Below are 144,179 nucleotides of genomic sequence, written 5' to 3'. Positions count from 1 at the left end.
AGTCAGGATCCAGAGGAATAGTCAATAACAGGCAAAGGTCAGTTCAGGCAGCAATACAGCAGGGTCAAGGACAGGCAAGGGTCTAGACTAGACTAGAACGCACCCAGAAACTATGTACAATACAATAGACTCACCTTAGGCAATGATAAATCTAATGTGGTGCCTTTAAATATTTGAAATTCACACCTAGCGTGATGATGTCAAAAATTTCAATGGAGCAGGCAGTCAAAATAAGGCAATCTTCCACCAGGTTGTTCAAACTAAGTAAAAAGGTTTACTGTGTCGACAGCCTTGCGCGTTTCGTGTACAAAACATTTAGTCATAGGCTACATGTGCAGAGCCAAATACCAGTATTTAAACACATGTGCACCAATCAAATTAAAGCATCAATTAAATCAATAGAATTGTGGTCCAATCCCCAGGCTCTCCATAAAAACAACCCTTTTATGCTTATTTAAACAGGTGTCGACAATGAGGCTACACGTATAGCTCTCATTAGGTGCCATGTTGGTACACCTCATGTGCGATTGAGTTCAGTGGAGGCCATATTAGTTCACCCAAAAACATAACATATATACAAAGAATATACAAAAATATATGCAAATAATTTATCAGAAATATAAAAAGTATACTAATGAATGAAATGAAAAGAAGCACATGCATAGACGCCAGCGGCAAACCTGTGCATGCCAAAACCGGAAGCAGAGTGTTCCAGAAGAAACCGTGCACTGGATGTTACTATGTAATGGGTGGCAATTTAATGCCATAATGCATTATTGCATGCTAACCATGGAATAGCTGTTTTAAAACAGATATAAGTGTCACCCGCAATTACTGTCCATGGGAAATACTTGAAAACTCCCATGCTGGTGCTTTCTTGTAATTCTAGTTGTCAGTGATTGAGGGCAATTTGAAATATTACGATACTGCCCTGGAAGCTGTCAGGAAAAAACCCAAAATGTGTCCAGCAAAACATTTGACAATTGTACGTCAGTTGTATTTGTACAGCATGCAGTAATAACTTATTTTGTAACAACTGAATTTATGGTACATTTCACTTGCACCACTGAAGGTTATGTGGTGTCAGGTATAGATTTTGCTCGGGTCTAGTAACTAAAGAAGGCAATCTGCATTTAACTGTTGGCCCATATTACTATTTAATGTAGATTTCAAGTTGATCTCCTCTGTGATGGCACTGAGACTTTACATTTCTCCTTTGTGGGGGGGGGGGGGGGCGGGCTCTGGCACTTCAAAAGTGGCAGAGATTACTGTATATACCCCCTGTTTTTATACCCCCAGCCTTACTATGCCTTTACATAGTTACAGTTCAATACTGTAGTTAAATCAGGTTAAATCAGGTTGAAAAAATACCAAAGTCTATAAACTATATATATATATATACCAATATCTTATACTAACTGTAGATTTTAGTATAGCAATAGCCTTGGATTTCATCTCTTAAAAGCATTAACAGAATCAGCCATCACAACATCATCCAGCAGTGCATTCCATAACCTCACTGTCTTGACTGTAAAGAACCACCTACGTTGCTTCAAATTCTTATCCTCTAGTCCAGGGGTGCCCAAAAGGTAGATCGGGATCTACCAGTAGACCTTTAGCTGGTGATCAGTAGATCTCAACACACTGTCAACAAACAGCTTGACTAAATAACCCTCCTGTCTCGTGCTTTTCATTGAGATATTTATTACATTAAGGCTACATAAGAAATAGTTATTTGTTAAATATAGCAATTTACATTTTCTCATATATCAATATTTAAGTAATATTTTCCATGGAACAGAATGCTAACTATACTTTTATGGATGTAGATCATATTGTCACAACATCACTAAAAGTAGACCTCACATTAGTAAAGCAGGCACTCCTGCTCTAGTCTGAAGGGGTGACCACTGGTACGTGATCCTCTTTATGGGTAAAAAGGTCCCCTGCTATTTGTCTATAATGTCCTCTAATGTACTTGTAAAGTGTAATCATGTCCCCTCGCAAGCGCCTTTTTTCCAGAGAAAACAACCCCAACCACAATTTAGTTGCACAGCTCTGCACTCTCTCCAGCTCATTTATATCCCTCTTAAGGACGTGAGTCCAAAACTGCACTGCATACTCCAGATGAGGCCTTACCAGGGACCTATAATGAGGCAGAATTATGTTTTCAGAACTTATAGTTCTGCACAATTTAGTTTCATGAGCAAAAATAGAAACAGTACTTATACTCTCTAGGCACATTAGAATGTTAATTTCTTACACCATGGTATCAATATGCTTCTTATCAATGATACATTATATTGGAAGTCTCCTGTGAATCCAGAATTAGGGATATTACCAACTAGCATTACTGTTCCATTGCTCCTTTCACTTCACTCCTGCAGTTATTTTACTAATAACTGCAGGACTGCATGTATCTGAAGATGTCTGACATATTGGGTTGAACACATTTTTCCCCTTAGGATTGCTGTAATACCCCTTTGGTTAATTTCTGTAATACCTCTTTGGTTAATTGTCACGTTTATCATTTAACATGAATTTTATTTTGCCATTTACTCTTTATGCTTCTTGGAAACCAAACTATGGAAAATAACGTGATGTGGTACATCTTTAAAGGGTTGTTGTGACTGAAATATGCTTTTGCTTTTTTGTAATTGGAATGAGTCACTATTCTAAAGGTTTTCCGCTTCCTAACACTGGGAACCTGTGGGTGAAATGACAGATTGAAAGATACAGACTGTATTACCGTCATTGTGCCCTGCTATAGTGAGAATTCTGACATCCCGTTTCTTATCTAGATGTGACACTCAGGCTTTAGGCAATGAGAGAAGTCTATGTAAATGTCAGCTTTTTTTTTCTTGTTATTTTCATACAATGACACAAACGATTTGGTTTCCTTTTGGCTCTTACAAGTAAACTGATATACAGCTCTGACATGTTTCAAGTTCATTGCTCAATAAACATGTTCTGCACATTCAGATATAATATGCTGGGACACTACCAAGCCTTTGTTTACAAGTCAAAGGTTGTGTCCTGTAGTTACTTTCCTCCTTGGATGCTTGTCATTTCTCCTTCCATTAGATTTATTTCTCAGCCAACCTTTCAAGATGCATTGTAACATTATGATAAATAGTGAAAATCCAGGATGTTTAAATAATAAACGGGCTAGTGTTCTAGTTATGAGAAAAACTTGTATTGTGTGTGTGTTGGAGAAAAATCTGTCCAAATCATAATTTATACCCTTAAACTTGATCCCTGGCTCCTTGTATTCCTGGGAGTTTGCCTGCTATGCACTGTACTCATTAACCATTTCGATTTTTTTCATAAATACCCACACAATTGCAAAAAAACTCCTACAATCACAGGATTTCTTTTTAAAATTCATGATCACACAAATTGTGACAAATATGCCCCGAATACCACTTGATGGAGCATCTCATGTTATGGGAATAGTACACTAAACTTGCAAGACTGCAAACGTGATGGTTTGTAAACCCAAACATTAGTATTGTCTGCAGCACCAGCTGGGATCCATCCGTTTCATAGGTCAAATCCACCATATTTATAAATAGGGTTTACATATATTGATACATTTGGGAATAGTGGAAAATATTGTCAGAGAGTATACTGCACAGGGAATTATATGTATTTACATATTTCTTTTAACGAGTGGGAGAGAATGGGACTGAGCATGAACCTCTGAATTATGCTTTCAGACATACGGGCTGGAGTTATGTAATAACATGAGTACCCTGTAGTCGTACACTAAACCATAGCAACTGCATTCAATTGTTCTAGGACAATTAAAATCAATGATGATGATTATTGAAGCTATTATCTCATTGGCTGCTGTAGATTATTAGACTGTTAGCCATGTTAATACATAATCCTGTTTTCTAAAGCCATATGGTATTATGTATACTCTATAATTAGGGTGATATAGTTCTTCATTGTTCTAGTTGATCAGAGCTGCTCAGCTACCCTGTCTTCTGCTTTGCTTGAACTGAACCCTATAGACATTTGTAAAAATGATGCACATTTCCAAAATGTGATGGGTAGTTTATGTTTTAACAAACATACAAATAACAGATTGAACAGTGTTTATCCAAAGCAAAATTGCACAATCCTTGCAATCCCTAGCCACTTGGCCATGCAAAGTGAAGTTCAGTATCAAGGGGCATAATAAACTTTATAATGACCACCTGCTCCGAGGCAAGACTTAATCCCACATGTAATAAAAGTCACTAAGTTTGCCCAGGAGCAGTAACCCATAGTCACCAATAAGATGTTTGCTTTTAAACAGGTGACCAGTGAATGCAGCCTGTTGCTATTAGCTACAGCTCCTGGGCTAACTTAGTGCCTTTCATTACAAAACCCCTTTAATGCTGTAGACAGCAGCTGTGGTCTTTAATGTATTTAAATGTATATTTGTACAGTATATGTATCATATCACCATAAAAGGCTTCCTCCCATATTCTGTTGGGTTGATTATTAATTTGCTAATTAGCTGTTACTAGGGCTAATGTTTTTTGATAGTGCTAGAGTATGATCATCCAAAATACACACCAATGTGTGACCCACTTTCTTAGATCAGGGTGAGATAACCCACTGAGCTGGGAAAAATGATCGACACCAGTACTTTGTTTTTATAATTTACGTTAGCATCTTTCACAATGCATAGCTGCCAAGTGATTTATGATCATGCATTTAGCAAATAAAGAATGCAGACCATTAATAGTTAATGATTAAAACTGCAAATATGTCCTTAGCCAATTTCCTTTTAAATTCTCAGAGCTTATCAATACTTCCTCTTGCCTTCATCCGTTTCATGATTTGCTTATGTTTTCTCATCCATAACTTCCTTGTGTGCAATGCAGAACAACAAACTAGCATAAGCCTTATTAAATTACAAGTGTTGTTGTTGGGATTATTCTTCTTCTTCCTAGGAATAAAGGTGTATTATGTAAAACTTCAGTCATTGTTGTTTCCTACTCGTGTATAATAATGATGAGCCTTTATCTCCCATCCCCATTGAATAGGGTAATTACAAGTCATGAATAGCATAAGAGCAACGACTCAGGGGTCGCATTGCTGCCCACATTAAAGGGCAGGCAACATAATAACTGAAACACTGTGCCATTTCTGCCAATGTAAATCAGCATGAGTAAATTATTCCAATAGTGTAATTGTGCATAAATGCCTCTTGAAGCTAACTAATGTATCTGCTGAAAAAAGGGTTTTTAGATACACTCCTTATACAAACATACATATCCAAAGGGAACTTCAGAGAGCAAATGTAGTTGAGCAAATGGTAGTAAAGTGTAACTGCAGGAAAGATCTAAGAAAGCAGAGTTGCAGTACAGAAGTTTTATTTTTTCTGTTAGCACTTCATCCTGGACATCCATACACAGGGGCAAGGGGGGGTTACTTGCCCTCCCTGGAGTATGCACCAGATAGAAGAATCCAGGGCTGACTAAAAGGCAAGGCGAAAGAGGCAATCTCCTTAAACCCCAAGTTTTATAGGGCCGCAGCATGCCAAAACTTTCCCCTCCCACTAACTGGCAGTTCTGTCCCTTCAAAGAATGATGTCCCAGAGTGAGAAATGCAAGTAGTTGGAAGGACAGAAGAGGCAGACACATTGCCATGGACCATGCTCCTCCTCCCCTGCTCCTGACAAACCAGTGTTTTTGTTTTATGACATTTGGAGCTCAGGAAGAGTCAGTACAGCTGGAGGTTGCACACCAGTTTGCAAGAACGATCAGACTGATTGGCAATAAATAATAATTTAACTAGTATTGCAGAGCTGATCTTAGGCACAATTATATTGTCCAGCATAGTATATAACCAGTGGTTGACCAGTAGTCTTGTAGCTAATACATGAACAGAGTCCACTTAAGGGGGTTTTTACCTTCAAAAACTTTTTTCGGTTCAGGTGCTTTAGGATAGTCCACCAAAAAGGTTTCTATTTTCTATTTGTGATTGTTTTTATAATATTAAGGTGTATAAATCTTAATTTTTCTCCTTCTTATGGCTTATAAAGCAGCTCTGGGAGGGAGGGTTGCAGACTCTGTAAACTGTTCTAAATTGATACATTTAGTTGATAAATTTCCATTCTTTGTCCCTGTTGAGCTGAATCCCTGAGTTTCATTAAAAGCAGCTGTTAGAATTGATACAATAGTTGCTAATACTCCACAGATACTGCTGAGAAATGTATCAACTAATGTTTCAAAATTGTAACAGTTCAGAACCTGCAACTGGATTACTGAGCTGCCAGACTCACCACACCACAGACAGAACATTACACTTTAAATAACAATTTTGGAAAAATGGTAAAAAATAAAAGATGGAAAGTAATTGAAAAAAGTATTTATTGCTGGGGAACAATTTAAAAACCACTCAACAGAAAAAAGTGTTTGGAAGGTGAACAACAAAGAGGGTTAACACCTCCACTTTTCAGACAGGATTCAGAACATCTCTGTCTATATCTTTCTCACTGACTTATAATATCCTTACAACTTAGTATGGTAAACATTATCCCTTATGAAATGTGAGTGATACAGTTCCCTGTATAACTTAGTCTGCAGCCTTGTGCCTTTACATGGTCACGATGACTTCTAATATCCTTATTTACAATAGGGGATACATTATCCTTTATAATACATGAGTGATACTCAGAGTTCCCTTTATAACTTCGTATGGTCACTGTGATTTATAATATCAATATAATTAACGTATAATTTACATATTTACAATTTACACATATAATTTAAAGTTTACAGCATTTCATTTCCAAATCAGGCTACTTAAACCTCTATTTAAGCTGTCCTATTTCAATTGTATTAACCTAAAACACAAGTCTAATGCAGCCCATCAGGCTATATTCATCACATATAGACAGTATTGCTGCTCCACAGACATGTTTGTATGGCTTCATAATTCAACTATGAGTTTGTGAAACGGTGCCGGTGTCTCATTTTTGATGCTGCCATCCATTTTTGACACTGGCACCCTTTTTTGATGCTGGCGCCAATTCGCTGCCAAAAAACGGATGCCAGCATCCATTTTTTTTTACGCTGGTGAATTTTCGCGGCGGTTTCACGAATTTATTCACCGGCAGCGAATTGCGGGAATTCGCGCCTGCCGAATAAATTCGCCCGTCACTAACTATGAGTCCTATGCACATATTACATATGAGTGGCATATGAAAAATATGCTGCAAGATATTATGCTCCATTTGTCGGGTACAAGATAAAATAAATTACATTAGAGTAATGAGGAAAATTCTGTGTAATAGAAAAAAACTTGGTGGAATGGACCCTTTTTTACTTTGCATGTTGCCACAAGTAGATGAGGTCAGTGGTCTTTCTTTGCTACTGCTTTCATTACTGGACCAAATGGTCAGAATCTCAAATTAATTTAGTAGTAATGTTTTTTAAAAATGCTAATATTGTTTTAGTTACATTTTGTCCCACCCAAGTAAAATGTTATAACATTTTTAATCACTATTTTCATAAATGCTGTCTAGAATGGTTTGATGCTTGATAAGGGGCAGCCTAAAATGAATTGATTTTCTTCTTTTTGTTGCTTCACTGAGTGAAGATTTCACATCTTGTTTTCAAATCAGGCCTTAATATATTAAAAATAGCAAATCATTTGCATGGTAAGCTTTAACTGTGTCATAGTAATTATGAACTTAAGAAAGGCCAATTAGGTAGTAAGTCATGTTAGCTAATGGTGAACATTAAGTAATCAGCATCCACCTTATCAGTCTAGGCTCAAAGTCTTTGGCTCATGCTTCAAAATTTTTCTTTATTTGCATTTGTGTTTTTTTTTAAACAGGGATAAATATAAATGGATAGGGAGAAACTGAAGCATCTGACACATTCAGCCATACAACTTTTCCCAATTATAATTAAATAACTATAGTAAAATTATCTTTTAATCAAGGAAATCTGTGGAACTACCTTAAATAGGTTCTGGTTCATGATTAACCAGCCCATGAGACCCCAGTGATACAGCTGATTTACAAGGAGAAATTAGCATTCATGCGGGACCTCAATAGAAATGCCACTTTTATTTGTGCAAACGTTCATCATTGGAACCTAAACAATGGGGATTGCTACTGTATCTCCTGCACATTCCCTAAAATCCTGCTGCCCTAGACCCGGGCTGGGGGTTTCTACTGATTGGCTACCAAGCAGTCAGTGAATTGAGTGGGAGCCACATGGGTCATAACTGTTGCTTTTGAATCTGAGCTGAATGCTAAGGGTCAATTACAAACTCACTGAACAGTTATGTTCCAGGTGGCCCCCCTTAAAGTCACTGACTAACTCAGAGTTAGAGAGCTAAAAAGCAGGATATTGTGTTCTGTTCTATTATGTCAGACATCTGCTCACTCCAGTCTTTATACATTACATTTTTGGCTAACTAACTATATAAGAAACATGTTTTGTTTGGTACAGCCTGTCTATTTACCCAGTTTTATTTTTACACTGAACTGTTCCTTTAAAAGGAAATGTAACAACTTTTATAAGCAACTGCTAAAAAATGTCTACTTTTTTGTTTTAGCTATAGGGATAGCATGGTGAGATACTAAAATAATATAAAAAAACCCAATATAATTTCATGCATTTCCAGGATTGGAGGAATGGGCAGGTAAATGGCAAATGAGGTTTTACACTGACAGATGCAAGGCTTATAATATAAGTTTATTAAATGAATCAGTGCGTCAGATTGCAGTGTTCTCTGATCATTCTAGAAATCAGGTAACCTTAACATACTAATCTGTAGAAACAGGTGTTCATGAAGCATTGGTAATACAGCTCGGTTTCAAATAGCCAGCTTTAGTTGTCCTATAATAGGATTTCCCTGTTATCTGTCGGTACAAATAAATAAATAACACACCCAACCTAGCCCATTAAAATCAGATGGAATGAGTGATTTCCCAGTACCTGACACCATGGTTGCAAGATCTTCCCTTTAAATGGGAGCACTTATGAAAAATGCATAATACAGGGACGTGCAGAACTTTTCACAGCAATGCACCATGAATATTTCATTTGTACTCCCATGTACTATGTAATCTGCTAAGGATAGTTTACACTGACAAACATATTTTCATCATGACTGGCAACATTTTACATGATGACAGTAGATGACCTGGTTGGAGGAAAGCCTGAAGCTTTTAAACACAGTGTGAGAAGCTGTGACAAGTGAGAATATTTTCACCTAGTTTAAATAAGTTATATCTAGGGATGCACTGAATCCAGGACTCGGTTCGGGATTCGGCCAGGATTCGGCCTTTAAAAATGATAATATCTAACAAAATGGTGCTAGGACCTGTTTCAGTTCATCCACTGACAACCGTTTATTAAAAGATGTGGCTGCAGATCAAAAATAATATTTCCAGCAACCAATACTATTTATCACTTGCACACATGGTAAGATGTATATTCAAATACAGTACAAGCCATATCTCACTGAAAAAGTCACCCGTAGCAACCAATTTAAAGTTACCATTACTGGTCTATAGCAGTTATCCAGAATGCTAGGACCTGGGAGTTTCCAGATAAGGGGTCTTTCCTTAATTTGGATCTTCATGTCATACTGTAAGTCTACTAGAAAATCACGTAAACATTAAACACACCTAATAGGCTGGTTTTGCTTCCAATAAGGATTAATTATATCTTAGTTGGGATCAAATACAAGCTACTGTTTTATTATTACAGAGAAAAAGGAAATCATTTTTAAAATTTGGATTATTTGATTATAATGATGCCTATGGGAGATTGCCTTTCCGTAATTTGGAGCTTTCTGGATAAATGGTTTCTAGATAACGGATCCCATATCTGTACTTAAAAAGTGCTAATGTGGTACAATATTATTTTGCCTGGGCATGCACGTGTATGTTTGGAGAGGTTCATTCAGAAATCCCCATCAATTCTTATCATTACTATGTTTTAGGTAAATGTGCAACAAGAACTGCCTGTGTAAAGACTAGGGGGGCTCATTTAGCACTTGCTCCTGCACCATTGGAAGGCACAAAGCATAGCACTATCTTGTGCAAGGAACCAGATGTGCTGTAAAAGATACTTTAAGCTATGGTACACATCTTATCCTCACACACAATTTCCCTGTCTAAGGGGTATATTAACTAAAGTGTGAATTTTCCTCGTTAAATTTCACCAATGTTTGCCTCAATTTGTTAAACGTATTTTCATATTTGCTAAAAATCACACAATTTCCCTGTCTAAGGGGTATATTAACTAAAGTGTGAATTTTCCTCATTAAATTTCACCAAAGTTTGCCTCAATTTGTTAAACGTATTTTCATATTTTCTAAAAATCACACGTTTGTGAGACATGAACATTTCTCAGCGTATTTTGCACATACAATTGTAGCAGAGAATATTCTCTAGAATTAAGAAATGACATGTATTAAATTAGCATGGAGGTGTAGAGTCCTGCGTGGGTCCATTTTTTGGGACCCGTACCCGACCTGTACCCGCAACCTGCAAACCGCTACCCGACCCTACCCACAAGTACCTTATCCGCAACCCGGACCCGCTGACCATCAAGAATCAGGAAGTGCTGTCATTGTAAACCGGAAGTGATGTCATCAGAAGTAGACATGATCAGAAAAAAGGAGTAAAACCGGAAGTGACGTCATTGAAAGTAGCCGTGGCCAGAAAAAAAGGATTAAATATTGCTACTGAGAAGACCCGCGGCCCGACCCGCAAACCCGCAGAACGGCCAACCCGTGTCTTTACCCGCACCCAGAACTTCTCCCCTCAACCCACAAGGTACCGCAGGTTTTTGTGGGTACCCGACACGCTGCAGGACTCTATTGAGGTGACCCAAATACGGAGATGTTAAAGTAGCTGCTCTATCCTTATAAAAGATACCTCTATAGCAATAGTATGTTTTTCATTATCTCATGGGATAGATATCAGCCACAAGATGTATTACCATGGCCTGCAACATAGGAAAATTGGTTCCACCATTTGAAACCAGTTTTTAAGGGTTTTAACTGTATTCTATAATCTTCCTACCGTATCAGAATAATTAAAAAAAAAACAAATCACTGTATTTATTTACACTGAAAATAATATATTCATTATTGTATGTTTAGTATTTTGTATAATAATATTGTGAAATATTCACTCTTTAAAATGTCTCCCTTACCTGCCCAAATTTTTGGGAAGAAAGTCCGCAGTCTTAGATCTCCTTTTTGTTTTGATTTGGTTAATTATTCCCAAACATCTGGATTTTGGTCAACGTAACTTTATCTAAACATTTTCGGACCTTGATCTAGGTTGACTAAAAGTGTTTGAAGGAGATACTAATTGCTGAATTTGCAAAGTTAAACACTGGTTTTGCAATAATAACAGACGAAACCATTTAAATACAAGACACTGACACACAGACACACACATAAACTCTGGCCATAACATTTTAAATGTGCTCTTAGAAGTGTTTTCTTTCCACGCTTTGTAACAGAACTGGCCAAGTTATGATAAAAGGCAGTGGAAGACGTAAGTGCTGGAAGTTGCTTGGGTCACAATTTTGATAGAAATCAAAATAAAACATTGGCAGTTTTTAAGTTCTTCTCTTCGCTGTCTCTATAAATATGCTGATCAGAAAACCATGTCCTATACTGATGGGCCCCAAAAAGGTCGAAAGCGGTTTCTATTTGGGAATCTAATAAGCATAGTGCCCTGGCTGTGCTTAAAAAAATAGTGGGTGAGCTTCAGGTCTAGTATTCCATGCAAACGGAAATTCTAGTAGTGATCCAGGATGTTTTTCTCAGAATCTACTTTGCATGAAAAAAAGGAATATATCTCCTCAACTAAAATGTTTTTTTTTTGTGAACCCCCCAGTCAGCATATAGACAGCATGTTACTTTTATCAGCCATGGGAATTTTGCAATTTTACTGCAAGGAATGTCTATACTCCCAACTTGCATTTACCATGGCAGGAAACAGTAATTAAATACCCAAAGTATCATTTAGTACTGCACAGATATGGGTTTTCCCCTTTCTGGAAACATGATATCCGGAAAAGCTTTAAATTACGGGATGGCAGTCTCCCATAGAGTCTATTTAAAACAAATTATTAACATTTTTCTCTGAAAAATAACATAACAGTACCTTGTACTTGATGGTAACTATGCTGTGTGAATCTATCTTGGTGGCAAAACACTTCTGTTGGGTTTATTTACAGGGAAACCCCTTATCTGGAGGTCCCAGATACTAAGAATTCTGGATAATGGATCTCATGCCTACAGGATTTGATATAAAAGGAGGTAATACACTAATTATCATACACTCAGGCAATACATCATTCAACACAGCACTACATTTTTGCTTCACTGTTGCACACTCCCTATGTGTGCAACTGTAATTGGTTGGTTGGAAGATTTAAGTACTTCCACAATAAAGGAGAAGAAAAGCCATAATCGCTGGGGGATGCCAATTTTTTTAGACACCACTCAGTGATTATTATCACTTACCTGAGACCATGGGCTGGTGCTCTTGTTGAGCATTGCCCCAGCTGCAAAGCCCCCTTAGACACCCGTCTGAGCCCCAACTCCCCACCCTGGCCCACCAGGTAGGTAGGTCAAGGGAAGCGGCAATGGCTTTATGCAGTGAGTGGGTCGGGGCCAGTCCAACCCTGCACTTATTCACTGAACACGGCTCTAGTCTAGGGTACTATTGTAGGAGCTCCATATTTCCAGATTATTGCTTTTTGTGGATCCTCTGTATGGTCTTGGCCAGGTGCACATGCAAAGTACAGCACATGCTGGGTTTCTGCTTTTAAGTTCAAATGTGCACATTGGCTGCAAAACAATTTCTAGGATATAGAAGATGCTGTAGAAGAAGATGTTGACATGGTGCTCCTACAATCATACCCCAAGCTGGTGCCGTTTTCAGCAAACAGGAGCACCAGCTTGGGGTCTTAAGTATGAAATTATAATCAGTGAGGGGGTTTATAACAAACTGGCAAACACTTGTCAGATGTGAACAAAAAAATTCCAGTCCTGCACAAAGAGTTGACCCTTGCTTGCTTGGAGTAGAGCTTCAGCAAGTCATTGTTGCAATACCACCATGTACTGTTACTGTTACTTGTGGCTGAGCTCTGTTAGGAATTTTGTTGACAGTCTAATATCGTCTAATATTTTTCCAGCCATGGGCAGACTTAATATATGCAATATACAAGCACTTAAAAAATGAGTTTGTGTGTGGACTACTTTCATAGCCCAAAAATATAATCAACCCAACTTATTACATAGCTTGCATTTTCAGAGCATTGTTCACTTGTTTACATAGTTATAACATATAGTTTTATGCAAGTGAGAATTCAGATTTCTACAGTTGTTTTATTTTGCAGATTTCAAGCACATCTATTATTTCATTCTCATTAACAATGAGGAAGAATAAATCATTATTTCAACTGGTTTTATATATCTTGTCAAAATGAATCAATTAGTTTCCTTGATATAAAAATCAACTATGGCTTTCAAGGAACATGTCTTGCAGCACTTTAAGAATTCGAACTGTGATGTGAATAATTATTAATATTTCATTTTCTTAGAGGTTGCTGTTTATGACCATTTTCATATAATATCTTATCCGTGAAACCATGCCACATGGAAAAATCAAAGTTTGGAAGGAAAAAGAGAATATAGAGTATACAGGGACATGTGCTAATCTCTCTGGCATTTATTAAGCTAGAAATGGCTTAAAAAAATATCCTTTTCTTTCTAAGCAGTTAATATTATATTCAAAAAAGAATGAGAAATGTTGGCAGCTGTGGATTTTGAATAATACATTTTCAATGGCTTTTCCACTTTTGAATAAGGATTTAATAGGGGAATATAAAAAAGCAATAAAAAGATTGCATGAAGAAGAACAAAAATATCACATTTCACAATGCAATATTCTTCATTAGACAGCTGTCACATTGTAAATATTACATAGCACATTTGAAGGTGACGTTTATTACCCCAGAACTTCAGTTTGTTTCTCTGGGGGTAATTTAATAAAAGATGCAAAGTTTGCTGCAGGTGAAGTCACTGCTAACCAATAATCTGGTAGCACTACTGGTCACCTGTTTAAAAGCAAACATAAATGGCAGCCATGGGTTACCCAGTAAAACTTTGCACCTTTTGTTACATTCCCCTTAAACATTTATAAGGACTGAAAATGTTTAGCAACTGAGATCGTTATTTTCTCAGCTCTCTAGCTATTGTCCAACAGCAGCAGCCTAATCGGTTCATAGAAATCTTTGAGAAAAACTTGCTCTTTATTAGATCCTTCAATACAGGGCAAAAAACTGATAGAATCAATAAGATTAGCTGGTCAACTACACTGCTAAAACATTCTCACGGGACTATGAGCTGAATTCTATTCACTTCTTCCCCTGCATTAGTTTCATGACAGTTTTATTGGCACAAGAGTACAGCACGAATATTAGGTAAAAGTAAGAAGGGTGAACAGTGACTTAGTCCTACAGCTAAAGGCAGCTATACTTGGGACAGTCTGTACTGTTTCTGATTGACTGGCCCATGAGCCTAATAGAGGGATACTATATCAGGTTGTACCACAGGTGAGTGTCTACCAGGTTGGAGCCTATGTGCTGGTAATACAAAACTGGAACCTGATGGTAGGCAGAAATCATGTTGAATGAAGAAGGTTATTTATTAATGTTAAATATAAAGGCAGCAAGATTCTGAGCAAGTGTAAGAAATACACAAGTCCATATACCAGACCAGCGGTCAGAGGCAGGCGGCTAACAAGTAGAGTCCGAAAGAAATGGCAGCAAGGTATGAGCAGGCAGCTGGCAAGGAAAGTGACAGGACAATGTCAGGGGCAGGCTGAAGACAGAGTAGTCAGAGAAATAGGCCAAGGTCAAATACCAGGAGGTCCAACAGAAACAAGGCAAGGGAAAATGGATCGGAGGAACAAGGGCATAGAGCATTGATCAGATGGGAACATGGGCAGGAGCATGAAACCAGACAGGGACTCAGGAACAAAGGCAGGAATGAGGCACATTAATCACAATAAGAAGGTTTTGTGTGAACAAGGGTATCTGGAGGTGGCAGGGAAGCCTGTAACATTCCTCCTAGTTGGCGCAGTCTGCGTCTTTTCTTTCAGCATGCTTTTGATGTCATCAAGATTGGTGCGAAATTCAAATATTTTAAGGTGCCTAATCCTTTTGCTCACTGCCCATCCTAGGTCTATTTTTAGATAGTTCCTGGGTGTGATTCTGGTTTGATTTTCTGTTCCTAGACCATTGCCTGTCCTTGACCATTCCTGTCTGCTGCCTGAACCGACCATTGACTACTCTTGCAGATCCTGACTTACAGTTCATTTGTCTGCCTAGAACTCTCACCTTGGTTCTCTTTAAGTCCTGGCGGCATCCGAGTATCAGATGGTTTCTCCCGAAGCTATAGGCAGAAGCGTGAGCCATGACTGGAACCATGGTGCCTATTCTAGGCTTTGGGATACCAAACGTGACAGATAACTGATCCACATCAACTCTGAAAACCTCCAGTGCCTGAAAAGGATAGTACAGCTAAATTTCAGCATACAGACCAGGGTTTCATACTTGTATTGCTGTGTGGTATGTATCTTTACGGCCTTGAGGAACATTGTCATATGTACTGAGTGATATATATTGTTATGTTTGTTACATATAAACCTTTCATAAAGATTTTTTCATTGCAGTACCATCTGCTTTGTTGTGCTTGATTAGAATGCAAGATCATTCTATGTATATCTATGAAATTTGCATCCTTTAATTTTTGGGGAGATTATTTGATTTTTGTGCCTTAAATAAAAAATTTTATAAAATATATTTGGGCAAGCTTTTCTAGCTCGGAGTGCCCTCCATTACTTTTGATTTTCGAAATAACATGTCCATCAGGATAGCTGACCCACATCAACTCTGAAAACCCCCAGTGGCTGAGAAGAATATTACAGGCAATGTTCAGCATACAAACTGGGGTGATTCCAGGCAGTTCTTCACACGAGGGGGGTTATCTACTAAAACGCAAATTTATCTCACATTTTTATTAAACCAAGCTATATTTATCTATATCTATAAGTCGAATTGGGAAAAACCATCATCAAATTTTTTGGACTTTACTCCTGAATCGCTCCATTTTTTAGGGGTAATTGCCCGAAAATCCAATTTTTTCAGATTATCAGGCTAAACCCAGCGTAGGCCGCAATATCTTCAAATTGGTATAGGAACCTCTCCCATTGACTTATACACCTTGATAGGTTTAAGATGCCGGGTTTTTTCGAATTTGTGCTTTTTGCAGCATCGGGTATAATAAATCTTGAAAAATTCTGGGGTTTTTTTCCAGGAAAAAGTTTTTACCCCAAATAGCCGGACCATAAAAAATCTAGGTGTAGTAAATAACCCTCAAGGTGTTAGTATGACAGCTTTCTTTTGTTATATTTGTCTTACAATTGTAACAGCACGGTGCAGCTTGTCTTTGTAAGTCCATAGGATATGGAGCTTTTTTCAGTGCTATCGGAAGTGGGTGAACCCTAGTGTCCAGTCAATTGTACAATATTGTGCTCATAGGGAATAAACTAAACATCATTTTAACCAAGTGCCTACTTTACCTAAATTGTAGAATGGCAGACAATATGAATATGACAATTAATATTCAGTATCCAGTGCGCCTCTATAAAGGTTATCAAGATATTCCACATTTCTAGAATCTGACTTAGCCACACAGTTGTAGCAGCTCAGTTATATCTATTACATAAGTCTGACTTTCTTTACTCCAGTCCCATAGTTCCCAAAACAGTAACTGACTCTGGGGGTAATTCTTTTCCTGATCATTCCTGAATGTTAGAAATATCTTTTGCACTTTGTCAGTCTCTCAGAAGTAAAGTCTTTTTAACTCAACAACCTCTTTTAAAGGAGATCAAGACAATCAATCACTTTATGGCTCTCTGGTATTAGATAAACATTCTTAATTGATGCCTCCCTTATATGATATTACTATGTAGCTGTTGTCAAATAGAATTTAAGTGTGAAACTCCCATGTAACCTTGACCTATAATAGCCCTGATCATAACTATAAACTTGGAAGTGTTCTTACAGTAACTTAACTGGCTGTGATCACAGTTTCTGCCACTTTATGGTGCTCTTGATTGACTGCAGAACAAACCCACTTATACTGATTCCAAGGAACCACTTCGCCTGTAAAATCATGATTTCAGATTTTGGTTCATATCTTGACTACCTACAGCCAATATCTTACCTATTGCTTGGGATGTGCCTGTCATCTCTGTTTCCTTTATATAATGTTGTCCTATGTGTTCTACAGAATTCCCAGCACTAAGTGATCTCTTTCACTTCTTATAATGGAGCTCCCTTATGGGCCATGTCCTTTCGCAGCAATTTTTTTTGGGTAGGCCAGATAACGCATTTTTTCTGGGTTCCGTAGCCTTAGAGGACACCATTTAGCCAAAAACGGTATTTGTAATTATTGTTACATTTTAAAATAACTGCTTAAGACTGTCAGGGAAGTTTGGATTTGTAGCTGTAGCAACAGCAAGAGAGCTGCAGTCGGAAATCTCTAGTCTGTTTTACCAAACTATTCCTGTGAGGTCACAGGCCTCCACTTCTCCATCTCCTGTAAAGTTTATTATTGTTCACTGTGATCGTATTCACACCCTTTATGCGTAACATTTAAATCACATTTCTCTTATTATTATTAATGCTCCTTACTTAGCGTTTTACCTCAGTGGAGAAGGAAACTCTATCTTGCATTCAATTATACGTCAGGACTGTAAAACAATATGTTTTAAGCTGTTGACACAAAGACCTGACGAACGTAAACATACGAAAGGGCAGGAAAAATCACAATGACTAGGCACAGGAACATGATACCGCAGCAACCCCTAATGAAAGAACAGGAGGAAACCTACAATTATCTGGTTAGAGCTGGTACGGTATGTCATCTAGGCTGCCTGTTATAAATAGAAAGAGTCCCTTCCATATTGGTTACACGACTCAGCCTTCAGTAGGATATGTTTTTATTACATTTTCTTATTTTTACATTCATTTGGCAGAAGATGTGGGAACTTTTATTGGAAACTAATGGAAATTGGTAAAGAAAAATTGAGCTTCTGCAGGAAGACACAAAATATGTATATGTATATATATGTGTGTATGTATATTTTATTTAATTATTTTATTACAGTTATGGATATATAAATGGAATGCTAGCATTCTTCCTTCCCCTAACATTAACTGAAACCTTTTCTTTCACAGGTATATAGCTGCTCAATGGAAATCTCAGATTGACAATGAGGCAGCTAGGAATAATAAAGGGAATTGTTTTAAAACATTTGGGGGCAAATTCACTATGCGCCGAATCGCCTAACGCTAGCGTCAATTCGCTAGTTTTGGGCATTTTCGTTACTTCGCAAATTCACTAACGGACGCTGGCGTAACTTCGCTAGTGTAACTTCGCACCCTTACATCTGGCGAATTTGCGCAATGGACGTAACTGCACAAATTCACTAACGCACGCAGTGTACTGAACACTTCCTTTTACGCTAGACTTCCTTCGCCACCTCAGACCAGGCGAAGTGCAATAGAGTAGATAGGGATTTCTTCAAAAAAATGTAAAATTTTTTCTAAGTCCCAAAAAACGCTGGCGTTTTTTCTATATTATGGGTGATAGGCTGAAAAAGATTGAAAAATGTTTTGGGGCTCCCCTCCTTCCCCCCTACATTTCCTAACTCATGGCAAGTTAACTATACAGTGGGCACATGTGTTGGGCAAAATAAAAGTTTTATTTGATGTTTTGAAGGTTTCCCAGGCATTTGTAGTGCTGATACGTATTCCTCCATTGAAATTTGAATTTGGCACCATATGCAAATTAACCATCGCTAGCGTAACTTCGCTTCGCTTAGCGAATCAACGCTTGTGCAACTTCGCAACCTTAGGCTACCTCTGAGAACAACTTCGGATATTAGTGAATTTGAGAAGCGCTTGCGAAACTACGCCTGGCGAAGTGCGACGAAGTTACGCCTGGCGCAACTATGAATCTTAGTGAATGTCCCACTTGGAGTTCTAACAATACAGGCCAGGGCTCTGGTTGCCTACTTAAAGTATATCAGTTACACAATTAACATATTTCCAAGGATTCTCTCCTATTCCTTCTCACACGCACAACGTTCCGCGCAGCATCCAGGACCCCTGTAATATAGAAATACACTGGCAGAATGCCTTTAGCTGTTTAGCTAATCAAGCTTTCCCCCTGTTTCTCTGTGGTGTCCGGCATACAGTGCCCAAACATCTCTTGAGCTGCCTCACCACAGCTCCCATAGGTTCCCACTAACCTATACCTGAATGTTCCAGTTCCCTAACTGCCACACACTTGACTGGGGCTCTACTACAAAATACTCACTCCTGACCGGGACAACAGGCTGTCTTTGCTAACTTACCTCTATGTCTCACTTATAGATTGAGCTCACACCTAACTCTAAGCAGTTACTAGTCTTAAGGATACAGCCTCCATGTGATCTGGCCACAACAGTCTTCAGCCCTGCCTGCTTGGCGTTCCTAGGCAAAAAAGGAAGTGCCCATGGAATATTTATGATACACATAGATAATGTAAAATCCATCACAGTGAAAACTGGTGGTGCTCAGTGGCAGTTCCCTACCTCTGAATAATTTGCTTTATTTGTGTATGTATTGTAAACTTTTTTACCACCATTATTGACACCATTTCTTATATTTTCTAGAGTGAGAATATGGTACAGATGTCTATGAACATATGCACCAAGCCACATCAGTACAATGCAGCTTTGTAAATGTATGATAATAAATATGGCTTCCTAAAATAATTAGAGTTGGCGTCTGTCTATTTAATTTGCAGATAAGCCTCTGCATGCGGATATAGAAATTCTTGGGGTTAGTCGAGTGACTGGAGAAGCAAGCATATGGTCAGTCAGAGATAGACTTCATTGGAGCAAAAAGCCCACTGTTCTTTTATATGAACATTTTTTTTTACTTTATCCTACTGTAACTTAAACTTAATATAATTTTGAGGTGCAAGGAACATAATTTATGATTTTTAAGCCTGGCGAATGAGGCCTAATCAGTCTTGGAACAGAACCTGCAGATAATGAAGTGTCTGCCTCTGCCTGATAATAAATGGTAACAATAAAAATCAGACTGAATGCTAACAAAGGTTACAGACACCTAAGTCTGCCGTCCATTGGCCCACCTGGTCTCTCAATAAAATGCTTTAGGTTAGGACATAAGAATAGAATATAATACTACACAGGGCATGGATCTCATTACAGATATAGTGTACTGTTTCTATATTCCCATTGAAACTACCGTAAGGTTTGAAACACCCAAATCTTTAACTCTGATTGAGCCTTCTTCTTACCATGTCTTAATGCTCTCTCTATATTTTGAAAACCCATAATCTGTGCCATGTATGTTGAATCCTTTTAATGTATTAGTCACCACCACACTAGTCTGCATTTTTGGCCAAGAATTGCCAGTGCTGCCCTTGTATTTTGCATAGTAAATGAGCTGTTTCTGGTGCTTCTGCTCCAGCGGAAATACAATGACAAGGAAAACACAGCATGTGCTTTAGCTTAAAGCTGGTTATAGACCTGGGATCACCGTTGGTGATCTGATAGAACAAGCTGATTTTTGCCAAATTCAGCCAGCCACTGCCAAAAGGAGCCGATTGGATGCTTTGCTCACCTGTCCAACCAAAATATGATAGGAAGGGAATAATGAAGGCTCAGTACAGCTTGAACTGCCCTCAAATAAACTTTATTGGATTACAAGCACTACTTCATTCTTTTTCTTTGTTTTTGCAAAATGTAATTTTAATCAACTTTCTAGTACACATAAATTTCTAATGTTTTCATTCATTTGAAATTCATTTGCAACTGAAAGCAGTATTTGTTTCCTTTTCTAAACAGCTGGTTCTGACTCTTAAAACAGTGTTGGAAAATCAACTGACATCTACACTGCTTACCAGTCAGAGCCTAGCCCTGAATTAAATATACTACTTTTCATAGCAATTACAATTAAAATACAATAGGCAAGGTGTCCTATATTTTCTTCCTAAAGAAGTAATGGATATGAATAAGAAAAAATGTATAGGGCTAGATTGTAGACTCAGACTGTAGTTGAACTCTAGAGAAAAGACACAAGAACATTACAGTCTGGCTGATATTCTTCCAACCTATGTAGAGAACCATAGAAGAAGGAATGTAAAAGTAAAATAAAGTCTTAATATTTCCTTTTCAGTGACATATTACTATTTTGCAGATCCTTCCAGCTGTGAGGAGCGCAGTCCAGCGCGTCCTTCCTCGCCGGCGTCCACGCCAAGTTGGCGGCGCCCAGGGCGGGCCATGTGGATCTTCCTCTTCGGCGCCTCGCCTGGATGCGGCGGATGTGCGCATGCCAAAACGTGCAGCGTCAGCACGCAACGCATGACGTCACTGCACACGTTTTGGCGCCAAAGAATTGTTTAAATGGCCATTTGTCACTCTCTGCCTTTGCCCGTGAATAGGTTCTACTTCATTGTGTTCCTGGGTGCTATTTTCGTGTTTGGATTCCTGTTATTTGACCTCTGCCTGTTCCTGTTTACGACTACCTGCTGCCTGAACTGATCTCCTGCCTGGCTGACTACTCTTTCTCTTGATCCCTTCCTGTACCGCGAACTTGGTGTGTAACCTGTCTGCTTCCTCCTTGTCCGACACCTCAAACTGAGCCTTCGGGCCTGACACCAGCAAGGGAATAGTTAAGAAGAATATGAAGTAACAACTCACTTTACTGCCAAGAATGGATAAAGAACACTATGTACTAATAAGGCTCTTTGAGGAGTCTTACGTGATACTAAAGAATGTATGGGCAGCAAAATTACAATAAACGCTTTTCTACAATGAGTGTGCTTTCCATTGTGGTTTTATCATAATTTCTAGGGTTCATACTTGGATTTTCCATTAATGTGAGCTTAGTATACCACATGGAGAAATATTAGGTTATTCTATTGATGGTGCTCACTGGTATAACCCCAGGCCGGTGCAGTTTTCTGCTGATAGGAGCACCGGCCAGGGGTTTCAGGCAAGTCAATACAATCACTTGGGTGTGCCTAACATTTGGCAAACCCAAGTGCACAAAGCCTTTCCTTCTCCATTAACGTATAGACTGCAGCTGCAAAGGGAGTCAGGCTAGTACTTATACCTGAGGGCATTGCACTGGATGTGATGCTAAAGCATTGTGTGGTGTCCATCCTGTCTCCAATTTGAATGGATGTGTGAGTACTTTTTATTGCCTAATATTATCTTGCTGAATTGACACTCAGTAAGGACTTGGCTAAAAGAGAGGGTTGCAATGTTTTACTGCTGTAATAAAAAAGAGATTTTATTTGACAGCCCCCCCCCCTTCTTACATTAGTGTTGGGTTGTTGTAGCAGGGGCCCACTATGTACCCAAGTCAAGGGCCCACTACCCAGACACTTCCACACTGAAATCCCCCACCTTCTTTCTCTCCCACTGCTCTACTGCAACGCTACTGAGCTCCTTACTCTCCCAGGTCATCCAGCTGCACATCCGGGGAAAAATTAAAGATGGCCGTTCATTCCACAGTGGAACTCATGTCCATATTACATTTTTCCCCAGAGGTGTGACCAGATTGTCATCAGATTGAATGAATCTTCCTGTAGTCGGCTGACTTGCGGGCAGGTGAAAAGGCCCAATAGGATTGGGGTCAACCAGAATTTTTCCTGGTATCCCGATGAGCCAATCTGACACTGAGTCTTTAAAAAGTATATACCTTTTTTTTCAGTGAGCATATTAACTAGGACATATGATGAAAAGGTATTCTGCCTATTCCTCTTTTTTTCATGATTAAGCATTGGCTAATATTTACATATTTTACCTCATCTACCACCTCCTCTCTTGGCCTGTTTGTTCGGAGATAATGAACTCTGTATAAACAAAGCCTTCCCTTCCACCAACTGCAGTCAGATTTTTAGATATGATGGGGCTTAGGGTACAGAGGGCTTAGATATGGACTCGTAATTCAATTAACTACCTTCTCCAAGTCCCAGGAAGTTAAAAAGTTGAAGAAGTTTAAATTTCAGATTTTGTATTGATATAAAATGCTTGGTGACATAATAATGATTTACATATATAACAACTGCAGTGATTATTCTGTTTTCCAAAATTGTCGATAATGGTCGATAAAGCAAAATAAAGAAAAATCTAAAATGCAAGAAACCGGCCTCATAAATCCTTGCATTTTTGGCCATACAGTATATACAAAATTATTTTTTACTTAGAAGCTTTGGAGCATCTCAAGCAGGAAGGAAACACCAATCTATTCTATTGATATAGTCTGGCAATTAAGCAGAAATGAATAATCATTAAATTAATTGATTGTGTACAAGCTTTCAGTGAAGGATGGTCAAAGGCACAGTTCAAACCTGAAACATTTCCTGTAATTGTTGTGTGAAAGTATAACACATCTATTCATAGCTTCATATCTATGAGGTTATATGTATCCTTGTTGAAGACACATACAAACATTCTCTATTCAGCATGTGAAAAGTGAATGTGAATTCCAGTGCCCATTAAAGTGGTGGTTCACCTTTAAGTTAACTTTTAGTATGTTATAGTATGGCCAATTCTAAGCAACTTTTCAATTGGTATTAATTATTTATTTTTATAGTTTTTTTTAATTATTTGCCTTTTTCTTCTGACTTTTTCCAGCTTTCAAATGGGGGTCACTGACCCCATAAAGTGAGGTGCAACTCTTTTGGTTCCATTCTATTCTAGGTGGTAAGCACTTTTCTTTTTGCAATTTGCACTTTGTCCCATGCTTTATAAATTAGGCCGTTTGGATCTAGCCTTAAGCCTGTTTGCCTGGGGCCATCCCTTTAGGCACTCCAGCTAAGAGAGTTCCTCCTATGCTGCTACAGGTAAAGGACCTGTTATCCAGAATGCTTGGGACCTGGGGTCTTCCAGATAAAGGAACTTGGAGTAATTTGGATCTTCATACCTTCATGTAAACATTAAATAAACCCAATAGGCTGGTTTTGCTTCCAATAAGGATTCATTATATTTTAGTCTGGGTCAAGTTCAAGTTCAAGTACAGGATCAAGTGTTTTTCTTACAGCGAAAAAGGAAATTGCTTTATGAAAATTGGATAATTTGGATGAAATGGAGTCTATGGGAGACGGCCGTCTGTAATTTGGAGCCTTCTGAAAAACAGGTTTCCAGATAACGGATCCCATACTTGTACTTATATACAGCAAGGGTCACATGACATACCAAAGTGAGAGGAATAATATTTTCCCGAGATAACTGCAATACAAATGTTATACTTACTATATCTAACTTGAAGGAAAATGTGAAAATGCTATTTTTGATACAATATAAAGTTTTATAAGATATACTATTATGTTAAAAGGATACTGTCATTGGAAAACATGTTTTTTTCAAAACATGTCAGTTAATAGTGCTTTCAGCAGAATTCTGCACTGAAATTCAATTCTCAAAAGAGCAAACAGATTTTTTCATATTCAGTTTTGAAATCTGACATGGGGCTAGACATTTTGTCAGTTTCCCAGCTGCCCCAGTCATGTGACTTGTGCCTGCACTTTAGGATGGAATTACTTTCTGGCTATTATTTTTCCTAATTAATGTAACTGAATCAGTCTTAGTGGGACTTGGCTTTTACTATTGAGTGTTGTTTTTAGATCTACCAGGGATCTGTTATCTTGTGTTAGGGAACTGCTTTCTGGTTACCTTCCCATTGTTCTTTTGTTATGCCCCGGGGGGGGGGGTAGGGGGGTGATATCACTCCAACTTGCAGTACAGCAGCAAAGAGTGACTGAAGTTTATCAGAGCACAACTCACATGGGGACAATATGTCTAGCCCCATGTCAGATTTCAAAACTGAATATAAAAAAATCTGTTTACTCTTTTGAAAAATGGATTTCAGTGCAGAATTCTGCTGGAGCAGCACTATTAACTGATGTGTTTTGAAAAAAACATGTTTTCCCATGACAGTATCCCTTTAAAATAGTATGTTAGACACATCTCTTGCTTTCTCTGGAGCTATGTACCCTCTGTTTGACAAATATTCTCAATAACAGCAACTTTAATTGTGAATAAAGTAGCTGTTATTGAGAGACCGTGCCAGGTCTGCGGAGAACCAGCACCCCTACTGCAGAAGAGTGAATTCCAGGTGCGCAGTGTAACATTTACATTATTCTTGACAAATATTCTCAAAGTGATAAACCAAAGTGTAGGTCATTGTTTTCAAAAGCTGCGTTTATATACAAATTACTGTACAGTAAAGAAACCCAAACACACATATATTTAGAAAGACAGAAGACATATTTGGTTAAATAAAAATAAATTTTCTCTTTTCACATTATACTGTAAAACTTGCACAGCAGCCATAGATAAAAGTAACCAGATGAAAACCACAGTAACCAACATACTATCAAAGTGCACTGTAATATTTTAAAGGTTTTCCTTAAATGTTAAGTTGCTGTTTTCCCACAGCTATATTTGACTTCATTTGTTAGTATTTCTGGTCTGTAGTGATACTGTCTGCAGTCAGAATACCAGACTTTGGCCTAATCTTAGCATGAAGCTAAGTGAATGAATCCAGTGGTAGACAAGAAAAGACAAAATTATACTCCAGCCAGGAAGCACAATGCTTGCCAAATGCGATGCTGAATACATGAAAATAATGTCTCCCAATTAACAACAGCCATGCTCTTGTACTTATTGTGACAATATGTTTATGAAGTTTTCATCAATATTGCTCTGTGGCTTCCTGTGTACAACTGGAAAAGAATTTCAGGTACAAGTGTAGGCAGGGCTGCCATCAGAAATCGCAGGGCCCCATACGAAAAAATTTCATGGGCCCCCTGGGCCGCGCCCACCACAAGCCCCACCTACAGGTCTGCCCTCGCCACCCCACAGGTCCACCACACACTAAAAAAAAAAAAAACGTTGGTGGCTATGGTTCCCACATGTTAATAAAAAAATATTGGTGGTCAGGTCACGTCCATGTAAAAAAACTTGCCCCCCCCCCAGAAGTTTAAAAAAAAAATTGGTGCCCAGGACCCCACCACACAACAGGGACCACAAAGGGTTACCTTTAGGGGGGCCCTGCCATGTTGCACTTACTTCATTAGTGTGGCCCACCTGCTGTCAGTGAGCTGCCAACTACAGAAGGGAGGAGGGGAGCACAGGTGGCTGCATCTTCTTCCAGTGACAGCATTTTCTTCCCTTATTGGTCACAGAATTTCAAGTCCTTGTAAAGCTGCATGGTGATTGGATGAGCTGGAGGAGAAGTTCAAACCTCAGCTATCCAATCCCTGAGCAGCTCAACCGGCACTTAAACTCAGTTACCAATAAGGGGAAGTAATGGACAGAAGATACCTCCCCTTGTGCTCCCGCCCTGCCTTCCCGAAGTCAGCAGCTCTCATAAAGCAGAGGGGCCCGGCTAATCAAGAAAGTGCGGGGTGGCCGGGCCCCCCTTACCCTCGGGCCCCCTACAACTTTCCCCCCTGTCCCCCCCTGATGGCTGCCCTGAGTGTAGGCAATGGTATCCACAAAGTCATTACATTTGTAACCTAGTAGTAAACTGAATGCATATCATGCCTTGACAGAGCAGCAATGCAAGAGATGGATTCAACCCTTAATACTACGCTCTAAAATAATAAAGATAGAATGAAGCAGAGGGCAAGAGATGGGCTGTGTGCATACAAGGAAAAAACAAAGAGCCGGCACACGGATATGCTGCAAAGTGGGGGCAAGCCCCTGTGTTTACTGTGTCAAACAAAAGGAAAATAATGTTTCATGTTGTGTTCATTTTGTTTGACACAGTAAACACAGGGGCTTTCCCCCACTTTGCAGCATATCCGTGTGCTGCAGGTTTATTGTTTCCCGGATATCTGTGGAGGTGCCAGCCCATATTTACTACTGTAGCACCAATAACTATGTAAGGCCAGGTGTGCGTGTGAGCTTTCTTTCCAGTTGTATGCACACAACACTCCAGCAAAACAATGCATGCTCTGTGTATATTTCCCCAGATATAAAAAAAAGCAATTGGCTTGGTAAATATTATCCTCAGCCACAGTGACTCTGCTCGCCTATATATAAAGTATCTTGCTAATAATTATTTCAAATGATTGACTATTTTAAAAGTAAACAATTTTTTTTAATAAAGGGATAGAAATAACCAAAAATACACCAAAGAAAGAAGTAACCAAAACAAGCATCGCAGGTGCACTTTTGGTGACAAAAACAAGTAAAGAAATGTTTTGCTGTGTAACAATGGTCAGGTATTTGGGTATCTTCGACATTCAAAACAAGTTCATTCATGCATGCATTGCCTACAGAGGTGACTCAGGTGAGATAAACAATTTGGGAACAAATTTCCAGACTAGGGTTTGGATTACATGTTTAGCGCCCCCCAGGTGCCTCTTCTACCTTCACCCTGGATGTGTCAACACAACTCAATTCAAACTGATCCTCTGCATGCAAAGGACATTATAAATAACAATTGGCTTAAAACTCTGAAAATTTCCCTGTGGACAAATAAACACCCACCCCTTTCCCTAAGCTGAAGTCTTTTGAGCAGCTCATTATCAGAGGGCATATTTCGTGATGAAAAGAATAAACAAAAAATATATTCAGCACATTGCCTCTTAAAGGACTTGTTCACCTTTAAATGAACTGTTTGTATGATGTAGAGAGGGATATTCTGAGACAATTTGCAATTGATTTTCATTTTTTATTATTTGTGGTTTTCGAGTTATTTAGCTTTTTATTCAGCAGCTCTCCAGTTTGCAATTTTAGCAGTCTGGCTGCTATGGCCCAAATTACCCTAGCAACCATGCATGGACTGGAATATGAATAGGAGAGGCCTGAATGGAAATATGAGGAATAAAAAGTAATAATAACAATACATTTGTAGCCTTACAGAGCATTTGTTTTTTTTTAGATGGGGTCAGTGGCCCCCATTTGAAAGCTGGAAAGGGTCAGAAGAAAAAGGCAAATAGCTCAAAAAGTATAACACATAAATAATGAAAACCAATTGCAAAGTTGCTAGGAATTGGACATTCTATGGCATACTAAAAGTTACCTCAAAGGTGAACCACCTCTTTAAAGCTGGACAATTGCAACAAAGTCATCCCATTTTTCACAAGCCCTGTACATTTATATGCTGGGCCAGATCAGTGATGTCTTTTGTATTTTAAGCTACTGACCAGTTTAAATCTATTGCAGTATCTGATTTATTTAAATGGAAGAGCATTTCCCTATAAGTGGATGATTCCTTGTCTGATATTATCCATACATAAATGTTTTGTTGCAACTGCCTGGGATAAACGGAGATTGGGAATTCTAGACCAACCACAGCTGAGAAGAAGCAGGTTAAATGTCCTTGATTCGTGATCACCCCCCCCAAAAAAAAGGTGTCCCATCTGCCTTCATGGAATCCTGTAGAACCAGCTTTGAATGGATTTCCTTCATTGATTACTAGAAACAGTTAATAATGTGAATTATAAGTGCACAAAACACAATAGCGTCTCCACTAATAAAGAAACACCAGTAACCAAATGTGCTGCCTGCTATTGCCCAGTGATAGTCACATGCCCTTTATATAAATGGTAGGCAGCATGGGCAATGGCTTCTCTGTTGGTGGAAATACACTGGTGAAGGCAGAGAAATGCTACATGTGCCTAAAGCTGTATACCCGCTTGTACTTCTATGAAACCCATGTTGTTTCTTCTGTCAGTTGTTAAGCAGCTTTCATTTATGATATCTTAAGGGCTCTTACAGACGAGCGTTTTTACCTGCGCTCCCCTGCGTTATGGTTTCATGCGTTCAGACGCAGGGGAGTGCAGGAGTAGACGCACTGAATTCTTTTCAATGTGGCATGTTAGCGCCGAACGCAGGTAAAATGCAACATGCTGTGCTTGCATGCATCTGTGAGTACAGCTACATTGAAAGGAATTCAGTGCGTCTACTCCTGCGCTCCACTGTGGCTGAATGCATGAAACCGGAACGCAGGGGAGCGAAGGTAAAAACGCTCGTCTGTAAGAGCCCTTACACATGGTTTTTTTCCTGCGATTCCCTGTGTCGCGTTTTCCTCCGTTCAGCCGCAGGGGAGCGCAGGAGTAGACGCACTGAATTCTTTTCAATGTATGCACCGAACGCAGGTGAAATGCAACATGCTGCGTCCCACTTGCATTTGTCACTTACATGCTTCTGTGTGAGTACAGCCCCCTTCACAATAATTGAGTGCGTCTGCTCCTGCGCTCCCCTGCGGCTGTACGGAAGAAATCACAACGCAGAGGAGCGCAGGAAAAACCACCCATGTGTAAGAGCCCTCACAATGTTTACATCCAGGTCCTATGGAGGAACCCTCTGAATCTGAATATCATTTCACATTTTACATTTGCACAGCTGAGCAAAATTATAATAAATGTCACATTAATTACGTCTGTCTCGAAAATATTGTATGGCTCTTTTTCAGACATAACTTGTTTCCAGTAATGTGATAAACACATTTTAGCAAACATATGAAATGATTCAAATTGGCAGAATACCCAACACACTGATAGAAAGACACAGATGGTGACAGCATATAAACATCGTGCTTTCCAAACATACTGAAAATGAATCAGCACAGTATCTTCCTTCATTAGAGTTTCATGGAATCCGCATGCACTTTTCCCCCCCTTTTAACATTACCCTGTTTATTGCATTCCACAGGCCTCATTGTGACATATGGATACATGTCTTGTGATTCAGTTAAATGGGAGTACTGTCGTGTGTGTGTGGCCAGATATACATATCAGCAGAATGTATGCACACAGCCAGCACTTTCTCCACAAAATATGCCGTGCCGTCTCGATGCAGTCATGAAATGTTTTCTCTCTTCTTTTTTTTTCAAAGACAAAATATTTCGATTTGGAATTATGCACTATTAATGGCAGGCATGGATAAATCAGATGAAATCTGGAAGAAAGTAGCTTTAAAGCTTCGTATAATGAGTCCAGAAGTAATGAAAGTTCCAATAACATTTTTTCGACCACAATAGTTTTTTATAAAAGGTCTGGTGTTCTGTCTCGCTAAATTAAAACATGTTACTATGCATACTCTGACAATTTACACCCATCCCCCAGGCTTTATTTTGCTTTCTATTTAAAGTGGAGTTCACTTTCCGAACACTATTTTCAGTTTGGTTGTTTTCATAAAGCATGCTAGGAAAAATTACTTTTTTAGTCTGCTTTTTATTTTTGACTGTTTTAAGTTTAAAGTTTTATTTCCTACAGCGCAGGAACCAGGTAGCTAGAAAAGACACATGCCTTTAAATAGGGTTGCCTGGTTTTGGTCTGGACAGCATGGTTTCCAGGATTGCTGCCCGGGTCAAAACTTCCTGCCCGTTTTTCCAAATTAGGAAAGCAGGGCAGAACTCTATTAGATTGGCGGGGTGATCTGCCAATCACTAATTGCCATGTCATCACCCTGCCCCCAATGTCACTGACCCAGCCCCTGACATCACCATCCACAGCCCCCATGACATCATTGCCCACCCCCTGCCTGGTCTCATTACAGCTGAAAAGTGGCAACCCTCCCTTGGAGTTAGTGTGGAAGTTAAAGGAGATATATAGGATTAATGAAAAAAAACCTAATTTTGTAGGCAATTATAAGTAATATACGGCGTTGCTTTTACATGGTGCCAAAAAGTAATACTAACTTTAAAAATAGCCCCTTTATTGGAGCTCCCTATAGATGTTCTCTGGTCCCTGTCTGTGTTTCAAATGAGGGTGAGTGTCTCCTAATGGTCCCTGCCAGAAACACAGTAGGAGGGGGACAGCCAATCACAGCCCTGCAGTCACACAAGCACAGACAGGCTTCAGTTCCCTATCAGGTCCTGCTAGCTGCTGATTGGTTCCTGTCCTACAGTGCAGTGAGCTGAGAGCCGCCGGCTTCCCTGCACAGCCTGGGAATTCAGGGAGCAGGAAGTGGAAGAGAAAGGAGGGATTATTAGGGTTTTTGCAGAAATATTCATTAAATCAGCCTGAAAGCACAATTCTTCTATATCTAAATGAGTATAATGCAGTGGTACATTCTTATTTTTTACACAAAATGTCTCCTTCAATAGACAATTCTACTTTGCAAACTGAGGAGCAGACAAGACAGGTCGTTTTTGCCATGCAGACTAAAGACGGGGATTTTCTGCCATTGGATTGATCTGAGCGAGTAGTGTACCGACCATATAGTATTACTTTAGGCAGCAATATGTGGCCCGGTTCTGATTTCCACATTTTGGGGGGTTATTTATCAAAGTCTGATTTTATCTCAACATTTTCTGCTGCAAACAACGATCAAATCCGCTCTGGGTTTTTTTACGCTTATTTATTATTACAGCTTCTCGTAAATTTGCTTTGCGGGAAAAAAAAATCAGATCTTTAAATTTTTTTCTGATTTTTCACCCGAAAACTCAGATTTCTTATATTTTTTTCCGGAAACCCAGCGCACATCAAAGATCATTGGGACTTCTCCCATTGACTTATATGTACCCTCGACAGGTCTGAGATGCCTGATTTTCTGATTCAGACTTTTCCATACTCTGGATTTAATAAATTTAGAAAGATTAGTGATTTTTTAAAAGTCGGATTTTATTAAAAAAAAATCTAAAATTTTTCATGATTTTTGCATTCAGAGTTTAGTAAATAACCCCTTAGTGTTTCTTAGGAACAGGAACATGTCAGTGTAGCTGACATTCCACCAATGCTGCTGAGGAATTTATCAACTAGTATTCAGGCCCAGACAAGTCAGAGTAAGTTGCCATAGACAGTCACTATTTATTGGGCCTGTGTGGGGCTGTTTGCTTCTCTGTGTACTTGATATGCCAGGGCCTATTTTGCTTCCCAATCCAGACCTGCTAGTATTACTTGTATTTAGATTTAAGTACAGCTTGAGGTCTTCACCGCTGCAATATCCCACCATAACGGTTGCTGTATTTAGATTTTATTAGTCCATAAATGGGCAGCTGGCTGCAATGTCGATGCAAGTAAATTAGTTTCAGCTGTTTTTTCCATAACTGAATATGTTGAATTTTGATTTAGAGCCCTTGCCCTGATTGCTCTGTTTACTAGAACATGTACCATTTCATTTTTCTCCAGATGATGTTTGCTAGTTTAAATATGGCTACTGGGCTGCACCAGTTACTTAGTCAAACAAACCCAGAAACAAAAATAATATGAGGGACATTTTGATTTGCAGCCAAATGTATATGGGCGATCGACAGCTGTTTTTTTAGAAAAAAACTTTAGAACAATAATTTACTCCAGTGGTCTCTATCCATCTTTATTATCAAATAATTATCATTCAGTTGTTTTATTGCATACACTGTTTTCAGACACAATCTGATACATTATACTTTGTTCATTGTTTTGAAACTGATCCAGGGACAGTGAGTTCTTGGTAAGTTTTGTCTGTCCTCAAAAGCATAAAATATGTCTAAAGGGAATTTAACACTTTCATCTGCTATTCAGACTAATCCCTTACTATTTCACATGAAACACCCTTCGGCTCTCTCAGGTGGCCCTCACTAACATGATAGAGAAAGGGTTTGCATACCAAGTCTCACATTTACACACAATAAGGTTGGCAACTGTGGTTCTTAAGGTAACAAGGGAAACTTGATTTATTTGCTGGGTCTTTCACACTGGTGCTCGGTAAAAGTCTCCGGGTGAGAGAGACAGACAGAGTTACAGTCAGTCACTGGTAGTATTCACACAGGTAAGTATAATGATGTATAAAGCCCTCCAAGTGCATGCCAAGGTTCTTTCTTCTACCCGAGCCTACTTACAAGCCCCTACGCTGGCCGCATATACCTGGGGCACTAATCTACCTGCTCTCCTAGCTATTCAAATCTAGCTCTCACTCCAAGAGTAAGCTTAGATGCAACCTACCTCTCACATGAGTTAGTACTTCTTCAAAGGGTCCCCTCTCCCCAGCTTCCACTGACGTGTGTCTCTTGCCTAAGGGGCCCCACCCAACTTGAACCTACAACTTGATCATGCATGAATACAAGCAGGGACATAAACTTCCAGTGTCCCCACACCACTACAAACCCTTAACAGGCCCTCTTCCACTGCTGCCACAACCCTCTGCACCTGCAAACAAGTAAGCAGGCACTTAACAATGAAAAATTATGTTTAAGAAACTGTGGGGGTGATTTATTATGTGCAGGGCAGGGGGCAAGGGGCAAAAAAACAGGTGCAATCTGCCACATTCATTTGGCAATACTGTATTCATGAGGGGCTAGCAGGGGGAAGATAACTGACAATAAAGGAGAAGTAAGGGAGTGCAGATGGGTGCAGGACCTTGTACTTACCACCTGACTTACAGACAGGGCTGTATTGTGTCCACTGGTGCTAGGTGCAGAGTGCTTTTCAAATGAACACTAAGGGGCAGATTTATACTAGGTCAAATTTAGTTTATTTTAGTGTATTTCGACTAGGGATAGTCAAAATTCGATTCCAGTTCAAAAAAAAAATTTAAATTTGTACTGTCCCTTTAAGAATTCAAATTAGACTATTTGCCATCTAAAACCTGCTGAATTGGTGTTTTAGCCTATGGGGGACCTCCTACAATCAATCTGATATTCGATATGAATTCGATTCGAGTTTGCAGGTCGATCCTATTCCCCCAAATATAAAAAAATTGAGTTTTTAAAATACATTTTGTCGTTTTTTTTACGAATTTCGAGTTCATGGGAGTTGGAGTTTTTAGAAACTCCCATAAACTCAAAATTCGACCCTTGATAAATCTGCCCATAAGTGTGCTAAGGGTTTTGCCCCTTTTTAGTGCTCTTGTATTGGCATCTAGGGTAAAAATAAATCACCCTTACATTCCAAAATACTTTATAAATATAGTTAATTTTCATTTAGAAATAATGCATGGTTTTTATAGAATTTAAGTAACTCCTTCAATGCAGTAGAGAAGGAAGCAGAACATCTGATAAAATGTCTTCAGAAAAACCGCCACTGTTTAACAGTTTAGATTATGAAATGCTATTGATTATATCTAGCAGACTGCATTAGATGAAACAGACAATGTGGCAGTGCAAACCGTACAAGCTGCTTCATGGGAAAACTGTGTATCAATATAAAATGCAATATATACTGTGCATTATCTTTATATTCCTAGAATTGCTGGAAAAATGGTTATGCTGCATGGCAAGGTTTTTACAAACATATATTAGTAAGTGTGGAAGTTCCCGTATTGTTCTCAGCTGAGAAGTGCAACATGGAGTGCCCTTAATGTCTAGTAAGAAACTGGGCAGTAAACTATCACAGGGATGTACCCTCTACAAGTGTCATTTATGAGCAGCACTCAGAACATGTCACATAAAAATTATATATCGTTTTATGCAGTAAAATGACAAGTATTTTCTCTGACTCTAATAGTACTGCCATTGACCGAGGTGTATCTGTAAAAATAAAAAAAAAATCAGATTGTGATATCTACTGTATATAGTTATTATATCCATCCTTAAGGGAGATATATAGGATTGATGAAAACCCACCTATTATTGTAGGCAATAATGAATAATGAATGGCCCCTTTATTGGAGCTCCCTATAGATCTGTTCTGCTTCTCAATATTACATAAACCAATCTCAAGCAAAGGCTAAAACATCTATCCATGCCTTTATTCTATCCTGTTTAGACTACTGTACTACCATTTAGACTGCAAACCTTACAGGTCAGGGATGTCCTTCCTCCTGTGGTTCTTAGAAAATATAGTCCATTCTAAGTACAATTACCAAATAGGGTTAGGATACTGGAACCCCACACCTTAGTTATTTAAAAACTTGGTGCTTCTTTCCTACAAATATATATATATATATATATATATATATATATATATATATATATATAACAAACAAGGGAAAGTTGTGCTCACCACTATTTTTTAAAACCATTAGGCGGGGTCCTCTGCACTCAACCCATTATCAATATATTTAAGACAAAGACATTTTGTGCATACTGCTACTAAAAAATGCCTTACCCTTTAAACAAAACAGGGATTGTTTGTCCATATATTGCAATATATTTAAGCTGGCCAACTACGTCAAAGTCATCCCATATCTGGCCAGTCCTATGCTCAATTTTATCTGATTCATTAAGAATTCTATTGCTTCATTATACATTTTACAAAGGGACTAGGTTTTGTCGCTGTCTTAAATATATTGATAATGGGTTGAGTACAGAGGACTGTATTTGACTATATGTATTTTGTGGTCACAGCCTCATTGCACCCCCGCCTAATGGTTTTAAAAATTAGTGGTGAGCAGAACTTTCCCTTGTTTGTTATAGTTTATACAGGAGCAGTGACCAGCTCCATGTTGTAGCTCCCACCCTCTCCAACTATAGTCAGGTGATCCCACTGGTGTCTAATAAAAGGGCAGCCAAGTTTGGGAATTTTACTTTGAAAGCAGCAAGTAAGTTGCAGGTAAAACCTATTCCTTTTGTAAAATGTATAATGAAGCAATGGAATTCTTAATGAATCAGATAAAATTGAGCATAGGACTCCCAAGCAGCACATAATATTCCTCCAGATCCCCATAATATAACTGGTTAAGCATCTGGGCCTCTAAACAAGTGCAGCTTCTTCTCATTTATCCTGTTCACTGCCTTCTTCCAGTAGTCAATTTGTATGCCATTAATAAAAGGAATCATAACCTTAATACAGATACATATTTTGCTTTAAAGTCATGTCTCGATGAAGATAAACATAAAGTATAATAATATTTTATAAAATTAATAATACTCACAGGAACTGTTCTCCGGTTCAGGGCTAAGTGATATAAATATGGGAGAGGTGCAGCTGTCCTACATAAAGGGATGGAGAATACAATCAGGATATCTAGCGTTATGTCTCCTGAAGGCATTTTAAGAGATTGCCAATTGAATTACATAACCATGGTATTATATAAGACTAATCAGTTAGTTTCACATAAAAGAATGTTGATGTAATCCAATATGCATTCTCTTAATAAGCCTTCAAGAGGTTTCCAAACCCTAGATTCTAGGCTTACTGTTTTATAATTGACTGCTTTAATTTCCCTTTTGAGCATCAACCCTTGCTGAAAATGCAAAGCTGATTGGAGTAATAATAGAGAACAGGGCTGTCCAACTGGATACCAGCAGGCTGGATATGGCCCTACCAGAAATTCATATGGTCCTGACTTGCCCAAGATCTCTATAGAGCTATGTCTCTGAAATTTTTGTTTTTCAAAAACCCAGCTCCCATCTATCTCAAATAGTAAATAACTGGTCCACAGCATTGGGAATTTTTTGGATGGTACTGATGCGGGGGAACCAGATGTCTTTCAGAGACATCTGGTGAAAGGACAAGTACATGCCAAGTAGTACATAATTGTAGCTAACTAAATGTAAGCCCATGTATTTTGAAAGTAAAATAGCAAATAGGTGTGTTTTGTAAACAGATACAAACAGAAACAGCAGAAGTTTGCATCTGTATAAATTACTGCTCGGTTTTTTGGCATGTGGCTTTGAAAAAAAAATATAATCAAACATGAAATGTGTTCAGGAAAGAGCAATTATGTTTATAAAGGGGTGGAGGACATTTATGGTTGGCAAAATTACTTTTGTTTGCTCTTGAAAAAGGCACCACCAAAAAGATATGATTAATGTGTATCAATAGATCTAAGGTTAGTGCAGGGATTACCCAGGGGAACATATTATTACCAGAATATGACACTATGACTAATCCATGCACTTTAGAAAAAGACTGCAGCGATAAGTTGACAAAACACAAGTCCTATGAGTTGTTCTAATGTTGAACAAAGGTGTGTGAATCTCATAGCCCTTTTGTAAGACAGGCTCCATTCAAAGACACAGGGAAGTTGTTCAGGTGAAATGGAGGTTCTAGTGGCATAAACCAATGAAAACGGTGGGGAAAAAAGTTCTAATATGGGTCAAAAAGAGCATGTTTAGGATCTCACCAATCAATTACATGCAGTAATACAGTGAAAGATGCTGCAGTACAGGCGGAACCTTTCATGCACCGTAAAGCAAAAGCACTGCAGCTGGTAACAGCACCAGCAGTTGATATCTCTATGTTGGAGATTCACTATTTCAACTTTTAGTACCAAAAACACTGGAAATACAGAAGACTGTAGGAAGTAGATAATTACATGGATGTGTAATATATACATTTCTCAGACCTGCTACCAGGTGCTATTGCTCCCAGACTGGACCGTGGAGACCAGACAACTGTATAGCTGGGTAATGGAATCGGCACGGCTACTTTTTTCTATTCCAAACAAAAGTGCGCCTTGAAGTGTATGGGATATGTTACGTCAAGGCACTTAAATGTTTATGAAGATGTTTGTGAATGTAGCAAAACACTCCTATAAGTCTTGTCCGTTTGCGACAGTTTCCATTTCAAACATTTTCCACATATTCTGTAAACTATGTGCAAACAGTAAATGCTAGACTGGAACACAGAACTTCAATCTGTGGCACATTGCATGAGTTCCTCCATTCTTACCCTTGCAAACGTTACATTTGCAGGAGAGAACAAATATGGCATGAATGTTTGTCTAGCACAAAATCAGAAAAAATATGCTTTTCATAAGGCAGAGAAATCTTACAACACCAAGGACTTTAGAAGTCCTGTACAAACACTTACCCACCAAGAGACGTCAGATAAGCTTTCCTTCTGCATAAAAACCTCCTGTTAAGGAAGAAAAGTAAACAGATTTTTGTGACCTGTGTCTCGGAATTACATACAGACATGCCCTGCTAGTTTTACTGCAAACAACAGGGTGTTTCCTAAGGTTATAAACTTTATCTTTACAAACTTAGATCTACAGTATGACTACTTGCACAATAATGCAGCACTGCAAACTATGGTTTTGTGAACTAGAGAGATTAGTCAAGTCTTAATGCATGATATGTCATAAAGAAATGTGTTATTTAATAGAAAAACCCTAGCTCAAAAGAACACCTGCAATAACATATGTAAGGCTAAAGTAAAATGCACCTTTTCTATACACTATAAAGCTATAAACTTTACCATATATCTGCCTGGATGAGACTCTTTAGGGCAGAGCTATTTCAGGAGATTAGATGCCCAGCGACAAATCGCTTCTTTTTGATGCGACTAATCTCCCCGGACTGCCTTCCCGCTGGCTAAAATGTAAATCACCAGTGGGATGACACTCGGAACGCTTAGTTTTCCAAAGTCGCCCGAAGTTGCCTCACAAGGAAACTTTGAGCAACTTCGGAAAGCCGAAGAGATCCGAGTGCCATCCCGCCAGCGATTTACATTCTAGCCAGCGGGAAGGCAGTTAGTGGAGTTTAGTCGCCCGAAGAAGAATCAACATAGGAGTTCAATGAGAGATAAAGCAAGAACATCAGTGGATGGGCATATATACTCACAGCACCAGTGGTCAGTATAAATCCCCACAGAGTAAGAGAGAGAGAGAGAGAAAATACAGTATAGACAGAGGCACTCCCAGCTTTCAGCCTTTACCCTTAGTGGAGCTCCAAGGGTGTCCCGTCTAGACCAGGGGTCCCCAACCGTTTTTGAGCCACATTCAAATTTAAAAAAGAGCTGGGGAGCAACACAAGCAAGGGTGCTGTGCCAATGAGGCAGCACCCTGCTAGTTACCAGGTGCGGCAAAAATGCTGCTCCTGGTAACTTTAAGTGCCGAATTTCCATTTTTTCAAACCGGAAATTCGGCTCTACTAGCTCAGAGAGTGCAATTATGCTGTGCGCTAGCGTCCGGCCACACATAGACCCCTTTGCCTTTTTTGTGGACCCCCCTCGACCCCTTCTGGCACAAAAAGGTGAGCGTGCAAGCAGCAGGCCCTATGTGGACTGGCAGCCTACAGGAGACTATTTTTGGCAATACATCTGTTTTTTGTGTCTCCTAGCCTGGAATTAAAAAATAAACAAGAGCAACAAGTTGATCAAAATAAAGAGCAACATGTTGATCACGAGTCACTGGTTGGGGATCACTGACACTTATGGGGAAATGTAGTGCTAACGCAAAAAATGGTTGCAATTCTCAAAGTCAAAAAATTTGCATTTGGGAACATGCCCCTCACGCGACAGTAGGATAGTGGATTGTGAATTTTATAGTTTGCAATAGTGAGCAGTATATGCTTATATATATATATATATATATATTATAACATGCTGCCACCTAGTGACCCAACTAGGGAGAGCTAGGGGTCATGCCTTGACCCAGGAAGAGGAGCCTAGTTCCTGAATAAACTAAGGGGCCCTTCAGTGGCCAAACTTTTTGGGGATTGCATTATAAATGGGGAAATAGAGAAGATCAGAATTTAGTTAACAAAGGAACCTTTAGTTTAAAAGCTCCATATAATTAAATCTTTATTTAGACTGTGTGAAGCTAAGTGACCTAAATAATGGCTTAATTAATAGACCCACCGGCTGACAACTTCTAAAAGAGGCCTCTTGTGTCATTTCCAGACAACATTTAAATCTTATGAGTATTCAAGAGTGTATATATCAGCAATGGGCAATATGAAAGATTCAAAGGGGTCTCACGGGTTGTTCCGGTGTGACACTGAGTAAAATATTGAGGAGTACACACATCATGCAACTAACCTAAACAACCTGGAACAAATCTGCCTGGAAAAGTGAGCCAAAATCACTCCTGAACTGTGTACAAAGCTGAAACAAACATACCCAAAAGTTAATTTCTCTCTAATTGGATATATATACCAGCAGAGAAAACCAATATTTTAATAGGGATGTTCATCCTTTGGGAGGATAGATTAAAAGGGGTGTTCACCTACAAATTAACTTTTAGTATGTTATAGAAGGCCAACTTTTCAAATGGTCTTCATTATTCTTTTTTTTTTTTTTTTTTTATAGTTTTTGAATCATTTGCCTGTTTCTTCTGACTCCGGCTTTCAAATGGGGGCTCACTGACCCCATTTAAAACAAATGCTCTGTAAGGCTACAAATGTTTTTTTATTACTTCTATTCAGGCCTCTCCTATTCATATTCCAGTCTCTTTTTCAAATCAATGCATGGTTGCTAGGGTAAATGGACCCTGGCAACCATGTTGAAATTGCAAATTGGAGAGCTGCTGAATAAAAAGTTGAATAACTCAAAAACCACAAATGATAACAATGAAAAGCAACTGCATACTAAAAGTTAACTCAAAGGTAACAACCCCTTTAAGTACAGCTGTTTCAGGCATATTTTAGGTTCTCCTTTGGACACATATACAACAAAATGTAAGATGACTTGGTGGTGGGGAAAAGAGAAGATTTTTAGTTCTGAATGAATGTCCAGGAAATGGAAAGTATTGACTAAGAAACAGAGCACTGCCTGCATTCCCCTGTCTATGGTTCAGCCTTGTTGACCTTCAAACATTACACGTTTGTTTAACAGACAGCATCTTTATGGCTTTGACAGAAGTCATAACTGAAACTTTTTACGTATGAGGTTTAGGCAGTGCCATGAAGGGAACTTTTTGTTTCCTAGAAAACGATATTGTAGAAAATACTCCTGTCACTATCAGATGAATGACGCTAACAATGCAAACCACAGACTATTTTTTTTCCACTTGCTTGAACATCTCTTCACATGTACAATGTGTTTCTCAAGAGAGATCAATTTAGGATTTGCATTCACTTTCTATTCTGACAAATAGAGAATACAAAGATCTACAGAAACGCCTACGTGTGGTTATGATAAGATATCTCTTAGAATAAAAAAAAGTACTGGTGTCCTTAAGGGTCTGGCCACACAAGCAGATTCGGGGAGATTAGTTGCCCCAGCGACAAATCTCATCTTCTCCGGGACGACAATGTCCCCGTACTGCCTTCCCCCTGCCTTCCGCCGGCTAAAATGAAAATCGCCTAGGGGAAGGCACACGCGGCGCTTCATTTTCCGAAGTCGCCCGAAGTTTCCTCGTGAGGAATTTCTTTCTTTTATAATTGCCTATTCTTAGAATCTTTTAGTTTGGTCTTCATTTTATACAGTTTTCTTTTACTTATTGCCTTCATCTTCTGCCTCCATCTAGCATTCTAAAATGCTATTTGGCTGTAGGGGGTCAGTGACCCCAGCAACAAAAAATGATTGATTTGTGACAATGGTGTAACCACTAAAGCTTCCTCACTGAGATTTTTTGCATGAGGGGTCGCTGGTGATCCTCTACACTACAGGAGCAAAATCGGGTCACTTGTGATCCCCCTGCACAAAATTGTGGGCCACCCATGACCCCTCCCTGCACAAAATTATTAAGGGCCCAGGCCCCCAATATATAATTCAGGCCCACTTCTATTCACCTTACATTCATTCAAAATACTGCCTGGTTTCTAGGGTAAATGGGACCTTAGCAACCAGATAGCTGCTAAAATTCCTATTCATTTTCCAGTCATTCAAAACACTGCCTGCTTATTAGGGTAAGTGGGACCCTAGCAACCAGATAGCTGCTACAATTCCACAAATTCAGAAACCACACAAAATAAAAAATGAAGGCCAAACTGAAAGCTGTCAATTTTAGTAAGTAAAGAAACAATTGTAACAATTTAGGATAAGCAGGTCTCTTGGGTAACTGTGACTAGCAGATTAAAGGGCAATTCCCCTGCATTAGCAAAATTGTAATAACACATTAAAAAAACATAAATATGTTCAAACTTTCATAATCTGCCTAATTTTGTAAAATGAACATGGTAATTAGAGGGTGTGGCCTCCAAAATTGGCATGGTCAAAAATTGGGCTACACAGCATCTCAATTGGAGGCTATAACAGCATAAGGTTAGCAGACTGGAGTTTTCACGAGTCATCTGCAATTAGGGCAAGGTCACACGTGGCGTGTTTATGTTGCGTTTTTAAAAACGTACAGCCGAGCGTAAATACGCACAAAATGAAGCCCTATTGAAAATAATGGAATACGCACTTATAGCAAATCCCACGGGCCGCTTGCGAGCCAACATCTGCCACAAGACGCCAGTATTTGTGTTTTTTAGCAGAAATGCCAATATGTCAAGGAAGTGCCATATTATTGAACTCTGCAGGTTTGGAAAAACACTTCGCTGAAATACGCTGCGTATTTTCAACATGGCGGCCAAACTCTTGCGAGATGGATTTCACATATACTTATTTACGCCATTGTATGCTGGTGACGTAATAAAGTTGCATATTGACAAGCAGTACGGCTACTTTCTGCATGTAAATTGCTTTTCATAAATGTTTACTAAAATTCTTCTGAGTGAAATTGTGGGGAACGAGAAAAAACAGAAATGCATGTTGGGAAAAGAAAACTGCAGGCTGAAAAACACATATTATCATGCATGTGTGGTTTCATTGGCGTATTTACGCCCAGCCGCACGTTTTTAAATACGCAATGTAAAAACGCCACTTGTGACCTTGACCTTATACTCCTGGCAGGGGTTGAGAAAGGGATGAGGGCAGGGCAAGATTTGGGAATAATGAGCATCACCAAAAACCTCCCTGGGTTTTAGTCCTTGAAGGCTGACTTGTTTAGCATTTTGCACGAGAAGCATCACTTTTATGTTTTGTTTTGGGTTTTCTACTTTTTTATAAAATAAGTGAACGAGGAAGTAATTTTTATTACTTATTATAATTGTTTCCACAAACTCTAGAGAATTTAATTTATAGATTCACTTCAATTCAGTATATTAATATATAGTACTCATGATGCTATGCTGCCCCCCTCTGTTCTGTATTTTGCCATGCCCTGCACTGTTAGGAATGCAGCACAGAAAAAAAAGCTTTTAAGAATCATTACAAACCTCCATTGACATGCATTGTATTTATTTTATTATTATTTTATGAATTCAGTGGGACAATAGAGCTCTGTGCTGCTGCTGCTGCTGAATCTAGAGCCCTATAGCAAAAACAGTTGAACACATTTTGACAAACGGATTAATTGATGAAAGAGGTAAATGTTTTAATAGATGTGTCCATTTGGTGACTTTACTAACTGCCAGTAACATTGTCCTTCCAGCCAGGAAAGTGTTAATAACACCTAGGAAAAACCAATATTAAGCTGCTGTGAACGTCTCTGTATTCCGAGTTAAATACTTAACAAATCTTCCTCAAAGGACTAAGCGTCACCTACAACACCCTTAATGAAATCAATGCCTCGGGCTCAGTTGTCAGTCTTCTGAAATGAAGTCCAATTCCTGGTCTGTGACCTCTACCTGCTCCTGGCCTTCCTTTTTGGAATGCGATGAGTCCTGTTTGTCTTTGGCTCCATTGTCTGCTGGCGCTTAGGGGCAGAATAAGTATCCGGTAATGTTTAGGTTCAGGCATATCGAATGAAGAATCCACAAGAGAAATCTTACTTGCTTTGCTTGCTTTTTTTTTCCATGAGAGTGATTTTTCAAAAACTAAAAACAAGAGCCACATCTACCATACAGGCACCCATGGGCCGTTCCTGCGCGGCCGAGAACTATGATCAGGGTGGGAGGTCATTGGCAGTGCAGGGAGTGAGTCTGGGCTGGGTTTTTTACCGGTGTCCCGCCTGCCCAGTCCGACCCTGGTAGTAGGGGGTTTCTTATTGGGGGGTTTGGTTCACCTTTAAGACTGCTGATCTATTGTCTGAAGTTCCATAATGCAGGACTGATGCAGAACCAACTTTTAGCAGGCAGTTTGTAAATTAGATATACTGTATATCTCAATCAGAGCAGTGAGCAATGAAGTACAGGTATGGGACCTGTTATCAAGAATTCTTGGGACCTGGGCTTTTCCAGATGTTGGATCTTTCCATAATTTGGATCTTCATACCTTAAGTCTGCTAAAAATCACGTAAACATTAAATAAACCCAATAGGCTAGTTTTACTTCCAATAAGGATGAGTTATATCTTAGTTGGGATCACATACAAAGCACAGTTTTATTATTATAAAGTAAAAGAAAATCATTAAACATTTTTTTGATTATTTGGATAAAATGTTGTTTATGGGAGGCAGCCATTCCGTATAAAGGACCCCATACATGTATTTTCAAATAATCAGGCCCTTGGTATCTTAAAGTGATACTGGCGCTAACAATTACTTTTTAAAATATGAATGTATATTAAAAGTTACCTATAGGTCATGTTGATCATTTTTTGCAGAGGGGTCTGATTTTGTAAATAATGTTTAGTTGGTGTTTCTAAACCTGACTGTTTTGCCAACCTGACTGTCCCGTCTCAGCCTGTTGGTTAAAGTTTCTAATGCTAACGGACTCCTGCTGCACAAATATGGCAGCCCCCTCATAGATGAGCATGGGGAGTCAGATGGGTGATGTAATGTCAGTATCTCTTTAAGTGAGAAGCAAGAGGATAGATGGCCATCCGGATTCATAATGGTTTCCCTGCCTCCATCTGTATATTTTTATATAAATACCTACAGTCACTTACATTTTCAGGAGTTTAAAGCCCGTGGAGGCTTATTTATCAAAGTTTTCGGAGCACACACAATTGTTTTGGGACTGGAAAATTACTCCAACTACGAATGTGCCGAAAACAAAGGTCTGCTTCCGAAGTTTAACGAAGAAAAGAAGATGGCTGCTGTGAACTGCGGGGGACAGAATCTACATCGAGGGGTAAGTAAAAAGTTAGGGTCATTTGCCCCGTGTACCACCTAGGCAGGGGGGGGGGAGAAGGGAGAGGGGTCTACAAAGGGTAGGGGGGTAGGGTTTTTTTATGTTATGGGTTTGTTTCTCCTTTAACATGACTTCAATTTTTCACATATGAGTGATTTCCCTGCAGTGTGCATCAACCATTTGGTTTATTGGTGTGCTACCAACGTTAATGTGGATTTGATCTTAAAACTTCTTGTGGTAACGTGGGTGTGGTTTAAAAGCGGGAGTGGTCAACACTGGCTTCCATTATCGGCCCTCCACCACGTAGGCCAGAAAAATTTTGGACCTCAGTACCACAGAAGTTGGACAGCACTGATGTAGGGGAATGATTGTATGTGCTTCTAGGGACATTGTGCGGAACATAGAAATTAAAGAAAATTCTTCAAATACCCAGGCATTGGCGGAGTAATGGGTTTGCCAATTAAGAAAGATTATTTGAGTTCTGGCATGTTGCCAAAAGATTGGTTAATTGCTAACATGGTGCTATGTTTCAAACAGGGATCCAACTCAGCCTGAAAACTACAGGCTTGTAAGTTTGACACCAGTGCTAGGAAAGTCTTTGGAGGAGGTAATATAGTGAATAAAGTACCCCCTATTGTAAAATATAAGGATATTATAAGTCACAGAGGAGTTCCATGACCATATAAAAGCTTTTATACAGGTCATGGAACTTCCAAGGTGACTTGTAATATCCTCATATTTTGCTACAGGGGGTATTTTATTTATTATATTATACAAGTTTAAGTAAGTCATGTGACAAAAATTATATCACTACTGACCGTTTATAACTAATGACATCACTAGTCACCGTTTATAAGGATATCATTTACAAGATATTCATGGCTTTTGTGCATTATAAGAGCTATAATACTTGAATGCATTGGAAATCCCAGTACTGAGTTTGTGCCGTCATGGTTATATGCACCAATGTAATAGCAAAACCTATACACTGTCGTGCCATTGGATGTTATCTACATAGATTTTGATAAAGCACCCACAGAAGGTTAACAATTAAATTAAGGAATGAAATATAACAGAGAACTGTCGGAAGGATTAGAACATTTTCTAATTGGCTCAGCGTTGTTAGTGGAGTACAACAGGGCTCTGTCCTTGGCCCTTCTCATTCTAATTTGTTGAATAATGGTCTCTAGGTAGGCACTGCTACTACGGTCTCTATTTTTGCTGATGATACTAAGTTTACAAAACTAAGTTTTGTGGATAACAAGCTATGTAACTCTTGGCAGTGTCACTCAATGTTTACTAAAGCAAATGTACCATCTTGCCTTAAAAAGGCATTAACTTGAGGAACAAAAACATAGTTTTGCCTTTTTATAGGTACCTGGTAAGGCCTCACCTTAAATATGAAAGGCAGTTTTAGGCTTCAGTCCTTAAAGTGGACCCGTCACCCAGGCACAAAATTCTTTATAACAAAAGTCCTTTTCAAATTAAACATGAAATCTAATTTCTATTTTTTATTAAAGCATTCATAGCTGTTGTAAGCTCATTTAAAAATCTTAGCTGTCAATCAAATATTGTCTGCCCCGCCTCTAAGCCTAGGCATGTAGGAAGGGCTGAATGGAAAGTGAAAGTAATTTTCTGCCCCGCCTCTATGCCTAGGCATAGAGGCGGGGCAGAAAATTACTTTCACTTTCCATTCAGCACTTCCTACATGTCACTGCTCTCCCCACATTCCCCCATTTAATTGTGTAGTCAGGGCATGGGGATGGACATCAGGTCCCCCATTCTGGTGCACAAACAAGATTCTGAGATGATGCAAGGCTTGTCTTAATAACAGTGTCCACAAAATGGCTCCTGCCTGCTTGCTATAATTATGAATTCCCAGACTGAAGGAAACAAGATTCAAATAATTTATATAGTGTAATTAAAGTTCATTTTGCTTGACTAATGTGATAAAATAAGATTTTGAATAATTTTTTTCGGTGACGGGTCCACTTTAAGAAGGATACAAACGAGCTTGAGAAAGTGCAGAGACAGCAACTAAACTAGTTAAAGGGATGGAACAATTAAAGTTTGAAGAAAGATTGCCAAGGTTGGGGTTTTCTCTGCAGAAAGAGAGCTTTTGTCAGGTAAAATGATTACTGTTTACAAGTACATTAGTTGGCATTAGACAGACAGCAGGGGATTTTTTTCCCCATAAAAAGATAAAAGAACAAGAGGCCACCCCTTTAGACTAGAAGAAATTAACTTTCATTTGAAGCAGCAAAAATGGTAAGGGCAGTGAGATGGTGGAATGACCTGCCAGGGCAAGGTTGTTATAGCAAATTATATTAATGAGCTTAAAGGAGAAGGAAAGCTATGGAGGCATTTTATTGCCAATAGATTAGCTGCAATAGTGCAAACTAGAATGCTATATCTTGTAGAATGTTTTACCATACCCGAGTAAAAACGTCTAGGAGCTCTCTGTTTGTTTAGGATAGCAGCTGCAGTATTAGCTTGGTGTGACATCACTCCCTGCCTGAATCTCTCCCTGCTCACTCATAGCTCTGGGCTCAGATTACAGCAGAGAAGGGAGGGGGGCAAGAAGAGAAAACGAGCATGTTCACGCCCAGGGCAAGGAGGTTTAAGCGAAAAGCAGGAAGTCTGATAAGAAGCTCATGTGTACACAATAGAAGGAAAGAAATGCTGTGTTTCTTTTGAAAGAGGACTCAGAGCAGCATTACTTTGAGGGTTTACTTGTTTATTGATGTGGACCTTTCTGATAAGGCTTACTTAATTTTAACCTTTCCTTTCTCCTTTAATAGCGGCTTGAAAGGGTTCTTAGCAAATATAATATCCAAGGCCACAGTGATCCCAAGATCTATATTTCAATATATACCAAAAAAGAGAACAAACATACTAAGTGCTAAAGTCACACTTTTATTTGAAGAATATGTTATTTTTTTTATACACGGGTAATCACATATTAAATATCAAATATGTATAAATTTGGCAGATTTTAAATCATATTGAGCCAATTGTACCAAAACAACACACACTAAAAGAAAAAAACAAACAAAAAAAACTGAATCTGTTCCATTAAATTTGAGTTCCATTAAATTTTTATGGCATATATATATATATATATAAAGTTTTTTTGCCTCTCAGAACTTAACATTGTTATTGTAAACCTATTATATTAGGAAATGATTAAACAAAATAAAACAAATGATTTACTATTTTAGATATATCCAAAAACTCTTGCTCGTTGCACGAAGAACACTGTTCACAATGATTCTGATTAATGTTTGTTCCACATTGGTGTTGCCATAGGTATCTGTGCAGCCCTCTCAATAGTAATGTATTCTTCAGGGTTGTCTATTGCCTGGTAGTGAAGTAACAAATCTTGTATAGCTCGTTCTTCTATCTAAAAGAGAGAGAAGGCACATCCTTAAATATTATGAATGAGGAACACAACTACTTACTGTTGTTGCTAAAGGACAACAAAATTAGGATTAATGAGGGAGTGGCAATTTGCTATGCACCCTTAGTGAATTGCTAGTCTGGGACCCTGGGCCAAAGCTCCTCTTCTGTAAAAGAAAATGCACTATATTTTCTACCTTTCGGCAGCCCAATTTCTTAATTTCCCCAGGGATGCGCACACACTGGTCCTGGATTGGTGAAAGACATCACTGGAAAAAGAACGGAGGTGGTGCAGTACTGTGATGGAAAGTATCCCATGCCAATGTCTTTTTGCAAATTACCTTTCTTTCTGATAACGCTACTCCAAAAGCCAGTACAAGATACAAGGATGCAGTGCCAGTTAATGCTGCAAATCCACCAAACTATGTTTGGTAACCAAGGCACGCAGCAGATTGGTAAACAAGTCAGTTCAGATTCAGCTGGGCAGCAAGACACCCCTAAAATTGTGCTGCTCTAGGACCAGTCTTTTGTAACCTTTTTGTAAAAACAAATTTGGACCTGTATCTATTAATGTGTTCATGTATGTTACAGTACATACCTAAACATACCTAGATGCAGAAAGTATCTATGGTCTATACAGACTGCACTTTTAAACTAGGGCTACCTGAATTAATGCCAGTGGCTTTTCACGACTTCTGATGAGAGCAGCTTCTTGTTTTTCCTCTTCCTCTACAATGGCAGTAAAAGTCACAGGGGCAGACGAGGCGTTATTTTTGCTCAATGTCAAATGCCAAGGACTGCAATATAATAAAACAAATAATACAAATAAAACACCTTTTTCATTCTGTGGCAGCAATCCAATTCAGCAAGAATACTAATACTATAACTAAAAATGTATAATACAATAATGAACTATAAAGAAACGGTTTAAAATCTGGCAAATGAGTCTCTACACTTGTAGTTGTTAAAGATGAATACTGAATGTTAAAGCTAGATTATTTTCATGTACAAATATTTAGGGATGCACCCGAATCCTTCTGCCCGGCCGAGCCGAATCGAAATTTGCATGTGCAAATTAGGGGCGGGGAAGGAAACTGCGTGACTTTTTGTCAGAAAAGTAGAAAATGTTTTTCCCTTCCCACCCCTAATTTGCATATGCATAATGCAAATTAGGGTTCTGATTCGGTTCGGCTGAATCTTTCGCGAAGGATTCGGGGGTTCGTCCGAATCCAAAAAAAGTCGATTCGGTGCATCCCTACAAATATTGCTACAGTAGAAATCATCGCAGAGTTTGCCGGCGGCAACAATCGTTAAAACACTAACGATTGGTCAGCAGGCAGCAAAAAGCTCTGAATTGTCACTTCACTGACCTGAATTGTGATCTAATTGACCCCGTTGGAGTACTCACACGTATGGCAATTATCATTTAATAACGCAGCAGTGAGTGATCCACGGAGGAGCAATTCCCAATGTTTTGCCATCATGTAGGAGGCAGAATGCTGGCAATTGCCTTGTGCAGCACTGCCCTCAAAATGTCCCTTTCATAATGGCCTATTTTATATTAAACTGCTATTTCTATCAAATCAATCGAGCAACTGACAGAGTGGACATCAGTGTCACACAAATTTCTTTACTTTGAGTTGTCCTGATTTGGCACATCACATTTCAGTTTTGCTTCTTGGTTTAAGGTTCCAGAGGGCCTTCTAGAAGGATGTAAAAACCAAAAAATGAATACGTCAGTCAGGCTTCTTGCCACAGTACAGTAAGTTTGACTAAAGTGAATAGACAGTAGGTATAAATATGTTATTATTTTAATATTACTTTTCTATGTCGGTATCACATATAGTAACAATCAAGCAGATTTACTATACAGAGTATATTATTACTAAACTGAATGCTTGGAGCAGTCAAACTCCATTCTATGCTATGGAGTGTTAGAGCTCAGTGGTAGCACCAAGCTCTTATACCATACAGAATCTGTATCAAAGCATTCATATAATTAACAAGCATTCCATTAAAATAAACAAAATGTAAATGTACGGGGCGTAACATTTTGGTAAATCAAAACAATTTAATATATACATTGTATTCGGGCTGTCAGTGGGCCAGTCTGTTCTGGATTTGTTTACATATGCAATTCTACAATAAATAATATATTGTACATCTATATGTAAATTGTTCCAATGAAAGAGTCACTGGCTCAGAGCTTTTAATCCCAATAAAAAAGATTAAACTAGGTTGTTTTGTGGTTCGCATTTTCTTAAAATGTTGCTAATCATTTTGGGGCTCATTTACCAACACTATGGGGCATATTTATTATGTAAAATAGCTGTGGCAAGTCTGGTGTTCGCATGGTGTAAAATTATACACACCTTGATAAATTGGCCATTTATTTTAAACAGCTTTTTACACTGTTTTTTTCATTGGATTTCGTTTTACACAGTATAATAAATATGCCCCATTGACTATGAGTAAGAGTCCCAGTGCAAATCTTGAGAGGTTTGCTTTAATTGCTAATTGGCTGCTATAAGTTACTGCACCAGAACAAACTTGCCCTGTATCTGTCAATGAGTCCCAAAATGCTAAACTATACATCTGCAAAAAAACCTGAATGCAACATAGTATATGCCACAAGTATCACTTCACTTATAGGTTTAAAAAGTACAACAGCACACTCTAGTGTTTACTGTTTCCTATGTTATTGTGCTTGCAACAAACCTTGTCATCATACATATTACCAAGGCTATAGGAACCTTTCTTTAACACAATAAGTTAAGCCACAGTACATGGAAAAAAATTATGTGCAGCCACTTCCTATTTATGAAACACTGCAACGGGCAAATTGAAAATTCAAATTTAACATTTTTTTTATGGCCAAAACTGTCAAATTCAACTAGAATATTATACACACTTGATGTTTTTTAAAAAAAATCGAATTAAATTTACGAGATTTATCAAACTCTGGCCATTTAAGAATTCGAATTTGATTATTCGCCACCTGAAACCTGCCAAAATCATGAATAAGTCAACGGGAGACCAATTTAGAGATGTTTGTAGCCTCCATTTCGAAGAAAAAACTCAAATCGAGTTTGGTCGAATTTGATTCGAGTTTTCAGGTCGGTAAAATTTGTCCGAGTTTTAGATATTCAATTTTTTTATTAAATAACCCCCAGTCGAATTTTGAGTATATTCGAATTTGAAGTCGTTTTGAAAACTTCACATTATTTTGAAATTCATTCTTTGATATATGGGCCTCCAAATGTGGGTTTTATGTCAACTTATAAATAGCAGGGCATAAAAACTACAATCTATACCTACTTCTGTTAGGAGTCCTGTGCAGTCAGTAGTTTATTACTATATCTAAAAGTGGAGGTAGAGGAAACCAAGTCACCAATACTAAAACCGGCCCAGGTATTTATAGTAAGTAGTGATTTACTAAATGCTGCTGTTATTGTAGATCATCATCAATGTTACCTTGCCAGCTCTGAAGGATCTAATTCCTCTGTATGTTTGCTCTTTTTGACATCACTACTCAAAGAAGGAAATGAGGTGACAGATTGTTTCTCTTCAAGTAAGAGGTCACGGAAAGACTTGTTTTCTCCCAAATGAAAAGCAGCCGCCCTGGTGAAAAAACATTACATATTTAACTGGCATTGACTTATCGAATTTATTTAACTGGAAAAAAAAATATGTCAAAGTACAAATTTTGTCCCTATCATTTTTTATTTTAGGGGCATTATATGGGAGCACCTAGGAGCATTATATACAGTGTCTTTTTTTCCCAATAAAAAAATGATGTTTCTAAACAATGAACAATTGGAGACAATTAAATAGATTTCATAATATAAGAAAATATATCAGATACTTGGTTTATTACAAGTATGGGATCCGTTATCCAGAAACCCGTTATCCAGAATGTTCCGAATTACGGAATGGCCGTTTCCCATAGACTCCATTATAATGAAATAAACCAAATTTTTCAAAATGTAATAATAAAACAATACCCTGTACTTGATCCAAACTATTATATTTTTAATCCTTATTGGAGGAAAAACCAGCCTATTGGGTTTATTTAATCTTTACATGATTTTCTAGTAGGTATGAAGATCCAAATTATGGAAAGATCTGTTATCTGGAAAACCCCAGGTTCCGAGCATACTGTATAATAGGTCCCATACCTGTATATGCACAAAGCACAACTGATTTGGAAATGCTTCAGTTGTACTTTTATGCATGGTGCTTTGAATATTTTGTATTGTACTGCCTAAGGATTTAGGTTCTGTAAAAGTAGGAAATCTCCATAAAAACAACACATATTTGATTTTGCCACACTCCAGAGAATGGCTCCAGAGTCTGCCAAAACCAAATATGTATAGTTTTATGGAGATTACCTACCCTTATAGATCCTTAATCCTCAGCAGTGCAATACAGTGCAAAATATTCAAAGCACTACACTAGAAATCGGTATTATTCGGATGTCAAAGTGTAAAATGCCTCTAATAAAACATGTAACCTGGAAAACTGTACACATTCGGATAAATTTCACATAGATAAATACTCCAAGCTAACATGCATACATATTTTCATGGATAACACAAAACAACAACACAACCTGTATTATGTCATAACTATGACTTACAGTTAAAACATTCTGATATTTTCAAAAGTAAGTAAATATAGGTCATTCAAGACCCGGGGGGGAAAGAGCACTAGGGGGCACAAGAGAGTGCACAAGAGAGTGCCCCTTACTGCTCATTCCGCAAGTACTTGTGCCTCCCTGCTTGCCATGCTTTGCATAGAACGTTGGATCAACTAGTCCTTGTCCATATTGCCTGCCTTATAAATATCTGAAATTTGCCTCAATGCTTGCACTAGTGTTCCAAAGGTAAGAATCACCCAGATATTTAAATAATTCCTTGCTATTCACATTTTGCATATATGGTTGGTAAGTCGTAACTTTACATCTCACCTCAGTAGATTTAGAAGCATAAAACATCCCATGACTAATATTTTTACATATATTTTTAGTACAGGTATGGGATCCGTTATCCGGAAACCTGTTATCCAGAAAGCTTGCCATTTCGCATAGATGCCATTTTAATTAAATATTTCAGATTTTAATTAATTATCTCCTTTTCCTCTGTAACAATAAAACAGTAACTTGTACTTGATCCTAACTAAGATATAGTCTGTGGATATCAGGATTTTAGATTAAAATGATATATATATGGGTTATGTATGGTATAAAATGCAATGATTATAGAATAGGACACTGCCACAGAACAGCTGTGTTAGACTCTACACTTCAAGGTTAGAGGCCTTTCTACTAATTAGGGTTGTAGAATGTTTACATAGAACTAAGAATACATCTGTTGTCTCATGTCACAAGTATCCCTAGTGCAAGGTTAAGAAAGACACTTATAGCTTAAAAAACAGACCCACTGCACAGATACCATTCTGGACACTGTGCTAGCACAGCAAATGTACTTATTTGGACTATATTTAGGTCAGGAAGAATTGTACTAAAATGGACAGAGAGGCATAGTTATGTTAAACCAAGGACGATGATTGGATGTCAAGGGATCAGCCCCATGAGAGAAGAAATGGTTAAAAGGTTGCATGTAATATTACTAAAATGTCCCCCAACGTCCTCACGAGCTTTCAGGACGTGTGAGCTATTATTTAATACTCTGTATTGTAATACTCTGTATTAATGTATACCTCAAATAAAGCTGTCTGGTTAATTTCCTGAGAGAATCTGTTTGGTTCAAGTCAGGCCCAGGGGGAACTTCGGGGCCAGGCTCGATTTGAGTAAGTTTTTATTCAAATCCAAGAGGGACTTACTCATCGTGGCTGAGAATCTTATAACCCTGGAGGACTATAGGAGCATAAATCCGACATAGTCAATCCTTCTTGGACGTAAAACAATCCTACTGGGTTTAATTAAGAATTATTTTTTTTTAGGAGACTTACCCCCATATGTAATAAAAGGCACTAAGTTTGTCCAGGAGCAGTAACCCATAGCAACCAAAAAGACGTTTGCTTTTAAACAGGTGACCAGGAAATACTGCCTGCTGATTGTTTGCTATAGGTTACTACTTCTGGGCAAACGTAGGATCTTTACTTACATAACCCATTTAAGGTATTGAGATCCAAATTACAGAAAGAATTTTTATCTGCAAAACCCTAGCTCCCAAGCTTTCTGGATAACAGGTCAAATAATTGCTCAGATTGGACACACTTTACAGAATAACACAGTAAAAACAATAACTAGGATATATAAAGTTATAGTCAAGGTAGATTTGATATGCATTTCCTTAAAAAAAACCAGGGCGGAAAAAAAGAAAAATTGATTTTGCAGTTTAAAAAGCATAAACGTTCTCTTGAATTGCGGAGGCAGAAAATTAAAAATTCACCTAAGATGACTTTGCCTAACTAGCTTTATAGGAAGGTATTTCTGCATCTTAAAAATGGAAAAAAGAGAAAGGTTTCATTGGCAGAGGAGGTCTAAGGATTCTTTGTCCTTAGTCATCTTACACATGATGCCAGCAACAATCCCACCCTTCTGGCAGATGACTATTCCAGCAATGCTGCTTGATTTCCATAGCAAGGATTTCATTTCAAATGACTTTTACAAGTTATGCAGCTTTGAATTTATGAATGGAAAGTAAGGAATTCTAAAGAAGTAACCTATTGGCTGTTAGGTGGCTTTAAGCACTAATTCAGAGTGCAACATTTCAAGATGGTTAATAGGAAAAAAACCTTTCAACTAAATGAGTATTTGTTCTAAACAAACCATTCTGCTATTTCCAGTAGATCAGTGCTGTCCTATCTCCAGGCAAAGGGGCCCAGCCTGCATAAAGATTTCAAAGGTGCATTTCCTATAATGATTTTGTCATGATTCTGAACATCTCATCATACAGAATGGGTCTCTGTTAAGTAATACAAGTAATTTATAATGAATAATAAATGGAGTAATCAATTTACAGTTGAGCAGACTTGTGTCTGCTGTGAGTGGTCCTGGTGAGGAGTGGGTCCCTGTGCAATGCTCTACAGTTTTATTTGGAGAAGGGGTTCTGTGCAATGCTCTGCAGTATTAGGTGGATAGACCACTACTCAGAACCCCATTCCATCCATCTTGGAAGACAGAGCATTGCACAAAAACCTTATTCCCTAGAGGGATGGCATTAGATGAGCAATCTGCAATGTAAAATCAGTGAAGGTGGATGGGAAGTGAAGTCACAAAGCATATTACATCAAGGTTGAGAAGGCAAGCAGATGTCGGGGTCAATTCTGCAGCAAATCATGCATGAGCCGCCAGACCAGGGTTGGAATTCCTCTGATTTACACACTACAGTGAGTAAAGCAGAGGAAAAGAGGGATGGGCTTTATCTACATAGATCTATCATCCACTTATCTCCACTTATTTATGGGATTTAATGTTACATAAACCAACCACTTATTTAAACATTGCACACTCTAATGTTTTTAATACTTATCATGGCAAAACTGGTAATATACAAGCTCAACATATACAGTACATCAGTTTTGAAAATATTACCATGTTTTGGCGGGGCTTTTGATAGTTGTGGGTGCCACAGTTACTTTAGCTGGCTTGTTTTCATTATTGCTTTCCTTGGAGGACATTGCCATCATTTTCCTCTGCTTCTGAGACAGTTTCATTACATGTGTCACAGGTTTAGTTCCCCTTAAAAAAGTCAGAATAAAAGGGAGATTATTATTTGAAATTATCATTTCATTATTACAGCCACAAAAAGTTAAAGCACATTTGTCCTAATCCTATGGCAATACTGAAGGTTTTAAGCTTTTGCTGGTGTGTATAACATGACAGATGAAAGAGAAACATTCTTATTTTCCTTTTGGAAAACACTAAAGCAAACTTTTTGCATTCAGTAACAGTGTGCGTAAAGAAAATGATACATCGACAGTCAAAAGAAGAAATATGTATTCTACAAATACTGCCACAAAATCAAAACTGACCATTTCTTTTGTACGCGATACATTTTAAGAGCAACTCTCATCATTCTGATGATGGTGATTGTTCAACTCTAATTGCCGATTGGCTGCTATGAGCATCATCACCAGTGATGTTTATCTCCAGTGTTTATAAATATGTCCCTAAGACTTAAATAAATGTCAGCACAAAAGAAGCCTTGTGCTAGTGATAGGACGTTTGAAAAATTGATGTGAGGTGGTCAGGGAGGTCCATTAAACAAGGTGCAAGCCTGAAAGTTATGCAAAGTGGATTAAAATCTGAGCAACAATGCTTCAGACTTTTTAATAATTGTGATAAAGCAGCAAAATAAAATACAAAACTAACCCAGCATTAAGCTTTGGCATTGCGCCACACTTTTGTATGTTTTCTTCCAGCTCCATGATGGCCCTTAGATCCATTGTTACAGGACTGGCAGGACTGAAATTATACACAAAAGATTTGCATTTACAAGTCATTAGCATTTATAGATCATGCATCATTACACATTGTTCTTTGTTTACTTATGACTGAAGCATAACAAAGAGATCGTTTATTATATTAAAGATTTAAAAAAGGAAAAAGCATCTATTGCTCTGCTTTTCTTGAGGATAAAATAAATAAATAAATAAAAGAATTCCAATGTTTCACAGTATTTTGTCTGAAACGTTGCACCTGGTAAAGTCATATGGGTAACCTAAAACTCTTCCTGTAAAACCTAGTGGGCACTATTTTATTGGTTTGTATAAAAGATTAAATTGATGCTAGTATGAGAATCCATTAATTGTTCAATGTGAAAGAAGCAAGGTGCTTCCTGCAGCATTAACTTTCAACAGCATTCATATTAGCCGCAGTGCTTGACTGTTTATATCATGGAAACTAATTAAAAACAATGTACACAGAAACTAGGAATTAGGGAGCACCATTCATTCATCAGGCAGAGAAAACAAAGATGGTGTGCAGGATTCAATAAATCAAATATGAAAAAAGAAGAAAAGGTGACCCATCTAGTTGCACCTTTCCATCTATAAGGTCCGGAATCTCATATATGAAAGTTAAAACTTAACTTTTAATAAATAATTACTTAAACCCTATATGTCCAGTAAAGGTCATGTTAACACTAAAATTAGGAACATGGTGATGGAAGTTTTAACTTTCATATATGAGATTCCGGACCTTATAGATGGGAAGGTGCAACTAGACGATTCACATTTTCTTCTCCTTTTTCCATATTTGAAAAACAATGTAAACTGCGGAAGTGCTCAGAAGAGGACTCTGATATAGAACTTACTAGGGGTACACAAAGGATGTGGAAAGTTAAAAAAAAGTACTTCATGGGCCAGTTAGCATACGTATGCATCAAGAACAGGGCTCGCTTTAATTATTTCTGCATACGCAGAAAATAAATAGTTAATATACTGTTAACTTTACAAAGCAATTAATACATATACTTAGTGCAATCTAGAGTTAGATAGTTGTCCTGGTCAATAATCAGGCATTTAGATCAGATGCAGCAAGTGTCTCATACAATTCAGCATGTAACATATGTAACCTTGCACCACATATCAGTGGCACGTTTTTACCCAACAGGGCCTTCTCAAGCCAGTGACAGAATGGTGTATATAGCCATTTTTATATAACCCCCTCTTTATTTAATTACGTTGATATTTTTGTTTTATTCGTTGCAACGGAAATACAGAGTCTACGTCTCACTTTTTGCCAGCCACATTGATTGTACATTGTTGGCAGTGATAGGGTTACAGAAAGAAAAGGCAAAATATGACAGGAAATATGAATATCTTATTTTCAAAATGTAAAAACCTGCAGGGCATGGCAACCCAGTTTGGCGAGGTTGATGGAGTAATTCTAGACATTGGGATAGCTTTTGGAGATGAAGTTGTAGGTATTGGCATCTTCGTGCTTGCTGCTCCATTTGCTACAGGCGGTGAGGAGCGGTTTCTTTCAACACAAATTGTCTCTTTTGTCTATCAGATCAAACATAACAACTAAAAATCACATAAGAACCAATACTTATAAACAATTATGTGGTCTGTAATCCACTATAAGGGTCAGCAGATTTATCAAGGGTCAAAAAACTCGTACAAATTGAATTTTCAGGTCAAAACCATTCAATCGAATATTAGACATTCAAATTTTTTCCTAAATAACGTCTCAGTCGAATTGTGAGTATATTCGAAATAAAAAAAAATTGCATGAATTCGAAATTCGACCTTTGATAAATGGGCCTTTAAATTTTCAAAACTGCATTCACAAAAAGGAGTACATAAAAATAGACAGTACACATGAAATGTGCACTATATACAATGTATAAGTAGCATTTTAATTTCCCTTATTTCCCTTTATAAAAAATGTAAACACAAAGATTATTCTGCACATGGAGCAGTATTTATCTGCATATTTGTAGCTATCCTCATCAATGGGAAGAGCCCTGATTGCTCTGATATGGCAAACGCAGAGACAAAAAGTTAAAATGCTTGCCGTTTCAAGTGACTTCCCTTTTAAACAAATCAATTATAATACAGTCTACAACAATGTAACAATGGTAGAGAAGGAGATAAGTCGCCCATGACAAATCTCTTCTGTTGGCGACTAATCTCCTCCAAATGTTTTCCCACTGGCAATAAGGTGAATCGCCAGTGGTAAAACATATGCTTGGGCTTTCCGAGATCGCTGAAGTTGCCTCTCTATGGGGCAAATTCACTAAGGCGCGAAGCGCCGAACGCTAGCGTTAATTCGCTAGCGTTTGGCATTTTCGCTACTGCGCAAATTCACTAACGAACGCTGGCGTAGTTTCGCTAGTGTTACTTCGCAACCTTACGCCAGGCGAATCTTCGCTAGCGACGAAACTACGCAAATTCACTAACTTGCGCAGTGTAGTGAACGCTACCTTTTACGCTAGACTTCCTTCGCCACCTCAGACCTGGCGAAGCGCAATAGAGTAGATAGGGATTGTTTCAAAAAAAGTCAAAATTTTTTCTAAGTCCCAAAAAACGCTGGCATGTTTTCTACATGATGGCTGATAGGCTGAAAAAGATCGAAAATTTTTTGGGGCTCCCCTTCCTCCCCCCTACATTTCCTGACTCATGGCAACTTACCTAGACAGTGGGCACATGTGTAGGGCAAAATAAAAATTTTATTTGCAGATTTGAAGGTTTTCTAGGCATTTGTAGTGCAGATACGTGTTCCTCCATTGAAATTTGAATTTCGTGCCGTATGCAAATTAGCCTTCGCTAGCGTAACTTCGCTTTATATAGCAAATCAATGCTAGCGCAACTTCGCAACCTTACGCTACCCCTGTGCGCAACTTCGGATTTTAGTGAATTTGCGGAGCCCTGGCGAAACTACGCCTGGCGAAGTGCGGCGAAGTGCGGCGAAGTTGCGCCTGGCGCAACTTCGCATCTTAGTGAATTTGCCCCTTTGTCTACCACTGCTCTAATGCAAAATAAGTAAAATTGAAACAACAATGTAACAGGTAAAATAAACAAACAGATAATATAATACCCACTGTTTAAAACAATCAGAAAGACATACCTCATGAGTGAAGACAGGGAAGAGGTCTGGGGACTGCAAATCTCTAGGGCTGCTTGCTCCAACAAAACTTCCTTCAGAATCAGAGGTCAGCAAATCTTGAAGAGACTCTACCGAATTTGTTTTTTCTGGCTTCACAAAGCCTTATAAAAAGATAATTTTACTCCCATAGTAAAAATGACTTAAGAAACACATCACTGATGAATTTGAATATTCTTATATTATGTACTAGGATGTATTTTATTCCTTATATGACTAGGCAAAGTTTTATGGTAACAAAATGTAGCTTTGATGCAGACAGGGAACTGATCCATCTGAAATTTAAGGCAATCATCATCATCATTTATTTATATAGCGCTGTCAAGATACGCAGTGCTTTAATGCTAAGCTATTACATAATTTTGTTATGTATTTCTTACATATAATCTGCTCTATTTTCCTTTACTTTTGTTGCATTTTAAATTCTGGACGTAGACTACACTGGCTGACTCAATCTGTATGTGTGTATCTGTGTGTGCTTGGTATGAAGGAACCTATTCTAATGCTGCTTATATTTTTTGTTTTGAATATTGAAATAAAAGTCAGTCCAATATACCTTGATTGAAGGGGACCCAGACATAAAAAGCTGTATAATAAAATTTTCAAATTGAACATGGAACTCAAATTCTTTTATTTTATTAAAGATCTCAGCTGTCAATTATATATTAACTTTCCCCACCTGTATGCCTGCAATTCCTAGATGTCACTACCCTCCTCACAGTCTAAATTTGTGTAGCCTGTGCATGGGCATCAGTTTCTTTCTGGGGTATAAAATAGATTTTGGTATGATGCAAAGCTTGCATTGATAACAGTTCCCACAAAGTGTTGCCTGCCTATATGCTTTGAATGCAGATTCTAAAAGAAAAAGTAAAGTTTATTTTGCTCGACTTACATAACACAAGATTTGGAATCATTTCATAGGGTCCCATTCTTACTGTTTTAAAGATAAGTGATCCAGCTTCCTCCACTACAACAGGCAGCCTCAGTCAGCCCTACCTTTGTAGCTGTACAAGAAGCTGAATCAGCTGCAGGCTATACAGTTCTCTATTGCAATTACTGCTTTTAAAACCCATTACATTTACGAATAGTTTTAAAACCACTGACAAATTTTAATGTTTATTGGAGAGATGCTAAGAATTTTCCAAGTGATTAAGTTTTATTGAAGACTTATACTGATAAACTGGCCCTGTTGTGTGAAAGTTACAGTAAGAAGGAAATTAGACTTTAAGCTCCATTGTCACATGAAATTTGCTTTTTTGTCCAGGACAACATCTTTGCATCATTTAGCCAGCTACTGTCAGCCAAAAGCAGGCTGCTCTGATCATTCAGTCCTCATACAATGACCAGATCACCTTAAAAACAAACTCCTTAAAACACAGTTGAAGGTAAACACACACATACCTGTTGAAGTTGGACTTTGAATTATGTCAGAAAGATTATATCCTCCAGAGCTATCCAATCGTTTTCTTTGTTTCTTTTTGGGTTTTGCCTTAGATTTCTTAAGTGTAGCTTCCCTATAAAATATATTTATTTAGCATTTGGTTGGTAAAGGAAATTAAGCTAATTTTAAATAGAGCTAATTTATTAAAAAAATAGACAAATTAAAAAGGCATTTGTACCAGGCAGTGCAATATTATTATTTTTTTAACTCACAATGTAGCTTTTTTTCTCCTATAATTCCAGTGTAATTGTGAAAAGGACTGTCTACTTGGGTAAATGTGTATAGACTGTGGCTCATGGTCCGCCTCCCCCTCCTTATATTCACATAATGACATCTTTAGCTCCTGATCACTAACAGCTATTGATGCAACCTGCTATGGCATTGCTTGGACCTTTCCGGTAATTGCATTGTTCCCTTGTACCCACATGTGCATGTGCCCATAATAACAGAGCAGGGTGCAAAATTTCACTGGTGCTCACTGAAAAGGGGCATTTATGGAAGCAAGTAAATTTTTAAACAGAATCAATACATGCTGAATACTGCATCCATTCTTGCACTTGTATTTGCATTTGGAAATAACACCTAAGGCATCCCACTTATGGAAAATATAATCATTATACAGGTATTGGATCTGTAATCCAGGATGCTTGGGACCTGGGGGTTTCTGGATAACGGATCTTTCTGTAATTTGGGTCCTCATGCCTTAAGTCTATTAGAAATTCATTTAAACATTAAATAAACCCAATAGGGTGGTTTTGCTTCCAATAAGGATTAATTATATCTTAGTTGGGATCAAGTACAAGCTCCTGTTTTATTATTACAGAGAAAAAGGAAATCATTTTTAACAATTTGGATTATTTGGATAAAATGGAGTCAATGGGAGACAGCCATTCCGTAATTCGGAGCTTTCTGGATATCGGGATCCTATACCTGTCCCAATATATCAATATACCAAACAGACTTGGGTCAAAAATCTCTCATGTGACCCAAAAGACCAGTATTTCGGGTCAGGAAGTAATATAAGGCAATCCCTGTAGTTTTTGTTGACTAAAAAATACCAAAAGTGCCGATACAGAAGAGACCATTCCAATCCAGTATTAATAGCAAAACAGCAAAGATTTTTTCCATTTTATTAATTTTTGCATAATATACACTATATCCAGAAAGCAAGAACTGTCAAGAAGGTTCGCTATGGAAAATAGACCCTGAGCTTTACGCCTCCTCCACAGAACTATACCAGAAGCATTATGCATTTAGGCACCTGCCATCTGCCAAATCCAGTTTTAAAATTAAATGTAACTTATTACTCCACTCCAGAGTCCATTGGAAATGTGGAAGTGACCTTTATCCTGTAAAAGAGAATCTCTAATACAGGAAAGCAGATGCAGTTTACACTGACCCCTGCATTCCACATTTCCTGTATGAGATGGTTTCCCTCAAGTTACAATAATTAAAATATGCCCTTACTGAGTGATTTGGTAAGAATAAATATCATCCTGAACAGAGATAAGGCTTTCAATATCTACAGACTGCAAAATACTAATATCTGGTCCATCTAGATATGGTGTGATTATTCTCTTGTTCATGGATGGAATCTGTAAAGACACAGAAAAATGTAGAGAGGAAATGTTTATTGCAATCCTGAAGAGTAAGAACAGAACCCCAAGAAATCATAACTTTATAGCATCTAATTCTAATTACATTTTGGCATTTAAATAGGAGCATAGGATAATAAATAGTATCACCTTGTGGTAACATATCTGAAAACAGATCTGGTGTTGCCAGATATCTAAGTTATACAGTTATGCAACAGATAACCTAAATATTAAAAACACTATATGAATATAAAAATAAAAAAAAAGCAGAAAAGAAATACCATTTTTCTATAAGCTTCTGAGAGATCTTTCAAAACATCATCACTCAAAACATCCAAAGACCTAAGGAGGAAAAGGTGTGATAAACATAAAGTTGGCAATATGGTTTTCACTTTGAAGGCCTGATATATGCTTTTACTTTAAAGGAATCCACTTAAAAATGTGTTAGATAATACTCGTGTGTAGCCATGCAAGGATATAATTTAAGGGGCTTTGTTTCATTAAAGCTATCATATGTAAGCTACTAAGCAAAGTATTGTGTGATAGCAAAATGCAGTAAGCCACCTTTACTTTCCTTTCACTTCATAATGTGGAATTTGTAAAAAAAAATTCTTTTTCTGTACAGCTAATGTAGAAATTGAGACCATATATGTTTCTCTATTGAAGAATAGCTAGTGGTATTAATGCCAGGGGGCAGGAAAACCTGTTCTACAGTGGGTATGTAGCTACTAATAGATATACTAATAGTAATTAGATATTGAGTGTATTTAGATTTCACTTGATATTATGGATTATTGAACATGGACAACCCCTTGCCAGTATTATTGTGTATGTAACATCCCATGAATAAGATTTACCGCAGAAAGGTGAAGTTAAGGTTTGGGCCCATTATTTTTATTAATTACATTTTTAGCTTTGTTAAGTGTGTAATGTGCATATGTATTTTAATGCTTTCTGCCCATGCAAAAACAATGTATAGGCATTTGAAAATCAAATGACTTTACAGAACCTGACAGGTATGTGTCTTCATTATCTGTTTAAACAGGACAGAATCATATCCAAACACTCAAGTTTTGCTTTATTAAATAGAAGCACTAGCATTTAGGAAGACCCATTCCACCTATCAATTGCGGTGGGTTAAATACAAAGAAATATGATGCACAGTGAATGAAAAGGCACACTAAAATGCGTCAAGCTTGAACAGAGTATTGCAATATTTTTAACTAGGTGAACTAGAAAAGGGGAAGCATGTGGAGATACTAAAATAAATATATAAATATATTGCTTGTACCTTGCTTCCAGTAAAGCTCCCATGTTTAGCCCTACAAACTGCAAGCAGGAAAGCTTCAGCTGGTCAGCATTGTACAAAGCTGCAAATTCCAGGAGTTCAGCTGCATTCTTCAGAGTAACTAGAAGTCAAACATTTTTCATATAAATATACATGTAATCTAACAAGACATTTATGTAACTTTATTCTATAACATCTCCTTTCTAATCATATTTTTTGTTGTTGGAGTAGTATCCACCTTCCAGATGGAAGATGTTTAATTACACTGCGTATTGCTTCCCCACTTAAGTCAAATTCACGAGGACAGGGCCAGTAATGGAATACCCTACGCAAAGCCTTTGCAAAAACAACTCCTCACCTTGGTGTAAACATACGTGTAAACAGATATACCAAAAACCTCTTAGCAGCATTGGAATTTCCCTGCATTAAAGGGGACCGGTCACCCAAAAAAATTATTCCAAATCCTATTTTATCATGTTAGTCAAGCAAAATAAACTTTAAGTACACTGTATAAATGATTTGAATCTTGTTTCCATCAGTCTGGGACACTGTTATTAAGGCAAGCCTTGCATCATCTCAGAATCTTGTTTGTGCACCAAAATGGGGGACCCGATGTCCATCCCCAAGCACTGGTTACACAATTAAATGGTTAAGAGAACTGGGGGATTGTGGGGGGAACAGTGACATCTAGAAAGTGCAGAATGGAAAGTGAAAGTAATTGCTTGCCCCGCCTTTATGCCTAAGGCATAGAGGAGGGGCAGACAATATTTGATTGACTGCTGAGATTTTTTAATGAGTTTACAACAGCTATGAAAAAGAATTTGGATTCCATGTTTAATTAAGGACTTTTATTATACAGCTTTTTATGTCTGGATGACAGGTCCACTTTATGCACAATTTAGTTATTTTTTTTAAAGGCACCCCCCCCCTCAAAGGTCAGATCAATACTATTTCTACCAGTTGCCAAAACAATTTCACTTTCACAAATGAAGTGTTTATTATTGATAAAAGTTTTCCACAATTACAGTAACGGACAGTTTCATTTTCACAGAATTGGAGACCATATTTCATCGCCACTCAGTTGGATTCCTATAGAGAAGAAATGCTTTGCTTTTTTTTCTGAAGAGATAATATCAGACCCGGTACTCTTCCTTTAGTTACACTGCATCATTTTAAAGCTAAAGCTCCTCGGTTTCATTTACAGTTAGATGAAAAGTAGGCAAGGTGTTGGGTTCCAGATGACTGAAATAAACTATTCATTTGATAGACTTCTTTTTAGAGATAGGGAAATCCTCAAAACAGTTAATATACTCTTTGGAAAGTGTATTCATTGAATTCACATAGAGCTACAATAGAGTCCATTGTAATGTACCAAGAGATGAGAAAAAGAATTATACACTGATAACAGTTTGGATGGGCATTAACTCAAATAAATGTAAATTGCATTTTACAAAGTACTAGACGATTCATTGATATGTGGTTTTGTTCTAAAACAACAGTCATTACGTTTTTTGACTAAAGTGACAAGTTTTATGAACTTTCTAACCAATGCAAAAAATATTGCATATACTCTAAATATATACATTTTTCCCTTACTGACTGATATCATTTCACTGAGAAATTCTGCCCACATTATAAAATATAATGCAACATTTTTAATAACTGATGTAATGTTGTACAATCAGGGTGTGTTCTTTATAGCTCATGTATATATGCTCAGATAAACAAAAACACTTTCAGGTGTAAAACAATATCATACCGAACAGTCAGAAATTCTGAAGAGTTAACTATTCCTGACGAACAAAATAACAAACCCAGGGCTAACAGATTGAAAGAAGTGACTATGGTGGGTGCTGATGACCACCCTGAAGTGAAATAGGCTGCATCGAATAAAAGGAAAACGATACCCCCAAAATGAATACCTAGGCAACAGATAGTTTATCTCAAATTAAGTGACATATTAAAGAATCTTACCAAACTGGTCTATATATTTAAGTAAATCTTGCCCTTTTACATCTCTTGCCTTGAACCACCTTGTGATGGTCTGTGTGCTGCCTCAGAGATCACCTGACCAGAAATACTACAACTCTAAGGGGCCGATTCACTAACTTCGAGTGAAGGATTCGAAGTATATAAACTTCGAATTTTTGTGCTCCTCGACTATCGAATTGGCGTAAATTCACCTGAGTAGAATGATTCGATTAGATCGAGCGCAAAAACGCTGCGACTATTCGCCATTCGATAGTCGAAGTACTGGATCGAGCGCAAAAACGCTGCGACTATTCGCCCATTCGAAGTACTGTCTCTTTTAAAAATACTTCGACTGCCTACTTCGCCACCTAAAACCTACCAATTGCTTTAAAAGCCTATGGGAAAGTCCCATAGGCTTGTTTTCCAAGTTTTTGATCGAATAAAAAGGCATTCGATCGAATGAAAATCCTTTGAGCGAATATTCGATCGAGCGCCTATTCGCAAGCGCGTAAATTTGCCCGAATTGCCTATTCGATTCTATTCCCCAGTCGAATTTCGGGGGATTTAACCCCTCGAAATTCGACCCTTGATGAATTTGCCCCTAATTGTAACAGGAAGAAGTGTGGAAGCAAAAGACAGAACTCGTGTCTGTTAATTGGCTCATGTGATTGAACATATGTTTTTCTTGGTATGTTTGTGTGCACCTTGAATGTTATGACCCCAGGGGGGTGGCCTTTTTTTTTTTTAAATGGCAATTTTCTATTTATGATTACCCAATGGCACATTGGGTAATTTAGAAACGTATATTATCATTAAAATGTTTTATTTACATGAAGCAGCATTTTACATATGATCTGTTTTATGCAATATCTTTTTATAGAGACCTACATTGTTCGGGGGTATAGTTTTCTTTTTCCGAAAATAGCCTTTACTAGATTAGAATTAAACATTTAGAAAAAGAAATGTATAACTATCTGTAATTCATTTTTGCCATTATTCAATTTGCAAGTTGTGCCAGTTAAATACACAAATTTTATTTGCTGTTTTATAAAGTATAAATCATCATTTCCTGCATATTGTTATTATGTAGCATCAAAACAGAGATCAACATGTTTGGCTTTTTTTACTCTAAGTAACTCCCTGCATTTATGATTAAATTTTAACAACTATATAGTTGTATGTATAGTTATCCTATTCCACACAACATCTGTTATGCTTTTTTTATGCATGCAACAAATATATTGTTTCTTAACATTTATATTCATTTTAATCCTATTTTGGAATACAACAAGTAGTGTGCATAAACAGTATTTCACAGGATACATGGACAATGTTGGGCAATGTTAATATGGATTTTATAACTGAATAGATAAGAACAAACCTCCAAATCTCTACCAACATTATGAAGAACGTTCTTTATAAAAGCAAAGCCCCCCCTCCCATAGCTGGCCCCCGTGCAATGGTGTGGACCTTTAGGTGTTGGGGGCCAGGTTTAGAACACATATGTGCCAGTTGAGTAATTGCCTAACTCTGCTTATAATGCATGTGTAAGGTGTATGGCAGTGTAAAAATGTCACGTGATAATATAATTTTGCCCAGCAATGTTACATGAGCAGACAGCAGCATAGGCAAGATAAGCGCAGGCCAGGAACAGAGAGAAAGGAAAGTGGGAGGGTTTTTTCTGCTGCAGAGTTCAGCCTGTCAGTCAGTGCTTTGACCACTTCATTTGAGAGAATGAGGAGACCACTAGTAATATACGGGTTGAGAAAATCTCGGGCCGCACCCTTCCCGGACCCGTGCACCTGCCTTCTCCCGTACATTTATAGACCCCTGCCGCCTGCCGATGACATCACACAAGGGTCAGGGCAGGCTCGAGCCTATAAAACAGGAAGCAGGCAGTCTAAGCAAGAGGAGCAGGTAATGCGCTGGCCCTTATATCACTAACTCTCACCTCTGATTTAAGTCTAGCCTCTGAAGCTCTCATACACAGTAGAACCCCCATTTTACGTTTTTCAGGGGAGCAGAAAAAATGGTGTAAAATGCAGGAAAATGTAAAATCAGGGAAATGTATTATGCATAATATATAGGTGGGACCACAAAACAACAATGTAAAATGAGGGAAAACTTAAAACCAGGGGATGTAAAATTGAGGTTCCACTGTAATCACATTTTTAGGTAGTAAAATTAATTGAAAACATTTTTTCTGCATCATTACATCTTTTGGATGAATACTATAACTTAAGATAAAAAATATGAGACATTTCCCTGTTCAGTGCATAAATGTTAAAAAAGGGACAGAAACCAGTCATGCTTAGCCACTCTAATTCTCTAACTCAGTGCTGTCCAACTTCTGTGGTACCGAGGGACGGAATTTTTCTGGCCTTTATGGTGGAGGGACGATAATGGAAGCCAGCGTTAGCCACACCCTGTTTTAAGCCACACCCATGTTATCACAAGACCATGTCCACATTAATGGTGGCAGCACACCAAAAGATAAAATGATTGGACTTGATGGGTGGGGGGGCACATGGGTCATAACTGTTGCTTTTGAATCTGAGCTGAATGCTAAGGATCAATTTCAAACTAACTGAACAGTTATGTCCCATGTGGCCCCCCTTCAAGTCGCTGACTAACTCAGAGTTAGAGTGCTAAAAAGCTGGAAGTAGTGTTCTGTTCTATTTGTTAGATAAATTTCTGAGTAAAAAAACCAGCGCTAAAAGCTTTGAGGGGAAAAAAAGCAAAAAGATGGTAATATATAGTGTAGTATTTCCCTTTAAATAAAAACACCCTTTGTGTCACAGGTTTCTTTAGGAGTTTCACTCTTTCACAGGTGGGGTCAGTTCACCCTATATGCCTTCACCACTTTCAATTATTTCACCTTTCGTGTTTATAAGTTTTATACTTACAAACGTTTAAAATAGTTGTTCGCATTAAGGTATTACAACTCTTCAGTCGAAGTACACTCCGCATCAATTCTACGAAAACAGGCTTAACATCGTGTAAAACCGTTTTTAATTTAAATAGATACAAGTTAAAATTACACTCACATTGGGTTTCTTTAAAAATAAGCGTGTCACTCATCCGCAGGTTTTCCCCAGTCCTTAAAAGATGTTGCGCTGTATAAAAAGATTTTAAAAGATGCCGGCATAAAACAGCGTGTCCTGCTGGGCCCCTCTGGATGACGTCACCACAAGCCGACGCGTTTCGTCTCAAAAGACTTTCTCAAGGCTACAGTTCTTCTCTGCGCAAGTGCGCCTTTTACTCTGTCCTGCTACCATGGCAACGTTCTCTGCGTGCTTCCTGTTTTCGCAAATCATGACGGGTTGTTATAGCAACCCGCTTTTTCTACTTACATTACTTGGCGGTCTCCCACTTGATGATGAGGTCCGCCTGTTGTTATGCCTATATACCATAGTTACCACAATTTTATGCAAACATCATTATGTTATTACACCATTATCATAAGGGATTTTACAATATCTCCCACATATGTTTTTCAGTTTCTCAGTCTCAATTCCACAGTGTACATCAAACAAACCAAATGTATTTTCCAAAATATACTACATACAATGACTGGTTTTTTCTTTTTTTGAGTTTTTCTTTTATCTGTATGTTCCTCTCTTGATTCAATATGTCAATTCACAAAAAGGCCCTCAAATTGATATCAATGTTTAGCCCCTTTGGGATATATGATTCCAATTTATATATCCATCTGCTCTCATTTTGTAATGTCTTTTTTATCAAGTCTCCACCTCTCCATTGATTTTTTACAACTTCTATACCCCAATATGTCAGACCTGTGGGGTTCATTTTATGGTGTTCCTTAAAATGTTTGGAGACACTATGATTTTCCTTACCATTTTTTATATTGTTAATATGCTCTCTGATCCGTTCTCTTAATTCTCTATTTGTCTTGCCCACATATTGTAATCCACATGGACATTGTAGGCAGTATATGACATTTTTTGTTCTACAATTAATGTTTTGTTCAATCTCAAATTTCTGTTTATTTACTGTTGAAGTGAAGCATTTCTTCTTTACCCCATATTTGCAGGCCTTACAGAGGGAGCAAGGAAAGAAACCTATCCAACTGCATTCTTTTGTTCTCTTTTTTGTTTTATCAGTATCACAGTAACTGTTCACTAGTTTTTGATGTAAATTATTTGCACGTTTAAATACTATTTTTGGTTGGTCTGGAATCACGTTGGCTAGTTCGGCATCACATTTTAGGATACCCCAATGTTTTTTTATAATTTTTTTGACTTCTCCTGCTAGGGGGTTATAAGTAGTTGAAAATATTATTTCCAAATTTTCTTCTCCTTTTTCTATTTTTTTATTTAGAAGATCTGTTCTTTCTACATTTTTTACCTTCTCTCTAGATTTGTTAATTATATTTTCTTTATAACCTCTCTCTTTGAACCTTTTGCTCACAAAGTCCAATTGTTTATTCATCTCTCCTTCTTCACTACAATTTTTCTTTATTCTACACATCTGGCTATATGGAATACTATTTACCCATTGTGGATGGTGATTGCTACTTGGCATCACGTAATTATTAGCATCCACACTCTTGAAATAAGTCTTAAAGTGTATTTGTTGGTTTTTTCGATATATTTCTAAATCTAGAAAATTTATATTCTCAACACTGTAATTTAACGTAAATTCCAGATTTAGATCATTCTGGTTGAGGGACTGAACGTATTCCTTTAGGGTGTTTTCAGTACCCCTCCAGACCAGTATGATATCGTCAATATAGCGCCGCCATAGGACAAGATCCGCACCAGCTTGCAATTTGGGGGTTATGTTATTTTCCTCCCAATATCCTAGATGTAAATTTGCATAGCTTGGTGCGAACCTCGTTCCCATGGCGGTGCCGCATGTCTGGAGGTAGTATCTATCCTGAAACCAGAAGAAGTTGTGTTCTAATATGAACTCTATCCCCTTAAGAATAAATTCTTTTTGAATGGTAGGTATTTGGTCATCCTTTTCTAAAAAATGTGCTGTCGCTTTAATGCCCTGAATGTGTCTTATAGAGGTGTATAAAGATTTCACATCCAGTGTAGCCAATATCATATTTGGCTCCCACTTTAAATTTTGAAAAACCCTTATCACCTCTGTTGAATCTTTTAAATAGGCTGGAAGAGAAATTACATGTTTTTGTAGCATTCTATCAATATATTGTGATAGGTTGCTCGTAAGCGATCCTATACCTGATATAATGGGTCTTCCAGGTGGGTTAATGATATCCTTATGGATTTTTGGAAGACAGTAAAAAAATAGAGAAAAAATAGAGAAAAAAATATTTAGAAAAAAATTACATTGTATGCTAAATGAAGCAAGAGAAAATGAAATATTAAGTGAAACAGAATGGAAATATTTGAAGATCGATCACCCAGTTACCCCTGTGTTTTACTGTCTTCCAAAAATCCATAAGGATATCATTAACCCACCTGGAAGACCCATTATATCAGGTATAGGATCGCTTACGAGCAACCTATCACAATATATTGATAGAATGCTACAAAAACATGTAATTTCTCTTCCAGCCTATTTAAAAGATTCAACAGAGGTGATAAGGGTTTTTCAAAATTTAAAGTGGGAGCCAAATATGATATTGGCTACACTGGATGTGAAATCTTTATACACCTCTATAAGACACATTCAGGGCATTAAAGCGACAGCACATTTTTTAGAAAAGGATGACCAAATACCTACCATTCAAAAAGAATTTATTCTTAAGGGGATAGAGTTCATATTAGAACACAACTTCTTCTGGTTTCAGGATAGATACTACCTCCAGACATGCGGCACCGCCATGGGAACGAGGTTCGCACCAAGCTATGCAAATTTACATCTAGGATATTGGGAGGAAAATAACATAACCCCCAAATTGCAAGCTGGTGCGGATCTTGTCCTATGGCGGCGCTATATTGACGATATCATACTGGTCTGGAGGGGTACTGAAAACACCCTAAAGGAATACGTTCAGTCCCTCAACCAGAATGATCTAAATCTGGAATTTACGTTAAATTACAGTGTTGAGAATATAAATTTTCTAGATTTAGAAATATATCGAAAAAACCAACAAATACACTTTAAGACTTATTTCAAGAGTGTGGATGCTAATAATTACGTGATGCCAAGTAGCAATCACCATCCACAATGGGTAAATAGTATTCCATATAGCCAGATGTGTAGAATAAAGAAAAATTGTAGTGAAGAAGGAGAGATGAATAAACAATTGGACTTTGTGAGCAAAAGGTTCAAAGAGAGAGGTTATAAAGAAAATATAATTAACAAATCTAGAGAGAAGGTAAAAAATGTAGAAAGAACAGATCTTCTAAATAAAAAAATAGAAAAAGGAGAAGAAAATTTGGAAATAATATTTTCAACTACTTATAACCCCCTAGCAGGAGAAGTCAAAAAAATTATAAAAAAACATTGGGGTATCCTAAAATGTGATGCCGAACTAGCCAACGTGATTCCAGACCAACCAAAAATAGTATTTAAACGTGCAAATAATTTACATCAAAAACTAGTGAACAGTTACTGTGATACTGATAAAACAAAAAAGAGAACAAAAGAATGCAGTTGGATAGGTTTCTTTCCTTGCTCCCTCTGTAAGGCCTGCAAATATGGGGTAAAGAAGAAATGCTTCACTTCAACAGTAAATAAACAGAAATTTGAGATTGAACAAAACATTAATTGTAGAACAAAAAATGTCATATACTGCCTACAATGTCCATGTGGATTACAATATGTGGGCAAGACAAATAGAGAATTAAGAGAACGGATCAGAGAGCATATTAACAATATAAAAAATGGTAAGGAAAATCATAGTGTCTCCAAACATTTTAAGGAACACCATAAAATGAACCCCACAGGTCTGACATATTGGGGTATAGAAGTTGTAAAAAATCAATGGAGAGGTGGAGACTTGATAAAAAAGACATTACAAAATGAGAGCAGATGGATATATAAATTGGAATCATATATCCCAAAGGGGCTAAACATTGATATCAATTTGAGGGCCTTTTTGTGAATTGACATATTGAATCAAGAGAGGAACATACAGATAAAAGAAAAACTCAAAAAAAGAAAAAACCAGTCATTGTATGTAGTATATTTTGGAAAATACATTTGGTTTGTTTGATGTACACTGTGGAATTGAGACTGAGAAACTGAAAAACATATGTGGGAGATATTGTAAAATCCCTTATGATAATGGTGTAATAACATAATGATGTTTGCATAAAATTGTGGTAACTATGGTATATAGGCATAACAACAGGCGGACCTCATCATCAAGTGGGAGACCGCCAAGTAATGTAAGTAGAAAAAGCGGGTTGCTATAACAACCCGTCATGATTTGCGAAAACAGGAAGCACGCAGAGAACGTTGCCATGGTAGCAGGACAGAGTAAAAGGCGCACTTGCGCAGAGAAGAACTGTAGCCTTGAGAAAGTCTTTTGAGACGAAACGCGTCGGCTTGTGGTGACGTCATCCAGAGGGGCCCAGCAGGACACGCTGTTTTATGCCGGCATCTTTTAAAATCTTTTTATACAGCGCAACATCTTTTAAGGACTGGGGAAAACCTGCGGATGAGTGACACGCTTATTTTTAAAGAAACCCAATGTGAGTGTAATTTTAACTTGTATCTATTTAAATTAAAAACGGTTTTACACGATGTTAAGCCTGTTTTCGTAGAATTGATGCGGAGTGTACTTCGACTGAAGAGTTGTAATACCTTAATGCGAACAACTATTTTAAACGTTTGTAAGTATAAAACTTATAAACACGAAAGGTGAAATAATTGAAAGTGGTGAAGGCATATAGGGTGAACTGACCCCACCTGTGAAAGAGTGAAACTCCTAAAGAAACCTGTGACACAAAGGGTGTTTTTATTTAAAGGGAAATACTACACTATATATTACCATCTTTTTGCTTTTTTTCCCCTCAAAGCTTTTAGCGCTGGTTTTTTTACTCAGAAATTTATTGACTTTCCGAAGGAGAACGGATTTTGACCGGCAGAGGAGGGTGAACAGTGACACTTGGATATCTTTTTCTATTTGTTAGATATCTGCTCACTCCAGCCTTTATACATTACATTTGTGGCTAACTAAATATATTAGAAACATTTTTTTTATTTTGCACAACCTATTTATTTACCCAGTTTTTATTTTTACATTGAACTGTTCCTTTAAGACCTACCCTTAAATTCATATGCCTCCTCCCATGCGGATAACACAGCACCCCCAGCACATGATTAAACACCTTAGGGGCCCCTAACAATAATTTCGAAACCCCCAGAACAAATACCAGGCTTATATTCAACATGCAGAGCAGGGCACACACAGGCAGAGTATGTCACATACAGGCAGAGTATGGCACACAAAGGGAGCATAGGGAAGGCAGAGTATATATAGTTAGTATCGGTATGGGTACATAGAGGGGTGTGTGTATGGATGCTGGGTTTTCATTTGAGGGGTTGAACTTGATGGACTTTGTCTTTTTTCAACCCAATTTAACTATGTAACTATGTAACAGTACAGGTGATTACAGCCTGAATTTGAGGTTTAGACAATGCAGGGGCCAGTAATCTCTGTAGTGATACCATTTAAATCTTACACATGGTAAGCAGACACAGCAGGCAGACTTTCATGTAGGGGGGCACACAAGTTGGACAGTCCTGCTTTAACTTATGTGTTTAATACAATAACATACACATGCTAGAAATAGTCAACATATTTAGTGCAAAGAATAATCATATATTGTTTATTCCCTAGGATTGCATTCTGGCCTTCTTTTGTGCTACCAATCTACATCTTTATTTCATTGCACTAGCTTTGTCCTACATTCTGAATGGCAATGGATAAAAATAAAACAAATACTCACTTCTTTCAGCAATTGTAACTTCACATATTTCTTTTAATCGTACAATAAGAAGTTGATCTGCTATCACAAGGACATTACAAACAAATTCTACATTTGCAGACTCTGAAATAAAAAATAATGAATGTGTGAATTTTGTTTAAAGCACTAGAAATGTCAAATGTTAAGAAAAGGTTAAAGGGGTGGTTCACTTTTACATTTATATTTAGTATGTTATAGAATGGCCAATTCTAAGCAATATTTGGTCTATTTTTTTATAGTTTTTAAATTATTTGCCTTTTTCCTCTGACTTTTTTCTAGCTTTCAAACAGGGGTCACTGACCCCATCTAAAAACAAATGCTCTGTAGGGCAACAAATATGTCATCAGCCTATGACTGTCCCTGGTAGACACGAAACACATCAGGCCTTGGTTCTTAATTTCTGGAAAATAAAATGTAAGCTTTTTTTACCTTTTACTTTTACTATTTCATGGGTCCAGGCCTGTGCCAGCCTCTTTTTAAAGTTACCTGAATTTTCAGCATAGCGCCATCAGATGGCTACAGGTCATGTACAATATAGAGTAATCAGTATGAAATTCTACAGTTGTCCGTTTTTAGACTGTAAAAAAAACAAACCACAGAACTGCAAAGGTTCTTATGCACATACCTTTTACAGTAAGGACCTCATCTGTATAAATGTAATCAAGTATAACTTGTAAGACATCTGAATGGATCGGCATTTCCAGCTGACTGCAGCAAGATGCCTGTTTAAAGAAAATGGAAATGATACACAATTTTAAGAACAATTTTAGGTATGCTATTCCAGGACATGGATACAACTCAAATGGCAATGTATGCTGAAAATGTTTGCAACTGGCTTTTGACAATGCCATCTATTTGTTTTATGTGCCTGGATTTCCTGCATCCAAAATTCACTTACTCCTCTCCCTTTGGTGACATCAGCTTCCTATATGGCTATCCCCCTATCCAGTTCTCAGTGCATTGAGTCCGCAGTGACGTAACTAGAGGGGGGCGGGCCCTGGCGCGGGACGTGCTGCCGGGCCCCCCTGCGTACACCCGGAAACGGCCGGGAATTGTGGCGCGTGAGCTGCCGGGGGGGCCCTGAGGGGGTGCGGGCCCTGGCCCAATCGCACCCCCTGCTCCCCCGGTAGTTACGCCACTGTGAGTCCGCAAACAGGTGCACAGTGTATAAGAAACTAACAAAACATATGTTCTCAAAAGCATATTAGTCACTGTTTGGGCAAGAGATTATATGGAGGATTTTGTATGTATAAATATCTATTTTTATACAGTGCAACTTATATACACAGAACTGTAAATGTTTAATACACATTAATAGTATAGGCAGGTACCAACTAATGGATTCAATTTTCAAAAATGCATACGGTTTACATAACGTGCCACATATTAATAGACTTACACCCATATGTAATAAAAGGCACAACGTTTGCCCAGTAGCAGTAACCCATAGCAACCAATAAGATGTTTGCTTTTAAACAGGTGACCAGTAATTTCCACCTGCTGATTGGTTGCTATAGGTTACTGCCCTTGGCAAAGGAGGAAGGAGGTTCCTGCACATTAATGCATAAAATCTAAATGCATGTAGAACGTTACAGGAACGAAAAGTGAAAAAGTTTTTTAGGGAAGTGCATTTGTGTGGTGTAAAAATGCAAAGGTTCGGAGAGGAACAGGTTGCAGCTGTCTTGGTGTGATACAATCTAGTAGCATGTACAATGCTTATACAAACCCTACAATTAAATTGTTGGTACCCATAACCTTGCCCAGTTCCTTTAATTTTACCAAAATACATTGATTTTTGTAGAGCCTCCTTTTCCTCAATAACAGCATTGAGCATTTTGGTGTAAGTGTAGGTTTGCACGATTGGTAATTTTCACCCATATTTGTTTGCAGACTTTCCCCATGTTATTCAAATGATACTGATTATTCCAAATTTCAAAAAACCCAGATTCTCAGCTGGACTGAGTTCAGGGCATTGACTGGGCTACTGCAGGACATTCAACAACTTTTTATTTTTCATTAACTCCCGGGTTTATTTGTCCTTGGGTTTAGGATAATTGTCCTGCTTCATGATGAACATTCTCTGAAGATTCTATCTTTTTAGAAGTGTTAAAGGAAAGCTATACCCCCAAATGTAATACTTAAGCAACAGATAGTTTATATCAAATTAATTGGCATATTGAAGAATCTTACCAAACTGGAATATATATAGTTAAGCAAATATTGCCTTGAACCATTTCGTAAAGATTTGTGTGCTGCCTTCCAGATCACCTGACCAGAAATACTACAACTCAAGTGACCTAACATGTATGGTTTGTTTGTGTGCACCATGAATCCTAGGATCCCAAGGGGCGGCCCTTATTTTTTAAAATGGCAATTTTCTATTTATGATTACCCAAAGGCACATACTACTATAAAAGTATATTATGAGAATGGTTTATTTACATGAAGCAGGGTTTTACATATGAGCAGTTTTATGCAATATATTTTTATGGAGACTTTCATTGTTTGGGGTGTGTAGTTTTCCTTTAAACAGATTTTTTAAAAACATGCCAAGACCCTTAAAAGCAGCCAAACAATTTTTGTTTTGCTATTGCATTTTTCCCCCCACACTTTTAATAAATTAACCTCCCCATCTGAGATTCAGTGTTTTCAATTATCAAAGAGAGCACAATTTCAGTGTATATCTGATTTGTACCTTCAGTAAAATGAGAGATAAGGGAATAAACAGGATACTAAATTACTACAGGTATAGGATCCATTAATCTAAAACCTGTTATCCAGAAAGTTCCGAATTATGGAAAAACAGACCATAGACTTAATTTTATCCAAATAACCCACATTTTAAAAACGGATTTCCTTTTTCTCTGTAATAATAACAACACACCACCTTGTACTTGATCAAAACTAAGATAATTAATTCTTATTGGAAGCAAAACCAGTCTATTGGGTTTATTTAATGTTTACATGATTTTCTAGTAGACTTAAGGTATGAAGATCCAAATTACGGAAAGATCCATTATCTGGAAAATCTCAGGTCCCGAGCATTCTGGATAAGTCCCATACCTATGTATGTATAATATGCTTTTTGTTCTTCTTACCTCAATCCAGGAACTGCTTAGCATGCTATTAAAATATTCTGCAGGAAACAATAACAATGATTTAGACTAAAAAGTAAGGATTGTAGAATAAAAAAAAAATTATTTTTTTTTAAATTATAATTCATACCTAATCTTGCACAAAGTACACATTTATGGCAATGGAATTCTTTTCCATCTTCTGACTTCATCATGACATCATAATGGGAAGAGCTAGAAATCCAAAAATTATTAGGTACATATATATAACAGCTTACCGTGTAACTGGGATCTGGGTCACACATACAAATTACAGGAGCGGATTGCCTTTCAGCTGGTTTTTTTCAGATATTACACAAGAAATAAAGGCTTTTTTTTCAATTGCCTTCTATTTTTTGACTGTTCCTAATATTGAAGTTTAGTTTCAGTATCTCCTCATGTCTTGGAAAGGGACACTGGAACAGGGGGGGGGGGGCGCGCATTGGGGTCCAACCGACTCTAATGTGATATATTAGTTGGTACATTGCTTATCTTTGGCAGCTGTTGCTAAAATTCTACAGATGCTGCAGAGACATCAGCAAACTAAAAATTTCAGCGCCTGGAATACGGAGATGCCAGTCTGAAACACCAAAGAGGAATAGCAAAGTTTCAACTTTAGGAAAACAGTCAGAAATAAAAAAAAACTAGAAAGCTACTGAACAAATGTCTATTTCTGTTGAACTATTTTGAAACACCTGAACTGAAATGTGTTTGGAAAGTGGGTAGCTCCTTTAAATCATATTGCATTGGCTCAACGTTAAAGGACAAGCAAAATGGTACATGCATAGGATCACTTCTCTGGAAACCGGATATACAGAAAGCTCCAAATTATGGCAAGGCTATCTCCAATAGAAGAATGAGAAAAACTCTGGCACTCAAGGCAAGTGAAATGCAGGGTTTCCCCTTGCTTTTATTTCTTGTGCAGACGTGCAACGTTTCGGGGTGACCCCCTTTATCAAGCATCATGCTTGATAAAGGGGGTCACCCCGAAACGTTGCACGTCACCCCGAAACGTTGCACGTCTGCACAAGAAATAAAAGCAAGGGGAAACCCTGCATTTCACTTGCCTTGAGTGCCAGAGTTTTTCTCATTCTACTACATATTGGGGGTTGCCGTACCTCTACCCTGTGCACCAGGCGTTCTCTGGGAAGTTATTAGAGTGTGCTCTGCTTCACCTTGTTCCTGTTAACTCATCTCCAATAGAATCCATTTTAAGCAAATTATTTAACATTTTTAAAATGTATTTCCTTTCTCTGTAAAAAAAAAAACAAAACAGTACCTTATACTTAATTGTAACTAAGCTGCATAAATCCATATTGGTGGCAAAACAATCTTATTAGTTTTAAATATTTATTAGTAGCCTTAAAGGGGAACTAAATTCTAACCTCCTCCACTCCCCCCTCCACTACCCACTCTACTGTCCCCCTTCCAAGCTCCTTCCCCGCAGCATCTATTCTTCAGAGAAGTTGACCTATATCCTGATTTATACAGAGTTGCACAGCGGAGTTCAAAAGTGCCACCTTCTATAGGTCTCTGATCCTCTTCTGTTAGAGTAGCGACATGGATCTTCCGGGAGCACACGCAGTAGAAGCCGATTCAGCACATGGATTTAACTGCGCATGCTCCTACAAGATCCTTGTCGCCACACAAACAGAAGAGGGTCAGAGACAGACAAAAGATGGTGCCTCAACCTTTTCTATCATTTGAACTTTTATATCCTTAGAGCCTATAGGCAGACATTTCAAAAATTGCATTCATCTCAAAAATCTTAATGGACAATAGCCTAAAAAAATCATGAGTGGAGGGAGGGAGGGGGCGTATGGGTTATGTTTGACATTTCAAAGTTACAAATAATCGATTCTAACTAGACTATATCACTTTTGAGCTCAATCCCTTGTTCTAGCACCTTAGAGCACAATCAAATATTTTGATTAAATGGATACCATTTCTTTTGGTTGAATCGCAGTTTGTTTTCACTTTTCTTATGGAAAACATTAATTCTTCCATTTTCATATCTGACCCCATCCAGTCTGCAAAGCAAATAAGAGGTAACAGAATGAAATAACGTAAAAATCAATTATGGAATGTTATTAAAATGTTATTAAATGTTATTAGAATGTTATTAAAATGATCAGTACTGCAAGTCCGCTTGCTTTTAAGCTAACATGGAAATAAAAAACAAGACCTTGAATATTTTTAAATGCAATAAATATTGGATGGGGGCCTATTTACATATCCAAGCCTTAGCATGAATGCTTTACAAACCAAATCTGCAATGAAACAGGACCTGCTAACTTTGTACAACTAAATCATTTACATTGGATATCTTCCTTAAAATACTATAGGGTATCATACATGAGTTTAGGGGATGAATATCCCAAGTAGAGTTCTACATTTAAAGGCTTGATATTCCAGACTATGGGATTCCCTTTGCTAAGGAGGATTTATATGTTGGGAACATTGTTAAAGACAGGAGATCATAGCTGGACAAAGATGTAGATACACCCTGCTCTAAAACAAACTGTTGAAGCCTGGCTGTGTTATTGGATCAGCAATTCATTTAAAAGTTGTAACTGTTAATAAAGCATCTGTAAACAAACATATTTCCAAAACAATAAATGTCCTGTTTTATTATGGAATGGTGTAAAACCAATATATCATTGTAAAAGAAACCGGTTATCCAGAAAGCTCCAAATTACAAGAAGGCCATCTCCTCATCTTAGAGATGACAGACATATGCTACTTCCATTTCCTGTAATGCTAAACCTCAAGCATTCCATTTTGCTTCTAAACATTCTGATTGCACATTTATCAATTGGTGAAGACAGAGCAAAAAAAAACCCAAAATGACGGGAGCACATCCCATACTTGCTTAATGTGCTAGCTCTGGGCATGTTTATCATGTGTTGAAAATGATTCCATACAAGATACTAGAGAATCTGCCTCTGCCGTTTTTCACTCCGTAAATGTATGGTTCACCTTTAGGTTCATTTTATTATATTATGTAATGGCTAATTCTAAGCAATGTTTCAATTGGCCTTTTTTATTGTTTTTGAATTATTTTCCTTCTTCTTCTGACTGTTAATAATCTAATAAATGCTGTGTAAGGATGCACATTTATGATCATTGCTACTTTTTATTACCCAAAGTTCAATTCAGGGCATCTCTTGATACATATTCCAGTCTCTTATTCAAAACAATGCATGGTTTTTAGGGTCATTTTAAACCCTAGAAACCAGATTGCGGAAATAGCAAATGGAAGAGCTGCTGAATAACAGGCTAAATAACTCAAAAACTACAAATAATAAAAAATTAAAAACAACTGCAATTATCTCAGAATATCATACTAAAAGTTAAAGGTCAACAACCCCTTTAATAATATGCCTCTAGGAATCCTACTGATGTTACACTCTTTGGAGTGTCTCCTAAGACCTTTATCAAGACCATAAAGGTCTTCGGAAAGGACTGAAACGTTGACACACACACACACACACACAAGAGGAGATTTTTCCAATGAAAAGGAATTAAATTCAACCTGTTTATAGGTTATAGACTCTAGTTATACTGCTAACACAATGATAAAAGTTAAAAAGTAAAGCTGACAAACCTCGAGCTTAGGTTAGACAATCCAAACTTCTTGGCAGTATTTTGCAGCATTTTTACAGGGCTAGTTTCATCACCAATAGATCTAGTCTTTTTGGATTGCTTTGTCTTTCCTTTCTGCTTCTCATTTTCAGCACAGATTCTGCTGTTCTTATAGACTTCATAGGCAGATTTGCCCTCAATATCTTCACGAAAACCCATTTTCTGGAAGTTACAGATAATTGTATTCTCATTTTCTTCTTTATGCCAAAGCTTTGGCTTATGTCCTTGCAACAGCATATCACAAGTGTCCGAATAGATAAATTGGAGAACATGCGAAAACAATTCAGGTGGAATTTTCTCAATGACAAACAAATCACATCCAGCTGCATCCTCCCCTTTTTGGTGCACCTCTGGAAAGTCAAGTGAATTGATTTCTCCAGAAGAGAAAAGTTTACTGAAGAAGTCACATCGAAGAGCTAGTATGTACTTATGTGCTGGAAAAATCTTTGTACCAACTTGGAAAGTGACATCATGAATGCTATCTGTCTCATTCGCTTCATTCAGAAGTTTCTCAAAATCTTCAGCAAACACAGATGAAGACACTGAAGGCACCTCAAAAAGGCTAAACCAAAATAAGTATGTGTTAAAACATTTCCAGATGCACATCTAACAGATAAACTGATAAAAGAACTTCTCAGAAAACAGAGAGCACAAATAAAGGTACCAGCTTCTACTCCATTATCCTATTTCTTTCAAAGAAAAACCTACTTGTAAAATAGATTTATTAAACAATAACTACTAATTATAATTTGCCTTTACGATCAAGTTATTAAATACAGTAAAAGGTCAGCTGTACCCAGAAGGCTGCATGTTATTGAAATACTAAATAAGAAAAATCAGCTTGAAGTTGATATTACCTTGTTTTGGGATCCGATTGTAAGACAGCAAAGTTACACCCACTGGGATCTGTAGCAACACTAACAGCCCGATGGACAAAAGGGAGCTTCTGCATGCTGATTTTTTCATACACATTCTGAGAGTCAGAGTGGCACATTATATTGGAAATTATATTCTCTGAAAAAAAAAAAATGTTATGAGGAGGGGGAAAAAATGTAATTAAACCCTGAGCACAATAATCTGATGAAACCACCGGAGATAATTATTTACTACAAACCAACCACCATTTTTATTTCAGTTAAGTATATTTGGTTTACCCCAGCCAGTGGAGATGGCAGGCCTCTAGAAAAGCCTCCCACCAACATCTAGTGATACAAAACAAGATTTTACAAATTAAAAAAAACATAATCATGTATAAATTTAGGATACATCTGTAGTATCACATCAAAAATGTATATTCCATTAGAAATCCAATTCTTTAAAAAGTGGAAAAGTGGAATTAGAAATCCAATTCTTTAAAAAGTGGACATGGGCTATAAAAAGTTCAGAGAAATGCTTTATGTGCTTCATATTTTTCCCCAATCCCCAGGTCCCCCTTTTTATTTGATAACATTGGGGAGCTCTAGTCTGTGTTCCATCAGTCCTCTCTTAATTGTCTCTTAATTTTAATTACCTTTCTTTTTCTTTTCCAGCATCCACTTTCCAGTAAATCCTTCCCCATCTTGTGTTACAAACATGATTTCATTCTTATTTAAAGCAACATCAGACATAAATAATTGGCGACCATAAACCCACCAGCACTGTTTCAGTGAACTGCCAGGTGATTTCCAGCAAAAAACCTATGAAAATGGATAATAAAAATTAGAGAATAAAACTAAAATGTATCATTTACTAATACCATTTAGAGTTCCTTCACAATCTAATTCTTCGGATATATATAATAAACCACCTGTGATTTTCAGCTTTTGTTGAGTTATTTGATTGATTTACATGGTATATTTAGATATGGTCTTCTTTCAACTGGCTTTTCACAACAATATTATCTTGATAAAGGCTCTGGACACGAGCCGAAACGTCGATTGCTGACCATTTTAATCATGACACAATAAATTAATTTTTTATATGAGAAAACACAGGAGTGCGCTACCATTTTTGCTCGTTTGTATATATATATATATATATATATATATATATATATAAAAAATTGTTGTGAAAATCAGTTGAAAGAAGACCATATCTAAATATACCATGTGGAACTATACAATTCTCACTGGTGTGACCATTTTTCTGAGAAAAACATGCACATGGAAATATTTTGACGCGTTTTTCTAAAATAAGCCATCATAGGCGAGAAAAAGAGTTGCACGCAATTGTCTCCATATATCGATGTCTAGGTCATGCTTAAAGTTAATTTAAAAGGTGAACAGCCCCTTTAACTATCATAAAAAACACTCAAACACTAAAAAGTAATAATCTCATACCCTTCCAGCTTGATCCAAAGCAAAAACACTTGCAGGCTGGCCACCATTCTCTTTAAGATGCTCAGGAGCTGCCTTATGTTCCAAAATGCCCCCTGAAACAAGAACTTTCTTCAGGTTTAGCTGTCTGCAAGACAAAAAATATAAGACACAGTTTGGGTCATGTAACAATCTGAACAAACTTTTCATGTAGAAAAAATATATACAAAAATAGGCAAGAATGTCTTACTTTGATGCAAGCTTTTTGCACTGATACTCGGACAGAAGGTAAATATCTCCCCTTTCACTGACACAAACTGTAGCGCCATCACTTGCTGACACAAGAGTTATGTTTATATCTTTATGATGAAGTGCGGATACTTGGCGAGGACAACTTACAAATTTTTCTCCATTAGGATCTTGCAAGTATCCTGCAAAGCAAGAAATTAAAAATCTCAGCATGAGCACCAAAGTTCACTGTTTAATAAAATAAATGCATTCGGTATGTATGACAGCGATATTAGTTAGTTAGGTTGGGGGAAAGAAAAGGTATTTTTAAATACTTACTTTATACACTTTACATTTACTTTAAATGCCCATTTAAAACATTTAAACATGTTATTCATCTTGAATAATTTTGGAAGTTTTTAGGGTTATTTACTAAAATCCGAATATATCTCAGAATTTAAATAAAAAAAGCTTGTCCAAACTCCCATCCTCAATTTTGCCTTATTTACGCATAAAATAACTGAAATAAAACAAATCGGTAAAAAACACAGAAAAAAATCATATGATTCAGGGTTTTGTGCGATTTTATTGACTTTTTTTCTCAGAATCACTTATTTCTCCGTGTTTTTGCCCCAAAACCCTGAATTTATCGGATTACCTGGCTAAACCCAGAGCAAAGCTATCTTCCAATTGGGATATGGACATTTCCCCTCGACTTATACAGGACGTCGACAGGTCTGAGATAGCAGATTTTCAGATTCTGTCTTTTTACAGCACAGGGGTAAAATAAATCTTGAAAAAGTCACGTTTTTGCCCCAGAAAGCCCGAACAGATAAATTTGAGGTTTAGTAAATAACCCCATTAACGTTGTGGGGGTTTTTAGGGAGCCAAATCTGTTACACTAGCCTAAACCAGGACTGTTGTCTTGGAGACTAGCAGACTCGAGATGACCCTACCAAATGATTTCTATGGCCTCCAGGTTCGAACAAATATGAAAAACAGTTGCATCACTTGGAAATAGCAGGACAGCAGTAGTCTAATAAATGCAAAGACCTTAAGAGCGCAGTCACAAAATGAAGTGTTCTTTTGAAACTTGGGTTGCTTTATAAACAGAACAGTGTTTTATATTTAAACAGTTAATTAAAGCAAAATGTAGTGCATATCAAATACCAAATCGATTTTAACATTGTGACATAGTATAAAAACCTGTAAAATAATATATTTACCTAACTGGCCACCATTCAATCCCACTGTATAAACAGCATCTTTAGTCCACAGAACTGTGTGAAACCTTCCAGCAGCGACCCCTAACACAGTCTTTCCCTTCATGGTTTTGGCCTGAATCTGCAATTAAATTAATAATACTTTAATAATCACTTGGAAGTAATCCAGACAGCAAGACACTTTAGTAGTCCCAATATTCAAACTGACTCATTCAGTTTAACGTATCACTGTAATGGAATAGTTTCATAATAATGATAATCATAATAAATCAATCCTAAAAGTAGCTTAGCAATACATTTAAAATGAAAAGCATTTCCTAAATGTAATCTTTTTTTTCTTTTAAGTTTGTAGCCTGCCACACTCTTCTCTTGTACGAAAAACATAACTGGTCTTAAATGGTAACTTTTATAAAAGTATTGCAGTATTTTAAGTTATAACTGTAACTATAGAGGTCCGTGGCTCTTTATTTATTGTTTCCCTGGTCTCTCTCTCCCAGGCAGTAATATAGGAAGGGTTAACTATAGCAATGTGGATCAGTACATATAAAATGAAATATTTGGTCATGATATTCTTATAATTTTGAACAGGTTAGCTTTCCTTTCCTATAAGTGTCATTGGCATTTTGCTACACTATACACATATAAATAGAATTATGTACTCTTTGTAACACAAATTTCACTGAGTCATGTGACAAGAGATTATTGAGCACTGTTTATAGGCAATGGAATCTGAAGTTAAGGCAATGTGCACACCATGAGGCATATAAACATCTATGAATAGCTTCCACTTTAAGAATGTTCTCACTGCATTTATTGCAGTCGGTGAGTGACTTCTGTAAACCTCACTCACTGGAAATGAAACCGGGTGGACTTCCATGTAATTGTGTCCGATTTGCATCAAAATTAATTTTGGTTAATTGTATGCAGTTGCATCAGGAACAGCAAAATTGCATCAGACTCATGACCCCTTTGTGACTGCAATGATGCTGAAGTTCCAGGAAAAATAATATGGGGATTGTGCTCAAAATTGCATGCTCACTGCACTAGTTTATGTAAATGAGCCCTACAATCTTGCATACATAATACAATCTCCATATAGATATATTTTTTTTTTATCTAGACAAAAGTAACACTTTCTTGGATTTACTACAGTTATTGGCTCAAAAGCTTAGAACTAAGTTTCCACAAAGGATTTTATTTCATTTCTAGGAGGAGGATTTACAGCCAAACATTTTAACAAAATATGCTAAACGAATGCAAAGTTATATATGCTTCATAATTTGGGTTAGGAAGAAAGTTGTAGCATATATAAGACCATTATAGACGTATTCATTTCACATTACCATTCAGCTTACTCGTCTATTCAATATTCACATACCTGCCTTGGAACATTTGAATTTGGAGGGGGCGGCTGAATTCCAAGTTGATGAAATGTATTTAGTCCAAATGTGTAAACATATCCATCTTCCGTTAGAACTACTGTGTGATCCTTTGCTCCAGCGACCTGAGTACATGGATGACCACGAAGACCTTCCACCAGCCTAGGAACCTTGAAAATAAACACACATTTTGTAGCTAAAAATATTATAATTTCACATTTCAATAATGTCAGAAGCTTTTAATAAGACATGTGGCAGAAAATTAAAGGATATTTTTATAAGACTGAATATGGAACTGTATTGAAAAAAAAGAAAAACATCTCATTGGACCCAAATTACAAGAATACAATACTTTAATTGTCCAAAACAAAAATCCACCTTTGAATATTGCAGCCCTGTCACATGAGTTTCTTTAAAGGAGCTATGTATTCATCTGCAATTTTAAATGAATAGTGACAATGTTCCACATTTATCAAGAAAGCATCACTATCAATTTAATAAACTATCCAGCTGCCTCCTTGCAGACCTCTTCTCCCCCGGCTTCTTGTTATGGACTGGTGTTAATGTCGGACCCAGCTTCTGTCCACAATATCTAGTATAAGCAATACTAAAACAACTGGACTTGCTGAGTAATCACTGAAGACATTTCACTACTCATTCAAGCAGCTTCTTCAGTTCAACTGACTAGTTCTCGGCATATAAACTATTCCACTAATCCAATCACAATGGCACATTGTGACTTTTCAGAGAGGTGACATCTGAAACTGATTCTGTGGGGTTACTGTGATAGGTTTACCAAGGTATCCTAGAACAGGTGCTAATTGTAAGAGTTGCATGAATGAATGTGTGAAGTGTTCTGAAACCGCCGGGGTACAGATGTTACAACAGCATTGTATGTAGCAGACAGGTGGTGTCGAAGGCCCCCTCTCTGAAGAGTTACAATGTGCCATCATGATTGCATTAGTAGAAGAGTTTATATGCTGAGGATTTCCAACACCAGTCAGTTGAACAGCTGCTCGGATGAGTAGTGAAACGTCTTCAATGATTACTCAGCAAGTCTAGTTGTTTTAGAATTACATATACTAAATATACCATGACCTGGATGAATGAAAATCTTCAGAGTCATTATGTCCACAATGTTTCACTAATGGACAGGAATTCCTTTTAGTGAACTGAAGGAGGTGGTGGCAGGTTTTTCAGCTAGCCCTAATAAGCAGGGCTAAAACAACTTCATGCCATAGCTTGTAAAAAAAAACATCATTCCTGAAATAAAAATAAATCCTTCAAGAGCAATGAAACACAATACTGTTTGTCACTCAGTGTTTTGTTACGGCTAAATGCAAGAAAATACCCTGCCATAGGAAATACTGAGAATTGCCTATGTGAAAAATGCATTTGCATGCTTATTTGAGCGATAACGCGATTTGAGTGTTTTGGCAGAGTGAATTCCCAGCATTGTCTACAGCAGAATATCTTCTGGTAAGAAGTTTCTGTAACAAAATGCTGAGCGACAAATAGCACCATGTGTCATTGCCCTAAATACATTATGTCCAGAAATTCTATGTAGACCATACTGTTGATGCAGGTAAAAAATATTTAAATATTTTACTCTTCTGCAGCACTTTCATTCACAGACTGAAAATGTAAGTCATTACTTCTCCTGGGCTGGAATTTCTTAGAGCTGCCTGGCCCAGTTTGACTATGAAAATGCTGGTGTGACCAAGATGAAGCAGAGCGAACATAGAAGACTGCTCACCACAGTTTTATGACAAGCCCTTCGACATCAGACTGTTAGTACCCTATGTTCTGAAGGTTTAGATTTCGTTGTATCAATATACCAGTGAAAAACTAAAATACCGGTATGCTCTGGACCTGGAGTTTCCATAATTAGGATCTTCATGCCTTGAATCTACTAGAAATCTACTAGAAAATCATTTAAACATTAAATAAATCCAAAAGGCTGGTTTTGCTTCCAATAAGGATTAATTATATCTTAGTTGGGATCAAGTACAAGGTACTGTAATCATTTTTAAAAAAATTGGATTATTTCATTATAATGGAGTCTATGGGAGCCGGCCATTCCGTAATTTGGATCTTACTGGATAACTGGTTTCCTGATAACGGATCCCATACTGGTACTTGAAGTGAACTTTTGTTTGAAAGTGCTGTTTTTTAAAATTGTATGAAAAGACAGAAATTTCCTTTTGTTTATGAATTCTTCATAGTGCAAGGGACTTTATCCTTTCTAATGTACAACAGTCTGATACATACTTGATAAAATACAAATTTAACAAGCTTGCAACCTTTATTCTGCCCTTGACAGCAAGCACATGTGCAGGACAGCATCTGGCCTGTACGATTGACAGCTATTACACATTCATAAAGAGCAAAGGATGGAAGTGATGCACTGATGGAGAAAACCCAGGTGATGAAGGCACTGGGAGGGTGCATTAAGAGAAGCACTGGGAGGAAACATTTAGAGAAGCCCAATGCACTTATACACTTAAACAAGAGAAAAGTACTCAACTACTTACAGTACATTACTAGAGCAGGTGAAGCAGGTAAATATCACAAACATTGTGGAGCATTACCAACAATATACTATAAACGCTTGTAATCTGGTAATAATGATAAAGTCAGCATACCAAGCATGTAAGTTCATCTCCATGTCCAAGGCGACCTCCTTGTCCATGTCCGCATGTGTAAACTTGTCCTTTCTGAGACAGGAAGACTGAGTGAAATTTGCAAAGTACCATCTGAAAAGAAGGAATGTCACAAAAATAAACACCAAAAACATAACAGAAGGCATATGTCTAACTAGGGGTAGCAGTTTAACTGGTTGAAGTGGTTTGTCCAATTTCATTTTCTTCGACAAAAATATATTGTTTTCATATGACATTTTGCCTATTTATAAAAACTTTACGAATTATATTTTAGCAAAATATCACCGATATCACTATGTTGGATCATAATGAAATTCCATAATTTCCAATTAAAATTTTGCATTTTCCGATTAATTCTGTGCAGAACTGGGGCTTAATTAATCTAAACAGTTTAATATGCTTTTGGAATTATCTAAACCTATTTAACATTTTCTAATTTTTATTTCAGATTTACAGCACGTTGAATAATTTCAGTATTTAAGATGTCTGGTGCAGCCCCAATTCTTAAAGGCGTCTTAACATCATTATCAAGTAACAATGGCTTATAAGTAATTAGGGATGCACCAAATCCACTATTTTGGATTCGACCAAACCCCCGAATCCTTTGAGAAAGATTCGGACGAATAGCGGACCGAATCCTAATTTGCATACAAATTAGTGGTGGGAAGGGGAAAACATTGTTTACTTTCTTGTTTTGTGACAAAATGTCACACGATTTCCCAGACCCTAATTTGCATATGCATATTAGGATTCGGTTAGGCCAGGCAGAAGGATTCGCCAAATCCGAATCCTGCTGAAAAAGGCCAAATCCTGGCTGAACCGAATGCTGGATTCGGTGCATCCCTATAAGTAAAACATCAAGCATACTGGTTGTAATTATGAATTAAAATGCAAACCACTGACATTGAAAGAACACAATTGACTTGTTTATCGGCTACAATTTTGCACCAGGGACAGGACAAAAGGCAGAAAGTGTCCAGCAGTTACTACAACTTAATGGATGTGCAAGGGAATCATTCCCATGAGAAAACTGTACATGTTTCCTTAGCTATCGTTGCTAGGCCCTTAGGAAACATTACTGAGGTCTATAGCAAGAGCTGATCTTTAAGCACCAGTGAGATTTCCCTTTGTAAGGTACAGTTGGCTCTGATAGGGCCTTGCTACTACCAAAACACAGCCCCCTTTTGAACAAGTAAAAAAAAAAAATGAATGGGCAGACAAAATGTTGAATTCAAGTGGAGTGCAAACTTATTTAAGGCACAGTACAGCACCTAGTTTTAATATGGCTCTTGCTAAACATGCTTTTTGCCTGTTTCTTTAATTAAGAAATATTAATGGTTTTTGTTATTTCTTGCACTCAACAAATCAAAATTGGATAGTGAAAATTAAGTCACATTTTACTAGCAAAAGCACAATCAAATCAAGGGTCCACTGAGAAACCTCTACATAGAGCGCTTCTCTTATTACACAGCCTAATGCTGCCCATAGAAGGGCCGACAAAAATTGCCAACTCGTACATGGCAGAGCAATAGTGGGAAGCACTTAGTCAACAAACAAAATGTCTCTACTAATAGAGACCAAGGGAGGTTGGACATACGTAAATGCCATTAAGCCCAAATGTCTTTGTATCACACCATTTCAGAACTTACTCGGTTCCACACATATGTTTATATCTTTGGTTATGCTGCTCTAGTTTTGTTTGCATTTTTATATGCAAAAATAAATAACAACACACTAAGAAAATAACATCTGCTGATTCGGTCCCTCTAGAATAAGTCAGCTTATTGGCCTGTGTATTGGTCCAACAGCAGATCTGTCCAAAAGTGATCAGTCTGAAAATCAGCCAGATTTCAATTTGGCAGGTGTTGATGAAGTTCTCAGATGATGGAGGTAGGCCCTCAGTGTATGATTAGCCCGAGTTGGCCCAGCATGCAGATGGCCAAATGAGCATATCTGGCTGTGTATGAACAAGCTGCAGCTGGGGGATGGAGGAGTTTTGCTTATACACAGTAGTAATGTGCAGACTGACCACTGGATGGGCAGGTTTAGGTGAAATTTTGCCAACCATTGCGGGTTAGGGTTGGTTGCGGGTCAGACTGGGAAAGTACACACTGTATGTCCTTTGCTCATGAAGATTCCCTGTCTTTTAAACAGAGGTGGGCACAGACATAGCATACAAAGTACGGGTTGAGCGTGGGTAAATGGCTACAATGGCAACATTTTGCAGTTATTGTTGGGTACAGAGATTTTCCTGAGCTGCTCATCACTAATACACAGAGCTTTCTAGTGGACCGCTGATTTGTATGTACCCCTATGAGTCAGGAAGCTACTTTACTATCTATTTCAGATTTTACACTACTTAGCGCAAGAAATAACAAAACTCGTATATATTTACAAATTATAACAGGTAAAAATCATGGTCAGCAAAAGCCCTATCCAGGTTATTAATGATGAAAACAGGGTATACTAAACCTTTAGTAAAAACTAAAATCATTTACACAAACACACATACTGATAGCATGTGTTTGACCAGCATTACCTGCTTGATATACACTCCAGAACGAGGAAACATTTCCACTAGCTCGGGATGGTGCTTGCTTTGTTGAGTACCATGTCCCAAAGTGAAATTGACATTGTCCCCCCATGTATAAAGCTCAGTGGGATCTTAAACAAAAGGAATAAGAAAAGAATAATGATTTTAGATACCTTAGGAAAGACAATTATAAAATGAGATTTTGTTCTTACTGTAAAATCTTTTTTTTCTTCAGACAATTGGAGGACCCAGGAACTACCAATGAGCAAAAAAACTGGCAGAGTGTACAGGTTTTGTTTTTACTTTATTGGCTCTACCCCTCCCAGCCACCCCTCAGTCTCAATTACAAAAACAACTCAGATAATCACAACTGAAAAAGGCAATTGATCAAAAAGAGGAATTGACTACATCAAATTTCTTACAGGATATTGGTAGACTTCTACTTACAGCTGGGGTAAAGGCAGAATGAGGGGTAGAATAATTTTCTGGTTAAAGAGGAATGTCACACGAATGTGCAGGCAGGCGCACCTATTATTTCATAGTACATGGCCTGAAATATACCCCCAAGAATATGGCCAACATATTGATAGCTGAACTGTCAGAGGTACACAGGAAAGATGGAGAGTTGGCTCTTTACCAGTGTACTGTACAATTACTTGCCAGTGTCTGGATCCTGCGGTTGGATGCTTTTCCTCTACTGATTGCTTCCGGGTCAACCCATATCCAAAGGGGGAATTCTATTTTGTCTTAAAACCACTAACTGGTATTGATGTGTTTGTGTATGGTTTGTTACTTACTTTCACAGTAAACTAGCTCACCATGTCATCTCCATACAGTGGCTGTCTATGTAACATATCTGAAGCAGCTCTTCTTATCTATAAATGCAAGATACTTGAGGCATATGCATTAAGATGATAAATGGTTTCTCAGCAGGTTACATATTCACTATAACAAGGGATACAAAGACTTTCTAAACTTTTTCAACCTCAAGGTTGTTCCTGTAGCAATTGTGCTTCACTGTAGGGCTGATGGCATATTGGTTTATTCCCTATGAAGGATACTTCTGCAAAAAACAAGCTTTCCCTGCACAGGGTTTCCTCTTCCCCTGCTGTTATGTCAATCTGCTGAGCCGGGGAGGAGTGGAGCAACATCCTTCAAACCCACATGTTATTAAAACTATTCAGCAGACAACAGATTACAGAAGCCTCCTGCATAGGGAGTTAAACTCTGGAGCCTAGACCTGCAGTTATCTTCGATCAGACTCTTTTTTTGCAAAAATCGATTTACTAAAATAAGTAAAAGTAAGAAACGTGATCAGTGAAGGGGTATTCGTAAAAAAAAAATGCACTGCCATGTTTCTAAACTCTCCCAGGTGTCCCTCAGCAGTTTCCGACCCTTGCGTATGCAGGAAGATTTAGGGTAATTGCACACATAACTGTTTGTGCCAAGAAGATGGTGGCAAAGTGCCTGAAAGCACCTATATTGTATTAAAATGTGATGGCCTGCCAGCAAGCAATAGTTACAGTGAGATGCAGTAGTCTGCATTTCTAGGTAACTAACGCCTGACAAGCTCCTTGCATATTCACTATAATTCAAGTCACCGTTGATTTCTGGTACAATAAAAGTGTGTTGCACCTGTAGGACCATCCAGGTGTCCCAGTTTAATGTGAATATCAAACTTGATATTTTTGTAATATAAGGAGTGCTTGGAAGTACTACACTATCATTGTTTTATTTGGGGAATACCTTTGAGGTATCTGGCAAAGTATGTTTAGAAAACTCAAAAGGAAAGCAATGTAACTTGTGTAGGGGTGCGGTGAACATGTAATGATTGGATTATTAATTATACAAGCACAAGGCACACTAGTGTTTACATCCAGCTACCTACTGAAAGTTGTACTGAGTACATCAATAAGTGAATAATATTCTGTTTTTAAACTTGGAGGTTAGGGCAAGAAAGTAGAAAAATTATAAATCGTACCACTAGTTTTGAAAACAATGTGGGGAGGTCTGTCTTTCATTACCAGATCCAACGGAGTATATCCATCTTTATCTTGAATGTAAAGGTTACTGCCATGCTATGAGAATAAAGAAAAGCGACACTTAAAACCAAATTTGCTATGAGAATAAAGAAAAGCGACACTTAAAACCAAATTTGTTTTTATACAAGAAACATGTAACATTCTGACATTCATAGATTGATATTTTTTTTAAAAAAAAGTATTTGGAAATATACACAGTATTTATAATGCAATGCAAGTTGCTGTCAAACAGGAATTACTTTTATACACATGGTGTTTGTACCTGCAATGAAGGTGCTGAATGTGGAACTAACAAATTGGCATATTTAATACCTTACTGTGGCTATTAAATGCTATTAATGATACATTTTCAAATGTTCACTTTGCTCTTCATAACTTTAATTCTTTTATATACAGTCTGATGTAAGTCTCCACTATTTGAAAACTGCCTAGGTTAAAATATTAATCTTTCCCACCTATAAAACTGAAGTGCCATGCAAATCCTGATGGCCTGTTTATTCAAGTTGAAGTTAATACAAGTCAGAATATATACAACAGCAAAAAAACAAGGGTTTACCTGCTCTGCAGGGGCAAGGCTTCAAAATGCTAGTGACCCAGACTTTACCAACCTATGTATGCTATAGTGAATTTCATTAAACCTGATTTGCTAAACCGTTTAAAGGAACAGTAAAATCAAAAAATGAAAGCGTTTTAAAGTAATCAAAATATAATATACTGTAATGCACTGGTAAAACTGTTCTGTTTGCTTCACAAACACTACTATAGTTCATATAAAAATACTGCTGTGTACCAATGGCGGAAATTGAAAAAAGGCTATATGGGACAGGTTAAATAGTGGATAACAGATAATGGTGGTAGAACATAATTGTGTTATCTGCTACCTGCTGTGTAACCTGAGCCTTTTGTTCTATGAATGACTGCCCCCCATTGCTTCACAGCAGCTTATTTATATAAACAATAGTAGTATTTCTGAAGCAAACACAACAGTTTTACTACTGCGGGGCAACACTGCATTGTATTTGTATTACTTTAAAACACATTTTTTGATGTTACTGTTTCTTTAATTAGAACAGAAAAAGTTCCATGTGTCTAATATTACTCACCTTTAAAAGGGATAACGCACAATCGATATGTCCATAGAAAATGCTTCTGTGTAATGCAGTCCATCCTGATTCTTTGTCTTTGACAGCCAAGTCAACACCTTTTCCTGTAATTAACCAATCAAGTACATTTTTCTTCCCACAGGATGCCGCAATATGAGTAGCATTCCGCCCAAAGTCATCTTTGAGTGTAACAGCATTACAGCAATAAGAAGAAAGGAAGACCTTTATGTGTTGCTCACTTGCTCTAGTCACCACAGAAATAACATCCAAAGCATGCTGGAGAGAGCGACAACGTGTAGTGCACTCGGGCCATACTCTTTCCATTTCTTTTCAAGCTGACAATTCTTCTTTGCAAATGTCACTACAGTGGATGTGGATTCCAAAAAACAGCCCGCATACCACAGAAAACTCATACCATGATATCCATTATAGGTTTTTGTGCTATATGAATAGATTTGGCACTTCAATACACTTAATAATAATATTAGAAAAATAAATCCCTTACAACCCACCTCCACGAGTTTATAAGTAAATGTTTGTGCAATATATTCTCGTTATGTTAAAGGCATAAGTCCAGCAGCAATATATAGAAGGATGTAGAGGGAGGGACAGCCCTCCACTCAAACTTCTGTCCTTTCAGATCTCCATGATTGCAAATATATCTGGGTAAAGAACAAAAAAATAGAGAAACACAGTTTATATACAAGAGTATACTGCAAAAATCAACATAATTGTTAAAAGCCATTATTTTATTACATTCACTGCTCTAGTGTGTAGTACAAAAACCTCACATTTAAATGTAATCACACAATCACGATATTGCACAGAGAGTGTGACTTTTATCCAATTGATTAATTTTTAAAATTATTTCCTTTTTCTCTGTAATAATAAAACAGTACCTTGTACTTAATCCAAACTAAGATACAATGAATCATTATTGGAAGCAAAACCAGCCTATTGGGGGTATTTAATATTTACATGATTTTCTAGTAGACTTAAGGTATGAAGATCCAAGTAACGGAAAGATCCGTTATAGGGAAAATCCCAGGTCCGGAGAATTCTGGATAACAGGTCTCATACCTGTACTTAAATGGTTAAGGGAGTTGCAGTTGTTAAATGGCACACAAGCACATCTACCATAGGGACAGACACTCCTATGACAGTCCTGTGTAGCAAAGGCCAGAGAGAACAAGAGACCACAATTGGAGTTAGGGAAGCTGTGTATATCGCCTATTTATTACAGAACTAAATAAAAACATTTTTAGTGCTTTAGAAAAAATCACATCATTTTCAAAGTAGGCTTCTTATAAAATATACATTACTAAGAAACAGCCAGCTTGTGATGATTTAACTATTTACACACAACTAAGGTGGATTAACACTGAATACCAGGACTAAGAGGATTTTGCTAAACAGCAATTTCTCCCATTAAAACCGTAAGGAATGAATCAGTGTGCTATGCTTATGAATAAGAGCATGACACAAAGTTGATTTAATATGTTTATGTTCAAATAAGTATGAATTTTTACCCGATACTATGGGTGATGTTGGTTAGCATATTCTTCATACACAATATCCTTCTTACAGAATATCCTTCGTAAAAAAGAATATGTTCATGTTTATATCGCTGCTCAGTTTCAGTAACATTTATACCAATGGTACTACTGTCCTGGAAGCTTATTTATGAAATCTGAAGTTGAGATTGAATTAAATTATAGATAATCCAAAATCAAGTTTCACCCCTAGAGTCCTGAATTGGGTATCTGTGGAATACCCACAAAGTGTTTAAGTGTTGGGCAGAAAGACTAAAGATCCCTGACCATGCTGGAGTTCCAAGAGGTACCCTGCTTTAGTACCCAGGCTGATTGCAGTATTGCATTTAGAGCAAAATGAACACCTCTTGAACACACAGAACAAATGAAAGTGTGATCTGTATGATCTAAACCATAATGCCTCAATATAATAAAAATGTATATCAAGAATAGGTACATTTCCTACAAGCCAGCGACAGACCGATCAACTCACAGGAACCATCAAATTAGTGGTAGCAATTTTGTCCCAAGAAGACTAAACCAATTTCTAAATTAAAGGTTTACATTACATTTAACACTGAAATACAGTAAAAAATATAGATTGTAAGTTGTCACGTGATTCTTATAACAAATGCGGTACTATGTAGCTCTACGAGGCAGATTTATTGTCTATACTGTCAAATTCAACTAGGGAATTATCCAAACTCGATTACATTTTTTTTAAAAAATTGGAAATTTAGAGATATCAAACTCTGGCCCTTTAAGAATTCAAATTCGACTATTAGTCACCTAAAACCTGCCGAATTACTGTTAAAGTCAATGGAAGAGGTCCAGGGTAAATTTGGAGATGTTTGCAGCCTTTTCGGAGAAAAAAACTGGAATTGAGTTTAATCAAATTCGATTAGAGTTTTTGAATCGTTTAAATTTATCCCAGTTTTATTAATTCGATTTTTAGAAACAAATTTCGACTACTCGAATTTCGAATTTATGGGAGTTTATGGGAGTTCTGAAAAACTCACATGAATTCAATATTCCACCCTTGATAAATGTGCCTCCCGTGTTTTATGTATATGTATCTTTGTAATTCTATATATTGATTTGTTGCAGTGATTGCCCCCCATGTCTTATATAGATACATACAGTACACACAGTTGATATGTATATATTTTTTGATTATCACCTAACACGTATCGCAAACTGTTTTGTGTTGATACCATATGAATTTCTTTCTGCCTCGCAGTTTGGCAGGCTGTTAGCCAAAATCTTATTCCACTGCTGCACAATTTAACAGTAGATACAGTAAAGATAAAAAAGAAAAAAAAAACCACATTAGGCCATCAAGTTCAACCTATGTGAAACCTTGCTATCCATAATGATTCAGAGAAGGTTAAAAAAAAAGGAACCATCCCCAATTTGCTTCACAGAGGTAAAACCAATACCTGGATCAACTTGTATTAACCCTTTGCCTGCCAACGATACATGTGCCACATTTTATGCAAAGTAACAGGTTTAAAGTGACACTATGGGGGAAAAGGCATTGCCTAGCAACACACTTTTCCTAAACCATCCTTAACCTGGGAATCCACCGGCAGGGAAAGAGATGTGTTAATTTCAGCATACTTGTATTTTCTCTCTTGCAAAAAAGGCAACCAACTCTATCTTTACTCTATCTAATGAATCTGCCGGTACAACCACTTCAAGGAGAGAAGCTTCACAGCTCTCACCATAATAAGAAGGAAAAAACCTATACACACCTTGAGACATTTCTACTTGTTAATAGGGGATCTGGCTATTATAAGCACTACTTCTCTAGTGTAAAACATCCCAACCTTTCCTTAGAACAGTAATGCTCATTTTAAGTACTAGAGTCCAAATCTGCTCTACATATTCTAAAGGGATTGTTTTTGATCACTAGATATTATGCTAGTTCAGAATTTCCCCACAAACTCCATAGACTTTTAAAGTTATTCAAAGTTGTAAAACAGTGGCTTCAGAAGTGGGTATTGTTAATTTAATTGCAACACCACCAGGTCAATAAGGTTACATATTCAATGGCAGTACAGGAATGAGATCCCTTATCCAGAAGGCTCTGAATTAAGGGAAGGCCATCTCTCATAGACTCCATTGTAAACCAATAATTTTATTGTTTCCTTTTGCCCTGTAGTAATAAACCAGTACCTTGTACTAGAGTCCTACCAATTTTTTAAACCTGACCCGGAGCCCGCAACCCGAATATTTACCTCCTTCGATCCGCTACCCGACCTGCAACTGCCTTATCTGCAATGCCCAAAATGGAAAAGCCCGGGCAAGACATTGTGAAATAATTCACATTCATTTATATGGTATTGTATTTCACTTTCTTTCAATGTGAATTGGATACAAATATCACAAGAAGAATGTGTATCACAAATATATTATGTAGAACACTACAAAGTCAAGGTGTGCCATTAAAAATACAAGTTATTTCCGCAAAAGAAAGGTAAATTAACAAAATCCTCCTTAACAGTTAACTTTTAGTATGTCCAATTCTAAAAAAAAACTTTTCAATTGGACTACATTATTTATTTATAGCTTTTGAATGATTTGCCTTTTTCTAATGATTTTTTCCAGCTTTCAAAACGGGGGGTTACTGTCCTCATCTAAAAACAAATGCTCTGTAAGGCTACAAATGTATTTCTACCGTTACTTTTTATTACTCCCGTTTCTAATCAGGACCTCTCCTATTCCAGTCTCTTCACCAAATGAATGCATGGTTGTTAGGGTAATTGGACCATAGCAACCAGATAGCCAAAACTGCAAACTGGAGAGCAAATTGATCAGAACATCACTATCTGCATTATCCTAAAAATTAACTCTACGAAGGTAAACAATCCCTTTAAGCAGCAGATGTCAAAAACCCAGGTAACTCCACAAGTTTTGAGACCTTATTTCCTATTACCATTTAGGTGTGGAAATGAATTAGTTTCAGAACATTGTAGGCCTAAACCACTGTCACCCAAATCAAGACTTGGGGTTAATAGAAATCTGTGGGACACATTGTGGCAGTTTACAACACTCAATCATCCACCAGATACTCCAACATTCTGCATTACAAACAACAAGAGAGCATAGGCCTTCGAGATATGGCCAGACAAATATAATTGAACTACAACTCCCATGATTAAGCCTCGAAAGCGAATGCTGGCTGCTGTATGCTGTGCATATAACTCTCTCACAGACAGTTTCCATTAGATAAATGCCCATTTCTCCTGTTCAAGATGGCACACCCCCTTCACAAAGCTGCCACCCAGAATGACAGCTGCTAAAGCTCTGCTTTGTCAGCGCGAGTGAAACCCAGAATGATATAGATGCTCTCACCAGTCGCTAGTTGAAGAGACAAAAGCTTGGTTGGCACGTAAAATCTACAAAGACCACCTCGGCCATTAGGCTACAGTAAGAACATAGTAACACTGCCGGCAGTCGTAGCGTTAGCTCCGAGAGCAACTTGTCCATTGGCAGTAAGCTGCACTGTGATTGGCGGAGAACTGACAACACTACAGTGTCCATTTTAGGACATGTTCCTGCATAACTAATATGCCGCATGCGCTCTCCCTCTGTCAAACCTACTGCCGGCACGTGTCCACACTCTGCGGGTTCCCATTGGCTATTACATGCTGGGGTGGAGCCAAATAATGCAAGAGGCAAAACGGAGGAAAACAGATGAAATACACCCAGCGTTAAAGCTGCTAAGGAAAACAGATAGAACACAGTTGAGATTTTGTGAAGGAGGGTTAATGCTCTGGATTCCGCAACTGAGATGAATGACGGCTGGAGTATAGAGAAGGAGGCATGGAGTATAGTGGATGAAAGGGAGTGCATGAAGTATGGAGCAGGAGGTGATGCCATAGATGAGGGATAAGTTATTGGAAAGCACATTGTGGAAGTTGAAACATTAGGGATGCAGGCGTTTTGACAAAGGGAGAACGCATTTGGCACAAAGACGGAAGTTGTCCTACAATGGACACCGTACATTCAGCCTTAGTACTGGCAACGCGCCCCTACCGGCTGCCTTACGTGCTTCAGACAGGAAATCGTCAGGCCAGTTTGGCTTCATGTTCAGACGGAGGATATTCAGGCACGCTGTGTCAGTGATTGTGCTCTGAACAAGCATGGGGCTAAACTTAACACGGGCACTCCGCAACTTTAACCTTGAAAATCGGGCTCATGGGCTTATTGGCAAGGAGAAGCCAAGGCCTGCACCCTCCCACCCGAAAACAGAGGATGCACTGAGGGCAACCAAAACACGTGAGTAATGGGGGGGGGACATGTTTACTCACAGCAGCCTAATATTGGCATTCTCACTGCTTTTGTGTTTTTTTATGAGCAGAATTTTTTTTTTTTATATTATATATTCTAAAACATTTACTAGATGGGATGTGAGAGAAATGCATGGTGGGAATTGTAGTTCTTCACTTCAGTGGTTAGAGGTCACGACTCGTGAAGCCTCTCCAATTTGCCTGAGAGGGGGAAAAAATTCCTTCCTGACTTCTAAATGGCAATCGTTTACAAATGTAACAAATGGGATCCTTTATTGCTGATTTTCTTGAATAATATTTATTTGGGGTGCATTTCTGTTTTAATCAGATCACCCAGACATTGAAGATAAAATCCGTAACAAAGATAATCTGCTTCTGACAAGGCTGAAAGAAGTTTATGTTGACTCCAGTGACCCATCTTCTGAGGTAAAAGTTATTTAAGCCTTCTTTTTTTTTTTTTAACTCCAGCCAAAAGATGGATTTCTTTTGTTTTGTTTTACTATACTTCAGAACCAAATTCTCTTACAATATAAAGTCCATGCTGTGTGCGTGTATATTATATATGTGCAGTATATTGTTGCTCCCATAAATTTAATTAAGTGACAGCAGCACAGAGCATGTGCAGTGAATCAGCAGAAAATAAGTTGGGGAGCAAGCGGGGCATCTTTGAATTCACAAATCTACACTGCTAAAGGGCTGGGGTTGCCTTGGGCTGGTACAGAGTTTTTGAAAAATAATGTGCAGCATTTTAGTCTACTTCTTTGTAGGACAGTGCAGTTATTTAGTAACGGCAGCACCAGACTGGGGTATCTGGAAAGTAATTATATTCACTGGAGGTGCCTAACACCCCCACCTCCATCTGAGTGATTAATCCTTTCCTTCTACTTTAAGCTTTAGTTTTTCTGTTAAAGAAGAAACATGAAGTAATAAACAGCATGTTGTACAATGTGTAAAGGAATTAGTGTAGCTACATCATTGTGATTATAATGACTTCTCAGCAAGCACCATAGAGCGATCCTCTTCTCATCAGGTAAGTCATTAGAATCACTGGGGGTGCCTAAAATTAGTAAATGGCATGTTATGAATTATGTAGAGGGATTTATGTAAGTATATCAGTTATATGCCCCTTTTAACTGTGTATTGAAAATCTGATCAGTACGTCTGATGGAACTGCCCTGAAGTAGCTGTGTGAGTAGAGAAAACAAGCTCACGCCTTGAATGTATTGAGAAAAACCCTGGAACTTGAGTGTATTTGCTTGGTAAAACAAGTAAGCCAACAATTGTTGCATTTATAAAGAAATGTGATATTGATATATTTTTTAACCATTTAAATAGGTACAAACCAAAGAGAGTGCATCTGCGCAAGAAGAGCTTAGACTTCCAAAACTTACTGTGAATCGAGAGTCCCTTATGGATCTGGATGTAGAGAGTATTCCTAAAGGAAAGATTTCTGTGCTTGAGGCACTGACACTTCTCAACAACCATAAAAATTCTCCAGAAACCTGGACTGCTAAGAAAATATCAGAAGACTACCACTTAGACTCCAAGAATACCCAGGCACTGCTGGAATACTTTATACCTTTCAACGTGAAAATCATTCCACCCAAAGACAAGAAGCAAATTACAGACTCATAGAACACCGGAACTTTATAGCAGAAGGCAATTATTCATATTTATTTGAGAACTCTGATCTGATGAATATCTTGTTTTCTTTAACCCTTCTTATCTGTGATTTCTTGCATTAAAGTCTTTGTGGTAATTGGATAGTCTGTCCCAGTGTACTCACTTTACTGCATTCCATAAAAACTAGTCTTCTTGCATCCCTTCTTATATATTCAATCTTATACCATATGACACAAACCAATAGAGAGATCAGTTATGTACTTGCTTACCACTTTGTACGTTGGGTGCTCAAGCCCCACACCTTCAACTTAGGGAGCCATACATGGAACACACAGAAAAACAGGCTGGCACTTTCCAGGCCACAAACAGGAGTAAAGTCATCTGAATTGTGAGTTATCCTATCCAATGAATACTTAATAAAATAGCCTAGAAGAGGATCTGTTTGGCAGTACACCTGACTTTCCAAACCAGGAATTCAAAAATAAGCACCAACTTTGAGGCCACTGGGAGTATTCTTCAGAAGCAGGCTTCATAGCATCTGGCAAAATGCCTGTGGCCACTCATATTTTATTTAGAACTGTTGTGTCCCCTTGCTTTAACCCTTTAGATCTTAATGCCCATCTGTCACTCAGGGGCTTCATTATCTTAGCTAATTCTTTACAGGTGCTCATCTTCAATGAGAAGAGACAATACTGAGCACAATTATAGGATATCTCTGAGACAGGTGCCTTACTTTCATTACTGCAATATTCATTATTAATTATATTTATTTCATATGACTGAAAAAGTTCTAAACTCTGGTGTAACAGGGTTTCTTAAAGAAATTATACACTTCTCCATATGCTACTGCTAATGAATTATTATAGATGTTACAGGTAATGGTGTTGTACCATGTTAGCTAGTCAGAGTTATCGAGTAAAAGTTTTGTATGAAACATTACAAAAGTTGTATTACAATGATATTTTAATTGGCTAACTATGATTAACAGTAGCATATGGATATTCCTTAACCATGTTTAAACATGTCCCAGTTGGGGCCTGTGCTAGTAATTACATTTTCATTTCAGAATGCACAAAATGCATGGTTTAATTTCTCTTTGTAGAATCAAATCTTTGCCCAAACACCATAGGCTTTACAGACGGAAAAAGATCAAAGTGAATGCAAGGGATATATTTTATTAAAAAATGTTTTTCAAACACCTTGTTTTTTTCAAATTATACAGTATCTTGGTATTCTGCAGATCAGGGTCCCATATATAGAAATATCAGGCTTCAGGTTTCCTACAATAACTTAATGTGGACAAATAGAAAAAAACTCCAGTCAACATGACTGATTCAGCCAGAGACTAACCCCTACCCCTTTGGTACATGTAGCAATGGCATTTGTTGTCTCCTGCTGGGAACTTTTAGTGCTGTCATGTGCCGTGTGACTTTTATAAAGCTGTTTAGGTACATCTTCAAATATGCAACCTAAAAAAATTGTAGTATCATTTTGTTTCAAAAAATGAGTTTATTTTACAATATGAATTTGCATATTGATTGTCGCTATTTGGATATGATGTTTTCTGAAATGGAGAAGTGCAATATAACCTTATGAATCATTGTAATTACATATAAGGTTATGAATGTTCCTTTTCTTTTGGAAGCATTAGGTAATAAAGCTCTTGTTTTTAAACAGAAATTACCGAGTGCAGTTTTATGAGGTAATATTTTTCAGATTAAATATACATTCCTCTCAGATGTCATGTAGGACCGCTAACCTTTCCCATAAGCAGTAAAATGTGGTACTACTAGTCTGTATAACTGATTAAAGCATACATTTTCAGCTTTAAAGAACATCTATTTAATATTGGTCATTTACAAAGTAAAAGGACGGAAAATATGGACGGAAATCAACATGTTTTGTGGCCACTTGCACCCAGCCCTGCACCATTCTACATTGTCTTACAGACATGAATGTTCCCTATGAATATGTCACTACCTGCATTTGGCTGTACTGTATTCATGAGTGGCAAGTGGAGGCTCTTCCAATCCCCTAACCTGGTGGGTGCAAATTTGCAAAACCCTTAGAATCTTCAGGGCCACTTTAAACATCTCTATAATGCTCGCGTGTTAGTGATCTTAGTCACTGACCTAACCTTTATCGCCCTAGAAAAACTATGCCACTAGAGTGGTATTATTTACAACACCTTACATCTCACTCTCAGTCACTAGGGTCAAGTGGCCAGAAGGTTACCTGAATTCTTTATTCATGTCTCCACTTCCTCCTTCTAGGTAGTCAGAAATAAATAATAATGGCAGTCTGAACTGAAACCTTTTCAGTTGCTCAGTGAACAGAAAAGCCTGTTTATATTGAATACTAAACATAATAAAAAAGCATATATTTGCTGACCCATAGGATTACCTGACATCTCCCTGAGAACTAAACTCAACAACACTGCCCAGTCTTCACAAGCAATTGCTGAGTTTTCTAACTCTGGATGAAAGTGAATGTTTCACCACTGCCTACTATAGGAAATACTATAGGAAATATTGTTTTCCTAATTTATTTTTCTATGATCCCATCTGATGTAGTGATAATAATGATTTTCCTCAGATATGTTTTCCTATTATACTATGCTCTATTAATCTGCATCTGGCCTGCAGTGTACATGTGCTGTAACATTCAGGTGCAGAAAAATGGCAGTTGGTCACATGGTATGCACACTTCCTGTTATATACCCATGATCCCTTGCAAAGTAACAGTTGGTTGCAACGACCCTTGGTTGTCTTTGGTGCTGCACCAGCATTTGGAGATTTTGGAGATTTGAGCGACTTCCAAAGCAATTTTTTTTACAGTGAGAAGAAAAGAACTTATCCAGGATGGACTCTACAATCAATATGATCAAGCAAATAAGATCTCAGCTTGAGGAGGACAGCAGGATGGAAACACATGAGAGGGTTAAGAGAAAGAGGGAGCAAAGCCCAGAGACAAACAACAAAAGACCCCACCAAAAGACAGAGCGAGCAAGGGAGAGGAGAAGGAGGAAGAGGGAGAGGAGGAGACAGAGGCTCTTGTATGAGAAGAAGGAAGAGCAAAGGTGGAAAAGACCAAGAAGCAGCGACAGGGATGAAGCAGAAGGTAAAAAGGATCAGACTATCCCATAACATAGTGTAACTGTCTCTAACTGTCTCTTCAAGCTTGTTACCTATACCCATGGCTATTAGCCACAGGACATCATATTTTGACCTCATTGGCAAAGGCAAATTCCCAGCCTGACTGTAACATGGTATTTAATGTATTAGATACAGTGACATTGGAGCACAATCACTCTAAGGGAAAGCTGTCACTGGTCCATAACTGACATAAAAAAAACAGTTGCAAATGCCTAGCATTAAACCTAGCATTAAACAGTTTGCCTCCTCCAGTTATCCACTTGTGTCTGTCTGACTATATATCTATCAATACCTATTTATCACTCTAGCCAACAAATCCTGATCCTTCCTGTGAATCCCTCATTCATTCTCACTACTATGTTGTTCCCTAAGGAGCTGTGATGCCCATTTCAGTCCTTCTAATGGTTACTATAGTGTCTAGTATAATCCTATGTATGTGCAACACTGAAGGGGGAAATTAAAATTTAATATAAGCTTTATCATACTGGAATAAGAATCAATTAAATGCTGCATTGTTTCTGAAATAATTAAGTTTATATTCACTATCCCTCTCTCAGCATCTGTTTCTATTTATTCTGTCTTCATACAGCAGTTCGGTTCAGATATTCATTGACAGTTAGATCCAATATATCTTATGGGGGGGGGGGCTTCCTTTCCTAGCAAATGTATTAGAGTTCACTCAAATAACTGATTCCAGTACAAACACTAAAAAAAACTGCCTTTTGCACAAATTCTGCATGTAGAGATACAGGATTTCTAGTGATTTAATAGAGTGAGCTCTAATACATTTTCTAGGCAAAAGGAGCCCCCCCCCCCCCATAAGATACGTTGGATCTAACTGAATATCTGACAACCAACTCCTGCATGAAGAAAGACTAAAGAGAAACAGATGCTGAGAGAGGAATAGTGAAGATTAACTTGATTATTAAAGAAATGGTACAGAATTTTTAATTGATTGTATTTAGAAAGTTTCTAATTTCAGTATGCTGAAGCTTGTATTAAATTTTCATTTTCACGATAGTTCCCCTTGAAGCAAAACCCGTGCCTCTCCTATCATTTGTAGTATAACCTCTAGATTGTAAGCTCATATGGGCAAGATGTTCTGACCTAATGTCTCCCTTTATGCTTGTTCTATCCTTTGCCATTGCTTTTGTTATGTGGTTCACCTGAGCCAATAGTATGGTGGTACCACATATGTTGGTGCTTTATAAGTAAGTGATAATAATTATACAGATTCTGCTGAGGTTGAGCACTGTAATGGTTAAATTGAGCTCAGGAGAGGTGGTTAAGAGAATAAAATATGATCAGCCAGCTAGAGTTTCTATGGGAACCAGCAATGCTATCTCTTCATTGGCTGTTAGACTGGAGGCTGTGTTAACCAATCTGAGCTGAGAATAAATGAGCATGCTCATGAGCCAAATGTTAGGCACCCCCAAGTGATTGTATTGACTTACCTGACACCCCAGGCCTGTGCTCCTATCAGCAGAAAACTGCACTGGCCCAAGGTTCTTCTAGTGAGCACCACGGAGCGATCATCTTCCTACTTCTTCACCCTTCAAATCTCCTGGTGCAGATGATTGCGCAGTAGAACGAAATAGCTGGCTTTTTTGTTAAAGCTCAACCTTTCGATCTACTGTGCACGCGCACCTGCGAGAAGAAAGAAGAAGCCGGAAGAGGATCGTTCCATGGTGCTCGCTGGAAGAATCCCGGGCCGTTGCAGGTTTCTGCTGATAGGAGCACTGGCCCAGGGTGTCAGGTAAGTAAATACCACTTGGGGATTCCTAACATTTGGCACCCCCAAGTGGAATATGACATTTCTTCTCCTTTCAGTTATCACTATATTGTATAATTTTAAATTTTGACCAGACCTTTTATACCACATCCACCTGTTCCTTGGTGAGGAAAAAGAGGCATTTGTGTATATTTCCTTAAATTTTGTTTTCAGTTTCTTATTAATAGATCCTCAGTATTATGGCCAGCGCCGGGCCAACCTGGGAAGGGGCCCTAGGCTGCCTGCAGACGCACAAGCGGAAAGTCCAAATGTGCGCATGTGCGGAACCCCTACTTCCGGTTCTGATTATGGCCATAAGATACGTATTACATATTTACAATATAAATTATTAACAGGATTTATTTTCTAACAGAAGGAGAAAGTGCCTGGAAGAGACCACACATGGATGAAGAAAGATGTGATCCACTGGACATTTCCAGCTACAACTTCCATCACGAGCTGGGCAATGGATCATTTGGCAATGTGAGCAATACATGCATGTTTTACTTATCTGCCATTAAATAAAGTACCTATAGTTAACAGTCAAAAACAAAGGCCCAAGGTTTGATCATCTATTTTTTTCTACAAATACTGGTGTAAAGGCCATACAGGGTTGTCACTAGAACTTACTTTGCCCCATAAGTCTTTAGAACCCCAAAGGGGCCTACGTTTTTAGCCTGACTGGAACCCTTCTATGTGGGTGTGCCTGTGTGTTTTTTGTTTTTTTTAAAAATGCATCTAAGTTGCTTCCAGTTTAGTGAAACTGGTCCTTTGTCCTTTATCCATTCTTGGGTAAGCCCTATCTCTAAAGTGGCCTGTGATTGTGGAATTAATTTTACCCCCTTTATGGCAGCCCTGGATCTAAATCAGAAGTCAGACAGAAATGCCTATTGATAGGAACTCAGGATGGCAGGCCTTATTTATTATTTATGTGGAGCAAAGCAGTTGGCAGAGGATCTCTGTTGCTTATTGAATTAAATATTCTGTATATCATTTTTATGATATTAAATATTTTATTGTATAAAATCCTTTAAATTACTTTAAATTATTTGCACATTGTGATGGTTTTCTATCATTTATCCCTTCTCTTTTTTTTAGGTTATGTTAGCATCATTGCCCAACAGAAAGAAACCAGTGGCACTTAAGATCCTTAAGAAAGAAAACATCAAGCTTAAAGAAAGATATGAGACTGAAGTGAAGGTGATGAAGCTGGCTTGGAAATGCCCTTTCCTGTGCAACATCCATGCAGCATTCCAAACACAGGTACAATTAAGTGTCATATTGCAGTGAGGTGTGTTGATGTAGTGGCCTCTTGCCAAGAGAACATACAATTTGCTTTAGAGGGGAATATCCCTATGCGAGTCTCACAGGGCCCAGCAAATTTATACCTGAGTTCAGATTGAGAGGAGGCCTACTTACTGCCGCAGTTGTCTTAAATTACTGTTTTTATTCGAATACATGAAAAAGAACTAAAAGTGTTTGCTGCAAATGATATAATGTTTTGTTTGTTTATTGTTACGAAATGCAAAATAAAAACCTTTAAAAAAAAAGTGTTTGCTGACTAGAAAATATTCTATAGTTCACCTTGGCATTGTATCTACCCATCATTACAAATGAGGTATTGGATCTCTTATCCAAAAAAACGGTTATCCAGAAAGCGCAATATTGCAGGAACGCCATCTCCAAATAATGCATTTTAATCAAATAATTGAAAAATTAAAAAATAATTTCCTTTTTTGCTGTAATCATACAACAGTACCTTGTGCTTGATGGAAACTATGTAACATGAATCCATAGTGGTGGCAAAACAATCCTATTCGTTTTTCTTTTTAATGTTCAAGTTATTATTTAGTAGAGATAAAGAATGTTGATCCAAATTATGGAAAGATTCCTTATCTGGGAAACCCCAAGAACTATATTTGCATAATGCATCGCTCCTCACACAGGAGTAGGTCCGACTTGTGGTTCCAAAGATAATTTGTCTGATTCTGCTGTACCTGCCCTATTATGGCTGAGCTACACAGCAGGGTTGGAGGTTGATCTGGTCCTGGTTCCAGGGCACATGCTCATAGTTGGTGATCAGCACCAGGGAGCAGAATTGAAGCAGAAGAACGTTACAGTCACCATGGTACTCAGCTATGCCTAAGGAGTATAGGGGTGCAGGGCTGCACTTGGAATGTGGTTGCAGCAGTTCAGGAGAGGGGCCTGGGGAGGGGATGTATGGTCACTAATTGAATTTAGTTTTCTTTTATTATTGTTGTGCAGTGGTACCTATGTAACATGTGCTTTCTTTTTCTAATTCTATCCAGCTGCATGCCTTCATTGTGATGGAATATGCAAGTGGAGGAAGCCTACAAGATCTTCTAAACAACAGAGGCTATCTGGACATGGACTCCGTACTGTAAGTGACATACAGCCTGGGGAGGTGTTTTTCTTCATGTAGCAGCCATACATTAAATGTGTAGTAAACACAGTATGGCAACAACATTTTGCCAGAGTGTAGCAGCAACACAAACACTGTACCAGTCCCTGACACACACCACCTTGTCACCAGTCCAGGTAATCCTTGTGGATGCCTTGGCAGAAGCACATTCCAGAGTTAAAACTAAACTTAAACAGCACAGGGCAGCAGCAGGGATCCACGGGACAGAAAGCAAGATGGCAACATGACACTCACTTACATTGTCCTATGGCTGATGTGTTTTTTATTATGATCATAATTCATGATCATGGAGGATGCTTATAAAATTGGCACCCCAGTAATTAAGCCTTTCCTTGTCCTTTAAAGGTGTAAGGTAAAGAATATATATCCACTATGTGCATTTTTTGCTAATTTTTTTCAAAGGTACTACGCAGCTGAGATGGTGTGCGGCCTGCAATTTCTGCACTCTGAAGGAATTATCCATCGGTAAGAACAGTTTTCTATATGATCTTTCTGTAATATGTTTAATAGTTGATATTATTGGGGGCCTTGTATTACAAATCCATTGCAGGATGCAAAGTGCAAAAAATCTGGTGCAATCTACAATATTTTTTGCACTTTGCATCCTGCCATAGGAGGGAGCTGTCATCCGTTTGCCCTCACGCATAACCTTTGTGCATTTTGTTTCCACAAATGGCCATTAGATTTTTCTTCTATGTAGAATTGAAACCGCACATGTTCTGCCATACAAACAGAATTATGCAGTGACACCTGTACTTTACTTTACAGAGACTTCAAACCGGAAAACATTCTGTTCAGCAACAAGGGACACATCAAGATTGCTGACTTTGGATTGGCTGCTGAGAACGTATTTGGCAACAAAACCATCTCAGGATCAATTGGGACATTGCACAACATGGCCCCAGAGGTGAGAGACTTATTACTGATATATGTAATGCACAAAATTTTACAGTATGGAAAGCAATGGAGGCACATTCCATATAATGTTTTTCAGTGGTCAATAATCTGCATCTTAACCTGACATATTGGAGGTCAAACATTTATTCTTCTTCAAATAATAATAATAAATAATAATTTCTTCAGCTGTTATGTATTTAAAAGTATCTCTTTGAATCCCAGCATCATTATTAACCCTTGAATCACTTGTAAAAACAAAGGCTCTTAGCTAGTTGTAGCACCTATATACTGTAGTTCTACCTTTTCTGCACACTGAGAACTGAGTTTCTGTTTTTCTTGGGAGAACTTGGACCACAGATTGATCACAGAACCCTTGAACGCCAAAATTTCATCAAGGCATAAACACAAACAAATGTTTGTAAACTGGAATTTCTGTATTTGATGGGGAATGATCTGTTCTTTATATTTCAGATGATCCAGTGTCAAATCTACAATTCAGCAGTAGACTGGTGGGCTTTTGGGATTGTCTTGAGCAAAATGGCCACTGGAAGATCACCTTTTTATGAAGGCCGTAAAGCAGAGAAATGCATCCATTTTATCCTCAATTGCCAGCCCAGCTATTCAGAACAGCTCAGTACAGAACTGCAAGATCTTCTGGAAAAGGTGGGTGCCAGTGCATCTGATTAGGATATATATATGGCATTTATATGGACTGTAGTTTTGGTTTCTATTAGTAGCAGTAAGTCACTGTTTTTGTTCCCTTAGCTCCTAAAGAAGAAGCCATACCAGCGGCTTGGGTTCAAGGGGGATATAAGGATACACCCCTTTTTCAAATCCATCAACTGGATCAAAGTAGAAAGACAAAATGTCGAACCACCTTTCCAGCCAGAACCTGTAAGTATATGACTGAAATATTGTGAAACCATGGATTACAAGCTACACTCTTTAGTTTATCTAACAGTTCAGCACACTAAATATCCAAGAGTCTTCACTTAACCCAGCAATATTTCTGTATTAATGTGCCTGTATAACAGGAATAGCTCTAGGAGTTAACTCCTTCATGTACATTTTATGTTATAAAGACTGCAACCTCAGTGTACAGTTAGGGGCCAAGCTATGCAAAAATGCCTTATAATATCACATATCACTACATAATGCATCTAAATTCCAGGAGTATTTACAAAGCTGCATATTAATTTTAACTGACTGCAAAGCAAGGAGTAATATAAAGTGGGCATTTGGATAATTCTCTGTAAAAAACTGTGTACTCCAGAATTTCTTTCTGATGCATTTGTCTCCCTTTCATTTAAATAGGTTATAATAAATGATAGAAAAACCCACATATTAATAAATACTGTGGATAGATCTTTTCAGTTGATGATTTCAACATTCACAAAATCATATCATAAAATCAGTTGTAAGTACAAATACACAACTTATAATTATGAGATTTATTGCCTGTATTTCCAGCTTGATAAATAGGTCTCCTGATGTTATGGCAGCAGAGAGTTTTAGTGCAATATTACATGCATTCTTTAGACATGTCATTTGTTTAACATTTTCATTTTAGAATACAACATTTTGAGTAAAAAAAGGCTGAAATCCAAGAAAGTTGTTCAAAAACTCACACACTTACACAATGTACATATAGCACAGCTTCCAAGATATTCTTTTCTAATGTTAGAATACTGCACATATGCAAGCCTAAGCTTGTGCTAGAGATTCAAGGGAAATAAAAGTAAGATGCTGGCATGGTGTTTCCACAGCGTTTACTTGTTCTTCACATTAAAACATTTTAAAGGAACAGTAACTCCAAAATATTAAAGTGTATTAATGGAATGGCAATATGGGGCTGTGTTGATAAAACTGGTGTATTTATTAAAAAGACACAACTATAGTTTACATAAACAAGCTGCTGTGTAGCTATGGGGGCAGCCATTCAAGCACATGATACACAGTAGATAGCAGATAGTTACTGAAGAATCTGATTGTATACTACATAGCTTATCTGTTATCTGCTGTTTGACCTGTGCCTTATAACCTTTTTCAGTTTTGAATGGCTGCCCCTATGGCTAAAAGGCAGCATATTTATAGAAACTATAGTTGAGTATCTGAAGTAAACACACCCGTTGTACCAGTGCAGTAAAGCAATACATTATATTTTCATTGCTTTAAAACACAATTTTTTGGTGTTAATGTTCCTTTAAGAAACACAAATATTGCACAAACATCACCTTAATTTTACAAACACACAGATAGATAGATAGATAGATAGATAGATAGATAGATAGATATACACTTATCAACTGAAGTCAAATATGTAAAAAGAAAAGTAACAGCTTTATATTTCTTTCAAGCAACCAAATCCTGATGTGAGCATTCCAGCAAGTGCCTTAGAGGTCCTCAACATTGACACCGCCTCAACTCACAGCTACAGTCTTCAGGATTTCACATATCTGAGCCCCAGCTGGCAGGCATAAGCCCACTCACTACAACTGTGGGAGAGGATACATCAACTCGAAGTTCAGTTCCCATCCAACTGGAAAACATCTTAATTTGTTCAAAAGCACACCAGTCTGCTGTATGAATTCACAGATCCATTTGCAGCTCTACCATCAGCTTCACCTGATGCATCGTTGCTACATAAAGATCAGCAGCCAACTCCACAAGTCATCAGTCCCACCATCAAATCCATCTCTGGAACTACCATCAAGTCCATCTTGCATTTCCATCAAAGCTACTTCATCACCTATACTTCCATCTCCAGGTGAAAACATTGGGTCTGGCCTACCATCAGTTGTATCTCTGTATGGACTTACTAAGCTACCCTCTCTAACCCTCATATAAATGTGTAAATGTGTAAGTATTTTTAAATGGTGGTAAGTATTTTAAATTGATTAAAAGAGCTGGGATCCTTTGGTTATATAAGTTTTGGCTAAATGATATAACTAAAGGGCTCTTATAAAACAGATAGTATCAAATCAAACTAGACTTAGGGTAATAGTAGAAATGTAAATTCAGAGGATAGTTACAAGAGGATAATAAGGTAAAACTAACATAGGCTGGAAATATAAATAATATCAAATATATAACTAATAAGAAATAATATAAATATATCATAAATAAATATCAATACATAAATAAATATATATATATACAGTATATATATATATATATATATATATATATATATATATATATATATATAATATCAAGTATAACAGTAGCAAATATATTATTAGCTAGCAGGAAATAGATTAATTAAAATAAAGATCTAACAGCAGAAAATGATACTATAATACTGATTATGATAAGATATTAGAAGATTAAATAGGATAGTTCACAAAATAAAATAAGATGTTGGAAGATCACATAAGGTATAACAAACATAATATAAAATATGGTAACACATGATAGGATAGGCTAAAGGCTTAGATGTTAGAAATTAAAATACAAGAGAAGAGGAGAAAATGCTAGACTATATAATAAGAAAGTATAGTATGATAAAATAAAAAGAATATAATAAAATTGCCTATTAGGACAAAACAGAATAGATAAACTGTCAAATATAAGAATATGCAGAAGGGTGTAAAATAACATATAATTCTTAAGAAAATAATAAAGATGTTAGAAGAAGCCATAAGATAATATGATCAAATAAACATAATATGATAGAGTTTAAAGTAGGACTAACTGTTTTATAGATTTAAATTAAAATGTTAGTGGAATACATAGGATATATAAATTGAGCAGAATTTGTTCCAGGAATAATAGGGAGGATTTTTTTCCCTGACAGAAACAAACTATTGAGTTGTTTCCATTGGGTTTTTTGCCTTCCCCTGGACCATATGTTACTAGAAGTCAGGTTAGCACAGCAGATAGTATAATAGGAAATAATAATAAATAATAAGATGGTTAGAGTAGTTAGGGACCTGCTCAGTGAGCCTACCTTGACGTGGTGGCAGGCTTGATATCTTTTAGCCAAATCTAGTCTATGGGCTTCTTCACCTTCCAAACACTTTTTTTTAAAATTTTGATCTGCTTTCCAAAGAATCTGTTCCCCTTCTACTACAGAGAGCAGAATAACTGTAAGCAGAGCCGAAACTAAGGGAAGGAAGAGGCACACACCTTGAGGGGTACTAGGCACATACCTCAAATGCAGCCCTTGTCCCTACACCACCCGCAATTCAGATTTCCCAATCTTATCCACTTGTTCATGTGCACACCAGCTTATTCACACATGTGCACATGGGGGGGGCAAGGTGGCTGGTTGGGTTGGCTCAGGCAAATTTTTGAAGGAAACCTACAGAAATCTATATATTTAGTACTGTTCGACTGATATTTCTTTCACATCATAAACGATCAAATCCCGGTTCAGAAGCTTGCCACTCTCCAGCTGACACTGAACTATGCATGTCAGCACCATCAGATCCTGCTGTTGGTAGATGATGAGTATTGTAGTTTAGCAAGAGGTGGTATTGATTAATGCATTACACAGAAGGCTCTCTGTTTAGCGGGAAGGCATGCCACGGTTATTATTAATAAACACTTCTTGTTCACTCTTCTCCTCCCATATATCAGCCAGGCACAACACCTGTCAGTACTGTACAGTAACAAACCTCCAGTGTCACAAACAACACCACATTCCTTCTGAAATGGCAATGAAGTGATGATTCAATTACTCCCACACCGGCCATAAATCAACATATCTGAGGAAGTTTTACAAACTGGATTATGGTAAACTATCAGATCAAGCAGCAGAACTGACACCAAAAGAGAAAATATACTTGCTGTGTTCCTGCTCGTTGAGTAATTCATTTTCCCCACTCACCAGGCTCAACACATAGCTACACCTGTTAACCATAACCATTACTAGCAATTAACTACTACTGCCAGCATCTACTTACAGCCCAAGGTTTGCATGGCATTCCCATATTAAACTGCACACTATCGAATTCTTCAATGGTTCTGCATTTCTAAAATAGTTACAATTCCCGTACTACGTGGACTCCTATCAATACCAAAATGCAACTTCATTTCTGACTTTGTGCTTCACATAAATACAGATGAAATACCCTTTTTAAAGGAAAACTATACCCCCAAAATGAATACTTAAGAAACAGATAGTTTATATCAAATTGAATGACATATTAAAGAATCTTACCAAACTGGAATATATATTTACATAAATATTGCCCTTTTACATCTCTTGCCTTGAACCACCATTTCGTGACTCTATCTGTGCTGCCTCAGAGATCACCTGACCAGAAATACTACAACACTAACTGTAACAGGAAGAAGTGAGGAAGCAAAAGGCAGAACTCTGTTAATTGGCCTCATGTGACCTTACATGTGGTTTGTATGTGTGCACAGTGAATCGTACGATCTCAGGGGGCGGCCCTTAGTTTTTTAAAATGGCAATTTTCTATTTATGATTACCCAATGGCACATACTACTAAAAAGTATATTATTATGATAATGGTTCATTTACATGAAGCAGGGTTTTACACATGAGCTGTTTTACATAGTATCTTTTAATAGAGACCTACATTGTTTGGGTGGTATAGTTTTCCTTTAATAGTGTGTTGTCTTGTGAAAAAACATGTGTGCTCCATAATGGAAATCCAGCCAACTCGGCAATAGCTGAATTAATCCCAAACTCATTGTCATGTAGTTGAAAACAAAATTCCAGGAGTTGATAGGTACTGTTTGCAACAGCTGATTGATTACATGAATAACTTTTCAGCTTGTGATAACTGAATATATTTCTTTTGCATTGCCCATCGAGTCTTGTCCCTGTTACTGAATTATAACTTCCATTATTCCTAACCTCCAACAATTTCCAATCTAAAGTAGGTTGCATTCCAGAGCATATCTCTGACTCACTCCATGTTGATTTTTATCTAAATCTATCTACCCTTCCAGCCAACCCATATAGACTGTACTCATACAAGTCATAGGATCCTACTTGTGCTGCTATGCTATAAGATTACTTACTCCCTTTTGTATTTCTGCTCTGAGAAAAGAGCTACATTCATAGTTGGTTCCACATAAATCAAAATTTGACACAATGACATTTTGAACTCTGCTGTAAAGCTGGAGCCTTCACACACTGAGGAGCATCAGACAGTTGAAGGCATGTACCATTTTGTATCACAGTAAGCTCAATTTTAGCAGGAATCTTGAATTTTATATTATATGAATAGTACATTAGAATGTCTCACTGTTCTCTGATTATGAGCTCTCCACAGGACTGGAAGTAAAAAGTGTAGTTCTTCTTAATCTTCAGGATTTCCTTCAGCAGTGGAGGCATGTCTAGAAATCAATTACAGAACAGCAATCAGCATTAACAGAAACTGTGTGTGAAGGCTTTCATATGACAAAATGCTTTTTATTACAGCACATTTCCTATCACTATGAATGGCTTTCATCTATTATAAAAATGTTCTTTCTGCTGTGCGGAATATCAGGCATTCTTCACTAAATCAACAACATGGGATTCTACTGAGAACAGTAAGTTAGAACCTAAAAAGGCATTCTCTATTTTATTGCAAATACAAACAGGCAAATGTATCAGCAGCCAGAACATACTATGTTTTCAATATGTGTAACTTAATTCTAAAATATTTCTTCTTTATATCTTGATCTTGGAACACTGTTCAGAGATGGTACTATAGCACGAGACATATTGCTGAACTGCATTTAACCAGCATGTTTAATTGTATAGGTATGGGATCCGTAATCCAGAAACCCATCATCCACAAAGCTCCGAGTTATAGAAAGGATGTCTTGTATATCTAAATTTTTAAAAATGACTTCCTTTTTCTCTGTAATAATAAAACAGTACCTTGTACTTGATCCAAACTAAGGTATAATTATTATATATTATTGGAAGCAAACCCAGCCTATTGGGTTTATTTTATGTTTACATGATTTTCAAGTAGACTAAAGGTATGACGATCCAATTTATGGAAAGATCCGTTATCAGGAAAATCCTGAGCATTCTGGATAACAGGTCCCATACCTGTACTATATGCGCAGAAGGTGCTAATAACTTATCCAGTTGTCCCTACTGAATTGCAGCCTCAGCCATTACACTTTGGTTTACTTTCCATGACAATAACTCCAAACAACGATTTACTGCCTCCCACCATAATACTATAGAGACTGGACAGACTGGCCCATTATGATTTACACACTATACTACCTGCATGCAGCACCAATACATGGAATATAGAGTAACAGGGGTAAAGCATAGAAAGGGCCAATATGCTTTACTTTTGGTCTTAAATGATTTAATATGTATAAAGGATAAAGGGGATTCATATGATTTTCAGCTAAAATATTGTCAGAATCAGCTGATTAACAACACCTTTCTCTAATCGATGTTCATTAGAAGAATTTGTAGTCGTATTTAAAATGTATAGTACAAGAACCCCCCTTTAATGTATAATGTATTAAAATATTTTTTGGTCAGTAAAATTATTGATTTTCCTAGTGCTTCTGATAAAGTATAAGTGGAAAGAGGAGAAAAACCATTCATCAGATAAAGAATCACTGCCCCTGGTCAAAGTACAATAAAAAGTTCTGGTTTTAAGGCTCAAACTTTGACATTTTTGCCAAGTAGGATCAAAGTCCCATAATGCAGCCTGACCAAATCATAATTCAATGGAACACACACTTGTGATTTGGAGACTTCAAAAGAATGAAGCACAACAACATTGTACCTATTTGAACACTTGACCACCTGGCATTAACCTAAATTTTGGGATAAATGAATTTCTGGAGTGGAAAACTTCCAAGTGAAACTTCCCAACAAGAGATTGTACAAGGTCTTGCGGTGAATTCCAAAAATAGTGCCACAACCCTAAAAATACATAATTTTATACAATGTACCTTATCAGAATAGATTCTCCAATGCACTGTACTATGCACAGCTCAACAGGAAATAATAAGGGTATTAACGGTCTGTCTCAGATCAATACGCAGATGAATTTCAGACTATTTTAAACTAAAATAATCAAATTTTACAGAGACAAATCAACAGAGACACCACCTGGTCATTTTGGCCAACTGTCTACAATCAGGAACAAACTAATGATAAAAGAAAGTGGCTTTAATGTTGCTCTGCTAAGAAAATTAAGTTTGAAATCATCGGATATTTCTCTAATCAGTATTAAGCAGAGCACACATCACAACACCTTCTTTTTCTCAGATATGTTCTTTCCTGAATTTGGTTCCCTTAAAACTAACATACAGTACAGTATATTGACATTGCTAACTCACAACTCTCAAAGTGAAAAACAATGTGGTTGAGTAATCATGGCAGGTTCTGAGAATGAAGATCTTTATTCTAGAAACACATTATAAGTTAAACTGATATACCCCCAATGATGTGTTGCACTATTGCACCTAGATCATTTGACAGGGTTGATCCCAAATGCATGATGGGATGCAAGGAAAATCACAAGAGAAGAATATATGGCTAAATGGCTATTGGCTAAATAAATATTATAGCTATTTCCCTCATTTTATGTGTTTACTTTAAAACAGAACAAAAAAGCCAGTGATGAGCATGGAAAATAACTAGTCCATCTGCAGTCACTGCTTTTATTTTGACCTTTTGCAGACAAGTGTTTGGATGATTTCAAGGAATAATAGAAGGAATAATCGTTTGATCGAACGATTAAATCCTTCGAATCGAACGATTCGAAGGATTTTAATCCATCAATCGAAGGATATACCTTCGATTAGAAAATTGTTAGGAAGCCTATGGGGACCTTCCCCATAGGCTAATATTGGCCTCGGTAGGTTTTAGGTGGCGAACTAGGGGGTTGAAGAATATTTTAAAGAGACAGTACTTCGACTATTGAATGGTCGAATAGTCTAACTATTTTTAGTTCGAATCGGTCGATTCGAAGTCGAAGGTCGTAGTCGAAGTAGCCCATTCGATGGTCGAAGTAACCAAAAAAAACATTCGAAATTCAAACTATTTTTCCTCTATTCCTTCACTCGAACGAAGTAAATGGGCCCCATAGTGTTTACCACAAAATGAGACTAGCAGTCTGCATGTTTTTCCTGATTTCCAGGCGAACAATGATTTCACCGTCACACCACAAGTTTGTACCTGTCTCACATGGAAGGAAGTGGCCCTTGAGCTCAGACACACAGTAACATCTGTCTGCAGCTCCATCTATTGGTCTGTACAAAAAGAAGAACAATAACAGTTTTGGAAACCTTGTAGGCTCAGTTGGCCACATTTAAGACTGTAAAGACTAGTATTTCAGAAAGTTACTTTTCTTATTTAGCTAAATGAAAAATAATAATATTAGATTACACTAGAGCCATGACTATATTGTAAATAATATCTTTACAAATTATGCTTATTGTTCTCAGTTTTAATCAGTGCTTAATTATGTTATTTCTGTCACGTGAAACTTGTGTATTATATTAAGCAATGAACCCGTTATAAAATATGCGGATATTAGAAGCCACCTTGAAGTTCTATGACCTGTATGCCTTTATATGGTCACGGAACTCTCCTTATATTTTACATAAGTGGGTACATTATTTACCATATAATATATCTTATATAATAGTGTTCCCCCCTATACAAAAAAAGTGGTGAACGAGCAAAAAAACTGAGCCGGCAGGGGAATAAAATGTAGGTGCCTCCCCCTCTCCCATCCTAATAGTGCTGTTTTTGTTGGTAGGGCTTGGCATGTCTGAAATCAAAGCAGGCTGTTGTGCTGGTCTATGCTTGCATGTCTTAATGTTTTACCTTTGCATAAGGCCTTGCGCGCACACACACACACAAAATGTTACATAATTGTCTTTAGGTTTTTCCACCACATCCCTAATTAAGTCACACAATAACCCCATTTCAAAATAAATTATTCAGTAGCAGCAGAAGACCCAAGTTCCTTTGTAAGAAACACTTGCTCAGTCTCTTTAAAAAGATACTAAAATGCTGACATTGGAGGTACTAGAACATTATGTAGTCTAGTCCAGTTCTGGTACTAAAGGGTTAATGCCCACAAATGTATGCCTGTATATTATCCACCATCTTTTAAGCTCTACGGGGGAGACGCCTTTTTCCTACCGTGTCTCTTACCATATTTATACTTATTTATTTATTTTAATGTTCCCTGTGTACACTGTAAGATTATAGAGCACTTAGTATCCTTGTGGTACTTTATAAATACATTTATACATCATACATCAAATATACACATCGAACAAAAATCTGTGAAAATACAAAAATAGGGCGCCATTGCATTTTTATATGCTTTATACTGTATGTGTCAAATAGTAAAGTATATCCACTGATATGTCAATAAGGGGGTAAGCCTGCTGGTGAAACACACAAGTCTTAAACAGACCCCTAAGCACTTTGACATACTGTAACCCCTATGGATTCATGACAGACACAATTGCAGCCCCAACCTCACTCCACATTCTCCAGGTCTCCAGGCAGCAGTGCTTTATATAACATTACAGTCTCATCTTTGACCAAGTTTCATCTGTTGGAAGGTCACCTCAGAAATGCATTCAGACAATTGCATTAACCATAGACATTATATACATATGGGTGTTCTGAACTACATCTCTCAGAAGATGAGGGCTAAATTAGTGGAAAGCACATTGTTGAAGTGGGAGTTGAAACACTAGCGATGCAGGAGTTTTGACAGGGAGGGCTCATGTAGCACAATGCCGGAAGTTGTCCTATGATGGACACCGTACTACTATGGCCAGTCGAGATGCAGTTTATACCTAATATCTCACGTACAAGCGGCGGGCTTGATGTTTATGTCACCTCCGCTTCTATTGGCGCCATTGGCGCTTCAGATTGGTGGAGAAAGTTATCAATAGAATGTTGTCCTATTGTTATATCGCTGCTAATAAAATAATTCAGCTCTAACTTCTGGGTTTTTATGGGAAGGCATGGTGGTTGACCCGTAGCCGCAACACCAATGCTATGTCTGCATCTTGCAAGAGCCATTATAGGTGTGTAAGGGGCCAACCCTTCATGGTATCCATGGTGATGGATATATACTGTACATAGGGCCATACACAGTATGGGTTCCCTTTTGCTTGTTTCAGCTCATTTGTACCAACAGCCTAAAATTATGGAAAAAGGATAATGTGAAATAGACGTGCAGTTCATTCACTTCCTAATCAGCAGATGCACCATACATTGGCAGTTTACAGTTTTAAATATGCCCTGTCTGCAAACCAACACATATCTATAGTACATGGATATTGTTTGGCATAATGAAGCCGCCATAACTATCGATAGCAGCCCCAGCATGGCTTGCCTAGTACAGACAGGGGGCATTATTTTTTTTAAAAAAAATCACAGTTTCCCTTGAAGGAGAAGTAAACCCCTTATTAAAAACCCCTACCCTACATAGACCCCCTCCTCCCCTCCCCCAGCTTATCTGAAGACCTGACCATGTTGTGAATCTGCACTGGTCAGTAAAAAGTTAGGGGCATTTGCCCGGGGTAGCAGCTAGGCTGGGGGGGGAGGAGGGAGGGGAGGTTTATGTAGTGTAGGAGTTTTTTAATAAGGGGCTTACTTCTCCTTTAACTGGTGTGCAGGCTCTATTAGGCTGCATCTGCTGTGGGGGAAACATTTTTGGGTGACAGACACCCTTTAATTACCCCCAACCCATATCCTCCTTTTGTTGAATTTTGCCTGACGAAGCTGCCCGTGTGCTCTGAAAGCTTGCAATTTTTACTTATTCAGTTAGCCAATAAAAGGTATTACAAAACTTTACATTTTCTGCAAAGTAATTGAAAAAAGTCTTTATTTCTGGTGAACTGAAAAAGGGGTGGTTCACCTTCAAATTAACTTTTAGTGTGTATGGTTAATTCTAAGCAACTTTTCAATTGGTTTTCATTTTTTCTTTTGTATAGTTTTTAAATGATTTGCCTTATTCTTCTGACTCCAGTAGCGTCACTAGAGGGGGCGGGCCCTGGTGCGTGACGCGCAGCCGGGCCCCGCCCCCTCCGTACGGCCGCATTTGTCAGCGTGAGTGAGCTGCCGGGGAGCCCTTACGGGGTGCGGGCCCTGGCCGCTCGCACCCCCTGCCCCCCCGGTAGTTCTGCCACTGTCTGACTCTTTCCAAATGGGGGTCACTGACTCCATCTAAAAACAAATGCTCTGTAAGGCTACACATTTATAGTTATTACTACTTTTTATTACTCATCTTTATATTAAGACCCTCTCCTAATCATATTCCAATCTCTCATTCAGATCAATGCATGGTTTCTAGAATAATTTGGACCCTAGCAACCAGATTGCTGGACTTCAATCTGGGGAGTTCCTGAATAAAAAGCTAAATATCTCAAAAAACACAAATGAAAATCAATTGCAACTTTTAAATTGGCCTTCATTTCTTTTCTTTTTTATGGCTTTTGAATTATTTGCCTTCTTCTTTTGACACTTTCAGATGGGGTCACTGACGCCATGTAAAAACAATTGTCTCAGAATATCACTCTCTACATCATACTAAACGTTAATTTAAAGGTGAAGTAACACGAAAAAAGTATAGGTTTATATATGGTGGGGATCAAAAACATTTGTTTAATAAATATGCAATTACAGCACAGAGGGAGCAGAGTGGGTACTTACCAGGCCAGAATTGAGGCCACAGAATCTGTTCCCCCTTGTTACAGTGATGATACAGTAATTAACATTATGTATATATTAATACAGGCAGGCAATATTTTCTTTATTCAGAAAAATCAATGACTCAGGGTAATTCACCAGAAAAGTAATGTCAGAAAAATCCAAAATAGTGTATTCTTACTATTAAAAGCAAAGACAGTTCCCTTGGACCGATGTGCACTTGCCAACATTGCCTTGAATTCTGCATGATATTATTCTGTGTGCTTATGGAATGTAATAGTTGCATATGGACTTGCTGTACCTCCCCCCCCCTTTTTTCTTTTCTGTATCCCGCTTTTTTTTTTTTTTTCCTTTGGAAATGTTAATAAAAAGTTACCTATTAAAAAAAAAGCAAAGACAGTTATGGGTGACTGTGTGGAGATACATTATGTAATTTGCCAAAAATGCTTTAGCAGTTACACACAGCACAATGAGGACTATCATTTGTCATTATATCAGTCCTTATCATGCACTGTTCATTATAGTTATAGTGTACTTGGATACATTTCTAAAGAATTCCTTTATTGATTTGTATCTGTGAGTGACAAAACAGCACAAGTGCACATGCCCTAAAAGACATAAAAGCCTAGTGGGTATCAATTTGTTAGGCACACAAATTACATTTTTCTACTGTGATTTGCTCATGAATAAATTTGACTGGCCTATGATTTTTTCTACATAAGCACAATGCTGCCATCTTACCCTGTTTTCCCAGAGATCCCTTGTACTTCAGTCAGGCTCACTAGAGTTGCACATAAGCAGTATACTAGAAGTAAAATTGGAAATGTATAGCAAGAGATGCCACATGCAGCCCCGTAGTCTACAATGAAAACCTCATATGCATAGTGTGACTGTAAGAATGCCCTTTGGCAATGCAATTACAACGTAATTTCAAACATTTTCTTGGAAAAAAGGGTATTTATTAGCAGATTATGAATACATTGTTTGCACCAATAAATTATTTGTTTAATTTTGCATGGTTATTAAATATTTATTTAAAAAGTATTGCAGTCATGTAATTTTCCCCAAATAGTATAATTTTGCTATTAAAAAAAAAAAATTGAGGGAATTTTACATAAACTTGAGCATGTTGTACACAAAAGTAAATTTCAGTAACATATTTTTCGTTCTTTTCCAACCACCAAATTGAAATTGTAGAAGTGATTTAGATGGCAATGAAGCTATATCTTTTTTTATCAAATGATATTTGTTCTCCTTCTATTCTAGAATTTAGATGGGCTATTTAGTTACTGGTGAATGCTTGATGAGAAATCAAGGTTTCTAAAAAAAAAAAGTAAATTTGTAGATGTACTCCCCCCTTCATCTGACCTTCATGCCACATAGTCCTATGGTTTCACACTAACAGCACTGAATACTATACTATTATTTTAATATGTTAATGGAGGAGAAAAAATAATTTTAATGCAATAAAAATAATAAATAAGTAGAGTACAAGTACAATGGTGGGAAAATTTGCAGAAAGCTCAATTTCTGCCTGTGCTTTAGAAAAAACAGCTTTCAGTAAGCCTTAATGTATTGTGAAGCATTTTCTTCAGCTTCTGGAAAAATAAAAGAAGATAAAACCCCGTGCTAACCTGTATGTGTAGTGACAAAAATGAATAAAATCCACTTGTCTCTTTTCAAACAGGGCTGTGCTTTTCTGTCCCACGTGTCCCATTCTAACCTATACGTTCACAAATGGGGCAGCTGCAGGCTCCCCTGTGGAACACCTGTCATAAGCCTGATTGTAAAACCAGTAATATTCCCTGTTTTTAAAGCTACAATGACTCTAAAACAACATGTCAGGTATGTGCAAGGGGTATACAATTGATTGGACCTAAGATGTTAATGCATTAAAGCTTCCATATTACTGGGGGGGGGGGTCCTTCTTCTACACTCTAATATAGTAAAAGCTCCCCCAGCAGGGGCAGTAGTTTGTGCTGCTTTAAAAAGACAAGAGTTTTGTGAGGAACCAGTCCTCACTGGGTTTGAAGTGTCTCAGCCAGGTGCATGTTTTGGGGCTGCATGAGAGGCCAAGCATCTGGCCCTTGGTAGTTCTGAAGAAGGCGATACAGTTGTTTCAGATGAGCAACAATGTTGTCTTTGATGTCAGGGACAGAGATTTGCAAACGGACTAAACATCTCAAGTATCATACGTGCTACAACTGGTATTATCTGTGAAGAAATGTAAAAAAAAAAATATAGAATAAAGTAAGAGTTATTATGTGTGTGTCACTGGGACATGCAGTTGCTTCAGATTTCCCATTTGCCCAGTTTAGCTCAAGAAATAACTAGATAGATGTTTTGTAATTAAAGCAATGCTAAAAGTATGTTCAGCACCAGTCGTATTCATTGAACGTATGTTGAACATCTGTCACTGTTATGCATCTGGGCCCCCAAAAATTCTCCTGTTATAATCTGCTAAAATAGCAAAATTTACAGGAGATTGTATAAGATGCATGGATTCGTAAATTTAAAATACCTAATTAATTGCCCTACCACCATCTTTGCATTCAAAAGGACACATATTTAAGCATCCATTTAGGACTGCTTTCCATAAGTTGCCGTTACATTACCCTGTCTAATAATGTACACGTAGTACATGTACAGTATGAACTTTTGAGTAGCACACCTGAACAATGATGAGCTTTCTTTCTCTGGATTTGTCATCTGGCCACTCCTCTCCGAAGCATAAGTAGATTTCACATGGTGGCTGCTTTGTAGGAGCCCCCTTCTGATGACAAATAAGTTCTACATACAAGAATAAATCAATAAAACAATTCAGTCACAATATCAGTTTTTTATAACAGAATTAGCAGATAAAACATTGTGTGTAAAAAATATATGCCTCTTGACTACATTTTGGTTAGGCTTGGTTGCACATAAGTCCCATGCCAAGGAGGGCTTGAATACTGGGCTTGCTATGCATCTGCTATTCATTTTTCTATTTGTATGGTTCCCATTGAGACTTGAACAAGAAAAATAGAATCAGCACTTTGAAGGGAAGGAATAATTTGGGACAAACACAATTCAGTACTTTTCTTGCACCTAAATTAGCGTTGTTATAAACTAAATGCAAGTGATATTTTGTTGCGGTCATTTGTGATGGGTATATTGGCAAAAGTCAGATAATCAACTGCCACATAGAAAAGTTTTTCCAGAGGGATGAATGCTGTGACTCTGCCTCTCCAGACAGTGTCTGTACCTTATTGGCCTGTGTAAGGGGGGCCTCCAAAAAGCTTGTCTTACAGACAAATTTTCAGCTGAATACTGAAAACCCCTACTGGTGATGGTTGATGCAACCTTCTCCTAAAGGGTCTCCTTAGGACGCCACTGGCCTTGGGCCCAAATGATCAAATTATCCTGATTTGGCCCAGTGTGTTGGTGGCCTAATTGTGACCTCGTCAAATGAGCGGGTCCAGTAGTGTATTGCCTTAGATTAACTCAGTTTGCACCATAAATCCTAAGGTTCAAATACTTTTTCCTTGCACCAAAGGTACAATAAAAATGTATCTCTTTTTATAGAAATAGTGGTGCACTTCTGCATATTACATAAACTTTGACAAAACACAGAGCAGAAGCCACTGTCTTGATATACACCTAAATCAGGCCAGGACTAGCAATCTGTGAGACCTGGCAAATGCCAGAGAGACTGCAGTACTATTTAGTGGGCGGGTGGGGGCTGTTTGGGCCTCTGTCTATAGTACCCACACAAACTCATGACAAAACAGTTTGTACTCAGGAAAATTAAGTATATCTATAAGCACATGGTATCATTCCAGTGCCCCAAATGATAAATTAGCTCAATACTCCATAGAGCAAATAATTCAAGTAATGCCTTTTCCACTAAGTAACAGACTTTTGGTGATCTCCATTAGAAGGGAGATAGATCCGAGTTAATTTACAATTCAGTTTGTAACTAATGATAAAATGAATGGCAGGAAATTTTATAAAAATAGGTAGACTTAAAAGACTGCTGAAGAATGGTATGAAAGCAGAAACGGCTGGACAGTGGGATTGAACCTGTCCCTATAGGAATTGACGAAATAAGACATGGCTATGGCCGTAATAAGTACTTACTTTTAGTAGGAATGCTTAAAAACAAATCAAACTTGGATAGGAGTATAAATGAAACTTAAATTGTTAATAATTTGACCATGTCATCTTTTTCTATCCAGAACAGGCTATGCTAGACTTGCTAAACAAGAAAAAAAAGAATATTTATCACAAACTCTTTCAGGTCTTCACACTTGTATTGAGACAGAATACTTACCACTAAGGAAAGTCTCCAGACAGAAAAGTTTAACTCTCTTCTGCCTTTCAATAAGGTTTGGGGTAGTCGGAGATGGTGAGCAGGGCCCACTCCAGTAGACTTTACACTGGCACAGTCTGATTGCATATATGGCATGCCCACTGACTTCTAATATCAGACCCCTGTCCATGACATCAAGAAGACGACTAGTAAAGAGCTTCTGTTTTTCATTTACAATTTGTTCTGTCCCAGGGAAGCGAACTTGTTCAAGGGTGATGGGTCCAAACAGCTCTTCCTGATTGGGCATTGGTCCCAGGTCGCCATAGAAAAGTCGGCAGCCTTGAGGATTACTGACTGTCATTGTCTGACCCATCTCTTTGCCCCGATAATAGAACTGGATTTCTAAGTCAGTCACTAAGCACAAAAATAAGTTTATACATCAATTAAAAATGGTTTAGCAGATACATGACTATGTGCAGTGTATTTTCTTCTAAGTTTTAAAGGAGGGAGAACTATTCTGCAGCTCAGAGTGTATCTGACAGCTGTAAAGGATACCTGGTTAAGCACAATTTAGACATTTTTGCTATAGACTGTAAGCATATGTAATCTTGTATTAAAAAGCGGGCTTTATCAATTTAATTTCATATAAATGTGTTTTCTACAAGCATTTTCTTGGTATTTTGTGCTGTTAACTTCTGAATTTTAAACAATCTTATGTTCTGATCCTGGCTATATGTTTCTAAATCTTGCAAGTGTATTACACACAAACAAGCAGATCAACAAATGTGAGCACCTTAAAGGCTGTTCACTTTTAAATTAATGTTTAGTATGATGTAGAGAGTGATATTATGAGACAATTTGCAACTGGTTTTATTTTTTTATTATTTGTGGGTATTAAGTTATTTAGCTTTATATTCAGCAGCTCTCCAGTTTGCAGTATCAGCAATCTGATTGCTAGGGTCCAAATGACCCTAGCAACCATGGACTGATTTGAATAAGAGATTGGAATATGAGAAGGAGAGGCCTGAATAGAAAGATGAGTAATACAAAGTAGCAATAGCAAATATATCTGTAGCCTTACAGGGCATTTGTCTTTAGATGGAGTCAGTGACCCCCATTTGAAAGCTGGAGTCAGAAGAAAAAGACAAATAATTTAAAATCTATAAAAACCACCCCTCAAGCGCCCCCCCCCCCCCCGTAACCCACACGGGGTGTAACTTCACAGCAAATACATTTTTCCCAGACCCCATCTACACCATATGCGTACAATGCCCCCATTCTTACACATCATGCAGTGTTCTTCAAGACTACCCTTTGCTTTCCTATCTTTATGCAGTGAATGTACGTATACCTAATATTTTGAGTACAAGCTATTACAACACACAATATTTAACGTAATAATCACTGGGTCTTTAAGTAAACCAGACCTGAAGACATCAGGCATCTATATATGTAGATTAAAACAATGTAGCTATGCTTTAAACATTACATACTTGGTAGGGAACTGATCCACATCTCGGGAGAACTGAAAAAGTCAGCAGGGCCTGATGTTGGGGGCACTTCCATCTCCTGAGGCTCAGTCTTTGGCCATGTTTGCTCAGGGGTGCAGCTGCCTGTACTAGATGATCCCATGGGTGAGTCTGCTGCAAAATATAAAATCATAGTTAAGCCATTAGCTATTTTTCACAGGAAACGTGATTTATTTTAATTAGGCTTAACAAAATGACAGTAAGGCCAGAATCATTCTAAGGCGCAAGGGGAAAGCCACTAGATGATGGAAAACAATTCAATTACTATGAAAATAATATTACGTATAAAGCACTAACATATACTATAGAAAATAACACTGATAAGGATCCTCTTTGTCAGAGTTTACAATAAAGAGAAGAGAGAGGGAGGCTAAATGGTTCCAATTTCTTGGCATGAAAATGCAATGGAAAATATTGTCACAAACATTTTTATACAGGAATCTGACTTTCCAAATCCATCTGGTGATAGAGTTAAGTCAAATATAAAACTAATTTTGGCCATGGCTTATAACTCAGAATTGGTGAACGTTTTAAGCAAAAAGAAAAAGAGAGAGACCAGAAATATACTTTAGAAAGTGGCTGGAGAAACCTTTTCATGGAGCTTCACATTTTGTAAATGGAAAACACTGGGGTGATGCCATTTCTACTTGGAAATACACATTCTGCTTTAGTAAATAAGCCCCAAAAGCTTTCTAAATATCGCTATGCAATACACACTATTTATGGACTGAGTAATTATAGTTACAATTTATATTTAATTCATCTGCATGTATAAGCAGAACATATAACTGTACAGTTATTGCAATCATAATTACTTACCTTAAATATTGTCTTTTCTTCTTCCTGCTGGGGGCTATGCCTTGTTGCATGTTTCCATGGGATCTGGAACCTTTTTGCCTCTCTGTTCAACCAGACGAGACCAGGGTACATTCCACTATCCACCTGGGCCACCAGCCATGGTTTTAGCCGAACGCGTTGCGGTTGCAAAGCCATGACCTACAGCAATGCAAAATGACAAATAAATCTCTCCATTTTTATCCTAAAGGACAAGGAAAGGCAAATTCACTGGTGGGTATTTTTTCCTCGGGCCAATGCCCCTTTTCAGAAATGAATGCACTTGTCGAGGAAAACACTAACAGAGGGTCAATCCACCATTTTACTTCTAGCTCTCTTGCATCCCCTAAAAAGAGCATCATCCTTGGAAAAAATTAACAAAGCACCACACTGCCATTTTACATGTTATCCTTATCAGTAAAATGGCAGAGCATTGCTTTTGTAATTTTTTTTACCGCACATGCAATTTATTCGTTAAAGGATTACGAGCCTGGGAAAAAAGCTTAGCGAAAAATCCAGCTTTCCTTTAAAGAAAACAGATGTACACCAAAGACTTACCATTATATATGTAAAGCAATACTTTTCTAATGTTCATCAGGTGCTACTTTTAGAAATATTAAAAAAATCATTACCATTCATGATTACATTTTTACTTTCTGTTCTGCATGAGGAGGGAAACCTACATTTAACAGGAACAGCCCTGTTTTATAGCCAAGAAAAGCCTATTAATAGGCTTATGCACATTTCTAGTTATCATCTTTGCAAGTTAGCATGCCTGTATTTAGTTCTGTTTTTCAGCTTTGTCATCATGCAGATATTTAGAATTCCTGAACATGGAATGACAGTCATTAATCAGCATAGTAGCCAACTCATCTACATAATATACAGGAGTATGCAGAGACTATTACTGTGCACAATATCTGTTTTATTACGGCTAACCTATCAAACAATATTGAATAAGATCACTGTAGATTAGTTTTTGAATGATTTCCCTTTTCTTTCTAATAATAAAACAGTACTTGATTGGAACTAAGCTGCATAAATCCTGCAGTGTGGTCTGCACCAGCTGGGTTATTTTTTAGGAGCCCTCAGTGGCTTTCATATTTTATGTACATTAATACAGGACTCCATGTTCAAAAGTCTATGTCCACAGGATTCCCATATTAATGGAACCCACGCTCCCTTACCTATCTAGGCCTCCAGATCACCAAGGATACCTCGAACTGGGCAGAACTCAATTTGAAACAAGTGATAGGAAAGATTAAAAGAGACCTACATATGTGGAAGGATAAACCTCTATCATGGTTTGGGAGGATGAACATCGTAAAAATGAATATCATGCCTAGAATCCTATACATTTTCCAAACACTCCTATTACAAATAGGAGAATCACTATTGAACCAACTACAAAATATGATAAAACACTTTATATGGCAGGACAAAAAAGCCAGAATTAGTTACAAAACACTAACTAAATCTAAACGCCAGGGAGGTATAGCACTACCTGATTGCCGGACATATTACTATGCCTCAGTCTTGTTGAAAATAATAGACTGGTCACATTACGCAAACATAAAGCTTAAATAAGCTAAATAGAACAACAATCAGCATATACATATCTCCTACATCTACCCTGGATAGATAATATATACTGTATAGAAGACAAACACTCTGACCATCCACTATTATTACAATATGGGATAAATGTCGCAAATAATATTCACTCTCAACTTACCCGTTGCCCTTAATCCCATTAATAAACAACCCTGCCTTTCCTCCCGGTCTACAACCCATCAACCTACATGACTGGCTAAAAGAAGGGAACCTCCAACTTCTTCACTTCATGGAAAATAAATCACTCATACCTAAAGATAAAATACTAAACTTTAAGCAGATAGATCACCTAAAATTCACAAAAATAGCCCACTATTTTCACAGCCTAGGAGGATCACAAACGTTAGGGCGATACCTTACCAAATTCGAACTGACGTGCACACTACCAGACCCACCAAGACATGTTGATTCCCTTTTATAGAAAATGCTCCAATTACCAACTAACTGGGAGTCAGTACCATTTATCAAGAGGTCGTCTTATGATCTAAATATTCAGTTCAAGGAGATGCAGATTGAACAAATACTCTCTAAAATGCTCAAAAGCTCGAGATGCTGCCGAATACAAGACTTAAACTATAAAATACTCACAAGGTGGTACTATACGCCTTCCAAGTTACAACACATATACAAAACTTCAAATGGCATTTGTTGGCGTTGTAATAGGGAAAAAGGCACCTTATACCAAATTTTCTGGACATGCGACCTCAAACGACCTTTCTGGGAAGAGGTATGCTCACTGTCTAGTGCAATTCTCAGAACCCCCAGCAAGTGCTGTTATTCCACAATCCACAGCCAGTAGCAACGTTCACCTCTAGCCTAGAACCACAATTACTAAATGCGGCAAAACTTTTAATTCCACTTCACTGGAAAACCACCTATACCCCTACCATAAAAGACTGGTTCAATAAAATTACGGAAATTTGCAAATTTGAGGACATGTCATCCTCCAGCCCTGATCAGTTCGTACGTTTTACTGCTATCTGGATTAGATGGTTTTTGTTTAAAGAAACAGATGTATATAAGGAGCGAGTTCGCTGACACCCCGCTGTACCCACCTAATTCCTTTCTATCTTACTCCTCTTCACCCATCCCCACCCCTACTGAGTTCCCCACAGTATTCTAGCCCCTTACGTAGAGGTCTGAAAGAAAACTTAATAGAATTACCTCAACATATGGTTTATTTACAGATGCAGCTATGGTAGCTGACAAACGTTTCAACCCTTTCTGTCCTTGCTTGCAGGCCCGGACTGGCAATCTGTGGGTTCTGGCAAATGCCAGAGGGACTTTGTACTTGGAATGACAGGGCCTATTTTGACTCCCAGTCCAGGCCTGCTTGCTTGTATCTGTATTTATAGGGCATGTTAAAGTTGTTAATGAAACATGTCACAATTTCATGTTATACGGAACTGAAAATGCATCTAAGACTTTGTATTCTTAACAGTTTACAATAAAGCTTTTTTGAAAAAAAAAGTGTATTCATTTGAACTGATTATTATTAATTTTACCCATCTCATTAAGTCTTAATTGTTCTTTGTGTGTAAATTGCTCAGTACATAATCTGACATGTGACTAACCCCATTTTATACTTACAGGGTATCATCTTTCTATGCAGATGATCTACATGTCAAATGATAAAACTGTTGCAACTAATAGCCACTAATGAGATACAAGAGGAGAGACGTGCAAAAGCCTCATGTGTCAGCATCTGTCCCAGGATCCAGCTATGGAGCATTTTTTATCTATTTTAGATTTCCGTGACAAAGTTTTAGGCAGAACTAATGACTGGATTTCCCTGCATCAACAGATCTTATCCAGTAAATCCTATGTAACTGCATATATCTAAACATAATGTAACTGATTTTAAATTACAAACTATAAACTACATGAACAATTTGCTACCCAACATGAAACGTTGTCAGAAGGGGACACTTCATGCCGTGTTTCCTTCCAACAAAAGACAATTGCTTCTAATTCAAAACACTGTCGGAGGCAGACACATCAAACCACCCAAATAGATCGTATTACATTTTTCATTACATTATAAAATTTGTAAAATACGGTGCTGTTTTAGGACAAGATTTTAACAAATCTCTTATCTAATGAGAGATAAAGGAATGACCATTTTATTACAACTTATCTCAAGACTTTCCTTAAAGGGGACTTATTACGAAAATTTAAATTTAATATAAGCTTCACCATACTGAAATAAGAAATTTTCTAAATACCATCAAGTAAATATTCTGCATTGTTTCTGAAATAAACAACTTTATCTTCACTATTCCTCTCTCAGCATCTGTTTCTCTTCATGCAGCAGTTGGGTGTCAGATATTCATGGACAGTCAGATCCAATATATCTTAAAGGGGGGCTTCCTTTCCCAGCAGATGTATTAGAGCTCATTCAAATAACGGATTCTAGTAGGAACAAAATCTAACAAAATAACTGACTTTTGCACAAATTTTGCATGTAGAGAGACATGATGTCTGGTGATTTAATAGAATGAGCTCTAATACATCTTCTAGGCAAAAGGAGCCCCCGTATAAGATATATTGGATCTAACTGTTAATAATTATCTGACACCCAACTCCTGCATACATAAACTTGATTATTTCAGAAGCGGTACAGAATTTTTGATTGATTGTATTTAGAAAGTTTCTTATTTCAGTATGTTGAAGCTTATATTAAATTTAAATTTTTGCAATAGTTCCCCTTTAATTGTATATCGATGATACTTCAACTGTAGTGTAATCTGCAGAGGGATATAACACAATGTAGTACATTCCAGTAGAACAGAATATGTTTCTCAAAATGAACAGAAACTTCACGTAACAGTACAAATTGTTACTAAATATAGAATTACATAACATGCTAATGATGGAAATCCTTTAACATTAAGCTACTAATAGCGTCACACCTATTTAAAGACACCAGCTGCATGAAATTACTGTTGATACACGCAGGGCAATTCCCTGACTCTACACAACCAGTTGTTGGCAACAAACTGTAGGAAAAACTATATTACCTTAGAGAACCTGCAGCTCTACAAAGCTACAAGCAGTTATGTGTTAATTGGTTCAAAGGGAATATGCTATACACATGAAGCCTTTTTTTTTCTTTGAAAGGGGTTGTTCACTTTTAAATTAACATTTAGTAAGATGAAGAGAGTAATATTTTATGACATTTTGCAATTGGTTTTAATTTTTTATTATTTGTGGCTTTTGAGTTATTTAGATTTTTATTCAGCGGCTCTCTAGTTTACAATTGCAACAATCTGATTGCTAACATGCAAATTACCCTAACAACCATGCATTGCTGCAATATGAATAGGGCCTGAATAGAAAGAGGAATAATAAAAAGTAGCAGTAACAATACATTTGTAGCCTTACAACGCATTTATTATTTCGGTGGGTCAGTGACTCCCATTTGAAAGCTAGAAAGAGTGAGAAGAAGAAGGCAAATAATTCAAAATGACAAAAACTATAAAAAAATAAAATAATGAAGACCAATTGAAAAGTTGCTTAGAATTGGCCATTCAATAACATGCTAAAAGTTAACTTACAGGTGACCCACCCCTTTGATGCAAAACGGCAATGATAAAATCAATTATTTTACAAAATGAAATGCTTAAAGCAAATTAGAGTCATAATCATCTATCTTTATTGCATAAACTAACTTTGTGATGGCAGAAATTGTACTACTTACTTAATACACAAGGAAAACAATACTTCAATAAAATAAAGAGTGAGGAATCAGTGTCTTTGTTTTAATTCCTACAGCACCGTTCATTCCAGTGTCCTGATACGAGGGGTGTACAGAAACATTGCATGTCACTCAGCAACACATTTTTTTTTTTTTTTAAATTCGGGTAGTTTATTGAATGTATAAAAATAGCAGTTTACAAAATAGAGTCAAAACAAGGAAGAACAATGTATCACAGGTTACATGTCATAGATAAAAAACATTGCAGAAAATATAACATCACTACTAGGCACAACAGTTCACATCTGTATTATTACATCTGTCACCTTCCCTGAAACCTGACAGATTAAACTGCTAGAAGTTCAGCAACACATATTTAAAGACGTACAGGGAAACCTCAACTTTAGGTTTCCCTGCATTTTACACTGTTTTTGTGGTCCCAACAATAAATAATGCACAATATAATTGCATTTCCATGATTTTAACATTGTTGAAAAAACTTGAGGAGTGGAGGTGCTACTGTAGAACATACTCCTCCTAGCTATTGCAAATTTTGAGCAGTCCCTCAGTAAGCTATAGATGAAGAAAAGGGTTGCTTAAAACAGGAATATATTGCTAAAGCACATTTTGGAAGGTTGTGCCCTATGCCCCATTTTAAAGAATCCTTTATCATGCACTGGTACAGAGACAAGCTACCTTTTAAAGGAGAAACAAACCTTTTATTAAAACAAAAACCCTACCCTACATAGACCCCCCCAGCCTAGCTGTTACCCCAGGCAAATGCCCCTAACTTTTTACTTACCCCCGTGGTGCAGATTCAGGGATCAGATTTCACGACAGCCATCTTCCAGGTCTTCTGGCACTTCTGCAATTTCCGTAAATTTCGGCACTACGCAAGTCTCAGTGTCAGAATACTGAAGACCCGAAAGATGGCTGCCGTAAACTCCAATGCCTGAATCTGCACGAGGGGTAAGTAAAAAGTAAGGGGCATTTGCCCAGGGTAGCAGCTGGGGGGGGGGGGAGGTGGGAGATAATTATTTACTACAAACCAACCACCATGTTTATTTCAGTTAAGTATATTTGGGTTACCCCAGCCAGTGGAGATGGCAGGCCTCTGGAAAAGCCTCCCACTAACATCTAGTGATACAAAACAAGATTTTACAAATGAAAAAAACATAATTATTTATAAACTTTTAGGATACAGCTGTAGTATCACATCAGAAATGTATATTCCATTAGAAATCCAATTCTTTAAAAAGTGGACATGGGCTATAAAAATTTCAGCAAAAAACCTATGAAAATGGATAATAAAAATTAGAGAATAAAACGAAAATGTATCATTTACGAATACCATTTTGAGTTCCTTCACAATCGAATTCTTCAGATATATATATTATAAACCACCTGTGATTTCCAGCTTTTGTTGAGTTATTTGATTGATTTACATGGTATATTTAGATATGGTCTTCTTCCATATATATCTTGCCGACTAACTATATATATATATATATATATATATATATATATATATAAATATATATATATATATATATATATATATATATATATATATATATATATATATATATATATATATAGCAAGAATTAAAACGCGACTCACATTTGCATAGCAATCATTAAACATCTCAATATGAGATATTTATATTATTGAGATGTTTAATGATTGATATGCAAATGTGAGTCGCGTTTTAGTGATTTGTTAACACGTCAGTCTCTATGTGTTCTTTCCCGCCTTGTTTGGGTATTTATGGCATTTTTACAAACAATCAGAGAAAGGCGGAGGAGGAGGCCGAAACGTTAGTGTCGTATGTAACAATAAAACTTTTTTACTTTCTACATAAGACCTGAAAGTGCGGACCGTTCTTGCTGACTACAGGCAAGCTGAAATATATTTTCGAGAGTGCTGGCTATTTTGTGGAATATATATATATATATATATATATATATATATATATATATATATATATATATATATATATATATATATATATATAACCAAAGGAATGGTGCACTCCGTAGACAAAATTAATACCTGGGTGCCAGCATGGAAAATAAGCAGTGAAAAAGGATTGCGGCACTCACAGGGTTTTAGTGAAAAAACAAAAAATGTTTTATTATTAAGCCTCAACGTTTCGATCCCCACAGGGAGACGAAGATCCCTGTGGGGGATCGAAACGTTGAGGCTTAATAATAAAACATTTTTTGTTTTTTCACTAAAACCCTGTGAGTGCCACAATCCTTTTTCACTATATATATATATATATATATATATATATATATATATATATATATATATATATATATATATATATATATATATATATATATATATATATATATATATATATATAACTAATCCAGAAAGCATAAGTGCACACTGGGATTTTAATTAAAAATCAAATATTTATTAAGTTACATTAAAACTGTTCAATGTTTCGGTCCACCTCTAGGACCATTATCAAGACACTGAATGTTTTACAATGTAAACTTTAAGTAGAAAAAAAGAAGAGACACTCACCCAATCACAAACCCCAAATATAATCATATGTTCATAATCATATCCTTCACTGTGAAGGAAGAGACAAAATAATAAATCATTATATAAAGTTAAAAACACATTGCAACTTAAATAGTTAATGGACTTCAGAAACTGATAACATCAGGAAACATTTCTAACAAAGTATCAATTTTAGTTCATATACTAGAACAGCAACAAGAGTAACAATTTTCAGACTCTATGTATGCACAATGGCCAGGGGCGATCCTGGCCCCTCTGCCGCCTGAGGCAGCAGCAGTTGCTGCTGCCCCCCTCCCCCGGAAATTCACTCTTAAAGTACCAGGAGCAGCATTTTTGCTGCCCCTGGTACCTAGTGGGGCGCTGCCGCCTGAGGCGACAGCCTCAACTCGCCTCATTGGTGAAGCACCCCTGACAATGGCAACCTTGTATAGAGGCTTAGCAGTAGGGCTATGTGGGGATCACCTTTGTTTTAAAAAACAGGTTAAGGGACAATTCTCATTAAGGCCAAGTGGGGACAGGGTATTTAATTTTTTAATCCAAAATACCTCCTTTTGTAGTAGAATGTTGGATCAATCACCCCCCCGCCTCAAAGGAGGAATGTGATCAATGCCTATATATTTGAAAGTAGGCAATCTGTGTCCCTGTTCAAGAAAATGTTTAGCTACTGGTTTCATGGTTCTGCCGTCGCGGAAGGCCGTGTTTATCGCGGATCGGTGTGCGTCCATCCTAAGCCTCAATGTCAAATCGGTTTTCCCTACATACGATAGGCCACATGGGCAAGTAATCAGGTAAATCACATGTGTTGTATTACAGGTAATGTGGTGTCTTATAGTAAATCGTTTACCCGTATGTGGATGTAAAAAAGACTGCCCGGGGGACATAAATCTGCAAGAGGTACACCTAGGGCATCTGTAGCATCCAGGCTTGGCGTTAGAGAGCCAGGTGCGCGTAAGATTATGATAGCAATGTACTGGGTCACTTTTAACAAGTAGATCCCTTAAATTAGTACCCCTTTTATAGCAGACTAACGGGGGGTCAGAAAAAATCCTGGCCAAATCAGCGTCAGATTGTATTATATTCCATTGTTTTTTAATAAAGTTGCCCACATTTTTGGTATGTTGATTATATTTAGTACTGAAGACCACCCCGGATTGATTCTCCCTTGTTCTCACAGGTTCAACCTGGCGTTTCCTCGCTATCGCCAGAGCCTCATTTAACACCCTATAGGAATAGCCCCTCTCTTTAAACCTATTCCACATCAGCTAACCGAGATGTGGAACCATACAATTGTCACTGGTGTGACCTTTTTTCTGAGAAAAACATGCACATGGAAATATTTTGACACGTTTTCTTAAATAAGCCATCATAGGCAAGAAAAAGAGTTGCACGCAATTGTCTCCATATTGATGTCTAGGTCATGCTTAAAGTTAATTTAAAAATTTTAACTTTCATAAAAAACACTCAAACACTAAAAAGTAATAATCTCATACCCTTCCAGCTTGATCCAAAGCAAAAACACTTGCAGGCTGGCCACCATCTCTTTAAGATGCTCAGGAGCTGCCTTGTGTTCCAAAAGCCCCCTGAAACAAGAACTTTCTTCAGGTTTAGCTGTCTGCAAGACAAAAAATATAAGACACAGTTTGGGTCATGTAAGAATCTGAACAAACTTTCATGTAGAAAAAATATATACAAAAATAGGCATGTCTTACTTTGATGCAAGCTTTTTGCACTGATACTCGGACAGAAGGTAAATATCTCCCCTTTCACTGACACAAACTGTAGCGCCATCACTTGCTGACACAAGAGTTATGTTTATATCTTTATGATGAAGTGCGGATACTTGGCGAGGACAACTTACAAATTTTTCTCCATTAGGATCTTGCAAGTATCCTACAAAGCAAGAAATTAAAAATCTCAGCATGAGCACCAAAGTTCACTATTTAATCAAATAAATGCATACGGTATGTATGACAGAGATATTAGTTAGTTAGGTTAGGGAAAGAATACTTAATACTTACTTTATACACTTTACATTTACTTTAAATGTCCATTTAAACATGTTATTCATCTTGAATAATTCTGGAAGTTTTGGGGGTTATGTACTAAAATCTGAATATATCTCATAATTTAAATAAAAAAAGCTTGTCCAAACTCCCATCCTCAATTTTGCCTTATTTACGAATAAAATAACTGGAATAAAACAAATCGGTAAAAAATACAATAAAATCGCACAAAACCCTGAATGATATGATTTTTTCTGACTTTTTTCTCAGAATCACTTATTTATCCGTGTTTTTGCCCCAAAACCCTGAATTTATCGGATTACCCAGAGCAAAGCTATCTTCCAATTGGGATATGGACATTTCCCATCGACTTATACAGGAAGTCAACAGGTCTGAGATAGCAGATTTTCAGATTCTGTCTTTTTACAGCATAGGGGTAAAATAAATCTTGAAAAAGTCGCGTTTTTTGCCACGAAAAATGCAAGTTTTTGCCCCAGAAAGCCCGACCAGATAAATTTGAGGTTTAGTAAATAACCCCATTAACGTTATGAGGGTATTTAGGGAGCCAAATCTGTTACACTAGCCTAAACCAGGACTGTTGTCTTGGAGACTAGCACACTCAAGATGACCCTACCAAATGATTTCTATGGCCTCCAGGTTCGAACAAATATGAAAAACAGTTGCATCACTTGGAAATAGCAGGACAGCAGTAGTCTAATAAATGCAAAGACCTTAAGAGCGCAGTCACAAAATGAAGTGTTCTTTTGAAACTTGGGTTGCTTTATAAACAGAACAGTGTTTTATATTTAAACAGTTAATTAAAGCAAAATGTAGCACATATCAAATACCAAATCGATTTTAACATTGTGACATAGTATAAAAACCTGTAAAATAATATATTTACCTAACGGGCCACCATTCAATCCCACTGTATAAACAGCATCTTTAATCCACAGAACTGTGTGAAACCTTCCAGCAGCGACCCCTAACACAGTCTTTCCCTTCATGGTTTTGGCCTGAATCTGCAATTAAATTAATAATACTTTAATAATCACTTGGAAGTAATCCAGACAGCAAGACACCTTAGTAGTCCCAATATTCAAACTGACTCATTCAGTTTAACGTATCACTGTAATGGAATAGTTTCATAATAAATCAATCCTAAAAGTAGCTTAGCAATACATTTAAAATGAAAAGAATTTCCTAAATGTAATCTTTTTTTTCTTTTAAGTTTGTAGCCTGCCACACTCTTCTCTTGTACAAAAAACATAACTGGTCTTAAATGGTAACCTTTATAAAAGTATTGCAGTATTTTAAGTTATAACTGTAACTATAGAGGTCCGTGGCTCTTCATTTATTGTTTCCCTGGTCTCTCTCCCAGGCAGTAATATAGGAAGGGTTAACTATAGCAATGGGGAGCAGTACATATAAAATGAAATATTTGGTCATGATATTCTTATAATTAGCTTTCCTTACCTATAAGTGTCATTGGCATTTTGCTACACTATACACATATAAATAGCATTATGTACTCTTTGTAACACAAATTTCACTGAGTCATGTGACAAGAGATTATTGAGCACTGTTTATAGGCAATGGAATCTGAAGTTAAGGCAATGTGCGCACCATGAGGCATATAAACATCTATGAATAGCTTCCGCTTTCAGTATGTTCTCATTGCATTTATTGCAGTGGTGAGTGACTTCTGTAGACCTTACTCACTGGAAATGAAACCGGGTGGACTTCCATGTAATTGTGTCCGATTTGCATCAAAATTAATTTTAGTTAATTATATGCAGTTGCATCAGGAACAGCAAAATTGCATCAGACTCATGACCCCCTTTGTGAATGCAATGATGCTGAAGTTCCAGGAAAAAAAATATGTGTATTGTGTTCAAAATTGCACTTTGCTCACTGCACTAGTTTATGTAAATGAGCCCTAAAATCTTGCATATGTAATGCAATCTCCATATAGATATATTTTTTTTCGAAATTCTAGACAAATGTAACACTTTCTTGGATTTACTACAGGTATTGGCTCAAAATCTTAGAACGAAGTTTCCACAAAGGATTTTATTTCATTTCTAGGAGGATTTACAGCCAAACATTTTAACAAAATATGCTAAACGAATGCAAAGTTATATATGCTTCATAATTTGGGTTAGGAAGAAAGTTGTAGTAAATATAAGACCATTATAGACGTATTCATTTCACATTACCATGCAGCTTACTCGTCTATTCAATATTCACATACCTGCCTTGGAACATTTGAAATTTGGAGGGGGCGGCTGAATTCCAAGTTGATGAAATGTATTTAGTCCAAATGTGTAAACATATCCATCTTCCGTTAGAACTACTGTGTGATCCTTTGCTCCAGCGACCTGAGTACATGGATGACCACGAAGACCTTCCACCAGCCTAGGAACCTTGAAAATAAACACACATATTGTGGCTAAAAATATTATCATTTCACATTTCAATAATGTCAGAAGCTTTTAATAATGTGTATAAGAAACGGATCTGCACACACGCTGATTAATGCAGTCGGGGAATATCCACTTTTATTCAGCCACCAAACAACATGATGTTTAGTGGCTGAATAAAAGGGGATATTCCCCGACTGCATTAATCAACGTGTGCGGATCCGTTTCTTATATACATTGGTTGCTAAGGGACATGGCCGGGTCAACGGAAGGAACGCACCACCAACTGCAGGATTGGTGAACTACAGGTGTGCGGTAGGAGAATTACATTGTAGAAGCTTTTAATAAGACATGTGGCAGAAAATTAAAGGATATTTTTATAAGACTGAATATGGAACTGTATTGAAAAAAAAGAAAAACATCTCATTGAACCCAAATTACAAGAATACAATACGGTAATTTAATTGTCCAAAACAAAAATCCCCCTTTGAATATTGCAACCCTGTCACATGAGTTTCTTTAAAGGAGCTATGTATTCAACTGCAATTTTAAATGAATAGTGACAATGTTCCACATTTATCAGGAAAGCATCACTATCAATTTAATAAACTATCCAGCTGCCTCCTTGCAGACCTCTTCTCCCCCGGCTTCTTGTTATGGACTGGTGTTAATGTCGGACCCAGCTTCTGTCCACAATATCTAGTACAATACTAAAACAACTGGACTTGCTGAGTAATCATTGAAGACATTTCACTACTCATTCAAGCAGCTTCTTCAGTTCAACTGACTAGTGTGGGAAGTTCTCGGCATATAAACTATTCCACTAATCCAATCGCAATGGCACATTGTAACTCTTTAGAGAGGTGACATCTGAAACTCACAGGGGTGTGATTCTGTGGGGTTACTGTGATAGGTTTACCAAGGTATCCTAGAACAGGTGTTACTTGTGAGAGTTGCATGAATGGATGTGTGAAGTGTTCTGAAACCGCCGGGGTACAGATGTTACAACAGCATTGTATGTAGCAGACAGGTGGTGTCGAAGGCCCCCTCTCTGAAGAGTCACAATGTGCCATCATGATTGGATTAGTGGAAGAGTTTATATGCTGAGGATTTCCAACACCAGTCAGTTGAAGAAGAAGTTGCTCGGATGAGTAGTGAAACGTCTTCAATGATTACTCAGCAAGTCTAGTTGTTTTAGAATTACATATACTAGATATACCATGACCTGGATGAATGAAAATCTTCCGAGTCATTATGTCCACAATGTTTCACTAATGGACAGGAATTCCTTTAAGTGAACTGAAGGAGGTGGTGGCAGCTTTTTCAGCTAGCCCTAATAAGCAGGGCTAAAACAACTTCATGCCATAGCTTGTAAAAAAAAAAGCATCATTCCTGAAATAAAAATAAATCCTTCAAGAGCAATGACACACAAAACTGTTTGTCACTCAGATTTTTTTAACGGCTAAATGCAAGAAAATAACTTGCCATAGGCATTACAGAGAATTGCCTATGTGAAAAATGTATTAGCATGCTTATCTGAGCGATAACACGATTTGAGTGTTTTGGCAGAGTGAATTCCCAGCATTGTCTATGGCAGAATATCTTCTGGTAAGAAATTCCTGTAACAAAATGCTGAGCGACAAATAGCACCATGTGTCATTGCCCTAAATACATTATGTCCAGTTGTGAAATTCTATGTAGACTATACTGTTGATCCAGGTAAAATATATTTAAATATTTTTGTCTTCTGCAGCACTTTCATTCACAGACTGAAAATGTAAGTCATTACTTCTCCT

The 144,179-nt window shown here is 37.5% G+C and overlaps 4 protein-coding genes and 1 pseudogene across 12 annotated transcripts in view; 2 read left to right on the top strand and 3 right to left on the bottom strand.

The window, feature by feature from the left end:
- Positions 1-47,596: 47,596 nt before the first annotated feature.
- ibtk.L (inhibitor of Bruton tyrosine kinase L homeolog) lies at positions 47,597-100,205 on the bottom strand. 9 transcript variants are annotated; one of them, XM_041562153.1, is made up of 30 exons: positions 99,993-100,202; positions 95,104-95,765; positions 93,940-94,036; positions 91,965-92,089; positions 89,408-89,518; positions 86,762-86,932; positions 85,387-85,504; positions 84,183-84,363; positions 83,957-84,080; positions 83,149-83,314; positions 82,496-82,652; positions 81,601-82,200; positions 79,937-80,023; positions 78,106-78,188; positions 77,979-78,016; positions 75,506-75,602; positions 74,863-74,964; positions 64,001-64,118; positions 62,991-63,051; positions 62,582-62,709; positions 61,075-61,187; positions 59,638-59,777; positions 57,907-58,070; positions 56,434-56,526; positions 55,654-55,800; positions 51,567-51,713; positions 50,175-50,231; positions 49,727-49,795; positions 48,757-48,889; positions 47,597-48,096 (listed from the first exon to the last, which is right to left on the bottom strand). In XM_041562153.1, exons 2-30 carry the CDS (start codon positions 95,425-95,427, stop codon positions 47,971-47,973), a joined length of 4,077 nt encoding a protein of 1,358 aa, XP_041418087.1. In that variant the 5' UTR covers positions 95,428-95,765; positions 99,993-100,202; the 3' UTR covers positions 47,597-47,970.
- A 526-nt stretch (positions 100,206-100,731) lies between these two features.
- Positions 100,732-102,694, top strand: ndufaf4.L (NADH:ubiquinone oxidoreductase complex assembly factor 4 L homeolog). Its single transcript, NM_001096236.1, has 3 exons — positions 100,732-100,919; positions 101,259-101,356; positions 102,266-102,694. Exons 1-3 carry the CDS (start codon positions 100,784-100,786, stop codon positions 102,563-102,565), a joined length of 534 nt encoding a protein of 177 aa, NP_001089705.1. The 5' UTR covers positions 100,732-100,783; the 3' UTR covers positions 102,566-102,694.
- Positions 102,695-102,846: 152 nt separating this feature from the next.
- LOC121393740 (protein kinase C delta type-like) lies at positions 102,847-113,917 on the top strand. Its single transcript, XM_041563093.1, has 9 exons — positions 102,847-105,673; positions 107,853-107,962; positions 108,578-108,742; positions 109,789-109,880; positions 110,325-110,387; positions 110,691-110,829; positions 111,291-111,482; positions 111,585-111,713; positions 113,177-113,917. The coding sequence occupies exons 1-9, from the start codon at positions 105,415-105,417 to the stop codon at positions 113,297-113,299; spliced, it is 1,272 nt and encodes a 423-aa protein (XP_041419027.1). The 5' UTR covers positions 102,847-105,414; the 3' UTR covers positions 113,300-113,917.
- Positions 113,918-124,880: 10,963 nt separating this feature from the next.
- The window catches only part of LOC121393741, a 57,046-nt pseudogene continuing 37,747 nt past the window's right edge, over positions 124,881-144,179 (bottom strand).
- Positions 139,668-144,179, bottom strand: part of LOC121393745 (inhibitor of Bruton tyrosine kinase-like) — a 7,978-nt gene continuing 3,466 nt past the window's right edge. Inside the window, exons 3-5 of the mRNA XM_041563097.1 lie at positions 142,215-142,386; positions 140,865-140,982; positions 139,668-139,847 (exon numbers count right to left, since the gene is read on the bottom strand). Of these exons, the coding sequence (XP_041419031.1) occupies positions 140,906-140,982; positions 142,215-142,386 (249 nt within the window). The 3' untranslated portion in view covers positions 139,668-139,847; positions 140,865-140,905. The remainder of the gene's footprint in view (positions 139,848-140,864; positions 140,983-142,214; positions 142,387-144,179) is intronic.

The sequence above is a fragment of the Xenopus laevis genome, chromosome 5L (genome assembly GCF_017654675.1).
Source record: "Xenopus laevis strain J_2021 chromosome 5L, Xenopus_laevis_v10.1, whole genome shotgun sequence".
Lineage (NCBI taxonomy): Eukaryota > Metazoa > Chordata > Amphibia > Anura > Pipidae > Xenopus > Xenopus laevis.
The sequence above is the reverse complement of the archived record's forward strand: the minus strand, read 5'-3'. Positions and strand labels throughout refer to the sequence as shown.

Excerpts from the sequence above, each read along its gene's own strand:
- ibtk.L (XM_041562153.1), bottom strand. The coding sequence starts at position 95,427 with ATGGAAAGAGTATGGCCCGAGTGCACTACACGTTGTCGCTCTCTCCAG. Across the intron at positions 62,710-62,990 it reads CAGAAGCTTATAGAAAAATG|ATTCCATCCATGAACAAGAG; the intron begins GTATTTCTTTTC and ends GTGTCTTTACAG. Across the intron at positions 48,097-48,756 it reads AGCCACTGGCATTAATTCAG|ATAGAAGAACGAGCTATACA; the intron begins GTAGCCCTAGTT and ends TCTCTCTTTTAG.
- ndufaf4.L (NM_001096236.1), top strand. The coding sequence starts at position 100,784 with ATGGGGCTAAACTTAACACGGGCACTCCGCAACTTTAACCTTGAAAAT. Across the intron at positions 100,920-101,258 it reads ACTGAGGGCAACCAAAACAC|ATCACCCAGACATTGAAGAT; the intron begins GTGAGTAATGGG and ends TGTTTTAATCAG. Across the intron at positions 101,357-102,265 it reads CCAGTGACCCATCTTCTGAG|GTACAAACCAAAGAGAGTGC; the intron begins GTAAAAGTTATT and ends CCATTTAAATAG.
- LOC121393740 (XM_041563093.1), top strand. The coding sequence starts at position 105,415 with ATGGACTCTACAATCAATATGATCAAGCAAATAAGATCTCAGCTTGAG. Across the intron at positions 110,830-111,290 it reads TGCACAACATGGCCCCAGAG|ATGATCCAGTGTCAAATCTA; the intron begins GTGAGAGACTTA and ends TTTATATTTCAG. Across the intron at positions 111,483-111,584 it reads TGCAAGATCTTCTGGAAAAG|CTCCTAAAGAAGAAGCCATA; the intron begins GTGGGTGCCAGT and ends TTGTTCCCTTAG.